The following is a 144,179-nucleotide window of genomic DNA, read 5'->3' on the forward strand; positions in this document are numbered from 1 at the left end:
TAAACATCATACCTAATGTTGAATGGCTGAATGCTTTTCCTCTAAGGGCAAGTATGAGACAAACATGTTTGCTCTCACTGTTTCGAAGTCAATGAAAAACAGGGCAATAATAATAACAATAATAATAATAATAATAATAATAATAATAATAAATAAAACATCCAGGCTGAAAAGAAAGCTGCTTTTATTCACTGTTTCTTAAAAAGTGAAGCATACAACTATCATATATTCCACCCATCTCACTACTAGGTATTTACTCAAGACAAATGAAAGCATATGTTTATACAAAAGCTTGAATACTAATGTCACATAGCACTTTAATTTGTAGTAGCCCCAAACTGGAGAAGACTCAAATGACTATCAACAGATGAATGGTTTAAAATATCATGTGATGCACATAAGAACATAGGTGAATCTCAAAATAATTACGCTGAGTGAAAGAATATAGACCATAAACATTGCATAAAACATGATTCCATTTTTACAAAATTCTAGAAAATAAAAACAGATCTATAGTGTCAGAAGGTAGATTAACTGTTACTAAAAAGTACCAGGTACTGGTGAGGGGGAGGAGTTCAAAGGGGCAAGAGGAAATTTTGGAGGCATAATTTATATGCTCACTATCTTGATTGTCGTGATAATTTTACAGACTTATACATTTGTCAAAACTAATCAAATTATACACTAAATATATGTAGTTCATTGTATGTCAGTTATACCACAGTAAAGCTACCCATATTTGTTTCTGATAATCACAAAGGTGAAATCAAGGGAGAGGGAAATATGAACGATAGGTATAAATAGAGGAATATAACAGCACATGCCTTGACTATTCATGATTATCCTACCCTCCAGATCAAAATAAGAGGTCTTTTTAGGTAAATGAACCTATTTTTTTATATTTTAAGGAAAGTTAAGTATTAGCTTGCAATGTTATATACTAGCTTACGATAGTATTACAAATAATGACTATTCCTGTGACTGAACTCTTAGAACATTAGTTCATTTAGAAAACAGCACTCAGGCCAGACGTGGTAGCTCACGCCTGTAATCCCAGCACTTTGGGAGGCCGAGTAGGGCAGATCACGAGGTCAGGAGATCAAGACCATCCTGGCTAACACAGTGAAACTCCGTCTCTACTAAAAAAAAATATAAAAAATTAGCTGTGCGTGGTGGTGGGTGCCTGTAATCCCAGCTACTTGGGAAGCTGAAGCAGGAGAATGGCCTGAACCCAGGAGGTGGAGCTTGCAGTGAGCCGAGATCGCGCCACTCCACTCCAGCCTGGGCAACAGAGTGAGACACCATCTCTAAAACAAACAAACAAACAAACAAAAAGCACTCAAAGAGTTGATGATTATCAACAAGAACAACATGCAGTTACTTTTGCAATACACTGAAGAGCAAATAGGCTTTATAAAGAATACAAAGAAGTTAAAATTCACTGATTAGATGTCTTTAAGTTAGGACATTTTTCACAATATTCTAGCAGGAAAAACTATATTACTCTTTGGCATAAAAATATGATTAAGAATTTTAGACCTGATTTGAAATTTCAAGGTTACATTCCAGATCAAATGATTTTCTGAATGATGGTCTCAAACGAGAATGGCAATGGCCAAAACATCATTTTATTTGTTTAAAATGCAAGCTAAGCATTCCAGAACCCGCTGCAATCTCTCCACCAGTTCTCTCACCTTAGTGTGTGCATTGCACTTACTCTCAACTCTTCACCACTGTGTATAGTCACAGTACTTTGGAATTGAAAGGGATCACGGGAATCAACTTGCCCATATCTTTTATTATTTTTTTTAAGAAAAGAGATCAGATAGATAGTCAGAAAAGAAAAGTGAGTGCCTCAAGGTAAATGGGTGAGTTTGGAGCAGGTTAAAATATGTAATTTAGATCTCTTTATTCTCAGTGCAAAACTTTTCTTGCACCACTGGATTTCTTAAAATCCTCAGCCTCTATCACACATACACACGTGCACATGCGCGCGCGCGCGCGCATACACACACACACACACACACTGAGATACTAACATTTTCAGGATAGAAATCTTGATCTGAAAATATCATTATTTCCTACCTAGTAATTTCATTTGACAGAATCCCCACTATTTTGTTTTTCTTCTGCAACTGATTCCAAGATACAGTAAGCTCAGGTCTTGAATAGAGCCAGCTTAATTTGAGAATTAATGTTCCTGTCATCACCAATATGCTTCTTTGCAGTTTTGTTCTCTATATGGGAATACACATCTGACAACTATCATATCTGGTATCTTACTTTAGGTATATGTGGCCCAGCCTGAAGTGGAAACACCTGTGAAAGCATGGACAATGTTGGCAAGTCCTGGTGCATCTCCTATATTTGATTTAGCTGAACTGAGATATATACGCAAGGTGATTAGAGTCTTAGGATTACTCTCATTGTGATAACAATTTATTTAAAATCACACCTTGATAAGATCTGTGAAATTTCACTGAAGACCACAGCCAACATACCATCTCATCAATAAAATTCTATTTCTGAAATTTAAATTATTTTTTAAACCTACTTTTATACAAGAGATGAAACAAATATGAGAAAGTTGTCATTGGCTTTAACCCAATACCTTTAAACCAAGCTATATTGCCTGTAGTCTCTGGTGGCTGCTGCCCAAGAGATCCAGCCTTTTCCAGTCTGGCTCCTTTAGCGATTTTCTTGACCTTTTGGATTTCCTCTGGCTTTGCTCTCACATCTTGTCTTATTTAAGGATTTACATGAAAAAACAATCTTTGGATTTTTTTTCTTTAGTCCCCATATCTACAAATGTGACAGGTTAGATTTCCTTAGATTTAGTGCCAGGTGTTCCCAAGCACAGGCGTGTGTATATCTGCTTCCCAACGTTGACAATTTGGGGAAATGTGATCCAATATCAGCCTTCAGAGCCAAAGTTCTGCATCTCCAGCTCTATTGAGCTGCCATGAGGCCATCCAAAGAGGCCTCTACGTATAACCTCAAAATGCATAAATAATGGGAGTCCTTGATAGCCTCTGACTAAGCATTTTGTATTATCTTCACATTCTCTCGATAAATTTTGGATGAAAACCACATAGCAGAGTGATGCAGAGGATGTGGATAAACAAAGAATTTTATCCTGCATCCAAGATCATTGAGCCTGTATAATGTAACAAAACAATCCCTAAGCTAGAAATCAATTTTAGGCCCAGTTCTTCTACCAACAGTATGTATCTCAAACAGTTGGTTTATAGGATAAGAGTAAAACACAAATACAGATGTGGGGACAAATGAGACAATAAATGTGGGGATCCTGTGTCAAGGGCAGGACCAGGTGGAGATACTTGAATCACGGGGACAATTTCCTCCATACTGTTCACGTGGTAGCGAGTAAGTCTCATGAGATCTGATGGTTTTATAAATGGGAGTCCCCCTGCATAAGCTCCCTCTTGCCTGCCACCATGTAAGACGTGACTTTGCTCCTCCATCACCTTCCACCATGATTGTCAGGCCTCCCCAGCCATGTAGAATTACGAGTCAATTAAATCTTTACAAATTATCCAGTCTCGGGTATGTCTTTATCAGCACCATGGGAAGAAACTGATACAGTAAGACATAGGGAGCTGGGAAGGAAGCATGATTCAGGGCTGGGGCAAAGACCTCTGAGTCAGACTTGGGCTCAAATTGTACCTGCCTGCTTTTTTTCCTTGGGCAAGTTATTAAATATTTTTATTACTGCATAAAATGGGCAAATATTTACAATATTGGTGTTTGTTGTAGAGTAAAATAAGAAAACTGATAGTTTCAGGATTTGATTTTTTTAAAGGTAGTAGGTACCCTGTACAGAAGTCCTATGTGAGGTCATCATATGAGACTTGCAAAAGACATTAGGATGAAAAAATAAGTGTTTTATCCTTTATTGGCCACCAACTTTTACCTTCTAAAGAAGTTAGAGAAGCTGAGAACAGAACAGAAGAAGAGGATGGGAGTGCCCATAGCACCCCAAGCCTGAGGAAAGTGGCTTTCAGTAAACAACATGAATAATAATAACATGCTTGTTTCCTGAAGTTTGGAAGGCAGAGCGGATGACTATTAGATCCATAGGCAGACACAGAGAAATCTACATGGAGAAAACACATCTTGCTAGTTAGGCTTACAACAAAGCAAGTCACCAAAGTGGGATTGTCCTGAGCTCTGAGTTTGTCAAAGAAGAAAGAATTGAGAATGTCTGTCATGAGTCAGTTATGCTCTGTACAAAGGGCAGAAGATTCTGTCCAAACAAGGCACCTGGTGGGCTGAAGGACCTGAGCACACAGAATGTGCCCTGCTGAATGTTTAGAAGCTACAGAAGGAGTAGTACGTGGCCATACAGAAGGAAATATATTTGCCAGCATTAAGAAAACACTATGTGTGTTCCCTGGTGGGGAAAGGTTTAAGAAGATCAATAAACATGCTCCTGTGTGAGAAAGAGTAACCAAACACCTGCTAAGCCCAGGGAGACTGAAACCAACTCACACCACCAATCAATCAGAACTTTCTGGCACCCTGTTTGTTGCCTCCCCTCATCATTTCCCCATCAGAACCATTAGATAAGCCCACCTTTAAAACAAGTTCAATTTTTAAATGTACACCAGAAATGGATTGTTTCTTATGCTTAAGCTTTTCTTTGGGGATTGTTGGATTTAAGTCATCAGGCTTGTTGGTAGATATGTATCTACTTGTAACTTTGCTTTTTACCATAATCGTGTACCATTTTGTTTTCAAATATAACTTTTAAAATATTATAAACATTGCCTGGAAAAAATGTGTAGCACTGTTTTACTATGCATGAGTTGGGTAGTCACACCATTCAAACACCCCTACTTCTTGTCTCTCAATCAAATATTAAAAAAGAACCATACATACACAGTCACTACTGGTGAAATATGTACATATGTTGAACATAATCTAATCATATTTATTAGAATTAGGCTAAATATAATAGTTTTTAATTTTTTGAATTATTTGTCAATTATTAAATATTCTCATTTAAATTATCTTATTTGATTCTAGCAACAGCCCTCTGGAAAATTATATCCCTTTCTAGACTTATAATTTCTTTGTTTCTATTCAGGGACCTAAAACTCAGAGATATTAGGGACTGTACAATGTTTGCTATTATACTATGTCCTTTTGATACTCAATGCAGATTTCTATCTTCAAAAATGTTGCAATATTGCATTAACTGTACTAATGTGAAGTAAAACAATAGTAAGGGAATGTACTAATTTTATTGTCACATCAAAAAATAAGTAGTTATTACATATACACACTCAGTTTTTGTGCACGTGTATACATATAGAGTATATTTATAGCAAAGACAATTTGTTAGGTTTTTAAAAATTGGTTTTTCTTTTTTCATGGTGTCTTAACCTTGTATCATCATTTCAGTGCTCCTTTCATAAGATAACATCAGCTCTCCACAGAGGAATCCTAATGTAAGTTGTTTGTACAACAAAGCCTCCATTATCAAAAATTTTATTTGGAGCAATCAGAAACTTCCATAACAAAAGTGTGAATTCAGAAATAAGAAAATAGGTATCTTAAAGCATGTATAAATTTAATATATTAAAGGGATCCTCATTCAGAAATTATTGATTCTTTGTTACTACAAATTATAGTAACTGGTTTCCAGATTTTCTAAGCCATATTACATTTAAAGCACAAAATATAAATACATTTGATAATTGTTTACTTGAGTATTTATTGCTCAGTTGATACAGTTCAAGCCCTGTAGTAAGCTTCAAGTCTACAAAAACTTAGAACAAATGGCCCATGTCTTCAAATATCTTATATGTTTATAATTTCACATATAGAAAATCTGTCAATTAATCAGCATGCACTTCCTCCATTCAGAACACATAAAAACCACAGACTCAGCCAGACTCACTCACTTGATGGATGACCTGCCTATAGATAGGAGCTATACATTTCAGGTCTTCTGAGAGCTGTTCTGTCACTCAAAAAATGTCCTCTCCACTTTGCTCACCCTCAAGTTGTCTGCATACCTCATTCTTCCTTGATGTGAGACAGGAACTTGGACCCTCTGAATGGCAGGACTGAACAAGCTGTAACAAAAACAGGCTGAAACATATCCCCCACTGCTTGCTACATTTCAGGTGACCAGAAGCAGAGAAGACCTATGACCCTTCTAGGACCCCAGACCTAGGGGCTCCCAGAGCCAGGGTTGTGACATGGTGTAACTACCTCTTTGGGGCTCCGTGGTTGTGGGTGTCTCTGAGCTTTTGGGCACCACCATGTTCTGCTCATCCAGACGTGGGTGCCTGCAGTGGAAGCCACTTGTGGTACAGCTGGTCCACCTGCAGGCTTGCACAGAGCCAGCACCTGTGCCAGTGCCTACAGCTGCCCACCTCACAGCAGTAACCAGCATGATAGACTGTGTACAGCGTTCAGATTCCATGCTGGCATTCTCAAACACACCTCACCACTCTGTGCCTGGCTTGCCCTTGGCAGGTGTGGAATCCATGCCATTAGTATGGGCTGAGCACAGCCTGCCAGGTCAAGTGGGCAGAACAAACCCACCAACCCAAGAAAAGTCTCCACCAGCTACAGAGGTTTTCGGTGTTGAAGTGGCAGTGAACAAATGCTGTGTCACTTCTATTACATTAGTCAAAGCCAGTCACGTGGAGAAACCTAGATTCAAGGAGTGAAGACTCCATCTCCTAAAGAAAGAAGATGCAACATCAGTTGCAAAAGGGCAGGCATACTGGCATAGGAAGAATTTGTGGCCACTTTTCTAATTTGCCACAACAGACTATAGATGGAATAGAGTATTCCTTGGTCAGTTGAATTAGGTGATATGGAATGTCTTCAGCACCCTCCTGATTTGTGTTTTCACTGAGTTTTCTGTTCTCTAGTGGCATAATATTTCTCTTATTTTACTGTATCATCATATTACTTAGCGCATGGCTAGTCTTACCTCTTCTACACACACAGTGATTGCTGACTTGACATAAATATTCCCCATAGAGTTTTAATTGAGCTATTTCTAAGATAATGTGGTCAGAAAAGTTAATAAAATTTTATAGAAGCCCATAATAAAAAAAAGTTTGGTAATTTTTATATTAATTTCTATTAGACTATTAGAATGTAATAAAGGTAGAATATTATAGACCATCAATAAACTAGAACTTATGTGTAAACTATTCACATTTAAACCTTATATGATGAAGGGACAGAGCAGAATGAAATGGAGAAGTGGTTTCCTTCAAAAAAGAAAATAAAATATTTAAAAATACAAAATTCTTCTAGAGTTGATCAGAATTGGGAGATAAAGCTCTAATTCTCAGTAATAAGAGTTTCATTCTTTTTGTCGACAGAGGATAAAGAGATGAGTGTACTTAGATGGAGCTAATATTGTTTGGGGACTTTCTGTAAAAGCCAGATGTTGCATGGAACCTCTCTGAATTACCACTTATGCAATATTGCAACATATTGCCAGGGAAGGCTGTGCTACAAAATTAAAACAGTTTAAAAAATTCAGTCAGGAAAGATGCCAAGCATGCTTATGCTGAAGTCAAGGGTCACAAGGAGAAAAGATCAAAACATAATGGTAGGTGAATCACTTATTTGTTTATTTAATAATTTGTTTATTTTTAATTAAGTCATATATTCCCTAATTCATCCAACCAATATTTATTGATAATTCACAACATATGAGATGTTAGAGATAAGGAGATCATAAAAGAACAAATAGCAAAAGCAAATAGACAGTCATTCAACAAAACTACCACTGACCTATGCTTTCAAGGAGGCAAACAAGAAAACAGATAAAAAATGTATCCATAGCAAATAAACATACTTAATTATATATTTTTGGATACAGATAATGCATGAAGCTGTAGAAAAATACCTTTGTTTGCTGATTTGGAATGCATTTTTCTACTACAAGAGATGTCACTTTTTCTACATAATTTTTTTAAATTAATTTTTTTCAAATGCTTAGTTATAACATATGTTTTTTTGTTTGTTTGTTTTTTTGAGACGGAGTCTCGCTCTGTTGCCCAGACTGGAGCGCAGTGGTGCGATCTCGGCTCACTGCAAGCTCTGCCTCCCGGGTTCACGCCATTCTCCTGCCTCAGCCTCCGGAGTAGCTGGGACTACAGGCGCCCGCCACCACGCCCGGCTAATTTCTTTTTGTATTTTTAGTAGAGACGGGGTTTCACCGTGTTAGCCAGGATGGTCTCGATCTTCTGACCTCGTGATCCGCCCGCCTCGGCCTCCCAAAGTGCTGGGATTACAGGCTTGAGCCACCGTGCCCGGCCTTAACATATGTTTTTAATACATCTCAAAGGACAACAGAAATATCACAAGAAAAAAAGCATTATGAACAGCAATCCTCAAGAATTTCTAATCATTAGAAGTATAATGGGTAAAATTTTTTCCCACATGGAAGTAACTTAAAGCAAGTTATTTATTCTTGTTATGAAAAATCTGTTCTGGGTGATCAGAAAAAATCTTGGGTTTTGTGATTAGGCTACCTACTTAGAATTTAAATAAATGTTTTCACTCAACTGTATTGAATTTTAAGATAACAGACAGAGAGCCAAATCATGAGTGAACTTCATTCACAATTGCTACTAAGAGAATAAAATTCCCAGGAATACAACTTACAAGGGATGTGAAGGACCTCTTCAAGAAGAACTGCAAACCATTGCTCAAGGAAATAAGAGCAGACACAAATAAATGGAAAAACATCCAATGCTCATGGATAGGAGGAATCAATATCATGAAAATGGCCATACTGCCCAAAGAAATCTGTAGATTCAATGCTATTCCCATTAAGTTACCATTGAATTTCTTCATAGAATTGAAGAAAAACAAAACAAAAAAAAAACTACTTTAACGTTTATATGGAACCAAAACAGAGCCCACACAGCCAAGACAATCCTAAGCATAAGAACAAAGCTGGAGACATCAAACTACCTGACTTCAAACTATACGACAAGGCTACAGTAACGAAAACAGCATGGTACTGCTACCAAAACAGATATATAGACAAGTGGAACAGAACACAGTCCTCAGAAATAACACCACACATCTATAACCATGTGATCTTTGACAAACCTGACAAACACAAGAATGGGGAAACGATTCCCTATGTAGTAAATGGTGTTAGGAAAACTGGCTAGCCATATGCGGAAAACTAAAAATGAAACCCTTCCTTACATCTTATACAAAAATTAAATGAACATGGAATAAAGACTTAAATGTAAGACCTCAAACGACAAAAATCCTAGAGGAAAACCGAGGCAATACCATTCAGGACATAGGCATGGGCAAAGACTTCATGTCTAAACCACCAAAAGCAATGGCAAAAAAAAGCCAAAATTGGCAAATAGGATCTAATTAAACTAGATCTTCTGCACAGCAAAAGAAACTATCATCAGAGTGAACAGGTAACCTACAGAATGGGAGAAAATTTTTGCAATCTATCAATCTGACAAAGGGCTAATATCCAGAATCTATGAGAACTTAAATTTACAAGAAAAAAATAACCCCATAAAAAGTGGGCAAAGGATATGAACAGACACTTCTCAAAAGAAGACATTTATGCAGCCAACAAACATATGAAAAAAAGCTCATCATCACTGGTCATTATAGAAATGCAAATCAAAACCACAGTGAGATGCCATCTCACACCAGTTAGAATGGCAATCATTAAAATATCAGGAAACAACAGATGCTGGAGAGGATGTGGAGAAATAGGAATGCTTTTACACTGTTGGTGAGAGTGTAAATTAGTTCAACTATTGTGGAAGACAGTGTGGCGATTCCTCAAGGATCTAGAACTAGAAATACCATTTGACCCAGCAATCCCATTACTGGTTATATACCCAAAGGATTATAAATCATTCTACTATAAAGACACATGTACACGTATGTTTCTTGCAGCACTGTTCACAATAGCAAAGACTTGGAACCAACCCCAAGGCACATCAATGATAGACTGGATAAAGAAAATGTGGCACATATACACCATGGAATACTATGCATCCATAAAAAAGGATGAGTTCGTGTCCTTTGCAGGGACATGGAAGAAGCTGGAAACCATCATTCTCAGAAAACTAACCCAAGAACAGAAAACCACAACCACATGTTCTCACTGGTAAGTGGGAGTTGAACAATGAGAACACATGGACACAGGGAGGGGAATATCACACACTGTCAGAGGGTGGGAGTCTAGGGGAGGGGTAGCATTAGGAGAAATACCTAATGTAGATGATGGGTTGATGGGTTGATGGTTGCAGCAAACCACCATGGCGCATGCATATGTATGTAACAAAACTGCACGTTCTGCATATGTACCCCAGAACTTAAAGTATAATGAATATAAAATAATAAAATAAAATATACACACAAAAGAAACAATTTAGGTAAACCTTTCAATGTTATTTATAAATTTGTGTAACTTACATCTTAACTTCTCTCAGCAATGTTTTAAACTTTTATTACAAAGGTTTTGCACAAGTAGTTATTATAAAGGTTTTGCACAATATCTATATGCATTTAATTTTTAATTGTATGTTTTGTTAATATTTTAATTTGAATTTCCATTTTTTTTAATTATTGAAAATAGACATACAGGTGATATTTTGCGACCTGGTATCCTAAAACCCTACTAAATGCAGTTTTGAGTTCTATTAGAATTTTTTTATAGATTCCTTATTTTTCTTTCTTTCTCTTTTTTTTTTTTTTTTTTTTTTTTTTTTTTTTTTTTTTTTTTGACAGTTTCGCTCTTGTTGCTCAGGCTGAAATGGTGCAGGAGCATGATCTTGGCTCACTGCATTCACTGCAACCTCCATCTCCCAGGTCCAAGCAATTCTCCTGCCTCAGCCTCCTGAGTAGCTGGGATTACATATATGTGCCACCATGCCTGGCTAACTTTTGTATTTTCAGTAGAGACAGGGCTTTGTCTGCAAATAATGTCAGTTTTGCCTCTTTCTTTACAACTGGTTTGACGTTTATTTATTTCTCTTATCTTATTATGCTGATTAAGATCTCAAAAATGGTATTTGACAGAAAAGGTAAAAATGAGCATCCTTTCTGTTTTTATGATCTTAGTGAGAAAGTATTTGGACTTTCACAATAAATACAATTTTAACTGTAGTTTTTTGTTTGTGTTTTTGTTTTTGTTTTTATTTTTGTTTTTTGAGACAGAGTCTTGCTGTTGCCCAGGCTGGAGTGCAGGGGCATGATCTTGGCTTACAGCAACCTCTTCTTCCCAGATTCAAGTGATTCTTCCATCTCAGCCTACTGAGTAGCTGGGACTGCAGGTGCCTGCCATCATGCCCGGCTACTTTCTGTATTTTTAGTAGACACGGGATTTTGCCATGTTGGCCAGGCTAGTCTTGAACTCCTGATCTCAGGTGATCCTCCCGCCTCGGCATCCCAAAGTGCTGGGATTACATGCATGAGCCACCACGCCCAGCCTATTTGTGTGTTTTTTATTTGTTTTTGTAGTTGCCTTTTACGGGGTTGAGGCAGCTCCCTTTCATCCTTTTATTCCTGTTTTCTCAGAGGTTTGTTTGCTTTTTTATGAATGGGAGTTGAATTTTGCCTTTTTTTTTTTTTTTTTTTTTGATCTTTTGGGATCCTATAGTCTTTTATTGGTCGGTTATAAATGAGATTGCATTGATTGTTTTTTCAATGTTGATTCGGCCTTGCATTCCTGAAGTATATACCATTTGGTCATGGTGAATTAATCTTTTTACATAATGCTGGATTCAATCTGCTAATATTTTGAGGATCGTTGCCTCTGTGTTCACAAAGCATGTGTTTCTGTAGTTTTCTTGTGATGTCTGTGTTGGGTTTTAATATCGGCTGGTAGCTTCATGAAATGTTGGGAATTATTCCTCTTGCTCTATTTTCTGAAGGTTTAGTAGGTTCAGTAGTCAAAAAATGTTTGATTGAATTCATCTGTGAAACAATCTAGGCTTAGTACTTATTTATTGGTTGGCTTTGTTCTTTTGTCTATTTATGTCAGGGGGTATGGTTAATTACTATTTCAATTTTAAAAATATGTGCAGAGTTGTTAAGATTTTAGTTTTTCTTTCTTTTATTTTGAGACAGGGCCTCACTCTGTGACACAGGCTGGAGTGCAGCAGTATAATCTTGGCTCACTGTAACCTCAAATTCCTGGGCTCAAGCAATCTTCCCACCTCAGCCTCTGGAGTAGCTGGGATTACAGGCACACACCACCATGCCAGGGTAGTTTTTGTATATTTTGTAAAGATGGGGCTTTGCCATGTTGTCCAGCCTGGTCTCGAATTCCTGGGCTCAAGCGACCCGTCTGCCTCAGCCTTCCAAAGTGCAGGGATTACAGCAGGGAGCTACTCCACTTGGTCAATTTTTCTTAATTCAGTTTTGCTAAACCATGCTTTTCACTGAATTTGCCTACTGGAAGTGTCAGATGTTTTGAGATAAATACTTTCATAAAATCCTCTTATTGTGATATCAATATGTAAAATCTTAGTGAGGTTTTTCATTCCTAATGTTGCTATCTATGTTTTATCTTCTGCCTTTTCATTTTGTTTCAATTCATTGAAGTTTCATTTTTTTTTTGCTTTGTTTGCTGATTTTAGTTTCTATTGCTTACATTTTCTATTTCATTGATTCCTGTTAACACATACACACACACACACACACGTGCACACACAGAGTTGATCTTGAACAACATGGGTTTGAACTGTATGAGTTCACTTATATGCCAATATTGTTCAGCCTCTGCCACTCCTGAGACAGCAAGACCAACCCTTCCTCTTACTCCTCCTCAGCCTACTCAATGCGAAGACAAAAATGAAGAAATTCATGATGGTCCACACTTCCATTTAATTAATATGTTGTCTTCCTTATGATTTTCTTCATAACACTTTATTTGGTTTACTTTATTATAAGAATATAATATATAACACATATAATATACAAATACTTGTAATCAACTGTTGATGTTATTGGTAAGGTTTCTGGTAAACAGTAGATTATTAGTAGTTAAATTTGTGGGGAGTCAAAAGTGATACACAGATTTTCACTTGAGGGAGGGAGCCTGGCTCCTCTAATCCCTGAATTGTTCAAAGATCAAATGTGTGTGTGTGTGTGTGTGTGTGTGTGTGTGTATTTATAATTTTATTTTTAAAGTTATTTTAATTTGCTTTTCTGTTTATAATTTGTTAAAGTGGAAGCTTCAATCATTTAATTTATAATTTTATTTTTTAATGTAAGTTTTTAAAGTTACAATTTCCCACTAAGCACTATTTTAGTAGATAAATTATGTTATACTATGTTATGTTTTCATTATCATTCTGTCAAAATATTTTCTAATTTCCCTGATGATTTTTTTCTTTGGTCCATGGTTTATTTAGTAGTAAACTGTATAATTTCCAAAGATCTTTGGCTTTTCCATATGCCTATTGTTGTTGCTTTCTGATTCCATTCTTACATAATTAGAGAACATATTCTATATTAATCTTTTTAAGCTTATGGAGAATGGTATTTTTCTTTCTCCTTTTAGGTATGCTAATTTTAGCTACATGCAATTAAAAACTCTTTTATAGTATATTCAGAACCTAGAATTGTGTATCCATCTAGTCTATATCTCCTTTTATCATTAAGAAGTTTCCCATTCTGTAGCTGGTAATAATTCTTTTTCTAAAGTCTACTTTGTGTTATACCAGTATAGGCATTTCAGCTATCTCTTACTGGTTAGTGTTTGCATCATCTTGTTCTATTTGTTTACCTCTAGATTATATGTAGTAATTTTATATTCAAATCACCTTTTATGTAGTCAGCTGGTTGGGTTGTGCTTTTTTATTTAGTTTGGTAATAATGTCTTTTAACTAGAATGCTTAGATGATTTTATTTTGTGCAATTATTGATACGATTTGATTTATAAGTAACATCAGGATATTTGCTTTATCTTCATCCAGTCTGTTCTTGGTTTCTTTTATTTTCTTGACAAAAGGATTAATTTAGTATCTTTAAGAATGTATTTGATCTCTACTGTTAGCTTATTACTTATAGCTTTCTTTTTTTCTGGTTTCTATGATTTTAAAGAAATCCACCTTTACCTTTTAGCATTTGCCTTCGAATGACATTATACTACTTTCCCTATAACGGACTTTCGAATCCTCCTCTGATTTTTAGGCTACTGACTTTTCAGTATGTTATTAACTGCATAATACATTGTTATTATAATTGCTTCTAAAACTCAGTGATCTTTTAAAATAATTTTAAAATGAGAAACGTATTATATACTTATCAGCACATTTATTGTATCCCACACTCTAATTCTTTTGTATAGACCCAGTTTTCCAACTGATAACACATTCCATTCCCTTTTATTTAAAGAACTTCATTTGCTGTAATTTTTTTATGGTTTAGATTTGTTGCCAATGGCCTCTTGTCTTTTGTTTGTCTGAAAAGTCTGATTCACCTCCACTTCTGAAAGAGATGTTTGACTAGCTATAAAATTATAGTTTAATTTTAAAATTTCAGCACTTTAAAAATATCATTCAACTGTCTTCTTGTTTAATAATTTTGTCATTCTTATTTTTATTTCTCTGTACAGAAACAAAGCAGTTTTTAAGATTCTTGTCTTTATTACTGGTTTTCACCAATTTGATTATGATGCGCTTTGGTGTGGTTTTATGTTTCATCTTGGACTTCATCAGACTTCTTGGATCTACAGTTTGATAGTTTTCACCAAATATTTCAGCCATTGTTTCTTTAAGTATTTCTCTGCTCCTTCTCCCTTTCTGAAACTCAATTACACAATCTGAATGGCTTCCGTATTCCTGTATCTTATTTCCACAAATTATGTTCACTTTTGTTGTGTGGTCTTTTTTCCCCAGCACTTCATTGTCAATAATTATTGTCTCATCTTCAAGTTTGCTGAACTTTTATTTTGCAATATTTAATCTGCTGTTAACACTACTTTTTATTTTTTAATTTTTGAAATTTCAGATATTGTATTTTTATTTCAATAAAATAAAAGGAGTGGGTAGATCCTATCTGCAGGCAAGTCCTCTCGTTGAATGAGCGACACTGGCTGAGTCTGGGGTCTCATGGGCTCAGAATGGAGGAAGTGCATACTGATTGGTCCATGGGTGGCCAATAGTGGGCCTGGAAAAAGCACCATTCGATTGGCCAAAACGTCATCAATGAAGTTCTCACTCTGGGCGTGGACTTCGCTGGAACTGGTGTCTTGGCCCCCAGGCTTCAGAAAGTTGCTGGCTTAAAGGAGGAGTTTCACCAGGGTCCCACCCCTTCCCATCAAGGAACCTGTCTGCTTCCTGCAGCTGCCATCAGTGTGCTGTCCACAGCACTCCTGCTGATGGGCGCCTGCGGCCTACCTCCAATGCTGGTCAGTGCCGGGGCCAAGGCAGCAGGGGGCTGGTGTGTCAGTGCCGCCCCAAGCACACGCACACCCAGCTGGGTGACAGCAGCACTCGCTCTCAGCCACAACTTTGCTTCCTACTGCAGCTGGTGCTGTGAGCACAGAGAGACCAGGCAGCAGGAGCCAGCACTTCTGAACCTGTGGGGGCAGGAGACTTCCTGGGTCCCCAAGAGCACAGGGATGCGCGGGTCCAGAGCCACAGCTGGGTGGGCGCAGCTGTGCCCAGGCTGGCTCTAGCCCTACCAACTTAGTAGGGGGCAGGGCTCCTGCTGGGGTTACTTGTTCTTATCTCCCTGCCAGCTCCGTGGTGACGCCTCCCGCACTGCAGCCGGCATCTTTGCAGTGGCTGCTGCAGATGGACTGCGGCTGTCATCAGAAGGAAATATAATAAAAGCAGAGAATTGAAAAGAATATATGCATTATTATATGCCTTCTCTTAATGATCTTGAGACCTTCGGAACAGGTGAAAAAGATCAGGTTATTCTGTCCAATAATGAGAGAAATGTCAACCAGTCATCCCTGTCATCCTGATCGACAGCTTAATGGCTGTCTGATATGTACATGAGGCCATCATACATCATCCAGCCACAACCTGACCTGCCAGTTGACCAGAGATATAGGAGCAACGTTAGTAGATATCTGTCAAGATGGCCTAGACCCAAGGGACAATCCGGCCAAGGGCTGAATCACAAGCTAAATACATGCTTTATTTATTTTATTTTATTTTATTTTTTAAATTTTGAGATGGAATCTCACTCTGTTGCCCATGCTGGAGTGCAATGGTGTGAACTCGGCCCACTGCAACCTCTGCCCCCTGGGTTCAAGCAATTCTCCTGCCTCAGCCTCCCGAGTAGCTGGGACTACAGGCGTGTGCCACCACACCCAACTAACTTTTGTATTTTTAGTAGAGATGGGGTTTCACCATCTTGGCCAGGATGGTCTCAATCTTCTGACCTCATGATCCACCTGCCTCGACCTCCCAAAGTGCTGTGATTACAGGCGTGAGCCACCATACCTGGCCAATAAATGCTTACTTTTAAAGCCACTAATTTAGCAGCAAAAGCTATTTGATATAAATGGGAAAGAGTAAAAAAACTCCATTGTCCATACATTTCCAGTTAAATACTTAAAATCATTTATAGAGTTTAAACGCTTATAAGCTCACCTCAATTTAATAAATATCTATCAAGTGCTTATTTTTAGCTAGAAAATAAAGTCACAAAAGCATATAAGTACCAAGTATTCTATTTACATTAATATAACATGAATTATTCATCATTTTTTGAACTGTTTTCAAATATAGTCTAATATGATTTTCAAAGTCACTATCTGTGCTAAAGATCTGCGTGAGACCCCAGTGAAAATGTTTAAATAGTTCATGGCTTTGGAAGAGAGTAGGTAGAACACATGATGTATTGAAGGTATTCTTCCAGTAGGACAGCATTTCCATTTCATGTTTGCATTGTTTAAACATAGTGTGCACTAAATACACTGTGCATTATTACTATTGTTTTCCCCTCATTAATAAGCCAAATTATCTTGTAAGAAATTGGAAAAGCTGTAAAGAATGCAAGTGTTCCAGACTGTGCTCAGTGAAGCCCCACCATCACCTCTTTCTGGGTTCTTCTTGGCATCACAGGAGAGAAGCCAGGAATGCTAATTCTCAAAATCCCTTGTACTTTAGATTCAGCTAATGAGTCACTAGAATGCTATTTAGAAACAAGTGAGAAAGAAAAGCTCGTCCCCCACAGAAGCTGCAGGCCACTTGTAATATTCACACTGGATTCCTTGACTTACTGGAGTCCTCTCTGTTGACAGCAACAGAGATCACACCTATTGCATGTGGGAAACTAAAAACATAGAGGGTGCCTTCTCTTGGCTTCCAGGAACCTCCTGAAGAACACCTACTTTAGTCCTGGAAGCAGATGGTGTCATCAATTACTTTTGATACCTATACTTCTAAATTTCTTAAAGGCAGATTTCTAACCTTCACATCCCCAGCCCTCCAAATGACTGTATGCATTTCTAGTTCCATGTATTAAATCTCTATCCAATAAAATTACCTATGATGCTTTTATTCCTGAAATACTTCAACTGATAATTTTTGTAATTGCAAATGATTCCAGGAAAATAGAGCCTCTCCACAATGATTGTGGGACTAGATTCTCAAACCCAATTTGAAATGAAGGCAGAAATAACCACAACACCAGTAGAGAATGAGGCATATAGCTATTTATAATATCATGGAATACAGTTACTTATAATTTCCCCTGTATTTGCTTAGAATGAAGGATCTATTGAAGGCAAGGTATAGAAAGAGCACATAGTTGTTAAAACAGAATATTATAACGTAAATATTAAGTGAACTGCTTCTTACTGCTCTGAGGAGCTTGGAGAAGAAAGAAATGACAGGGAGTTCCATAACTTCTTGACCACATGTAGATCTACTGAGTCTCATGACTAATGTTAGAACTTGCAGGTAAGAAATATGAAGATTTTGGGAACATGAGAATTCAGAAGTTTAAGTAAGTGAGAAAAATTACTACTTTTTTAAAAAACAGAGGATTGACCAGTCTTGCCTGAAATTGAGACAGCAAACTCTGATTCATATTTTGCCTCTGTTACTAATAGTTGCTGTATGCCCTTGAACAAATGACTTAATCATCCTGTACCTATCCACAGAAAGTAAAGAGATGAAGCTGGAGAAGTCCTCCGTTGAGCTCACAACAGAGAGCTTAAAATGAGTGAAAGCTTCAGTCTAGCCTGGTCACAATGAGACCACATCTCAATCAATAAATACATAAATTAATTAATTAAATGGAATGAAAGAAGTAGCCTCTGCCATGTGTTTGAACTTAAATGATACTACAAAGGTTTTCCATAGAAGGTCAATTCTGTTTCTCATACACTCATAATTGGTTGTCTGCCCCTTTGTTCTAATTTGCCAAACCTGACAGATTAATCCTGTAGAGGGGCAGAACCTTTAAACCATTCCTCCCCTCAATACATATCATGGTTTCCTGCTGAACACTAAATTAACCTAAACTCATCATCTTAGCATTCAAGGCTTCCAAGATTGAAATTACTGAATTAAAGTGCTATTCTGTAATGCAGTTTTTTTTTTACATTGGAAAACAGCTGTCTTATTAATTGGTTCATTCAGTAATTAATTCAATCATTCAACACAACTTTACTGACTGCTTTCAGTGTGCTAGTTACTGTGTGAAATACTAGAGAACAATGTAAATAAAACACAGTTCCTACTCTCAAATAGTTTAAATGTTAGCAGAGAAGAGAAAATATTGAGAAAGTAATATCACATGATGTGATAGATGCTAAGATGTAGGTTTGCACAGACAGGTATGAGAATCAAATGGAAAGCTAAGCAAACTAAAAAGGCATGCAAAATGGGGTTTTCATAAGGTCCATAAGTTTCAGGTAAAGGAAAAGGTGACTAAAAATTTTTTAGTAACTAAGATATGACATATGTAAAACACAGAGACCAGAAGATCCTGGAATGTTTGCAGTCTACCTCCACATGGCTAGAATTCAAAATGCTAAAAGGGACATGGTAAGATAAACTCATTAGGACATAAAACATAAAGATTGTAGCATATCATGTTAAGGTGTTAGAACATTATTGTGAAGATAATAAGCAACCATCCAAGGGCTGTAAGAAGGGGAGAGAATCATGAAGATAGTAATTTCAAACTATTTGATAGCAATATGAGTAAACATAATTAGAAATGACAAACATTGCAATTGATCTCACAAAATTTCAAAGCATCCTCAGAGACCGTTATGAGCACCTCCATGCACACAAACTAGAAAATCTAGAAGAAACAGATAAACTCCTGGAAAAAATGTCCCAAGATTGACTCAGGAAGAAATTGAAACCCTGAACAGACCAGTAATGAGTTCCAAAATTGAATCAGTAATAAAAATAAACCCACCAATTAAAAAAAAAATCCCTGGACCAAATTCTACCAGATGTACAAAGAAGAGATGGTACCAATCCTACTGAAACTATTCCCAAAAAATCGAGGAGGAGGGATTCCTCCCTACTCCTTTTATGAAACCAATATCATCCTGATACCAAAATCTGGCAAAGATACAATAAAAAAGAAAACCACAGGCCAATATTCCTGATGAACATAGACACAAAAGTTCTCAACAAGAGACTAGCAAACTTAATCCAGCAGCATATCATAAAGTTAATTCACCATGATCAAGTAGACTTTATTCCTGGGATGCAAGGTTGGTTCAACATATGCAAATCAATAAATGTGATTCACCATGTAAACAGAATTATGAACGGAAACCATATGATCATTTCAATAGATGCAGAAAAAATCTTCTGATAAAATTCAGCATCTCTTCATGTTAAAAACTGTTAAACTAAGAACAAAAGGAACAGACTTCAAGAAAAAGACACATCTATGACAAACCCACAGCCAACATCATACTGAATGGGCAAAAGCTGGAAGCATTCCCCCTAAGAACTGGAACAAGACAAATGTGCCCACTCTCACCACTCAACACGGTACTGGATGTGATAGCCACAGCAAGTAGGCAAGAGAAAGAAATAGAAGGCATCCAAAGAAGAAAAGAGAAAATCAAATTATCTCTCTTCACTGATGATATGATTCTATACCTAGACAACCCTTAAAGACTCTGCCAAAAGGCTCCCAAACATATATATAACTTTGTGATAAAGTTATATATATAGATATTATATATAAAAAGATGTAACTTTATGATAAATAACTTAAGTAAAGTTCAGAAAACAAAATCAATGTTCAAGATATCTGATGGCAATATGGAAGGTAAGTGGGGAAGAGTGATAATGAAGACAGTAGAAGAAATTGGGATATTTTACAACCTAGAAAATAAACGAAAAGTCTTGAATGAAGAAAATGAGAATGAGGATGGGATGAAGAGGGCAAATCCTGTGACACTTCCCTGTACACATGGTTTTCGGTAGTCACTGGGCTACACTGCTGATGACATGGAATATCAAGGTTGATTTTCATTTCACTCTAATGGTAGAGGAGACAAGCACTTCTTTTGTGGATCTGCAGAACTTTCACTAGAGAAGATCCTATGCCTTAAAATGTATCATTCTGTTCCTCATTCCTGCCAAGGTATAATAAGTAATAAAAGAGGACCTGTACAATTTAGATGCCTCAACTTAGAGTGTGCAGGCTCCCAGACTGTAAGCCTTAAATCATTTGAGTCTTCCTTCTTGTTGCTAAATTGTGTATGAACAAGTTGTGGGTGCAGGATTTCAGAACACTAATCTCTATCTCCACTCCAATTGTGAAAATAGCAGCTTGAGAAAAGGGATGAGGTGGAGTTGAGTAGCAGAAATTCCTCAATTAGAAAGAAGAAAGTAATTGAAGAAATCAAAAACTTTATATTGTTTATTTCCATAAAAGGAATAAAGGAATCACTTGTAATTTTTTAAAATAAAAAGCTATGTATTAAGCCCCAAAGTCTAATTATCATGTCACATAATATATTACCTTTAGAAATGGTTAATTAAAAAACATTAATATTGAGAGGTGATATTGAAATAATATTGCCATTTATTTATTCTTCTAAAGGAAATTGGGAATCTTAAGTAAACTTATACTCATTTTTATACACATACTATTAGATTTAGTACTTAATCTGTGCAAAGCCCAGAATGAGGTTTAAGTCTGGAGTTTGAAAGCTTCATGGCCAAGAGCAAGGAACTGAGGAATGGACTCCTGAGTCCTCAACTGAAATGTGGATGTTCGAAGGAGGTAATGAACTCCAAGAGTCAACTTGTGGCTTGCCCAGGTCTCATGTGTAATTTCACCGTCAATAACAAGATATCCTTCCTGCATATTTTCTTGCAACTGAAGGTGCTGTATGTTCAATTGCATTATAACCAAAATAATGGCCAGAAGGTCAACTATCTGGCCAGAGCTTTCTGTGATTGAGGGCCAGACAGTGGGATAAGTCCCTGAGTGCTTTAGTAGACTAAGCTAGAATATTCATACACTTCTGGGATAAACATAGGATTCTCATTTCCAGAGAGACCTATGAAGAAAGCACAGGTCTCTGGGAGGCCACCTGCCATATCGTGCCAAAGCCCCAGAGTCTTTTTCTTCCCATGTGCACCCCCAGAATCCTACTCAGACTTTTACATTTTGTCTGATAATTGTGACACTTTTCACCCTTTTTTCATTTTCCTTGTCTAAAAAAAATTCAGAATCAGATATGAGTCTGTTAAATTCCCTGGGAAGCTATCCAGATTCTGCCCAGCCTCCCTTTCCACCTGTACTAACTATATGGTCATATACATTACAGAATATTACAGAATGACATTTATAACTATGTTCTGAATGAATGTATAAATAAATACATCAATTAAAGCATTAATTTTAAAGGTTGGTGGAGAAGTACTAAAAAATGAAAATAAAGTAAAATAGAAAGATACTGATTTCACTCCAATAGGACCCCTCAGAGGTTTATGAGCTCATTTGCTTACAGCAGTCATGGGGTCTAGAGTATCTCAACCTCATGTTAAGTTACAAATGCAGCATGCAATATCTTTCTTTTTATTACCTTTGGCTGGTCTCATTGGGGAAATGCCTCTTTTAAAAAATATTTTTTGAAAATTTTCTACAAAACATCACTATTTGGACATCAAACAGCCACATTCCAAAGCTAGTTTGTCACCTCAGAGGTGCAGCTATTCACAGTAAAGAAATTTCTCAATGGGAAAAATGCTTTTGAGTTGTCTAGGTCTTTTTGAGTTAGTTTATAATTGATCTTACTAATGAAGTATTGTGAACTTGGTGGGTACAGAAGAGGGCACACTGGACTTTGTGTCTTTGTAACACTGTAAACCTACCTTTTCTGTAGCACTTCTAATTTCCTCCTATGATTACACATTTTTCTTTCTATCACTACACATTGTGAGTACCTGAGAAACATCTGCATGTCTTACTCCTCTCTTCCCAGCTGTGTAACCGAGAGAGTCAACGCTCACTAACTGTTGAAGGAATGAATGAACTTGCTTATTTAGAAGGATACACATTATGGGATATTGTGATAGCACCAAGTGTAAAAAGCAACATGTTTCAGAGAAATGCCCTTTTTCTGAAGATGATTTATTCTATGTCTGCTTTGAGGGAGAAGTAGTTAAGGGAGAGGATGGAGTTAGTTTTGATGGGAAGTGTATTAGCCCATTCTCACCATTGCTATAAAGAAATGCCTGAGAAAGGGCAATCTATATAAAAAAAGAGGATTAATTGGCTCACGTTTCACCGGCTGTACAGGAAGCATAACAGCATCTGCTTTGGGGGAGGTCTCAGGGAGCTTTTACTCAAGGCAGAAGGCAAAGAGGGAGCAGGTGTCTTATGTGGCAGGAGCAGGACCAAGGTTTAAAAGCGTTTATATACTTTTAAACAACCAAATCTCATGAGAGCTCCATCACGAGTTAGCACCAAGGGAATGGTGCTAAACCATTCATGAAGGGTCCAACCCCGTGATCCAGTCACCTCCCACCAAGCCCCACCTCCAACACTTGAGATTTCAATTCTCCATGAGATTTGGGTGGGGACACAGCTCCAAATCGTATAAGAAAGATTCTGTTTTCTGACTTCAAACAGGAAAGTGACGATTAAGACGGCAACTCTGAGGCAGACCATCCGTCTTCAAACCCTCGCTCTGATGTTGATGACTCTGGTCCTCGAGCAAGGTTTTTACTTTTTCTGTGGATTCGTTGTCTTATTTATAAAATGAGATACTAATAGTAACTGCCTCATAGTACTGTTATATCAGTTAAGGAAATAATATATGTAAAGCACTTAAAATAGTGTCTGGCACATAATTAAGTACTATATGAAGGCAGTTGTTATAGTGGTGGTGTGTGTGGTGATGGTCAGGGTGGTTTTTGTTATTATTTCACAGGTTAAAACTTGTGACATCCAAGAATACATGAGTTGAAAGGGCCTCAAAGTTCATTTCATCTGAAACCCATGTAATAGGTTTATTTAGTCCTTAAGATCTGAAAAATATTTTGCATCCTCAAATTCTGTGGGTCCTTCAGGCCCCAACATCCAGTTTATTTTTTATCTGGGAATATTTGGTCAGAATCACTTCCAGAGACTGGACAGTGAGTACTTATTTCAGTGTCTGTCTTTCCTGGAAGGATCATGACACATCAGTCCATACACTTTCTCTGTGGCCATGCTCTAGCGCTGGTATAGGAGAAATTTGAATAGAAAACTAACAACTTCCCTTTACACTCTGCCCCCGATCTTGAAGAATATCCTGCAAGTTGGATCTTCTTCAAGATCGGGGGCAGAGTGTGATGAGAAGTTGTTATTATTACAGTAAGTAGCACAATAAATTTTACCCATTCTATACTGAGCACCCTCTGCTACTTACTGTAATAACAGTTAACAGTGTTAACAATCATCATCAATAGCTTTCAAATTTATACAAAACTTCGCTACTTTCAAAGTGCATTTATATAATGATCATATTTTGTATTCAAAGCCTTTCTGCAAACTTGTGATTGGATTCCTAGTTTTGCAGAAGAAGGAATGAAGCTCTGAAAGGGTAGAAACTGAAGACAAACTGGCAGAGCCATATCTACCTGCTCCCTGTCCAGTGCTCTCTCACTATAGCATATTTATCTTTTGATAACCCAAGAAAGAAAAGGAACTCATTGCCTGAACATTTCTTGGGCGTCTGGGATTTTGAAAGCACTAACGAAAGCCTGTGAGATGCACAGCATATGCTCCAACTAAAGATAGAATACAGCCTCATGTCCACAGCAGGCAAGATCCATCGCAAATCCTCTAATTGATCATTTGTGCAAATTTTCTTTAGGAAAATTTGTTGCATAAATGAAGGCCTCCTGCCAGAGACAGAGGTGATCCAAAATGAACATATTTGATGAGTCTGATGCCCTGGTAGGGAATGCCAGACAGGAAGGAAAAAGACCAGGAAAATAGCAGGAATCGTTCTCAACACTTTACATATGGGAACACCTTTATTTCTCAGAGCACCCCTGTGTGGTAGTACTGTTGTAATCTCATTTTACAGATGAGAAAACTGAAGCACACAAGTTAAGCACTTGCTCAAGATAATAGTCTATGTAATTGGCAGAGTCTTACAGAATCCTTTAACTGTTTCTCTTTCTATAATAGAACTCTAAATAGAAGCACAGCTGGAACATGCTGTCTGTTGGGCTTATGTGATTTAGACATGGCCATCCATATTGTCCAGCCTGTTTTCTTTGGTATTTTAATTTTTGTGTGTGTTTTTTTTAACATTACGAGTAGCCTACTGATGGAGGTATCAAAAAGAAAAGAAAAAGAAAAAGAAAAAGAAAAAGAAAATTCCCAGAGCATCCCATTATCATATTCAATAAGTATTATAATTAAATATTTAAACGTTAAAATTTTAAATGTAGTCTAATTCGAATATCTACTTATATAATAAAATAAAATATTACATAAGAAAGCATTTTCAGTTTGAGTTCCTTAATTGTTCTTAAGTGTTTTGTCATTGGTCACTGACAATGTCAACTCTCTTCGACTTGCTTTCCACTCACTGAGCCCCCAAAACTCTAGGATGCTCATGTCAGTCCTGAGAGCTTCATCTTAATTAGAGATGCAAAATGAATGTGATGAACTGATGAGATTTTGGCATATGGGTTTAGATTCCCTCATCTGAGCTGAGACAGTACCTCGCAGGGTATGAGTTCATTCGTGCTGCAGCTGCAAGTGAGCAACAGGGAACTCACCCCAAGATACTGGACAGTCAGGGAGGCCAGGCTCCGAAGAAGACAGGGCACAGGAAAGGTGGTGAAGAGAAGGGCCAAAAGGGTAGTTCTGGGTGTGTCCCACGTGCAAATCCCCTTAGTATTCTGAATATATAGAACAAACACTTAAAAAGCAAACAAGATGTTATTTTGAAGGTAAGAAATAAACCAATAAGAGCTCCAAGTGCCTTAGGTCAGAGGATAGATTTCAGCAGGCAACAAGCATAGGTTGATGTTGTCATTCATCAACAGAGGAGCAGTCAGGTAACAGGCAGTCAAAGTGACTAAGCAATGTGGGAACTGTTGAAAGCCAGTTGAGCCCATAAACCTTGAAGTCAGAGTCATCAAGAAGGTGGCCTAAAGAAGGGCTGAAATATTGACAAATGAACAGGTAAATAGATAGACCTTATATGTAAAGACTATCTGCCTAGCCAGGTGTCTGTATGTGTATCTGCAAACTCATATATATATTATAATATATATGTTATATATTATATTATATATTATATATGTTATATATTATATTATATACATATTATATATGTTATATATTATATACATATTATATATGTTATACAATATTATATATGCCTATATTTATATACAATATACATAGTATATTATATATTATACATATTGCATACTATATATACATATGTAATCATATAATATACACATTATGTATACTTATATATCTTAATATATGCTGATACACATATATCTTGATATGTACTGAAACACATATTATATATTTATATATATAAATACTATATTCTCAAGCATATGATGAAAAGTAAACATACCTATGGCTACTGAACTATTGAAGTAAAATGGTCTGTTAACAGAGACAGAATAATTAGATAATTACACCATAAATGCAAGGCAAAACTGCAATGCTGATAAGTGCTGTTCAGGAGAGGTCAAGGCGCTGTGAGAATAATTGACTGATAGAAGATTTGGCCTAGGCAGAAAGGTCATGGAAGTGTTTCTAGAGAGAATAAGATTTGTGCTGAATCAGAAGAATGATTAGAACTTAGGTAAAAGGGGGAAAGAAGAGCTCTCAGATAGAGAGACATTTAAGTGCGAAGCCCGAGTGACAAGAAAGGGAGCAGATGGACGGCTTAGACTGCTGGAGCAGAGAGATAAGAGGGCTGTATGGTTAAAACTAAAGCTGGAATCATACTTAGGGCCCTAGTGGGCACACTAAGTTTTTCATACTGAGGAGTTTGTTCTTTATTTGAATTGCCATGGAAGGCATTTAAGTGTAAGCAGAAACATGGGAGGAGGGGAAAGACCACTAATAAGATCTGTGATTTGAGCAGAGCTCTCTGAACTGCGCATGCTGGACTGAGAGAAACCAGAGTATGTGTCCAAATGCAAGCTGAAAGGCAATTGATCTCGATGATAGGCGCTTTGCTGGGAAGACGAAAAGAATTGGACAGATTGAAAGTAACAGGAATTCTTTCTTCTCCCAGTTTCTGATGTCAAACCACCACAATTTAAACTAACTGATACAATTTGATCTTATTGAACTTCCCTTCCCTGTAGTTTAGAAAAAATATCATGGCAAAAACATGGAATTGTGACAAGAATTTATAAGAATAATACTTCAGGAGCTGCATGGGTCATCCCAGACCTAGAAGGAAACTGAGAAAGAACAGCTAATACTTAGGAAGCCCCAAGAAGGAGAGAGTGAGTGCTGTGAATAGTTTGAGAAAGGAAAAAGAAAAGGGAAATTGCTTTGAAACAATTGAGACCTTTGGTATTACTTGATGGTTGAGAAATTAGATTACAAGGAATTGAGAAGAAAGAAAATAATAAAAATATAGAGACAACATGGATAAACCACCCTCAGGAGATAATACTTTAGGGAAAAGGAGAGCTTACTGAAAGGGTATCAGGTAAAGAGAAAGTAATAGGAAGGAATATTATCTTTAAGTCTAAACAAAATCTTTATTAAGTATGATGTTAGTCATAAGTTTTTTCATAGATGTTCTTTATTAGACTGAGGAATTTCCCCCTTATTCCTATTTTGCTAAACAGTTTTATCAGGAATGAATGTTGAGCTTTTTAAAATAGCTTTTTTTCTGCTTCTATTGAGATACTCATATTGGTTTTCCTTTTATTCTGCTAATATTATGAACTAAACTCATTATGTCTCCAAATTTAAATCAGGCCTGTATTTCTGTAATAAACCCTTTCTGATCTTGATTTATCTGCTTTATATATTGATTACTTTGATTCACTATTTTCTTGGATTTTTAAATATGTGTTCATGACAAGTGTTTGCCTTTTATTTGTTTTCCTTGACTTCCTTTCGTTTTATTATGTCTGTGTCAGGTTTTATTATCACAGTGAGATTGGCCTCTTAAAATGAGTCAAAGTGTCTTTCTTTCTTTCTTTCTTTCTTTCTTTCTTTCTTTCTTTCTTTCTTTCTTTCTTTCTTTCTCTTTCCTTTTTTCCCCCTCCCCTTCCCTCCCCTCCACTTCCCTCCGCTCCCCTTCCCTCCCCTCCTCTTCCCTCCCCTTCCCTTCCTTTTCCTTTCCTTTTCAGATGGTGGAGGGGCGGGAGTGCAGTGGCACCATTATAGAGTGCTAAACCTCAAATTCCTCGGCTCAAGTCATTCTCCTGCCTCAGCTTCTCAAGTAGCTGGGACAACACATGGATGGCACTGCACCCCAACCCTCCACTTCCTGAAAAGTTTTGTATAAACAAAGAATGCTGATTCTTTCTTCCTAGGATGTTTTATAAAATCCACCCATTAAAACTTCTAGGCCTTGAGTTTTCTTTACGTGTTTTCTCTGTGGAATATTAATCTATTTGATATGGTTGAACTTAAGTTTTTCATTTTATTATTAGTCATTTGTGATTTTCTTCCTCTGTTCTTTCTTCTACCATCATTTGGATTTGAATATTTTTATAACTGCATTTTATTTTATTGATTTGACTTTTATCTATACCTTTTATTTTGGCATTTTTTGTAGTTGCAAGATGTGAAATATATTGAGTTTTCAGTGTGAGTTTACAGCTAATTTTGTATCATTTAATGGAAAAACAGAAACTTTTCAATCACATACATTAAACAGGTCAATTTATCCCAACCCTCTTCTTTATGCTGTATTTGAAGATTATCATGAGGTTTCTGGTAGGCATTAGCTTAGGAAATAAAGAAGAATACTTTTTATAATATATAACTGTAACAGTCATCAGATAATTAGATATAATTCTCCCATGTCACGATTCAGAGATGTAGATTGATTTTTTCCAACACAAAACAGTTAGCTGCTTGCCAGTGATGATTTTGAATCCAACCTTTATCAAGCTCTAACACTTGATTAAAATTCTGTGGTGGCAGTACCTCCTCTGCCATAAGAGGAAGTAAAGGGTAAATAAAGATTTGGAAATATCCTGAGGTGGAGCAGAAAAGGAAAGAGAGACTTTGTCTACCTGCCCTGATGCAAGGTTACTAAAGAATCATTCCAAACTCACACCTTAGGGAAGAGTATAGGCTCTGCAGACTGACAGGCTTTGGTGAATGTGTTGATTCAATGATGTTTTTACTTCTCTTTTGTCCTAACAGCATCAAGAACAATTCTTTATACAGGTCTACAAAAAGTAAATGTTCTTGGTTAGCTGACTGTGACAGATTCTCAAGGGAAAAACTGAAATGATTGAATATATGTGCTTTATTGCTCTCAGAAGGTCAAATCTTTGCTTAAATTGTTTCCAGCTACTTTGAATGAATGAAACATACACTCTTCCCAGCATATTTTTTCTTTGTTTTCTTTTCTTTTTTTTCAAATTATTCACAATTCACAAAATGGTTCAAAATGAAACAAGAAGAAATATGAATAGGACCAGCCCTCTTTGACTCCTATAGAGAGTATTGTTAAGAACCAGGGCTATAAAGAAGCATGATACATTACAGGAAACAAACTGCTCCATAGCAATTTTTTTCATTAAGTTTAAGTGGCTCCCCACTTAAGGTTTTCAGTGAGCCTTGCAGGCACCCCAGCAGTTAGATACCAAGTCTTGGTGTATCCCACCAAGGAGGGATGTTTCCTGCCTTGTTAGTGACTATTGACCAGCTTTGGCCCAGAGTAGTTCAGGGAATTTCTGAACTATGCAAGGAGCTATAACTATGCTTTGTCCAATTATGTCTGAATCCTAGTTTTGGAGAGGAACTGCTCACTACTTTCCAAGTTTGTTCTTTCCATGTTTTTCCCATCAAGTGTAAAATATTTTAAAGTTCTCTTTAATTCTGTAAAGTTATTTTCCTTACAGTCATCAAAAATAATCCTGTATATATATATTTTTTGATGGAGTCTCGCTTTGTCACCTGCACTGGAGTGCAGTGGCATAATCTTAGCTCACTGCAACCTCCATCTCCCAGGCTCAAGTGATTCTCCTGCCTCAGCCTCCTGAGTAGCTGGGACTACAGGCACGTGCCACCATGCCTGGCTAATTCTTGTATTTTTAGTAGAGACGGGTCTTCCCCATGTTAGCCAGGATGGAATTATCCTTTATCTTAAAATTAACTCTTTCAATTGCTGTGTAGTTTCTTTATCTTGATTGGATCCTGACTGATACAGAGTCGTAGAACTGAGATTAACAAAAAAAAGTCTTGATTAAAATAGTGACTGCCAAACTATTTACAGAGAAGCACTATGGGGAAAAAATCAGAATATAAAATTAATTCAAGATTGGGAGAAAAAATCAGATGAAATCAGAGGCTCTTGGGATGCAGTCCAAGACTGTAGCATGAGCAAGAAAAATCCAATCAAGCCTGCGAGAATTGCAATTTATAGATATGTCTCAGCAAACTGATATGTTTCCAACTCTCAAGGTTTTTCAAACTGGCAATAATAAGATTTCCTATATTTGCCTAGGACAGGTATAAATAGCATAAAAATTAACAATCAGATTAAAATTGTCTGGTGTAAAAAAATGAAAAAGGAATTAATCTCTACTAGAGTGTATAGCAGTAAAAGAAAGAGGAAAGAAACATGAAAAGTGGCTCAACAGTGAAAGATGGGTTTATTCTGGAGAATAAACCTGAGAGGGGCTTCTGACCAATTTCAGTCAGGACTATTCTCTCTTACAGACTGAAAGTATTTCTTGGTGAGAGCTTATCACAGGCTTGGAATGTTTCTATCTGGAGGAGAAGTTTATGGCAGGGTTGGAATGTCTCTGGTCGGAGGGGAGGTTATCTTGGAGCTGACATCTCTCTGGCCGATGTGGAGGTTATCTCAGGGCTGGCATGTCTCGGGTGGAGGAGGGGTTTATCTTATGGTTGGAATGTATCTGGTTGGAGATGTCATTTGTGGTTTATGGTCATGCTGACCTTAGCCATTAGGCCGATGCCCTTTGGATTTAGGCAGTTTTTGATCAAGGAGGACTTTGGAATGGCAGTGATTGTCCAAGATGGCAATGTTCCTGCTCTGTCAGAGTGCAAAGGAAAGCATACAATGCTATAGAGATCACTAGCAATAGGGAAGATTCAAACCAACTTGGGAAGGAAACACACAAGCAAGAAGTCATGAAACTCAGCAATACAAAGCCTGTGTTTTATATTTTTGTTAGTCATCTCTTTGATTATTTAATTGTAGAAGAGACAGCACTCATAGCATATTGTAACCGTGTCAGAAATCTGACTTTGGTGATATGTAAACACTGTGGTGATTGCAGAAAGGGTAAAGAAAGATAATTCAGTCAAAGATGGGGCCCCTTCCCATCACACAGAGGAGAAGCTTCAAGTGCAGATACAAATTCAGAAAGGTGGCCTCTGAAGATTGGGGAACTTAAGAACATTTATATTCACAAATAACACATCTACCTCCTAGAGAAACTCCCACTGCTGGTTTGAATACCAACTAAAGAATAGAAGGCTAAAAATTCCAATGTGTGGATTTGTAATGTGACAACTTCCTGAGCTTCATTGGAAACTGAATGAATGGGCACTAGCATAATAGACATGCTGAGAAAATTCTTAAAAACATTTTTAGGTGGCTGGATCATCTGCGGTGAGGAGTTTGAGACCAGCCTGACCAATATGGTGAAACCCCGTCTCTACTAAAAATACAAAAAAAGTATCTGGGCATGGTGACACAGGTCTGTAGTCCCAGCTACTCAGAAGGCTGGGACAGAAGAATTTCTTGGACCCGGGAGGGGGAGGTTGCAGTGAGCTGAAATTGCACTACTGCACCCTAGCCTGGGCTATGAAGTGGGACTCCGTCTCAAAAAAAAAAAAAAAAAAAAAAAAAAAAAAAAAAGATTTGTAATGGATTCTCATTACCTTAAGTAAAATGGACTTCCAATTCCTTTTCAGCATTATTTTTTAATTTGAAAAGCACTATCCTCTAGTGTCATCAAGTTTTACAAATATTCAGAAAGGGGCTTTAAAAATACCAGCTTTCATATATGACTTCTTGGAGTCTTTCACGTGCATGCCTGATGTAGGTAAATGCTGCAAATGTTCAAAGCTGTGATTTGTGTCAGAAGAGATACTGTTCCTCTAGCCAATTTCATTCTGAGCTGCTCAAACCCTTGTCCCTGGAGCCATCAGGTGATCAAAAATTACCCAGATGCTGAACTTCCACTTAATAACTCCAAAGAGTATACAACTTGTCAAAAAATCAACCAGAATGATTTTTCACTATTTCTTTGCTTTTCATTCTTTTGCTTTTTAAAAATATTGACAAACACGTGATGAAATAAACATTAACCCAAATGTCAAGAGACCTAGGATCGCATCTCAGCTTTGTTGCTACATTAATCTGTGGCTTTGGGGTTCACCTTACTTCTCTAGGCCTTAATTTTCTTAACCAGAAATATGGACAGTGATGCCATTTTCCTGTAGCTATAAGTAGAAAGGCCCTTTAAAACATGATAGTATGGAGATAAAAAGATAGTACGTATTTTTTCCAATAGCAAAACAGAATACATAGTAAGTCATTTAAGAAGACCTCTATTCTTCAGCCAAGAAAGCCAATTCAAATTCACTTGCCAAAGGCTCATTATGCAAGAAGAAATAAATAGTTTGCAAAGAGAGAGACTTCACCAGTTTACAGGCTGAAGAGTTACCACTCTCTCCTTATGCTCAGGTAATGGAAGGATGGCTAACTATGATTAGTGGAAAGAATTGGAGGCTGCTTTTTTCACTGACCAATAGAACAATGCCCGTGTTCATAGAGCTTTGCTTCTCACATGAACATCGTGGTAACTGACAGGTGGTTTGCCCTGTGTGGTAGCTCCGGACACAGTCCCACCTGTCCAGTGCCTGTTTCCATTCAGATTTACGTTGAAATGTACAGGTCCTCCCCTTGAGTCTGCTCAATGCCATCACAGATCCAGTCTTTGTGTTGGTTGGTCAATACAGTGGCAAATCTCTGTCCACTGAGAATATCATGGCAGCCTTTACTTCCTCTCTGATACTATCCCCCTGCATTCCTCAAGGGGAATTTCACCTGTGATCCCCTCCCACACTCGTATGTATGGCAAAATCTTTAGAAAGTACCTAGGAAGTATAATTAGCAAAAGAGGAAAATGGTGAAAATCATACACACACACACACACACACACACACACACACCCAAGATAGAGGAAAACAGCAATCCAGAGACCACATTCAGAAAGTACAAAGTCCAGGCACAAAAGTAAAGAAACTCTTACTCAAAATTTGCTGTGTTGTCACATGGTAATGTGACAGAGCAGAGGCTTTAACTCAGAAAAGACTTAGTTTCTACCCTTACCAGCTGTATCCCCTCAGATAAGTTAATTAACTTACAGAGCTGGTTAACTCATCTATAAAATGAAGATGATAACACATGCTATAGGGTCATTTTGAAAATTACAGTTTTGTAAAGCAAGTAGAATAGTTCCTGACACTTAGGGAGTGCTTGTAAATGTTTAACCTTTCTCCATGTTTTCTTACTCAAAGCAAACAGCAGTCTATGAAAAATAGCAAATAGACCCTTTTATAATGCAAAGTGGTAATCATAAGTAAGAACAAAGTATTATGAGAATAAAAAATTTAGTCTTGAAGAATAAAGTCTCACCAGTGAGAGAAAATACATCTAATAAAGGCCATAGCAAGAGTGAAAAGTCTTTGGCAAGGCTAAGAGCACTGAATTGCAGGGTAGTTGAAATGAAGGTTTTGTTTGAGTTTTCTCTTAAGGGGGTAGGGGTTGGCTTGCGGGTGGGATTAGAAAGGAGATTGGCTTTCCAAGAGATGACATTGCAATGTGACAACCTGTACCAGGGCTACCCTGTAAAGGATCTAAAACATACTTCGGAGGCATGGTAAAAAGAGGCTAAAAATGTGGATGTCCTAAGTTTATGAAACAAGATGTGCTAGAAGATAAATAGCTTCAAATTCTCCATTATTCTCAGTGTTCTAATCACTGAATTTTTGGTTTGTTACCTCTATGATTAATCTTTAATATAGTCTTGGTGGTTGCACATGAATTATATATTTCCTTTTTATTTAAACATAATCACTTGAAAAAAATTTAGGTCTCAAATTTTACCATCGCATTATACTTCTAGGAATTTGTCATCTTTTCTTCAATTTTTTCCCAGTGTCAAAGAAACCCCACTGAGTGTTATAATCAAAAATCTTTGTATTTTTAGGACTTTGAAAACGTGGGATTGATAAAATACAATACAAATACAACTATTTTATTTCTCTTTTTTCTTATAAAAATATATTCCTCAAGGACATTCTTCAATTGCCCTGTATAAAATCTCAGGAAGTTCCACAAATTTCCTGATTACTCACAGATGATACACAGATTCCATGGTCATTTTTAACTGTCAGCACAATTTCAATTCTATTAAAGTCATTATCTTCCAGGTATTAATTATAATTAACTACTCAGCAGTTTTAGGCCTCTTTCCTTAGCTTAAATCGAACAAAAAAAGAAAGGAATCTCATCTTTTTCTTTCCTCCCTTACTTATCCTTCAACTTGCTAGAGGCTACAACAGACACTCCTGGGGCTAAAAAGTGAGAAACAAACAGGTAAAGGAAATTCAAGTTTTTCCTGCTATAATATAACCTCATGAACTCCAGGCCTGATAGTCATTTATAGCCTACTATTTCTCTGGTTGATTCTTAAATGAGTTCTTTGGAGAGTCCCTTCCTGAGCCCCTCCAATTGCTACTTTCAAAATGTGAGTGATGCAAATTTCTTCCAGCCACTGATTCTTCTTCAGCCTCTGCTGTTGTGAAAATATAGTAGGAGTTCACTAAGCAAATTATGCAAATGGAAGCACTTCAGAAAGACATACATCACGTGGAAAAATACTCCAAGTATGTTGACGTTCAAGACAAAAGCAGTGAGAGATGAGATTGAAGGCTAGCCAGAGGACAGCTCATGAAATTGTAAGCAAAAAGTAATGACCACTCTTTATTGAGGACTTACTGTATCTCAGGCACTCTAGATTTTCACATATAAAATCCATTCAGTTCTTATAAACACATAAAAAAATATGAGGAGGAACAACACATTTTAAATGAGACAGTTACTAGTCAAACACACGAAATACAGTGATCTTTCTAAACTGCGAATCTGATTATATTATCTCTTTGTTTGGAATACTCTGAGCTGATGGAAAAAACTCAAACTTCTTGTAATGGGATGTAAATTCATGATCTAGTCATTCCAGCACCTAGAATAACTTCATTTATGATGTCTGAGTCTAGGGGATTAAAAGAATAAATCACCTCAAGTGATCAACAAAATATTCACAATAATTGCTATTGTGGTTAATTTGCCTTGCTGCTCTTGCTCCCAGTCCCTTGAGGATGTTATTTATTCTCTCTGCCTGAAATGCCTTGCACCTACTCCATTCTGTCCTACCTGCCTAATTCCTGTTTGTCCTTACTGAACTCTGAAGACCATGATGATTATGTTTCTTGTGAACTTAGTGGGCTGGCCTAACAAGCATCCAAGAAAAGTCTGTTGAATGAAAGTATCATAGATACAGATGTGTTTTGAAAATCTTGTCTCTGCAAATTATTTGAAATGTTATCACGTAAAGGTCTCAAATTTTTGGAGCCTTTATTTCTTTACTATCAAATTAGAATAAATATTATCATTAGATTGAAGGCAAGCTACAAACAATGCCTTCTATGTGTTCAGTATTCTGTTGACCCTTGAACAATGCAGGTTTAAACTGCACAGGTCCACTTATAGGTGGATTTTTAAAAATAAAACTTACACCAATAGTGCCTGCCTCTCCTGCCTCTCTTTCCATCTCCTCCTTCTTTTCTGCCTCTGCCACTCTTGAGACAGCAAGACCAATCCCTCCTTTTCCTCCTCCTCCTCAGCCTGCTCAACATGAAGATAATGAGGATGAAGACCTTTATGATGATCCACTTCCACTTAATAAACACTAAATATATTTTCTCTTCCTTTTTTAATTTTTTAAAAATTTATATGCATATATAATTGATGTGCTTATTTAGTGATACATGTGATATTTTGATACAGGCATATAAAAATATGCAATGTTTCAAGAATGTGTCTTTCATCCTGTGCAAGAACGCTAATCTCTGTATCATACTCATTTTAGTATATGTGTTGCAGAAGTGATGACATAATTTTCTTAATAACATTTCTTTTCTCTAACTTACACAATTGTAAGAATATAGTCTCTAATACATATAACATAAAAATATGTTTTATTCAACTATGTATGTTATTGATAAGGCTTCCAGTCAACAGTAGGCTCTTTGTTGTTAAATTGGGGTGGAGTCAAAAGTTATCCTTGGATTTTCTTTGATTTAAGTTCAGGGGTATAAGTGTAGGTTTGTTAATACATAGGTAAACTTGTGTTATGCGGTTTGCTGTAAAGATTATGTCATCACCCTGATATTAAGCCTCATTCCTATTGGTTAGTTTTCCTAATCGTCTTCCTCCACCCACCGTCTACCTTTCTATGCATGGGTCACCACTCCTCACTCTCCACATTGTTCAAGGGCAAACTATATATTAATTCTCTCTCTTTCCTATGCATTCCCCTTTATAAAGTGCTGGAGGCAAGAAATCATCTATATTAACTGTCAAACAAGTTGTCTGGACATTGTTGATCCTCATTAAATGCTGGTTTCAATTTCCATAAATGAGGGGGGATTTATAATCCCAGAGTGTTCTTTAATAGCTATTAAGACTTTCCTCAAGAGTATTAAAGGTAAATTGGCCCAAACACTTGTATCAAACTTCTCTAAATAAATGTTGGGAGACAGATTTTACAGCTAAACCTCAGATGTTCTATAAAATTACTCGTGTGTGTGTGTGTGTGTGTGTGTCTGTGTATACACATATATTTTAATAACAAAGAGAGAGCAACTATTTGCGTTTTAACAAAGCTCATTTAAAAAACTATAAGCTTTGGCCAATGTATTTTCATTGCATTCAGGATATGCAAAATCTGCTTTATACTATATCCTAACTGGTAAAGTATGTATTGAATATAATTACAATACTAGGCCCAAAGCACACAATGTTTCCCTCAGTTACCTTTTAATTACCTTGCCCATTACCTTTTAATTATAAATCTGCATGAACATTCAAAGCCCTAATCCTCCCCCTTTGACCTTTCTTACACAGAAGACTGGATTTCCTTAATGCCACAGCTACTTCCTGACTCTGACTTTAAGTAGCACCTAGAAGCAGTGATGTGCTGAAAAATGTTTGTAAGTAGGCTGGAAGGGAAGAAGGGAAATGATTTCTAGCATATACTGATTTCTGTGGTGCTAATATCCCCTCCATGGCCAATTTCAAGGTATCAGTATGATGCCAATACACACAGAGTTGAAAAAAGATGCCCAGCAGTGCACATGTATGGCATTTTATCATATGGACACAATAACTTAAATTGTCTAAAGAACATGTAAAATGATGCATGTAATATAATATTTAGAAAGTGATGAGTTTTGAGTATCTGTTCTATTTGTTTATTGATTGATTGATTGATCGATCGAGACAGAAATTTGCTCTTGTTGCCCAGGCTGAAGTGCAGTGGCGCAATCTTGGCTCACTGCAACCTCCGCCTTCCAGTTTCAAGTGATTCTCCTGCCTCAGCCCCCCCAGTAGCTGGAATTACAGGCGCCCACCACCATGCCCGGCTAATTTTTGTATTTTTAGTAGAGACGGGGTTTCACCATGTTAGCCAGGCTGCTCTCAAACTTCTGCCCTCGTGATCCACTCGCCTCGGCCTCCCAAAGGGTTGGGATTACAGGCGTGAGCCACTGCGTCTGGCCCCATTTTATTTTTAATATAATTTATTTAACTGTAAGTTTATGTAACTTACGTTTATATAATGGCTGTGTTAAACAATCAGATCACAAAATTCCTAAAAATTTTACAACTTTATCTCAGCTCCAGCATACAAAAGCCTACAGTTGTGACCTGGACATTGTAGGTACACAGTAAATATTTACAAATGGTTTGCTGAGAGTACTGAATAAAAATATTTAGCAAGTCGGCTCTATTCTCTTTCCTAGGATATATAATATAGATCAAATAAAACAAAGTCAGATGACTAAAGACCATATAGAAGGTGAACCTCAAACTTCTACAAACAGAAAGAGACGGCAAATGCTCTGTAATTTGTCCAATTTTTTGACACCTAATTTAAAAAAACACATTAATTTAACATGGAACAACTAGGTATACAGAAAACATGATGCGTAGAAGAGACTCAGAGTTTAATAAATAGAAGATTATGAAAGAAGTCCTTAACAGGTCTCAGACAGGCCTGTCCTTTATCTATACCTGAAAGGGAACATCTACAAATGCTTAATATAGATTTAAAAGTTATCAACAAAATCACACTATACATTACGGTTTGTATTTAAAAGAATATATATTAATAAATTACAATTTAATCAATTGCATATAACTTAAAAACCTTCTGGTACATATAGTCAACAGATATATACATGTATTTCCAACTTTTAGGTTAGATTCAGGTGGTAGGTAGGTGGTATGCAGGTTTGTTACATGGGTAAATTGTGTGTCACAGATTTTGGTGCCCAATTATGTGGTCACTCAGGTAATAAGCACAATAACAGATAGGTAGTTTTCTGATCCTCACCCTTTACCCTCAAGTAGGTCCTGGTGTCTATTGTTTCCTTCCTGGTATCCATACACTTATAAGTGGAATATGTGGTATTTGGTTTTCTGTTCCTGCATTAATTTACTTAGGATAATAGCTTCCAGCTCCATCCATCCATCTCACCGCAAGAAACATGATGTTAGTCTTTTTTTATGACTGCATAGTATTCCCTGGTGTATATGTACCACATTTTCTTTATCTAGTCTATGATCGATGGGCATTTAGGCTGATTCCATATCTTTGCCACTGTGAATTGTGCTGCAACGAACATGTGCGTACATGTGTCCTTATGGCAGAATGATCTATTTTCCTTTGGGTATATACTCAATAATGGGATTCCTGGGTCAAATGGTAGTTATATTTTCTTTGAGAAATCTTCAAACTGCTTTACACACTGCTGTACTAATTTACACTTCCACCAGCAGTGTATAAGCATTCCCCTTTCTTTGCAATCTTGCCAGCATCTTTTTTTTTAATAGTACCCAATCTGACTGGTGTTAGATGGTATCTCATTGTGGTTTTAATTTGCATTTCTCTAATGACGTATGATGTTGAGCATTTTTTTCTATCCTTGTTGCCTACTTGTGTTTCCTCTTTGAGAAATCTCTGTTCATGTCTTTTGCCCATTTTAAAATAGGGTTGTTTGTTTTTGCTAATTTGTTGAAGTTCCTTACAGATTCTGCATATTAGACCCCTGTTGGATGCATAGTTTGCAAATATTTTCTTCTATTCTGTAGGCTGTCTGTTTACTCTGTTGATAATTTATTTTGTTGTGCAAAAGCACTTTCGTTTAACTAGGTCCCACTTGTCAATTTTGGTGTTGTTTCAATTGCTTTTGGAGTCTTTGTCATAAAATCTTTGTCAGGGCCTATGTCTAGAATGATATTTCCTAGGTTTTCTTCTAGGATTTTTATTTTTTTATTTTATTTTATTTTTTTTTTTTTGAGACGGAGTCTCGCTCTGTCGCCCAGGCTGGAGTGCAGTGGCCGGGTCTCAGCTCACTGCAAGCTCCGCCTCCCGGGTTCACGCCATTCTCCTGCCTCAGCCTCCGGAGTAGCTGGGACTACAGGCGCCCACCACCTCGCCCGGCTAGTTTTTTGTATTTTTAGTAGAGACGGGGTTTCACCATGTTAGCCAGGATGGTCTCGATCTCCTGACCTTGTGATCCGCCCGTCTCGGCCTCCCAAAGTGCTGGGATTACAGGCTTGAGCCACCGCGCCCGGCCTCTTCTAGGATTTTTATAGTTTGAGGTTTTCCATTTGAGTCTTTAATTCACCATGAATTGATTTTTGATTAAAGGAAGAGGCCCCGTTTCAATCTTCTGCATATAGTTAGCCAGTTATCCCGGCACCATTATTGAAAAGGGTGTCATTTCCCCATTGCTTGTTTTTGTTGACTCTGTTGAAGATCAAATGGTTGTAAGTGCATGGCTTTATTTCTTGGTTCTTTAACTTATTCCATTGGTCTACGTGTCTGGTTTTGTACCAATACTACGTTGTTTCAGTTAAAGTAGCCTTATAACATAGTTTGAAGTTGGGTTATGTGATGGCACTGGCTTTGTTCTTTTTACTTAGGAATACTTTGTCTATCTGGGCTCTTTTGGTTCCATATGAATTTTACAATAGTTTTTTTTTTTTTCTAATTCTGTAAATAATCATTGGTAGTTTGATAGGAAGAGTATTGAATCTATAAACAAATTGCTTTGGGCAGTACGACCATTTAACAATGTTAATTCTTTCTATCCTTGAGCATGGAATGTTTTTCTATTTGTTTATATCATCTCTGATTTCTTTCCGCAGTGTTCTGTCATTATCATTGCAGCGATCTTTCACCTCCCTAATTAGGTGTACTCATAGATATTTATATTTTGTGGCTATTGTGAATGGAATTGCACTCTTGATTTGGCTCTCAGCTTGGACACTGTCGGTGTATAGAAATTGTACTGATTTGTGTAAATTGATTTTGTATTCAGCAACTTTGCTGAAGTTGTTTATCAGATCTAGGAGCTCTTAATTTTATTAAAAAAAAACTTCAGAGCTAAAAGGAACTTAAGAGGTCTTCTAGTTAACCTCGTTTTTTATGAAAATCAATGATTAGAAAAGTGAAATCATTTGTCTAAACTCACTCAGAATTGGGCTAAGCTCAGAAGTGGAGCTGTACTAACTATGATAAGTCTCTGGAGTTTTAAGAGGTTGAATCACTTCCATATATACCCTCCAGATTTAAGGAGACGAAGTAGCTTATTATTAGTATTATTATTAATTATTTTGAGATGGAGTCTCGCTCTGTCACCCAGGCTGGAGTGCAGTGGTGTATCTCTGTTCACTGCAACCTCTGCCTCCCAAGTTCAAGCGATTCTCCTGCCTCAGGCTGCCGAGTAGCTGGGACTATGGGCATGTGCCACCACTCCTGGCTAATTTTTTTTACTTTTAGAACAGACAGGGTTTCACCGTGTTAGCCAGGATGGTCTCCATCTCCTGACCTTGTAATTCGCCCACTTCAGCCTCCCAAAGTGCTGGGATTACAGGCATAATCCACCGTGCCCAGCCCCAAGTAGCTTATTTAAGATAACATAGTAGATTATAGCTTGAGTCAATGTTAAGGGCCAAAAATCTATATTATACTTTTCTGATTTCTTGTTTTCACTAAGTCATTATATATGTCATATTTACCCTCAATGAGAGTGAGTTATTTTGCACATGCATTTATTTATCCATTGAGTATACATCATTGTCCACCTATCAAAAACCAGGGAAGAAAAGTTGGACAGGAGCAGAATCTGCCCCTGTCCTTCATGTGCCATGCAAGCCTGTAATGGGGTAAATGTACATGGTCAGTAAGGGCTAGCGAGACTCCCATCCATCCTCCTCTTTGAGACCCCCAATCTGGAAACAAACAAACCTGGTCCTTGAAACACTCACTGGTAATATCTCTCCTCCTAACCAGGCTCTAAATTTCATTTTATAGTCACTGTAACTAAAGCTGGTCAACAGGTCTTGGGACTGAAAAGGAAAGAAACATTGCAATATTCTTCCCATAGCTAAGACTCTAGCCTTACCATCCAAGTACATAGGCCATTGTAAGCCGCTAGGCTTTGTCTCCCCTATAGGAGTCTCCTGGAAACTTGGCAGAAGGTACAGATGTTTAATCTCCCATGTTTATAAAAAGTATATTCTAGACACAGGGAGAAAAAAATACGAGACAATATTAAATCAGGGAATGAACATGTTTCACCCTACTATCCACACCCTCTCTGCCTCTTGCTCCAAGATTTTTGTCAGCCTGCGATACTCAAGTAGAAGAATAATTCATTCAAGATATAGCACAAGATATAACAAATGTGCTTCTTTAATAAAAATCAAAGCATCCATTGAAAGCCATGAATGAAGTTTTATACATGATGAAGCAGAATACTTTACGCCAAATAAATGTTAGCCTTAGAATTAGGTAAAATCTATTGATGAAAGGATAACAAGTGTAAAAATTTTCATACTATAAATAGTTTCCATACCTATTTACTGCTCATATTACATGTTTCAGGAAGTGTGCTAGATTAGGGGAACACTTTCTTTACTTGACTACAGTTATACCCTATACATTTCCATCCTTTGAAACTTATCCACCTAAGAAATCACAAATTCAGACTTTCATGCTAAGAAAACAACTGCTATACTGCAGACTTATTTTCTCAATCAGGTTCACTGCACCCCACTTAGGCTAAGCCACCCTGATATATCTCTTTGCATACCCTTAATCTATTTGTAACACTCACCAGAATTATGTCATACCCTTAATCCATTTGTAACACTCACCAGAATTATGTTCCCACTTCATTTTCTAGTAGACTATAAAGCATGATGAAATGGAGGAATGTGTTTGTTTTGCCCCCATTGTAATTTAGCACTTAGCACAGTGCCTGGCGCACACTAAGTGTTCAAATATTCACATATGTAAAATAAGTAAATAAGTAATGCATATGTATGTGTATAATATGTATAAGTATAATATGTAATGTACATGTATATTACATAGTCCTTCCCTCAAGATGCGTATGGCCTTATAGTAGAATACAGATAGATAAATGTAGGTTCTCCAATATGTAAGAGATACAAGGTAGAAATTCATAAATCTATAACATGTGCATATAATTCACACAGAATGCAAGGAGAAATAATTTGACCTCAGTTAGTGAGAGGATTAGCAAAAGTGTTAAAAAAAAAAAAAGTGATGCTGGAATCTAGAAGGAGTATTTGATGTCTTGTAGAGGAAGAAAGAGTGGAGATAGATTCTTCCAGACAGAAGCAGAATCATGAACTTAGATATCAAAATATGAGAGCACTGTTATATCAAGGGAAATGCAAGCAAGTTAGCAGAAGCCATTAAAATTCATTAGGCAGCAGAGAAGCATGAACGGTGTGGATAATAGAAAAGAGCTAATAATTATAACAAGAATTATTAGAGAAAGTTTTATACTGCAGATAATCTTTGAGATGAGTCTTAGAGTAGAAATCTCTGGAGAAAATGGGTAAAGGCATTCTAGAGAACAAGATATCATGTATAAAGAAAGGAGGGATATGAAAAATACACTGCAATTGGTATGATCCAATCAGGAAATGGTAAAGAGATTGATGGGTAATTTAGGGTAGACTCTGTTTGGGGCAGGAGGTATGAATGAAAATTGAGCCTAAACTTGCGGAAGTACACAAATTGTGAAGACCTAATATAATCTTAAATTGTCTGCGATCTATCCTATAGGTACTAAAAATGATCAGACAATTATGAGCCTAATGGGATATACTATATTTGGATTCTCTTATGAACTATGTTTGAGGGGAGAACTCTATAAATCTGGAGAAGACAGAAAGGGAAAAGGCAATTAAGAGGAGAGTAAAGTTCAACGAGAAGTGTTCCCTATCCAAGAAGATAACCCGGGGGGTAAGTTGAAGCAGAAAGAAAACTGTAGAAGGGGAGATAGGGGAATATGGAGAAGTACTCTAAAAAGCACATAAAGGAATATGGAGAAGTCAATAGGAAATGTAAAGGAACAAGGAGAAGTGCAGAGCAACATGGAGGAGACGAGAGAAGGCTGAGTTTTGGAGGTGGATAGGTTTGAGTTTTACACAGAAACAAGGCCATATTTGTTTTTGGAAATATAATTTATCCAATACCAATTTTTTGTTGTTTACTATTTTCTTTGTTGTTGCTTCTTGAAATGGAGTCTCACTCTGCCACCCAGGCTGGAGTGCAGTGGTGCGATCTCAGGTCACTGCAACTTCTACCTCCCAGATTCAAGCAATTCTCATGCCTCGGCCTCCTGAGTAGGCAGACTACAGGTCCCCACCACCATGCCCAGCTAATTTTTGTATTTTTGGTAGAGACGGGGTTTCACCATGTTGGCCAGGCTGGTCTCAAAATCCTGATGTCAGGTGATCTACCTGCCATGGCCTCCCAAAGTGCTGGGATTATAGGTGTGAGCCACCACGCCTGGCCTATTGTTTACTATTTTTGAACCTAGTGTCTTACTCTCATGTGTGCTGAAAAAATACTATTTTCAATAATTTGCATTTCCATAGTAACAGTTATCTCAACATCTGGGGTCTGTGACTAAGACAGTGACTTCCTCATCCACTAGTGTATTCTCAGTACCTTAAGGAAGCATCTTTCATGTGATAGCTGATCAATAAACATTTAGTTTATTAATGAATGAAAAGATGTGAGCAATTGGTGAAACTGGTCCTAAATCCATATTTTGTACAGAAAACTCTGAAGAAATATCTTATTTGAATTTATTGTTGATGCATAATGTGTAAGTAGAGCATCATCCCAAAGAAATGACAGTGTCAAAATGGGATAAAAACCCCAAAGCAAAAGTCCCTACCACTTTAAGGCTAGATGATGATGGTAAATACAACAGAAAAGAGCTCAGAGAAAGAGAAATTGAGCACAGTCCATCATTCTCAAGTCACTGGATGGGCAGGGATCTTCCTGGTTCCGTTTGCCTGAGTGAATTGGCTGCAACCCAGACAGAACACTCAAAAATGTACTGAACAAGGCCGGGCGCAGTGTCTCATGCCTGTAATCCCAGGACTTTGGGAGGCTGAGGTGGGTGGATCACCTCAGATCAGGAGTTCAAGACCAGCCTGGCAAACATGGTGAAAGCCCATCTCTACTAAAAATACAAAAATGAGGCAGGTGTGATGGCAGGCACCTATAGTCCCAGCTACTAGGGAGATCGAGACACATGAATTTCTTGAACCTGGGGGCACTGAGACACAAGAATTTCTTGAACCTGGGAGGCGGAGGTGGCAGTGAGCCATGATTGTACCACTGCACTCCAGCCTGGTTGACAGAGCAATACTCCATCTCAAAAAGACAAAAAAAAAAAAAAAAAAAAGTACTGAATGTAAAAGAATGAAATATATATTGAGATAATTTGGGCAGTGAGGAAAACAAAGACCCGAGAAAGAGCAATGCAAAACTTAAGATCCAAATTCATTTTATACCTACTTGTAGAAAACCTCTGAAGATTTGTTAAATCTACTAAACAGTAGATTTAACTGCAATCAATAGACAGTTAGAAAATTATCTTCTTCAATAGGTATCATTTCTACCTTCGCTCAAAAAAATGAAATATTCTTCTTATTCACTTCATAGCTTCCTGACTACAAATTCAGCAGGTTAGTGTGCCGAGTTCCATAATCCAGTGATCATAATCATCTCTATATTTGTATAATACCTTCGTTTGGATGGAAACACGTATATGAATTTTACATTTATTATTATTTCCCCCCGTGGTAAGGCAACATTTTATTATTAATCACACTACATCACTAGAAGTAAAGGAGAAAAAGAGTTACCAAAAATGGAAAAAAAAGAGAAAAAAAAGATACTTGAAAAGAAAGCTCACTAATGATTTTTGATACCAAGGGCATTTGATCCCAAGAACATTCAATTTAATAAGCAATACTGTGATTAATCAGAAACTCTGCATTTTAATTTTCAGGGCACCACCAAATTCACTGTAATGTTAAATTATTATTTGACCAGGATATGTTGCATAGATTAAATATGTAAGATCCTAAATCTTTAAGAAGATTAACTAAAATTTTGAACTTAAAATACCTCTGTTATAGAATCATACGTCTTTTGATGGAAATTTTTCTCAAATTATTTAAATGCGAGTAACTTGTGGAGATTTTCAGGATTCCCAAAACAGCTAGTCATACATGTTCTCTTCATCTATAAACTGTTCTCATTTGTTATTTATATAGCCCATTCGTGTTTTTATGGAAATAACAAATACCTTAAGATTAATAATTTATTAATGCATTCAGGATATAAGAAAGATATGAGCAGAATCTGGTAGGTTCCTTTTAGGTTCTACTAAAATAATAATCTGTCCATTACTGCATCTATGACTTCGCCTGTGTCCTTGGATTAAGCACCTATACCATCCATCCCATTAAATCTCCCCCATATATCACTTCTTGACCCTTTCACTAACTCTGCTTGACTATTATAATGGATAATTTATAACCTTGCCTTACCCTTCTAATTTAAGATGTGATGAGTCACTGACATTAATCTCCCTCCAAAAGATTTTATTTATCTCTTCATTGATTGATTGACTGATAGATTCAGTAAAAGTGAGTAAATGCCTTTATGTTCATCACTAACAAGGGAAGAAGATAAATGGGATATTGTCTGTCTCCTCAAAAATTTCTTACTGTGAAGACCTGCGTATAAACATTGCCAGCAGAATTAAGCTAACTTCAATATACTGAATTTCTAGAAATTATTCCTCCCTCAAGGGAAGGACAGTAGAATGTCTTCATCTGAGAAGCAGCGTTTGAGCTGAACCTTGAAGATCTAGTATGAATTTTCCAGAGGCAAAACAATTTACCTAAAATATTCTGCATAGACAAAAGCATGAACCAAGGCATCAAAGCTCAAATTTCACCTTGTTTGGGGACATCCGAAATTTTTCTCTGGTTGAAGGGACAAAAAGTAGGGTAATGAATACTATCTCTACTGAAGTTGCAAAGGTTTTTTGCAAACAATAATTCCAATGAATGTGTGATATAAAACATATTCCCCAACCTTCTAAGCCCCCTCACCCCAAACTACATGTATACTTGCAATTTGCATTGTCTTCCTATGTGTATTGCAGGAAAATTATATTAATTAGGAGAAAGAGTTATCTTTTTGAAATCAATGTCCAAAATTTTACCCTAGACTAGTATGCTTGTTTATCTGCACAGGAATCCCTGTCCAATTTCACATTTGGTCGTATAATCTAAGAGTCAATATTTTAAGTTCCATAGCAAAGTTACATGCAGGAAGTTCCACATGTGGAAATGTGATGTGGTAAACTTTTTAACTGTGTCTCCTAAAAGTTTGTTCAGGGAAGAAAACACATGGATAACCAAAATAACAACTACAGCTACCATTTGTTGAGGTCCACATTAGGCATCATATAACTTAACTGTAAAACCTCAAATCCTCAAATCCTTTCTGAGATAGATATCATTACTTCCACATTTTTTAATGAAAAATAACCGAGGTTCTAAAGGTTAGGGAATTGACCCACATGACACAGCTCACAAGAGTCTAAGGCAAGATTTGGACGATGTTCTGACTCCCTCCACTATGCACCAAGAGCTCACTGACTTTACTAGACACGTTTTTATGTATTTGTAAGAATTACAAGCTGAGTTGAAGGCTTGTCAATATATTTACTTTAATATATTATTCTCAGTCAGGTGGCCAACATTTTCAGAGGATACTAAAATTCATTCCAAATTTGGTATGTGCCTAGTTCTATGACAGATGATGTTACCTCTTGGATACCATTTTATCTTTATGCCAGTCCTGCTTAACTAATACTGTCTTATTTCATTATTAGGAAAAAATCAATCTCAGTGAATTTAAATATGACTACATATACCTGAAGCTGAAATTTGAAAGTATGTAATTGTACGGATCTAGCTTCTGAAGCTAGATGACTCATGGCCAATGAGTAGGGAATCACCTGCATTCTTGGCCATTGAAACTCTTATATAAAGAAAGTACTTGTTTTTCAAGGATTGCACTTACATTCTCTATTTGAGAAAGTATTGACCTTTAATAATGAAAGACTGCAATTGTTATATTCTATTAAGGAACTTAATCAACAGTCTGGCTTACAACAGAGTGGTAATATTTTATGAAGGAAATGTACTGATTGCTCTTCTTTCTGTACTGAAAGCGGCATAGAACTTATAGTCAAAACCCCAGCACTGACTGAAAGCAGTGGCTCATGCCTGTAATCCTGGCACCTTGTAAGGCCGAGGTGGGCAGAACACCTGAGATCAGGAGTTAGAGACCAGCCTGGCCAACATATAAGGAAACCTCATCTCTACTAAAATAATACAAAATAATACAAAAATTAGCTGGGCATGGTGGTGCACACCTGTAGTCCCAGCTACTCAGGAGGCTGAGGCAGGAGAATCACTTGAACCAGGGAGGCGGAGGTCGCAGTGAGCCGAGATCACGCCACTGCACTCCAGCCTGGGCAACAAAGCAAGACTCCATTTCAAAAACAAAACAACAACAATGAAAAACAAAACAAATAGGGCTGAGCTTTTATTTAGCTTACTGTTAATTATTACTAGCATTAATCGGGGTACTATTCACGTTACACGCTTTTATACTTTTTGTCATTTAATCTTCAAATTCAGATTCCTTTGTGTGTATCTTTCTATCCCCATTTTCCAAATAAAGAACTGAAGATGAGACCTGTTAGTAGCTTGTCTTATGTAAGTTACCCACTGACAGGCCAACAAATTTATTTCAAGCCCATCCTTGGAGACCCCATTGCTGCATCTTAAAATATTCACGGTACCTTGAGCAAGCCACTTAACTACTGCAACCTTTTGTTTCTCAGCTTATAAGCTGGTAATAATAACATCTGATCTGAAGCTAGAATGAAATGAGGTCATTCAAGAAAGAATGAAAGCATGAAGGAAACAGTTAATATTATTATCAGATACAGAAGTTGTTAACAACAAATCTTGTCATTTTATAATTTTATGAGAGAGAGAAGGCAACAACATGCGCCTCCGAAAACTTGAGAGTATCCTTCAGATTCTCCTATGAGAAAACTGCTGATGATAGAAGAACTCCACCTTCCATGAATCTGTTGCTGATCTAGGCATTAATGATGTGACTCAGGCCCGTGAAAGAGAAGTGCTAAGACAGAGAGGTGTGGAAATTCTCCCCCGGGCCCAGCACAGTTATATGGGATTTCCATGTGGATTTTAAGTTTCTTTTTATCCTCCATGACACAGAAAGCATCTCCTGGACCTATCTCCTCTAAGAGATGTAACCTGACCCACTAGATCACTATTTCCCAAATTCCTAAAATCTGTGGTTAATTTGAAAAAAAAAGTTATCTCATGGTGGCACAATGGGACACAATGCTAAAAAGTCTACATATAGCATTTATATATAGCTCAAAATCAGAAGTTGAGCTATATTGTATCAGCATGATTAAGTGGTTATTGTAACTTTGTTTAATAAAAGAAAGGCAGGGGATATCATAGAATTATGGCTAGCAGACAGGAAGGGGTGTTGTGGGACTTTGTGGTGTTGGTAATTGTCATGGTTCAAAGATTTCCCCCAAAATTCATGTTAAAATTGTATTGCCAGCTGGGTGCAGTGGCTCACACATGCAATGTCAGCACTATCGGAGGCCAAGGCAGGTGCATCACCTGAGGACAGGAATTCAAGACCAGCCTGGCCAACATGGTGAAACCCCATCTCTACTAAAAACACAAAAATTGCAAGGCCTGGTGGCAGGCGCCTGTAGTCCTAGCTACTTGGGAGGCTGAGGCAAGAGAATTGCTTGAGCCTGGGAGGCGGAGGTTGCAGTAAGCCGAGATCGCACCACTGCACTCCAGCCTGGGCAACAAGAACAAACCTCCAAACAAACAAACAAAACAAAACAAAACAAAACTTGTATTGCCATTGTTATAATATTAAAAGGTGGAACCTTTAAGAGGTCATTAGGCCATAAGGGCTCAACTGACTTTTCCCTGAAGAAATCTAAAAAGATATTTATCCAATATTCACTGTTGCTTCCCTGCTTTCACCACCCCCAGGCACTAGGGAGAGCTCTGCACCTTCTTCTAAGGTCTCAGCACAGATCATCAAACAGGTTCCCTCTGTGTGTGTGCAGTGAAATCCAGCACCTTTGCCTGGACATGCACAACTGACAAAGAACAACAGCTCACTCATGCCTCAGACAGCTCTGTCTCCAGGGAGCGAACGAAGGCAAACCTGTCTAGCCACTCCAGGAGACTTGCTAAACCCTGGGATCCTCCTGTAGCGGCGTCTAGAGGACTTGTCGCTGTGGGCTGAAGGCTTCATTGGTTTTTTGCACGTCCCAGTTATCACTCTCCCATGGGAATCCTTCAGGTCCTGCTGTGGCAGGTGGGGTTTTGAGAAACACTTTCATCTGGAAATTATCCAGTGCCCCAAGCATGTGCATACAGGTCTGGTGCTGTCTTCCAGCAATGGGTGGCTGGGAGCCAAGATGTCAGCCTTGAGTGCCGCATGCTGGGCCAGATCCTGTGAAGCTCATCAGAACCATGTTTATCCACGCAATGTGGGGAAAAGGGAACTTAGTCTCACTTTCGCAGCTTCTCCCACAGGTTTTGACAACACAGGAAATGGGAACATAGACATAACTGAAGTTACTTTTTCACTCAAAATATCAAGGGTTGGTGGGGTAATCCTGATGAAATGTCTTCTTTCAGGCCCCATATCCTTCCTGGTCTTCAAAGTGCCAGTCATTTTTCAGTGATTCTTGTCCTCTGCCCTTCTTTCCTCACCCCACTGTCCCCAGAATCACAGAAAACTCAGCACAGCAAATTCCACTTGTATCCTCTTTTTTCATGCATCCTCAGCTCAAATTTCACTACCATTATCTATACACAATCTGGACACAATCTTTGTTTCTAGTCTCACCACTTACGAAATACAGCAATGCTTTCATCCCCACAGAAATCTTGCCATCTCCTTCTCATACTTCCATGTCATTGCCCACCCAGGCATGGCTCTCAGCTTGGAGTTCTCTTCACCCTCGTCTCCATGTTTCAATCTGGACCATCTTTCACACACATGTCAAATGCCAGATTCTCTAAGATGACCTCTCAGATCCCCCAGATAAAAGTGGTCTTTCCTCCCCCTCCAAGACTGTAGTGTCTGTCTCCCTCATGCCACTTCCTTCTAGAAGAATTTGTTACAGTTAGTAGTTTAATGTTTTATTTGATCTTCTATATTATAATATACATTTCTGTTGGTTAGGAAGCAAATCAGAACTTTGTGAAATGTTACATTGAACAGGTTGTTAGAAATCATCCTCTTATGTCCTGTCCACTAATAGATGAGAAGACTGAGCTCTAGAGAGAGGATAGAGAGATAACAAAAGCACAGGTGTTGCCTTCCCATTACTCATCAGTCTTCCTCTCCAGATCTCTGCACAGAAGAGAAAGCACTGAACACATCATTTTGAACTTGTACGAGAACCTGAGTGATTAATAAATTTTTATAAGGGGTTTAGAATACATGTCCTCTGTTCTGTACACATCACCCCTTTCCCCATCATCACATAAAGCACAAACACAAACAAGGTCAATTTCATTGCACTATCTAGAGTAATATTTTGAATTTTAAATATCATTAAATCATCAATTGAGCACCTGGTTGTGCTAGTCATAGTATCTGTTGACTTTGGTTTATTATCCCATTCCTTCTTCCTGACAATTCAGCAATTGGAAGGATTATTTCTGTTTTATAGCTGAATAATCTGAAGTTTAGAAATATTAAACCAATAAGCACAAATCGACTTACCCATTCCATGAAACCCATCAATGTTTCAACTACTCCATTCATGAAAGTTGGCTTATTTTTACATAATTAGGTATGTAAGAGATGCTAAATAAACATGGCAAGGAAAATCTCAATATTTGTTGAAACAGTAAATCAGATCTGCCTTGTTTGTGGTCTAGATGCACAACAACATCTGGATAAAGTTAGCAACCATTTTTCCCTCAAGCCTTGGAAGGGGGACATGCAAATCTGTGAGAAGATCACCCTGACAAGTTAGAGAGTATGGTATCCTATCTATAAATGCAAATGTGGCTCTTCCGGAGCTGCTGAATCAGAGCAGCAGTTAATGAAATGAAGGACATGAGGAAATGCAGAAATGACGAGCATTACTTTTCTCAGAATATCATCATTAAGATCAATTTTTGGTTATTTATGCCTCTCTATTTCCTTCTTGGACTTCTCTGGAGTAATTCTCGTCAACTATGTAATCAGTTGCTACGTCTCTTAAGGTAGACAAGCAGACTACTTCCTGGAAAGGCTATGATCCACTCATGCTCTCTATTCTTCAAGTTTTTGCTGATTTGGGGAGGTTGCATCATGGAAAGGCTATGATCCACTCATGCTCTCTATTCTTCAAGCTTTTGCTGATTTGGGGAGGTTGCATCATTCCTCTTTGAACTCAGATGGACACTCCACTGGGGAGAGAAAGCATTTGCTGCAAAAAGGAGGCTACTATGCTGGAAAGAGAACTCATTTGACTTAGAATCAAAACGCAAAGGAGCCTCTGCATAGAATCTGGGTGACGGGCAAGTTGCTCGGCATCTCTGAGCCTCGGCTTACTTGACTTTAAAATAGATATTATGATGCTGACCTCCGAGGACGTTTTGAAGGAAATGCTCTGAACATTATGTAAAGCAGTGCTATCCAATATAAATATATGACAAGCCACGAATGAAAACTTACATTTTCTAGTGGCTGAATTAATTTAAAACCAGCTAACTTGATTTTAATAATATACTCTATTTATTCTAATATATATCCAAAATATGATCATTTCAGTGTACAATCATGAAAACATTAAGTTCCATTTCCAAGATCCTTCCAGAGGTGTCTGTTGTCATTGGTGGTGGTCTGAATTTAGTGCTTTCTGTACTCTTAATGGCATTGTCACACAGAGATTTGAGATTGAACTTCGACCAAGTCAACACAAAAAATGGATGCCCTCCATCTTCTGCCTTTTCCAGTGCAGCTGATCCCTTTCATGTTGACTCCAAATGTAATTGTGTTTCTCTCTTTTTCATCGGAAGGCCTCCCTGTGGTGGTTTTGACATTTTTTTTCAGTTATGATTTCACTTAAAAGTAAAAACAAAACAAGATACAACAAGAGAAAAACATCTAGGAAGAGCTGGAATTAGGCAACACCTTCTGAAGCACCGCAGCATATGTGACCGGGGAGGAAGGCAGACACTGGCAGGGAAATTACTCTGCAAACCTTACCTTGTGAGAAAAGTTCCTAAAATCTTTTTTTTTTTTTTTTTTTTTTTTTTTTTTTTGCCATCCAGAAACACTCAACCACACAGGCAACAGAAATTCTTCTACATTGAGGTAAAAGATTAAACCAGGTTTTTCTAATTAATGCGTCGCTACTGAAAAAATGTATTAACTTTTTCAATATTTTCTTCCAAAATACACAAAGAGAACCTGGTGGCTTTGGGTGAGGGTCACATAGTGATGGTGCATAAAGCACTTCCCACCAGGCTAGCACATCACCATTTCAGTCAGGAAGACGAGAGAGTTCCACGGCAGGCAGAGAACACTACCCAGCCCTGACATGGACGTCAGACACACTGAAAAATCTCATACTGGGTCTCAGATTTTAAAAAATTGAGCTGCTTGATTTAGCGAATCCCAATTGCATTTGCTGTCTCTGTAAGGGTCATATGAAATGCTCAGCGCACTTTATTTTAAATTATGAATAGAGGACCTAATGCTTTCTTCAAGAAATGAAGTAAATTTTAAATGAAAGACAACTTTCGAATCCAAATTACAGTCAAACTGAGATGGGTAGTGGGGGTGGGATGGGGGCAGATAGTAGAGAAATGGAATGACCCAGGGACAGACAGAAAGTAAGAAAGAGATGGCAGAAGGTATTTCCACACACCTAGGCTTATATTTAATTATGCTTATTATTATTTGAATGTAGTAGTTGCATTATGTGTTACATATGTTTATATTTATTTGTATGTATGTTTACATTTATATTTACACATGTATGTATATATTACATGTATACACATACATGCATAGGTTTATATTTGCATACATTCTTGAGTGTGCATGTATATGCATACATACATACATGCATACATATAAATGTAAACATACATGCAAATAATAAGGATGTTTAAATATAAATATACACATATACGATCCTTTTTTAGCCTTCTAGAGGGATAGAGGGATGGGTCTATAAGGTAATAGGAGAGATTCAGCTTCAAAAACAGAGAATGCTGTTCTCACCTTCTCTCTGCCCAGAAGGCTCATGTTAATGCCATTCTTTGCAAATTTCCACTCCCTTCAGGTCTCAGCAAAAGTTTCTTTCTGCATAAAATTTGCCTGACTCGCCCCCACTCCAAAATGGTTTCCTTGTCTATCACCCTTATTATATCATACACAAAAGTGGTTTCTTAACAGTTACCACATTCCATGGAAACAGACACTCTTCATAGCAAATTGCACTATTATTTTTTGTAACCCTGAGAAAGAAAATCCCTGCCACTTAAACTATGAAATAATGTTTTCTTATCATTTAAAAGTAGTATTTTAAACTTACCAAAAGAGGCGTTAGACTTATTTAGAGCTAGAAGAAATAACAAAAGAAATGGCTGTGGGTGACCATGTCTGTGCTGGTACAGGTCACCATAGCCACCTGACTGCCTGCAATTTTAAAAACAGCAGTAATTATAAGATTTTAATTTTAGATATATTAAAATGTAGATCAATATTGTCTCAAAATTGACAAAATATGGCATTTGTTCTGCTGTAATGAAATAGATTTTGAGCTTCCCGAGAGCACGGTTGGCGTGTTTGTCATACATATTACAAATTTATCCCTACAGTTCCTTAAAACGCTACTAGGCATCGTGATGTAGTAGAAATATAGGCTTTGGAGCCACTCACTATCTCTGAGCCCTTTAAGCAAGGTCTACTTAATAGAGCTAATGTGTAGTTAGCTGAAACAATGTACCTACATCATTTAATTCAATGCCTGTCACATGGTAGTCATTCAAAAATTATTAGCTTGTTGAAAAAACTTAATTGATAATAGAACTCAGTTGGGAGGGAGAAATCATCTTTCTTTTCACCCTTCTCCTGTCACCATGTCTTGATATTTCTGAGGCCGAGCGGCTGAAGAGCTCAGGGCATGTAGAAGGATAATGGGGTAAAGTAGTTCCCAAAGGCATGTAGAAGGATAACGGGGTAAATGAGTCAGGCCCGAGCAATCCCTAGATAAACTTTAAACCCAAGGCCACAGGTGCCTTGTGACTCTTTTGAGCTCATGGAAAGGAAGAACAGAATATGTAGTAAACACAAACCATCCCTTGAAGCTTCCAAGGTCTGTGGACAAGAGTCCAGCAGTGTCCAGTGGCAAAAACAGGACCAGAGGAAGTTACACAGAAGGGTAAGGAACAAATAAAGGTCACTTTCCTATCTTAAAAAAAAAAAATCTCCAGCCCTCCTGATGTGATCCAATTTAATGAGGTGTAGAAATCCAGAGCTCTTTGAAATTTTAAAGCAATTACAACACAAATGACTCCAAAGCAGGATGATCTTATTATGGTGAGGCCATAAAATGCTAACTTCAGAATGTCAGGAAAGCAGAGCTGTTCTTGGCTGGCATGTCAGAATTTATGGGAAGTTTGTGGAATTGTCAGCACCTGATTATTCTTGGAGGCTCGTTTATTGCACCAAATGCAGGATTTCCTTTGGGACTGTTTTTATTATTATTACCAAGGACGGTGGGCACCTGTTTCCACATATCCTGAAAGGTTTCTTTCCGCGTGGTACACAGTTCAATGGAGGGAAAAACAATGACACACAGAATTGTATTTTCTGTTGATAAACTGGGCTACATTGGCTCATGAAAACACCTATCAGCTGCCCCACCCTTCATGTGGTTGCACTAATAAGGTGGTTCTCAAAGTGTGGTCCTTGGTAGCATCAGCATCATATGGGAACCTTTTAAAAATAACAGACAATTGGCCTCACCCCAGATGTACTGAATTAGAAACTCTGAGGGTGGAACCAAGCAATCTGTGTCTAAAAATCCCCTTCCCGCCCCCAACCCAGGGGATTCTGATGCCTGCTCAAGTTTGGCAACTACCCTATTAATGCATCCACAGTAAGACCAGCCTTATTGCCGGACCCCTAAGCCTGCTTTGTTTAAATGAGGAACAGGCTCTTGGTTCCTCCACAGATGGCCAGTGTCTCCCTGGGGTCTGAATTTACCCCTGACTTCAAACGAGATTTAGGGATTTCTGGTGCACCATATCAAAACCAAGATGTGTGTTTTTGCAGAAAAAGGAAGCCTCCTCTGTCACCCAGGGCCATTTAGAAAATGTTGCTGGAAAGGGTAATATAAAAGTTCATAATAAAATGTAACCTGAACTGTTTAAAGACAACATTCTCTAGGAATTGTAGTGTTGTTCTGGTAACAGAATCTCTAACTTATGCCCTGTCGGAGGTTCCCTTCTGATATCCAGACTAGAGTTTCTGTTGCTGTAAAGTGTGAGAACTCCTTTTTCTTTGCCATTTACCTTCCAAATCCAAAACAGAACCACAGAAAATTAGATGGAACTCGGCCCTAAGATACCGAGCTGAAGCCTCCCCTTGCACCTGGCTCTCTGACGCTGTCTGATGTACCTGTGTTGCTCAGGGCTGCCCATGACTGTCCCACACCCACACACTGCAGCGCCATTGTCACCCCCTGAGGACCCTCCTAGATGATACAGCTCACTTGAACGACCACTTGTTTTCTGTCATTCACAGATATCATTTCTGTCATCTGTGGATAATGTGTTCTGCCTTTGAGAGCACATGCTCTGCTGTGACCTCTCCCCTCTCAGGTCTATACTCAAGGCAGGAGTTAGTACTCAAGGTAGGAGTTAGTCTGGATCCATCAATGTGCTTGGAAATATTTAACAATAGCTTTCCAGAAAAGGAAAGAGTCCTAGTTTGTAGCATTTGGTAGTAGTAGCATTAGTTTCATGTTGTACAAACTTCTATTATGGCTGATTTTAAGTAACCGACGGGACATCACAGCAATAGAGCTGGGAACAGAACAGCATATATGCCAAGCCCCGATACGCCCACATGCCCATCCCAGAAATCTGCCCTGCCACACCACAATTAATCTTTGTTTGCCTTTATTGTTAAGACATAGGACGCACAAAGCTGGTCCCTAAATACCCCAATTGGAATTTCTTTTCTGAGATTATCAAATGCATTGCTTATTTTTGCCAAAAGGGAAGACGATGGAATTCAGTTGTACCAGAGCAAGAGTTTTTGTAGCCTAGGCACTGCGTACAGCAAATGTTTAAGTTTGTTTAGCTGGCAGTATTGAAGTGCTGGTGCTTACGTTATCACTGAAATAGGTTTGCAAAGCCTGAAAAAGACCTGAAACTTTCGGTTTTCTATTACTCAAAACTGTGTGGGGGATATGAGGAGGAAAGAAGCAGTTCTGATGGGAGACAGGAAGCAAATGTGCGGCATGCATTGGGTACTCCTCTCCAAAATCTCAGCAGGGGCTGTCGAGGATAATCTCCTCATCTGGCCCTGTTTGTCCCTGATGCTATAAATGGCCAGCTCATATTCAGGTGTTATCAGATTGAATCTATGATAAGAATGTAGGCATCTCACAAAGAGGTGATACTGCATAAGAATCAGAGCATTGGAGTAGAGGCTATTGCAGGGAACAGGAAAGTTATATAGTTTCAAAGTTTCTCCAGCAGATTACTTCGTATTCAAAAAGGAAAGGTGTGCCTTTGCAATGGAGAGATTTGATAAAGCCCATCTTGACCAAGTAATTAAATAGCAATAATAGTGAGACTCTCTGACTTAGGAGCCTCCTGGTGATGAACAAGTACACGACTTAATTTATAAAATATTGTTGCCAAAAATGTTTAATCTTAGTGAAATCAATGGGAAGCAAACAGATGCATTCAGATTGTGGGACAATCCACAAGACAACCTACCTGGACTCAAAAAACCAATGTCGGAAAAACACACATGAAAAGTAGGAGAACTGTTCTAGAATGAAAAGGATAAAGAGACTGGAGATTGGATTGGGGGAAAAAAATGGCTTGAAGATAATTTTGAGATAATTTGGGAAATTTGAATGTGAACTCTATATCAACTGATATTTTAGAGTTATTACTAATTTGGGGAGGGTTCTCATAATGATTTAGTGGTCAAGTGTGAGATGGTCTCATTCTTAGGAGATACATGCTCAAGTATTTAGTGGGGGTGGCGGGTGGGGGCCAGGGATGGGGTGAGAGGAACACGGCCTGATGTCTGTGAGTGTTTCTGCAGGGAAGCCTTTCTCTAGATGAAGTCAGGCTCTTCAGCTACTTATTATTTGTTATTCATTATAGTTATTCATGGTGAAATGCATCACATTTAGCCCACTAGAAGGCAAACGCGAGGAGGGCAATGTCGTAGTTTTCTTCCTCACTGTGCTCTTGGAGTTTGAAACAGTGCCTGGCAGAAAGTGGACACTCAATCAATATTTTTGAATCACTGAAGATATCACGTTGCTGTTTCAGATATTGACCCCATGTTTGACACCGGCACACACTTTGAGCCTGATCGACATCAGAGGCTTTCTGGATGAATTAGGTGAACTTGAAAAGAAAGAATTAAGAGTCAAAATGGAAGACTTAAAAAGGATTTAGTTCATTCAAAGAAATCATTGGCTTCTGCAGCTCCACGGAAGTCCAGGAGATAATAAGCTCTCTTTTTGAGGTCTCAGGGATCCAAAATATTTTGCTCCCAATGAACACATGATTTAAAATCCATATCGGAAGGAATTATTTATGCATAAACCCTTTTTTTTTTCTTTTGAGGAATGTACAAACAGATTTTAAATGTGATTTCAGATTAAACAAAAATATCTTCTAAAATTATTAAAATGGAACAAAGTTAGATGAGTAATATTTTCAGTTTCAGGTACATACCACGTTTAAGAGTTGGAAGGAAAGTTTGAAATTGTTTTAAAATATTTCAAATTGTTTGATTCAAAACAAATGAATTGTTTAAAAAGTTTGAAATATGTTCAGCTGCAGTAGCCAGTAATTTCCTTGAAGAAACTAAAACCCTTTTAAGTCATCTGTTGTGACTCTTAATTCTTTTCAAGTTCATCTAATTCATCCAGGAAGCCTCAGATGTTGATCAGGCTTAAAGATTTGTGTCATTCAGCAGTTTTCAAAGTGGAGACCCTCCTTACGGATACGATAGTTCTTTTAATACAAACTTGTTCTGTGCAGACTTTTTTATAAGTCAGCAATATGACACTTCAAGTACTGCTTGCTCTATTACCTATTATCTTTTGAAATGATTAAATTGTAGGTGTGTATTGTTTGCATTTTTGTCTGAGGCTGGTGTAGAAGAATACAATGCCCCAGAAGTCAAAGGCTGAGCTTGTTTATAGAAAGAGTTTTACATCATGAACTCTTCACACACCCTGGGTTTCTCCACCTGAATGTTTCTCAAATCCTTTGTTACATCATCTACCACAAGCTGGTAAAACTGGATTCAGGTGTATGTTGCATGATAGGTTAGATGATGTAGTCAAATCAAAGTTTATAATCATTGAGACGGAAATTCCTTTTATTTATTTATGTGAAAACTCCTTATCGTGCATGACATGATTATTAAGTTTTATAAGGTAAACAATGGCTTTGTAATTCACCTTTAAAAATATTTTTAAATTTTTAGTCATGATAGCGTAATTTTCTGAAACATGCTTTAAAAAAATAAAGAATTAAAAATATTTTAGGAAATCAGTACCAGTGTGTGAAATATTTTAGCAAAATAGTACAAAAATAATCAATTTCCCACTCTTGGTTGGGTTTCTCCCAGGAGTCTAGGGTTGAGTGTGTCTAATTTTGGGACTGAGATTCACATACACAGCTAATAAGAGGAGTATTATTAAGTTGACTACCACCAGCTTAATCCAACATGGAAGTTCTGCATTGCTGGGAAACACATGATTTAGAATGATCCCCATTAAGAGTAAGAGAGCTGAGCTTTTACATTCCCAGTCACTGACTAAGAGTATTTCCTTGAAAGAGACTATTTTCAACCAGTTCATGCATTCTGAGGACAGCTATCAGTCAAAGACTCAGATGGTGGTGAAAAAAGAAAAACTTCATCCAAATTAAATTTAAAGGAGTTTAGTTGATCAATGAATGATTTGTGAATCCAGCAGCCCCCAGAATCACGGAGATTCACAGACTCTAGCACAGTCATGTGGTAGAAGATTTATAGACAAAAAAAGGGAAATGACATACAGAAACCAGAAGTGAGGGACAGAATGGCTGGCTTGGTTACAGGTCGGTGTTTGCTTTTTCTGAGCACAGTTTAAACACTCAACAGTGTATGAATGGTTGAAGTGTGACCACTGGGATTGGCCAAGACTTAGCTATTGTTACAGGTGTATACTCCTAAGTTAGGTTTCAGTTTGGTCTACCTATTAAGCTAGGCTGCAGTTGGTCCACGAGTACTTGAATACAGAAGTCTGGAGTCCTTTTTGGGCCATGTTTAGTTCACTTTAACAATGGCCATTGGAAGTCAGTCTGGCTGATGGAAAATGGTAAGGGCTCCTGTGGGGATGTGGGCACGGACACCGACAACATTTGCCACAAGCCCATTTATTTTAAAATGGTGACAAAAAAGCTAAGGAATAAATAAATAATATAGACAGTGGGTATATTATATATACATAAATAAGCATATCTGTCTCCATATTCATGTATGTGTATGTATGTAGGCATGGAGAGAGATGTGAGGTCAAACACACACAATACAGATCCCATGAGGTTTAGAAAAGCCACAGTATTACAGTGATTGCAATGGTAAGTGGCATTTCAAAGGCCCAGCCTCTCTAGATGAACTCCTCAGTGCTATCTTTGGCATGCTGACTGAAAGTCCACCTTTAGAGTTTGATTTGGCTTCACAATGTACTCTGAAAATTTCTGCTGAATGTTGAAGGGGTATTTAGCATATTTCAGACTACAGGAAGTACTATGAGCTATGAACTACCCACCACACCTTGGTGTGAATGAGTCTAATTGCATTCTTCCTGACACTTGAGAGAAAACCTCAGGACTGAAGAAGCACAAGTTTTACTGGACTTAAGAGGAATGGGAGGAGATATGATACTCACTTGGTTCCCAGCCCCTGCAAAGTCTCAACTATCCTCTCTTAGGCTGACTGTTCCTCTGTGAAATCTCACTGTCTGAAACTCTGGGGCCAGGGAAAGGTTCTATTCTTCATGAGGGCCAATTTAAAGATTTGGTAACTGTACAACCAAAGGGCCTTGCTCTCTTCTCTGCCAGTTTAATAACCAGCCTGTGCCCCTTCCTTGTACACTAAGTTCCATTCTTTCCCTCGGCAGGAACTTTTATCTGTCCCCTGCCTCCCTCTCCTAGGTTGGCTAATTATGGTCAGACACTATCCTCTGTGCATGACTGGGCCTAGACTTCCTTGTATTTCTAGACCTGGAATCCAGCTCTCAGACAGGACTCCATCTATCACCTCTGTTACCTGGTTTTCCTAAATCTTGCATTTCCTCTCAACAAGAAACTCAAGGCAGACTCCACTGCAGGTCCTACTATATCACATCACTGCCAATGTCAAAGGCTCAGGGCATTGGGTGATCAGGCACCAGCAAGTACAAGGAAGGCTCAGAAACAAGAGTAAACAGAAACCAGACCATTTTGGGACCAAGCTTAGTGAAATGGGGTTGGCAGATTTTTGCCCTTGCATAGATGCAATTAGATTCCACCTTCCCCCATTCTTATATTAGAGACACCTTAAGGGAAAGGCATACGCTAACATATGTTTGGGGTGAGAAGTTCTGATATGATTGATGTAGGCACATACTTTGCATTTGACTTTTATTCCCAGGATTAACATATCAGGTATAAATAGATTTTCTTTTGAAAGCTTTACCTTGACAGCATATGCTCATCATTAGAACTCTTAAAAACATGAGATTTTATGTCTCCCATCTAGTAGTCACAAGCAGCTCGAAGATCAAACTCAATGGAACAAACGATATATTTTACATTCATCTAAAAAGTTTTAAAAATTACCTGCTTCTCAGTCTAATTGACGAAACTCTGTGAGACAAGAAGAACACAATTTCAAGACACCAGCTAGGCCTAAATGCATTTTAAAAAGAGACTCAACAGTTTGTAAGTCTTGAAATTACCCTCTTGGGAGTGCTCCCTCATACCTCTGCTAAGGCAGCCAGTTCAGGTCAGACCTTTGGAGTCCCTGATAGTGTCCCCTAGTCCCAGAAAGCAGTAGGCTTTTAGCCTGAAGGCTTCATCCTGGTAAGTGTCTTAGCAAAATTAGACTTAGCTGGATTATTTCTTTAGGTAGCTCAAACCCACCAGAAGACCTTGTCTGGAATTAGTCTTCTTGTTCCCAGCTAGTAAAAGGTATATCTGGATGAGCCCTTGGATACACCTGTGCCCAATGAGCTGCATGTTCCCTTTTACTCTAATCCTTCATGGTTCTTCCTTGGCTCCTGACCACATCCAGGTCTCTCCTGGGGTTGGTTCCTGTTTTAAATTTCATTTCCTTTCCTCTATGGCCTGGGATATATTACCTGGCCTTTGTTATAATAGGTTCTCCTTCTGAGAGCTAGGATGTTCTGCATGCTTGTCTCTCACTAGCCTCCAGTTTCTTCCTTGTCTCTCCCTCTCTCTCCCCACTTGTCCCTGACCCCTTCTTCTCCCTCTCTCTTTCACTCACACATAAGCACATACAGACTCACACATATACACCCACACACACATACACACACAACTCTCAGGTGCTGCCTACGATGTTGATCAAAAGAAACAGACTAACCGGAAACACTCTGCAGATGTCCAGACATGTGCAACCCATGGGCATGAGAGCATGATCACATCCTGAAGGGCATTGATCCTGTGCACCGTGATCTTGACTGGACTCCCTGGAAAGTGACCCAAGCTCCAAAGACACTCAACTTCTGTGCCTCTTTGGAAATAGTAACTGTGACTGTTAGTCCCTACTCATCAGCCTGTCCTAGAACCAGGACAGTTCCTCCCGCTCAGGTCTGACTGCCTCTTCCCCGCTAATGCAACACCAGAATTCCTTGTGGATAAACCCACATGCACTTCAGCTGCATCCTTTCTCTCATTGCATCCTCTGCAGAAGCCTGACAGGACATAAGAAAAACAGTCCTATCAGCTTTATGAGTAATGCAACTGAGGCACAGAAGAGTACCCCAACATGCCCAACGCCATTCACTGACATATGTGACCACAAACTGGATTTGGAAAAATTAAATGAAACAATTTCTTTCTTTTTTATCCCAGAGCCACCTGGGCCCTCAAAGTCAATAGGAGTAAGAACCATTCCCTCTAGCAAAACCCACAGACACCAATTTCTATTAAATATTTACGGGTGAAATAAAGTCTGCCCAGAAGCAGCCAGCCATTTCATATGCAGAAGCAGTTTAAGTCGGTTTATATCTTCTTGCCCATCAACACCCGCTCTTTCTAGGAAATATAAATCCACATATCGGCACTGACTTGTGTTCGTTCCTAATGACAGGCTGGAGAAAAATAGCTAAAAAGAGCTCTATTTCATTTTTTAATTATGAAGCAAAAGTGACAGTTCATCTGGAATGTTGTCAAACCAAATAAAAAAAAAAAAACATGATCGAGATTTGATCTCTAAAATTATTTTTGGGAACAAAGCTTACTCTGAAACACACAAAGGCGTTAAAGGCAAAGAGTTGTGCAGAAAAATTTATTATTTGTTTGTATAAGTTTTTGTTTTGTTTGATTTACTTGTATTTTTGCATGGCACAAAAATATGACACAAACATGCTTCTTCCTGATCAAAGATTTTGCAGCCTAATGACCTAATGTTATACAGAGCGATCATGGTCTTGAAATATAGAAGCAGAATAGCGAGGCTTTATGTTGTTTTATACCTACTTTTACAGCTTATGCTCAGATTAAAATTTCTTAGCCAACGCACAGGACACCATTTGCCTATTAGTGACTGCTGTTAAATGAGGATTGATCTAAAAAGAACTCTTGCCTGTGGTAGGTGCGATTCTCTCGTCTTTGTTAACAAAGTTAATAAAGGGTCTGTGCCTTCAAACTTGTAGAGCTTAGGAGGAGAGAAAATAAGCAGCCTGGTGGAATGCTAAGCTATGTTGTAAGTACATTCCTGGGGTATGAGCTGAGAGCACAGAGAGTTTCAAAGGAAAGAGCATGCTCAGCCACTGGGGCCAGGAAAAGCACTGGAGGTGGTCATCCTTGTGCAGCTTTTCCACTTTGCCTTAAAATCTCCATCTGTAAAAGCAGATGGCAATAGATACTATCAAAATTCACTTCCAGCTACAGGGTGATATGACATCAAGATTATACCTTGATGTCCCAACAGCTCAATCTGAAAAGACCTGTCCCAGTAAAAGAAGAATTGCACCATTTTTAGATTTTACTTCTTGACACTTGATGCAGTTACTGACTCGACAGAAAGAGGGGCGTAGAGGGAACAGGGGAAAAATGAAGCCTAAGACAAATTAGAGGTGATAAGAGTGAAATGTATGCAGATTTTTCTGTAATCCTTCCTATGGGAGAAGCTATGGTTGGCCACCTCCCCAACTCCTTAAAAAACTCCTGTTAAGCTCTGAAGTACATAGAGTTAAGTATATGAGAGGGTGTCTAGGAGGAAAATAGAAGTTTTATACCATAAGAAGGATTTGCCTACCATTTAAAAATACAAATGTGCCCCCCTTTAAAAAGTCTCTCTCTTAATACACGCGTGAATACAAATAAGTCACAGTAATACAATTTATTGTGTTTCCTAAATGGACACCACAGCATAGTTGCCAGAATTGGTACAAGGATTGCAGAGTGAGGGATGGAGACTATCATAGGTTACGATGGACCACCAATAGCCACAGAAGCTATTATCTATAGGTCAAAACTCAAATTTGTTTTTCCGTGAATAGGTTCTGTTGCTATAAAACAACATAGACAAATATGGCAATAATGCAATATCCCAATTTTCAAGACATTGTTATATCAATTATCTGAGTTGTACTTCAGAGTTACTCTACCTCAGAGTAGTGTAAATCTGAAAAGGACTCAGTTACTCTACCTGTGTTACTTACTCAGGACAATTCTCCTAAGTAAGTAACACAAGTAGAGTAACTCTGAGTCCCCAACAGTTAAGGTGATTTGGTTGACTTCAGAGGTCCATATTCTCTTGATAAGAAGCCTAGAGATCATTTGACCAGAACTATCTCTAGATTTTTCCCAGGGGATGGTGATAGGTGAGAAATTCAGCAGATGTGTACCTGCTAAACGCAACAAATTAAAATTTGATTTACCCAAATGTGCAGCCTTTGCCAGAGACAAAGGAAGTGCTTTTAATACATAGTTTCCTTTTAATACATAGTTTCCTTACCTCATTTCTTTCCCCTTTCAAAAATGTCTACTCACTCAAATCAGACTAAACATATAATGATGAACTCTGGTATGTTTGCCACCTCCTTCACCTTTTGGAAATTACAGCATTTTATACTGTTATCCTATGAATATGTTTTCATTTCCCTTCATTTTTTTAAATAACAGTTTTATTGTGATATAATCCACACACCATAACATTTACCTATTTAAAGTTAACAATTCAATAGTTTCACATTCCATAAAATTCACTCCTTAAAGTGTGTAATTCAATGGTTTTTAGCATATTTACAGAGTTGTGCAACCATCACCATAATCAGTTTTGGGACATTTTCATTTCCCCAGAAAGAAACCCTATATTCATTAAAAGGTGACTCCCTAATTTTCCCCACTTTTTCACCTCATCCATTGGCAATCAGTAATCTACTTTCTGTCACAATAAATTTGCCTACTCTGGATATTATGTAAACAGGATCTTACAATATGTGGCCTTTTGAGACTTGCTTCTTGCACACAGAATAATGGTCTCGATGTTTGTCTATTTTGTAGTGGGCATCAGCACTTTGCTCCTTTTCTTTGATGAGTAACAGTTCATTGTGTGGATCGACCACATTTTATTTATAACCATTTATCAGCTTGTAGACCTTGTGGTTGCTTCCACATTTTGACTATTATGAATACCATTGCTCTGAACCTTCAAGTACAAGTTTTGGTGTAGATGTATGCATCCATTCCTCTTCAGTAGATAACCAGAACTAGGATTATGAGATCATATGGCAACTCCGTATTTAGCACTCTGAGGAACTGAAAAACTGGTTTTGAAAATGACTGCACAATTTTACATTTTCCTTAACAGTGGATGAGGGTTTCAAGTTTGCTACATCTCTGTCAGCATATATCATTATATCTTTTTCTTATTTTAGATATTCTATTATGTACAAAGCAGTATCTTATTGTGGTCCATCAGTTTTTTAAAGTTTACCAAAAATCTGAACACTACAGGATACTTACTAACAATAGTAATTATCGCTAATGTTCATAGGCTTAGTGATTATCTCAGAAGTTTTCTTTTAATAATTGGGAGAAAGAGAAGAGGTTGGGAAGGGGAGTTGAAATGAAGCAAGATGGATCATGAGTTATGAATCATTGAAGCCAGGTAACAGTCACTTAAGCACACATTATACTATTGTCTCTGCTTTATTCAAGGTTTAAAGTTTTCTGCTCACAAAAGTCTTTTTTTAAGTTGATTTGGATCTCTTAGTAAACATGTTCAGTAACCTAGTGTAAAATTCATCTAGATTTGGAGGACTGGGCTTATTTAAAATGACTGTATTCTCTAACGTATTTCTTATCCAACTCATGTTCAATTTTTCTCCCTAAAGCATTTGTTTTCTATTTCTAGCAAGCTTATCAAGTTGTTTAAAGAGGTTAATGGAAACAAAATGAGAATTGAATATGTTTCCCTTATTTCATCATTGTCTTTTTTAGATCTCATAGCCTATCTGTGGTTTCAAACCTTTGAAAAGACAGTATTGCATGGATGATAGTTAAGACAGACAGAAGCTTTTAAGCTTCTAACTGAGATGACTGTTAGAAACACACTGTACCTCACAACCCAGTGCTGAAAAGGTACATATATTAACATAGAAAACATTTTCACATTGCTTTTCTATTCTTTTATGTTCTATTATGTTCCATTCTATTACATTGTTTTTTTTCTTAGTTCTGGTCAAGATACACTAAGTTGACTTAATAAACAGAGTGACTCATAGTTCCAAAAACAGTGGCTTAAAAAACATTGTCTTACATGGAGTAACAATCTATTCTCTTCTTGAAAAATCTAGTAGAAGTTTCTTGAAATTTCCCAAAATAACTGTGGTTAATTAACATAATGATCAAATAATTTTTCATAAATCAAATTGAGTTATTTTATACTTTATTTCACTCACATTTCTTCCTTCACTAACATTGATGTCTACATTCATCTCCTGGTATTTAGGATTCTATTCAATCTTCGATTTAATTTATATTCATGAATGGTATAGCATCATAAGTAGCACAGAGACTCCAAGAATATTTATATACATAATCCAGTAAACCAACCCTTCATGGCTTCAGTAAAACACTGTGGTCCAGAATTATCAAGTGATTTGCATAAAGAAGACACAATTAATGACAGCATTGGTACTAAAATCAAGGACTTATCACTCCTAGTCTAAGACACAGTCTACTATACCAAGCTTTGATGAATTAGTTCCTGATAGGATAGACAATTAGGAGATGAAGGCCATTTTCATAGGATGGGATTACTATTGATGTAGATGCTTCAATTATTATTTCTTCTTTAAAGGCTGTTTGCAATAGTAGCTAAATGGAAATCAACTAATTTTCAAAAGCATAGTCTGCAATAAGGTGGATTTATGAGAAAATGGTGAAAAAAATAATGTATTATTGATCTCAGGAAGCTATTTTTATATTTTTCTCTTTAAATAGTAAATGCACCATTTTCAAACTCACTTTTGCCATTTCGCCATCATCGTTTATGGGGAGTTACCCACATCTTTAATGAAATCTGATTTAATTCTACTAATGCCTTAATATTTATAAGGTACCTGCTAGGGGTTGTGTTACCCCAAAAGATGTGCTGAAGCCATAACTCCCAGTACCTTAGAATGTGATATTATTTGGAAAGAGAATCTTTATACAGGCAATCACTTTGAAATTAGGTCATTAGGGTAGACCCTAATCCAATATGACTGGCATCCTCATAAAAGGGAGAAATTTAGAGAGATACAGATATTAGCACAGATACAGAGAGAATTTAGCACAGATACAGAGAGAACATCATATGAAAATGAAGGCAAAGGTCAGTGTGTGGTGCTTCTACAAGTCAAGGTATGGCAGAAATTGCCAGCAACTATCACAAGCTATGGGAGGGACATGTAAGTCTCCCTCACATCTTTCAAAAGGAACTAACCCTGCCAATGTCTCGATCTGGGACTTACAGCCTCCAGAACTGTGAGACAGTATGTTTCTGTTGTTTAAGCCAGCTAGTTTGTGGTGCTTTGTTAAGGTGGTCCTAGTAAACTAATACAGGACCTCTGCTGGAGAACAGAGATATTCCTGATTGTGTTCTTTCTCCTTTACAAGTTAACCCTCGACTCTAAAAATTTCATGGATGAGCTGTGAACAAATGACAGTGGGTATTCAGTACAGCCTCAGGGAACTCTGTTCCTCTCATACCTTCTCTCTAGCCATAATGATTGAGGCCTCACCCTGTATACCTGGGCTCCATTCCTTAATCTCCAGTTGCTCACCTGACTTTCCAGCCAAATGTCCTACCATCACGTGTAGGTAATTAAGATTCCGTGTCTGTCCTTTTGTAAGAAAAAAGTAAATCTTTGATTCTTTTTTTTTTTTCCTTTGAGACGGAGTCTCACTCTGTCACCCAGGCTGGAGTGCAGTGGCGTGATCTCGGCTCACTGCACGCTCCGCCTCCCGGGTTCACACCATTCTCCTGCCTCAGCCTGATTCCTTTTCTTAAAAAAAACTTTTGCCCTCATCCTCAAGACTATCTCAGCGTTGTGATATATTCAAAAGAAACCTAAATGGAAAACTCAAACTCTGAAAAACCACGTAGATCTTTTCTGAAAGTTTCCTTTATGGAGACAGCCATATGACCATATGCAAAATAACATATAGCACAGTCACTGAAGTTCTGTATTTATTTATTTACAAACTTGCCACTTTCCATAGATTTCCTACTGTGTCATATTAGTCTATCTTAGAATTTAACAGTGTTTGGAAAATGTTTGTGGATTTAATTAATTAAGTCCTGCATGCTGGGATATTCTGATTCAATGTAACTTCCACCCATTGATCCTACTTCTCCCTAAACTACATGGGTGAAGCCAAAGGTGTTTTTAGCATGGCAGACTTTAAGGTGTACAATGATTAAATCTCCCTGTGTGTGTCTTTGATTTTTTCTTTTTTCCTTTGAGACAGAGTCTTGCTTTTGTCACCCAGGCTAGAGTGCAGTGGCACAATCTCAGCTCACTGAAACCTCCGCCTCCTGGGTTCAAGTGATTCTCCTACTTCAGCCTCCCAAGGAGCTGGGACTATAGGCACCCACCACCTAGCCTGGCTAATTTTTGTATTTTTAGTAGAGATGGGGTTTCCCCATGTTGGTCAGGCTGGTCTCGAACTCCTGACCTTTGGTGATCTGCCTGCCTTGGCCTCCCAAAGGGCTGGGATTACAGGTGTGAGCCACCCACACCCGGCCGTGTTTTTGTATCTTTAGGGAAATACCCTAAGCTGTACCAACTAGCTCAAGCATTCAAAAGTGTTTATAAAAAATTTCTCACAAATTGACTTTCAGATTCCTCATTATCACTTTCATTTTTAAACTGGGTAGCTAAGAAAACTCTTCTTTTTCCTACACGCTGTACTTCCATAAATGCAATTACATATGTAAAGTTCTCCCACTCAGTTTTATTTTGTGCTCTGCTTCTATAAATGGGCCATGTATATTTTCATACAATTTGTCGATGCAAACATTGCAAAGGAGATAGTCCTGTAGCATGTCATTAAGAGAGTTTCTCTAGGATGGCAACTGTCCATTTGCTGCCTTCACTGCATGAATGTTTAACCAGCTTTTAATCTACTGTCTTCATCTACTCAATAGACATAGCCTGAGTAATGTTGTCAAATTCCTTTTCTTTGTTGGTGCTAAGATTCACCGTGTTTATGGCATTTTCTTGTTCCACTGAACAGAGAGAACATGAGAGACATTTAAAAACTGTAGAGATGGATTTAGAACTGTACCCCCCTTGCAATGACTCTTCTGTCAGATGCCTCTCTGACCCTCTTTTCTTAGTTTTTCAGACATTTAATCTTGTGAATTCAGATAGGTTCTTTCTTCAGACCTACATAATGTTTTAAGGCAATTAATAATCTCTGTCATAGTGGAAGAACATTGTTTCTAGGAAGGGCACCGATTTAAGTGTCTATAGTCTACTGCATAAAATTCTTACTAAATTCCATTCACTTAAGTTTAATCTCTTCATGTTAAACAAGTCAGATTTTCCTTCTTTAAAAAATAGATTATTATATCTGCCTGTTATTTGGAGAAGAAACATGTGAAATCACTGTATAATCTCACTATCAGAAACTGCTTCTTTTCCTATCACTGAGATATATAAAGCACGTTTAGAGTTTTCTGAGAATCTATCAAAGTTGGAAAGATTTCATAAAATTGCTAGCTGCCTCTAATTGACTTCTACCAATATGCAGATGCTACAGTAGCAATTTTGTCAAAGATCATTATACCTAAATGTATCTATCTGTTCATTCTAATAATTATGGAAAACATATTCAGAACTGTGCTCTTCGCTGTGAGAGATATAAAGATTTACTAGACACTGATTATGTCCTTGAAGAGGACATAGTCAATTAGAGAAGATAAGAGGATATACATTTAAATAAGATACAAGGAAGACCCTACATGTGCCATGAAGAAATGATTGCAAACAAGTGCCAAAGTTAGGCATAAAAGTGAAATAGCACTTGAATAATTAACAATGTGATAAATATTCAATTAGTGAGAATAGAAAGAATAAAGTCTCCTGTGGAAGAACTCAAACCACTCATGATAGGAATATCTAGGAGCTCAGTCTGATTGGTATAAGAGCTACGTGATATTGAATAGTTGGATCACACTGCTGTCATGCGTCAAATCACATGCGCATGCCAAATAAGGACGGCTTCTTTGTGCAGGAGATGGGTTTGAAATGAGGACGTTAGAGTAGTGAAATTTATGACAGAACACGAGAAAGTATCTGTGCTTATTCCCAGAACTTCTAATTAGGAATATCAGACAAAAGTCCAAGTTCTTTAGAGATTCCATTAGTTGGAAGCAAATTAGAATATTTTTGTGGGTGCCTTGAGTAGTGTGCCCTGATGGCCCTAAATATTTTTGTAAACTGTGGAAACTTACAAAATTAAAATTCCTACTGGGAAAAGACTGAGTTTTGGGGTTGGTGAGACCAGATTTCAAATGTGAACTCTGACTTTATGAAACATATAGATTTGGGCAAATTACATGACCTTATCTGCAACACGAGGAATTAGCTGTCTCTTTGGGGTGTGTGTGTGTGTGTGTGTGTGTGTATGTGACTATGTGTGTTTAGGTGTGTGTTTAACATATGTCACCTTGTAGTGTTACAACAGGTACAGTGGGAGGTTGAGATGGGCAGATAGCTTGAGCTCAGGAGGTCAAGGCTAGCCTGGGCAACATGGTGAAACCTTGTCTCTACAAAAAATACAAAAATGAGCTAGGAGCTAGGCATGGTAGCTCACACACCTGTGGTCCCAGTTACTCAGAAGGCTGAGGCTGGAGGATTGTTTGAGCCTCGAAGCGGAGGTTGCAGTGAGCCGAGATTGCACCACTGCTCTCCAGCCTAGGTGACAGAGCTAGAACCTGTCTGAAAAAAAAAAAGAAAAAAGAAAAGAAAAAAAGAAGAAAGAAAGTATAAATAATGTAATATGCCAGAGATGTGAAAGATACCAAAAACGTTCATAAATTCAAACTAGCTCACTGGCGTAAGATGCATGATATGCAGAAAATCTTAAAAGAAAGTGGTAAATTTTCCCCACATTTTCTTTCCAGGAGTACCTGGAAAGAGAAAAAATAGCATACATAGATTAATAGATCGATTATTTCGGATCCTGTTAGGAAGAGGAGCAGCAAAATGTATGAGGTCTGGTGACATTTTTTTCCTATATAACAAGTATGGAATAAAGGCTCCAGGAATAAAGGAATGGTATTGACATCTGTCTGAACATAGGATATCTGGCACACTTAACAAACGAAAGCCCCCTCTCCTGCCTTTGCCTCTCCAACCATCCTGCCCCAGTGGATTCGTCCCCTTCCAGGAGCAGCCAGAGGCAACACTGAGGACATGATAGGATTGTCAGAAGGCACAATCTGTCGCTCCTATATAAAGGGAGAGGTGACAGCTTTCAAGAAGCAGAGAAGGGACATCTTTATACAGGCCAGCTCAGCCCGTCTAAATTAGGTTTCTATTTGTTTTATGGTTCTGTCAGTTTTCTTTCTAATATAGCAAGTCTCTCCTTATCCTCAGAATTTATTTGACAGTAAGGGTGCTTTATACCAATATTCACCTTCTATGAACCAGCAGAGAGTTTACCTTGAACCTAATGAACCTTAAACTCAGAGTCCCTCACTTTCTTTTTTCTTTTTCTTTTTTTTTTTTTTTGAGACGGAGTCTAGCTCTGTTACCCAGGCTGGAGTGCAGTGGTATGATCAAGTGATTCTCCTGCCTCAGTCTCCTAACTAGCTGGGATTATAGGTGCCCGCCACTACATCCAGCTAATTTTTGTATTTTTAGGAGAAATGGGGTTTCACTGTGTTGGCCAGGCTGGTCTCGAACTCCTTACCTCATGATCCGCCCGCCTCAGCCTCCCAAAGTGCTGGAATTACAAGCATGAGCCACCGTGCCCGGCCAAGAGTCCCTCACTTTTACAGACCTGCATTCAATTTTGCATTAGTACAAAATATAAATATTATTTAACTCATCAAAAATACCCTCAATCATATGAGCTTTAAGCCCCCAAGATGCCCCTGGGCATACAATATTGGAGTGATCAAGTAAATTCCCACTTTCATATCCTCCATCAACTCCACTCCCTATACATGAAGTACCAATGACTATGACCAACTTCCTCCACAAGACTCATCCTTTCATTCACCATTTACCCTTCTATCATTACTTGACCATGTCACTTTACATCCTGGTATTTCTATGCCGACTTTTCCCTCTAGCTAGAATGTCATTTTCCCTGAATCAAGCTGGAGGAGCCTTTCTTACTCTTCCTAATCTAATTCAAATGTTCCCTCTGCAGGTCAGGCACAGTGGCTAACACCTGTAATCCCAGTACTTTGGGAGGCCAGGGAGGGCAGATCACTTGAGGTCAGGAGTTCTAGACCAGCCTGGCCAACGTGGAGAAACTCGTCTCTACCATAAATACAAAAATTAGTTGGGCATGGTGGTGTACACCTGTAATCCCAGCTACTCGGGAGACTGAGGTTGCAGTGAGCTTGAACCCAGGAGGCAGAGGTTGACTGAGCCAAGATTGCTCCATTGCACTCCAGCCTGGGAAACAAAGCAAGATTCTGTCTCAAAAAAAAATAAAATAAAATAAAAAAATTTTCCTCTGCAGGGTTCTGCCAGAGCCTCTAGAGGAAAGCCTTCAATGTCTGATGTGATTCCAGAGCACTCTTTACACTCTATTCTAGCACTTGACACATTGCCTTGTAATTAGCTATTGTGTGCCCTTTCCACACAGAAGCTCCAGGAGCAGGTAGCACATCTTGACTGCTTCTTCATTCCTGGAGCCTAAAGCAGTGCTCGGCACAGGCAGTGTTCAGTAAGTAGCTGGTGGAATGCCTCGTTTCAGAACCCCTCCAAGGACCTCCACACGCCCTCATCATGTCCTACAGGTTAGAGTCAGGAGGAAAATTACTCACTGATCTTGCTCTCTACCTACAACCAAATTTTCATATTCTCTCAGGTATCAGCATTATCAACCCCCTTGCTTTCATCCCTCATCTATTTCAGTTGTAAAAACCTATTTCAGAATAATTTTACAACTTCATCTCTTCTTCTACAAGGTAAGGGCATATGAAAATTTCAGTTAAAAAGTAAATGCTTTGAATACAAGTTTTCTGCGGCACAAAGGCCAGTTGATATTAGCTTAGCTTATGTTTGATCTAAAAGAAGCTAGGCAACTTCATTGGTCTTTCTAATGACCACATCTATCCATATATCTGAATAAATCAGTAACCTTTCCATGTGTGGACATGGGCAGACACTTTGAACTCAGCAGAAGAAAAGGGATAGGGGATGCTGACCTCTATTTCCCTCACCAATTGATTTCTTCATCCAAACATTTAGCAAACATTTGTTAAATATTCAAAAAGTACATGCCAGGTACTGTGCTAGAAGTTGTGAGTACAGAAATTAACTAGATACAGTCCTTGCCTAATCAAGAAGCCTACAATTCAGAGTGGGGAGAAAGGACACGTATAAATAGGTACAGTGCAACTTAAGAAATGCTATAATAGTGCTTCAGGGTGGGGTGATATCCTAGTTCATTTTCTGTTTCTTCTAACAGAATACCAGAAATGGAGTAATTTATTTTAAACAGGAATTTATTTGTTACAGTGACGAAGGCCAAGAAGTCCAAGGTTGAAGGGTTGTATCTGGCGAGGGCATTGTTGCCAGGGGAGTCCTGAGGAAGTGCAGGACATCAAATGGCAAGGGGGTTGAGTGTGCTAGCTAAAGTCTCTCTTTCTCTTCTTATAAAGCCACCATTGTCATTCTCATCAGGAGTCATTAATCCATTAATCAATTAATCCTTCAATTTATTAATCCATGAATAGACTGATCCATTCTTGAGGGTAGAGCCCTCATGACTCAATCATCTCTTAAAGCCTCCACTTCTCAATATTGACACATTGGGGATTTTCAACATGAGTTTTAGGGATTCAAACCATAGCAGGTGAGTTGAGAAAGGCTTAAATCTAAAGAAAATTTATATTGAGTTTTGAAAAATGAATAAAATTTGAACTATAGATAAGAGAGATACCATAAGGGGTTTGGACTTTATCTTGAAAGCATGGATATCCATTCAGAGGCTTAAAAAGGAGAGGTATAATCTTTAGGAAGATCACTCTGGTAGAAAAGTAGAATACAATACAGGGCTGTCATGATGTGGAGAACAGTTAGAAGATATTTTTATAATCTAGGTGATAAATCATGAGCCTCTGGAACTAGGGGAATAGCAATGGGAATGGAGAGAAAGGAAAGAAATTCAAAGGTATTTATAGGCATGAGAATCTATAGGACAATGTCCTGAATGGCAAATGTAAAGAAGAAAGAGTCATCAAAACTGCTTCTAAGATTTCTAGTTGGCTCTGAATTAGAAGGTAGAGGGGATGAGGAATATCTAAGCTAGTGATCATTGAGATAGCTGGAAGACAGTAGAGCCAGAGAGAGAAATCAAATAATTTCTAGGAAGAACCTTACAGTCACCTTAGAGGAGTTAGGGCAGAAAATGAGGTTAAAAATAGAAATGAATTTATGAAACAAAAAGCTTACACAACAGAGCAACAGGAGATGGGGGAAAGAAACGAATCTGAAAAATCAGTTCATGAGCAAGGTTGTGAATAATGAGTGGTGACGAATCTGGTTTTATGTGATGCTAGCTCTATGAAAGAGAAGATCTCACGAGCATGTCATTCCCCATCATAAGCGTGCACATCTACCCCATCTCTCAGACCAAGACAGAGGGAAGGGAGCCTTCTGGTGAGGGCAGAGAATCGTGGGGTTCTGTTCTCATTGGCAGATCTAGTTAAACAATAAAATATCTGGAGTAGATGATTCAAAAGATTTGGGAGTTAAAGTCAACTTTATATTAAATATTTATCCATAGGTAGCAAACTGGAGACTAGAGAAAACCATCCTTGAGAAACCAGCTTCACCTGTAGAAAAAGTGCACATAGAGTAGGGCACATGATGAGGGAGCCCACAGTTCATGACTGGGGGTGAGGATTCCAAGCATAAAAATTACTATCGTTAATGCCCACAGCAAAGCTGATTAGAATGTTATTAGAAAGAGCTATAGAATTACACTACTGTGTAACTAGCCCTTTCATAATTTAGCTGTGTAACTTAACTATTGCCACTTATTTCTGATGACTTGGTTTTCTCATCTGTATATAGGCCATAATAATGTACTTTTTTTTTAACTGTAAACAGAACTAAATGAGACTTAAAGGGCCTAAGACAATGCCTCATCCATAATAAGTACTCAATTAACGCTGACCACTAGTCCTTTTTGTTTTTTTAATCAATTGTTCATTGTGTTTTACTATGCTTTGTTTGCAAATGAACCAGCCCAGACTGGGGTGTAGAGATGAGCTTCGCACTGGAACAATTCATAGTTCTATCCATGAAAGGCTGGGGATAGAATGATAAAGGCAGGAGAGTTCAGTTCTGGGGTTGACAGAATTGGAATACTCACAAATTAATGTTTTCTTGAACTGAAAATAGATTTTCATGGAAGAGAACAATGAAAGACTGGATGTTTCTGCCAAGTCTTCCAACGATCCCTGAAACCTGAGTCTGTGCCATTAGAGAAGACTCAACACGGCCAGGGATGGCCCTTGAATATGACCAACTTGCTAACCATCCTGAGATAGGGCAATTACTTAATTTTTATGGACAGCTAATGCTAACCTAGCAGCTTGCTTGAAAGAAACCTCCTTTTCAATGCAAGCTGTGTAATGAGGGAGTTGCTTGACTAAGCAAATTTTGGGTTAATGAAAAACGGACCCTTCTGTCACCATGAACAGCGTCTGCCTGTGTTAAGACTAAATTGTGTATATTGCTGACTGCCCTACATTTTTGCATCAAAAAGAGAGTGGAGAGATGACATTTGCAGTAATTTGGCTAAGGGCTATAGCAACCTAATTAGAAATGTTCAGTTCTACAAGTTTACAAAATTGTATTGTGGCAATCACTCTTGAAAAATTCAATTCTGCAAATGCAATAAGAAAAACCCGAAATGGGTAGATAACACACTTTCTGAGGATAAGTTCTGTAATAGAAGCAAGAGAACAAAAGCTCTATGCCCATAAGGCAGTGAGAATGGAGCCTCTTTGTTCTGAAAGCCAGACTGTCTTGTCGGGTTGGCCTGGTTTCTGGCCACTGCAGCTCCTGTGCCCTCAGCCAGAGCCACTTCTATCTGCACTCAGACTTTATCTCTATTTCCCATTTAACTCTCCTTCCCTTCCACATTCTCCCTGGGACACTGTCCCATTCTCCCTGGGACAGTGGTACCTAAACTTCAGTTACAGTACTTGTGAATGACCTGGAATACTTGATTAAAATATTCAACCTCTTTGATAAGTTTCTCCTCATTCATTCAGTCAACGTATGATTTTGAATGTCTACTCTGCCAGGCACTGTCTCCCTATCAGATTTCAATATTTTAAGTTACATTTAAGAGAGACCACTATAATTTTAATCACTGTGGCCACTATGGCACATGGATAATGTCTCACATATGATGGATACACGGTAACTGTGAATCAATGTTTATCTCTAGACCAATGATTCTCCGACTGATTATGCACCAAAATAAATGTAGAAAACTTCTAAAACATACCAGTGCTTCAGCCCCATTTCAGATCAATCAAATTATATTCTGTACGGTGAAGCCCAAGCATCAGTATGTTTCAAAAGCTGCCTGGATTATTTAATGTGTAACCAGGTTTGAGACACACTAGGCTGCATCTCTGGGTCTCAAACTTGAGTGGGCAGAGAGTCATCTGGAAGGTGAGTTAGTTTTGCATACTCCCAGGAGTCAGGTCTAGAAATTCCAGTTCAGGAGGTTTGGGAACACAGGATCTGTTTATGTTATGAAGCTGCTTCTGGTGTAGGGTGACCAATGGACCATACTTTGAGAATTTCTCTTGGACAAAGTCTGACTGGGCCAGAAAGATTTAGGGAACTTGGTCTAATCCTTAAGCTTCTTTGCTGTTGAACATGTTAGTCCTTCAAGCTAGACACACCTAATCATCCTTCAAGACCCAGAATTTCCTGTAAACACTTTATGATGTACCCTCCCCATGAGTAATTAATCTCTCCCTTCTCATATCCTGATTGTAGTTATAACATAGTATGTAATCTACTCTGGGAAATTTGGCTTATATGTATATCTTCCTTCTTAATCCTTGAGGGCCCCAAAGATTGAGGTATCTCTGTACCCTTAGGTCCTTAGAATATAGAGCAGGTGATTCTTAATATACAGATAGATGACTAAATGACTGAGGTTGGGGTCAAGATTGCTACGGTCAGCTGTAACCTTGTGGCTCAAGGTAGACATATTTCTTCAGTCTAAATACCTGTCCTGGCATCCTGTCAAGTATCCTGGGAATAGGGTCTTTAGACATTATGTCCTGGCTTATTTTATCATCATGGAGACCAGAGCCCTGGCCTTAACCCTCAGCTTGGTGTCTGGGACCTGACTGTCCAGTAACAGACTTCACCAATACAAGCCTCTTTTCTACATTTCTAAATTTTACCTGTGAGTTAGTCATCTTTGCTACAGTAACCCATGACCTCAGAATCTCAATGGCTTATGAAAACTGAGTCTTACTCTCCACCTCAAGAAATGTGGGCTAAATGGCAGTGTGGGCCTGAATCTACTCCACATCCAAAATAAATGAGTGTAGACGTTGTGTTGGCAGAAGGAAAAAGGGAATTACTGACAGAAGCATGAAATGTTTCAGAAAGATTCTGATCCAACCTAGCATTATATCATGCGTGCTTAGATTTCATTAGTCAAAATATATCCTATGGCCGAGCCTGATAATGGGGCAGGAACTATACTCCCACGGAAAGGCCCCAAAAGTCACCAGGCAATGAACAAGGATGTGTAATTCTTTCACAAGAAAGGGGAAGCGAGTAACTGGGTAATACAATGAGCTATGGCTGCTTCTGTTTTCCCAGTCACGATGAAGTCTCTGCCTAGGAAGCTCCCCTCATCCTTCCTGTTAATGTTTATCGTGCCAATCACTTTGTCTGCACCTGCAATTCTGCCTTTTGGACTATGTTCATTTACCTGTAGCTGGAGCTATCTTCACAGCTTTTTTGTAGAAACATCTTTCTCCAGTTTCTACCTTCTTCCAGTGTTTCTCCTCAAGGTAATCATGTCAGGGTTCAGCCAGGATCTAAAACAGAGGTTACCTGTGGACAAAACCCAGGCTTCTCTCTGTTATTAAACAGCCCACCAGCGTTGCTCCAGAGGACTAGCATTTTGAGCTGTGGAAACAAAGCTGGGTTTCCCTTTCACCCCATTCCCTGTTCTCCCCCAGGCTTTGCTACCCTGGCCAGCGGATAAGCCTCACCTGCCCTAGTTGCCGTCTACATGTTGAGGTCTCTGTCGCTGGCAACATCAGGCATGGAGCAATGAAATCTCTGTCTAGAAGTCGGTGACTCAGTGAGTCTCCTTGCTCCACCCGACTTGCCTAGTTAAGAATGCCAGACTCCCCAGGAGGAGAAGCAGCATGCCTAGATCTGGTTGTCGCTGGGACAGAAGCAACTAGGGACAATCTCTTTCAACCCAGGCTGGCATTTCATCTTCTCTGAAGAACGTCTGCCAGTAGATGGACCCAAAGCATGCTCACCAATCCAGATGTCTGTGGACCACCCAAGGGAAAAAAGCCAGCAGGGCAAGCTTTGTTTCTAATCTCTCTTGTTATATAGCACTCATAGAGTATCCTCGATGTGGCCTCTTGGCCCACAAATTCAAAATATTTAATATCTGTTCCTTTAGAGAAAAAAGTTTTCCAATTGTTTCCCCAAAATACCGTAGCCTCTCCTTTAAAAAGTAAACTTCAAAAATTGCTTCTGAAATTGGTCCCAAAGACTCATTGTGTTTCAATACCCTATCTGGTGCAATTGTTATGAAACAAGTATGAAATGGATTTCATCCAGGGCTGCTGACTTCTTTTTCATTTTCAACATCTCCTGGGAGAATAGCTCCAGGCCTGTGGAGTCCGTGTCTGTTTTTCTAAGTACTGATTGAGACACAGGGTTTAAAAATGAAGTGGTGAGGAACAACAGAGGCTTTATTTGTGGTTATTAACATTTGCTAAAGCAGTTTCAATTTTGTCTGGATTTGCTGAGGACCAAGTGTAGCTCTCCATGAAAGTAAATAATTGCACCAATCTGTCTCGAGGTGTTCTTGTGTCCTGCTCTCACTGGCTGGTTTCTTGACCACCAGTGGTATGGATTAATCCTTTGCACTGGTAAAATCCTGTGACCAGATCTTGTTTTCTAAAAAAGAAATGAGTCTGCAAGGCATAAAGATGAATGGACCTAGTTAAGCTCATATATTTCCTTCAAGATGTACCTGTGAGTGAGGCTGTATAACAGTGATCGCAAGTGTTGGTGTTGGGTGAGGGCATGCTTTCTGGCTCATGGAGAGCATCTTCTCGCAGTATGCGCACATGGCTCAAGGGGCAAAAGAAATCTCTAGGGCCCTCTTGTAAAAGAGCATTAATCACATTCGTGAAGCTTCCACCCTCCGGACCTAACCACCTCCCAAATTCTCTGCCTAATACTATCACCTCGGGGGGTAGAATTACAAAATCCATATGTTGAAATCATGTAAATTTTGGAGGAACACAAACTTTCATACCATAGCAGATTCTGCCAGTGTTTTTGAGATAGTTCAAAGAATGCTATTTCTAGAAAAATTTTTAGTATCCCTCTTCATTCTAAGTTAAAAAAAATCACACTTACTATAGGTATCATGCCTGAGTGATTCATTTCCACAATGGCCTTTTACCCTTTTCTGTTGATCAAGCACTTATTCTTACAACCAGAAACTTCATTAATCAACCAATCAATCAATAAATTACCTGCTTCTGAGTATTTGCCAAAGTCATTTGTGTAATCTGTCACACTGGATTTGGGTTGGGTGAGGAGGTCTGTATTAGATGTTGTGTGCTGATGTTAGAGGGAAGACGATAGGCTAACGCCTGAAGCAGGATTCATTCTGGCTCTGATACACAAATATCCATCTCCAATCATTTGAATATTGACCACCTGCTTCACTTCTTTCATGGGTCTTACATAGTTAAAGAAGATGACATTTTCTCCTTCAAGTAATTAAATGATTCATTGGATAAAGTCAGAAGATCTATTCGCAAAGTTTATCTTCTGAGTTTTTCTGCCACAGGCTGACTTTATAATATAGGCGACCTTTCCCTTTCCAAGCCTTAGTTTCCTTGTCAATGAAATGAACATAATAGTACTTCCTACCTTAATTAATTGTCGTTGGCTTTAATGATAATGTATATCTTATATATCAATTCGGCAACTTTCACATTATTAGAACTTCATTAATATCAGCTACTGCTACTAGTAATCATATTATTAGTAATATTATAGTGATCACAAATGCTATTTTGGTTTTTCAAAAATGTCTAGTAAGAAAAATGTTTCAAAAAAGATATATATTTAAAAATATAAAATTATCACCTCCCATAAAGAGAGTTATTTTGAGATTAAAAAAAAAAAAGTGCACAACATATTCCAGGAGGGTTAGGACAATGAACTCCTACCAGGGAAAATAGCTCCAATTTCCAACAGCTTTCACACCTGTCTTTCACAATGGCAAAAAGATTAAGAAAGCTCAATCTCTGAATTATATGTGCCACGTGCTTTTTACTTGGAGGCTGGGGAGTTGGAATTTTGGGAGTTGGGGGTGAGGAGTAGTTCAGGAGCCAGGAACAACTGAGTTCTCCAAAAGTACACGCATCTACGTGTACCCAATGGCAAACCATTGCTTTCCTGAGCCACATTTTTAGGCTATCTTCTATCCCACACTCCATCTTCCATATACAAACGCCTGAGAGACAGCACAAGGAAAGGAAGGTAAAAATGCAGTGCCTTTACTCCTGGACAGAGCATCTGTCTAGATCTTCCAGTTTCCATAGCCCAGAAGGCCAGAAAGTAATCCTAAAGCTGCTGTCCTCTGTTTTATGAAGCCCAAATCCAGACCTGAGTCACCAGTCTCTGCTTCTTTACCACTTAGTCTTGCCCCAGCCTCTTCCTATGTCAAAATGGCCTCCCAATTTAGAGTTTCTATTTTCTCCCAACATGTGTCTATTTCAAATGATAATTCAAGAGCCTTTCAGGATCAATTGTGTATCTCAGAGGACATCGTTGGACTTCCAATAAGAAACCCACTGAGCAGTGCTGGGAACTGCTTTTGGTATTCAATGAGTACATGGATGCATTAACACAAAAATATGAAGGATTAAATTAAAACACGGCCTTATAGCCTAACAGGAACGTAAAACTGAGTTACGTTAGTTCTGTGTTTCTTCAATTACTTTTCTTTAAAACATACTACCCCTTCCCCTGATGAACCTATATTGTTTTCTTGTTTCTGCTGGAGCAAATTACCACCAAATTAGTGGCTTAAAACAACATAAATGTAGTCTCTTAGAGTTCCAGAAGTCACATGACTAATAGCAAAGCATCATCAGGGCTGCCTTGTTTCTGTAGTCTCTAGGAGACAGTTCTCTTCCTTGTCTTTTCAAGCTTCTAGAGGTCACCTACAATCCTTGGTTCCAGGTCTCTTTCATCTCCAGAGAGGATCATTCCAACTTCTAGTTTCATCATGTCTTTTTCTGATGTTAACCATATGCCTCGCTCTCATAAAGACCCCTGTAAATTCACTAGACTCACCAGGACTATCCAGGATGGTCTCTCAATCTCAATATCCTTAACTTAATCATACCTGAAAAGTCTTTTGGCCATAAAAGGTAACATATTCATAGGTTCCAGTAGGGTGTGGAGTCCTGTTGGAGTCTATTAGTCTACCTACCGAAGTCCTCTGTCCTATTAGAATTCTGTGAGAGTTACAAAAAATATAAGAATGGTAATTGATTAATTTTTATTTTTTTTACACCTATAATCAGAATGACTAACAGACAAAATGTAATTAACCTTTCTCCAACACATCTGAGATTGGAATATGGAAAGAAATATATGGATTTTGCTTCCAATATTCCCAATACTTTTTTCTCTTAGTCCACAGAAGTGTGAAGAAAATTCTACTTTTAGCCAAGTTGTATGTGTTTACTCTGTCCTTGAAGCATAAGACCCAGCTTTGGGCTTTGCAAGGCCACTGCCCCAGTATATGTCTCTGATTCTCATGTGTCCTCCGGGGTCCAGAAATGGGCAAATCAATCCACTAAGAACTACATATCTAAGAGAGAATTAAGAAAAAATAAGAAGGTAAAAAAGGAGTTTTATCATAAAATGTTCTGGGTTTTCTCTTGTATTGACTGTTGGGAGAAAATGAAAATAATACACTCCTTACCACTGAGTGAAGAAGGCTTGTTTATGCCTGACTCAGTGAACAATACATAATGGTTCAATAACATATAACGAATATGATGCACAAGTTTCATCCCAAATGGGAGGAAACTGTTAGAAATGGAAAAACTCAAATTATGACTCGAAATACCTGGCCCTGGGCAAATCATTTAACACCTTTGAGTCTTCTGTTTTTCACTTGTAAATTAAAGTCATATTTTCTTTAACTTGCTTATATAGTCATTCTTCAAGTTGTGTAAGAAAGTAAAGAAAATATTTTGTAACTTGTAGTAGTTTGGATACCATCTCCTTACTCATGACAGCATGACATTTGGAGTAATATTATTCCTTACTGGCCACTCTTGTGGTGTCTGTGAGGTGATCCTCCTGGGTCTATTCCCTGGGCACATAGAAGCCATCACTTTGGTTTTTCTAGAACTGAAAAAAATACAACCTCTCTGAAATGAGTGTGTGATTCTCAAATCTAATGCTCCTGCATCATGATTTTAATGTAGAATCAGCAGAGGATGGGAGAGGCTGGGTAGCAAAGCCATTTCATTCCTTCCTTGGAGTGGTAACTCCTGTCTTTCCTCTTTTTTCGCTTAGTCATCATCTCATGCTGGGGGATTTTGCTAGGCAGAACATGACTTCCAATCTAACTTGGAAGCTCTCCTCCCAAACAATTTGCCATCCTTCTTCCCTTTCTAGAATACATGATAAGCATTCAACATTGGCATGTCACAGCACAGGGTGGAGCTCTGTAATCTATGCCTAATGAAAGTTTAGTTTTACTCTACGTATTCTATGTACTTACTTCATATTTGTTATGAATTATTAATTAATAACTCTTTTCTGATCAGCTTCTGGCAAAGCGTTAGAAAGAAGTTGGAGCAAGCTGTGTTTGTTCTTTGTTTCCAGTGTCTCTCAGAAAGAAGGGGTGACTATGAGCACAACAACCGTGGTAAACTTACAACAGTTTTGGTTAGGTTAGACTGGGACCAAACTCCTTTGCCTTGAAAAGTCCAGCAGCTTGTAACATATGTAAGACTCTTGACTTCTATCTCTAGGGATGTCCCAGCCCTTCTTCCTTGTTACCTACCATTCACCTAACAAATATTAAAAGAAGCATGCAAAGATACTTATATTTTTGTTTTAGCATTGTTGGATCAAACAATTCTCCAGTAAAGACATTTCTGCATCTCACTATTGATAATAATTTTATCAGAAAAAGGGGCAATCTAAATGAGAAATAGCTGAAAATAACCACAGCATCAATATTTAATTTATTTTTTAATCATTACAGTTAAAATTTTAAGGTAGATTAATGAGTAGAAATAACACTGATCTGAAGCAGAAAGTCTTTATTTTCTTCTTGATTTACCTAGTTATTACCATTGCAACATAAAACTTGATATTTACAACAGTCTAACCTTCTCGCTGGCTGATAATGCATATGAAATTAAGTGCTATGTAAGTGCTTTGTAAACTTTAAAATACAAATATAAAAGACGATGATTAAAAGAGAGTGAAACATGCTGTATGATTGGTTTTCTCCCCATCTTGTTCCCCTTCCCCAGTCAAGAAAATATTTCTGGACCTCAAATTTCACATCCATAAAAAGATACTTGTAGAAAGTGAAACTAAGGTCCCTTCCATTTCTAACATTAGATCATTCTAAGTGGGTTGGACATTTCATCCAAGATATTTTAAGGGAATAAAGCACTTTCTTAATCTAAGAACTTTTCAAAAGAGAACACTTTGAACCTTTCTTATGAGTCATTTCACAGTTGGGGGACACCTTCTAATTTTATTTCCAACCATCACCAATCAATCACTGAAGGAAGGAAAATAACTGGAGTTAGAACTTTTAAAAATCCTTAACAATTCAGCCTAGCAGAAAATATCTCTAAGGTTTAGGGAAATCACTTATTTCCATAAGATTTGGAAATTCAGACTGTCCACTAAGTTGAGAGCATTTAAAGGCAAATGCAACTGAACAATTTGCCAGAAAAGTATATAAATGAGATATTATAACTGCTTCCCTTAAGAGACCATAATCAGCCCTAATTAGAGTAGAATTCGCCTCATCTTTCTCCTAAGGCAACTTTAAAGAAGCTATAAGGCTTCCAAGAATGCATTTAACAACACCTCCATTAATGTTATAGATAAAGAATAAGATTCAGAAAGATTAAGGGAATTATCCAAGGTCATACAGCAATTCAGCAAATGGAACAAAATTAGATACCAGTTATAACTCCAATTCTACTGCTATTTTCCTATATAACATCTTTAATAGGAAACTGCATTTCTGGAAGATTCATATTCCCCATGCCTCAGAAACTGAATAGTAGCCAAAGCCCCACATCTTAGAGTTTCCTGAGCAGTGGGTTTTGAATAGTCTGACTTGATTAAAAATGCTTGGTGATATCTCTTCTCATGATATGAATTTGGGGTAATTATAAATTATAGTTCATTGATAGATAGATCCCTTGTGTATACTGCAGAATTACGGAGAGCACCTGCCTTCTAACCTTAGACTTGGGCTCTCCCACTGATCAACCTGGAGATCTTATATGAATTAGAAACTGTCATTTCCAGTTCTCATATCAAGGTAGTTATACTTGATATTGAAAGTGCAAATATTAGAAGGGACCCCAGAATTTTCTATCGGTTTTCTCACTCATGAGTCCTTACCCAAGTCTTTCAAATCCTGTGATAACAATGTTGACACAAGTTATCGGACCTCAATGATTCTTAAGAGGCTCAATTCAGGATGCTGCTCAGTTCCTAACACTCTTCACTACTTTAGGAATGAGTTATAGTAAAATAATGACCTCTACTTATAACCTCCCATAGTCTATTTTTCAGAATCTCAGACCTGGAAAAATAGGAATTTCTACTCTACCAAGGGGCATCAACCTTGTTATAACCAAGGAACGCTCTTTTAGTTTTGTGGAGAAATTTGGACACGACTTTTAGGAACCAAATATCTACCAAATAAACTGCATTTATTCTATAATGGTTGACTCTTTTTAATTTCTGTTTTTTATTGGGCAAAGAAATATATAACAGCAATCAGCATGCTCTTCTCATTTGTAACCATTTCAGCCAACTTAACATTCCAATAAATTTGTGTAATTTCATTGAGAGGCAATGCATAATATCCATCTTAGTGTTAGACATATTGAAAAGTTGAATAGGGCTTCTGATATTACTATTAGCAAGTCTGAAGAATTCCTGCTAAAACTAGGAATTATGTACCCACGTCTTCTAGAGTTGAGAAAGTTAACTATGTTCTGATACTTCATGGAAAGGCCTAAGTAGATGACTGGAATATATTCAGAATAAAAGGAAAAAATTAAGTACCAGGAAGAAATTGAGATATTCACGTTTTACTCATTTTTAATTAGACTATACACTTTCAGGTAAAACACAGTTTCTTGGTTACATTTTGTGGGGGTGTTAATGCATTCTTAACTTATGATGAGTCAACAGTATATTTTAGAAAAATGTTGAAATTGTCTCCAGTAAAACTTGGGAACTTGGAGAACCCTGCGGTTTGAACAGTCTTCTTTTAGAACTCCTGCCTCTAACCATATGGGTTGCTGAGTAATATATATTTTTATGAAGATAGCACATACTATATAACCATTGCAATTCTGGTAAAAATGAAGTGACTAACTCTTCACAGTCATACATAAGCAGTCTTTAAAAGTCCTGTGCTCTAGCTCTGAGGGGCTTAGTTCTGCAACTCCAGGAAGCCCCTCAACATCTTCAGGACAGTTTCTCCATCTATCAAGTGAAAAGTTGAACTAAATTCATTTGAACACTTTAGGAAATCTCTACAGTCCTTTGCAGATCTAACATTTTCAGAGTCACAGGTCTATATATTTTGTCCTCCAAATGTGGTTTTTCAGACATCACAATTCTTCCTTTCTGGAGTTGAAAATCATTTGACAAGCAAATATTATCTGTTATACAGTGTTTCACTTTATTTTATTTCATATGTTTATGCATTCATTCCTTAACTCAATCATTCAACAACGTTTTATTAAAAACCTACTCTTTGCCAGGCACAGAGCTAGAAATTAGAGACAAAGGAATTATAAAGACGCAGATGCTGTCTTCAAATAGCTCATGAGTAGTAGTTAGAAGCTCAAGTAATCAGGTAATTACAGTTGAATGTGTTAAGAGCCCTAACAGAAAGTCACTGGTGCAAGTGGTCTACATGGTAGACACGCTTCGAGCAGGAAGGTAATCCCAGGAAAAAAAGAAAGTGAGTCTCAAAGACGAATACAAGTTAGTTAGATGAAGAAGGGATATGGTGTCATGGACACAGCCATACAGATATGAAAGGAAATGGTGAGGAGTTTATTGAAGTTGAAGGATAACATGTGTGATGGGCAGGAGGGAAGTATTGGCTGAATACAAATCTAAGGAATCAGACAAGGCATCTTAGGGTTAGAAGTGAATTTGGCTTCCAGCTTAAATCAGAGGAATTCCAGCTTAAAGCTGAGGAATCAGACATAGCACCTTGGGGTTAGAAGTGAATTTGGCTTCCAGCTTCAATGTAATGAGGAATCATTAGAAATTTTAAGTGCATAGTGGGGTGACACATCATATGTGTATACTGAACGGATCACTTGGGCTACAAAAGCAAGGTAAAAAAAAGGGAGGAAAGAAGGAGAAGGGAAAGAGCAGTTGGCAGCAGAGAAATTTATTATAAAGCTTTTGCTGAAATTCAAGAGAACAATTGAATTAAACAGCTGCAGGAAAAAATAAAGCCTTGAAATTTGAGAGATATGAAAGAAAATAATGGATAGAACACAAGGACACTAAAGGGTGAATGTTACAGTTAAACTCTTTGGATCTAAAAGCCAGTCTCAAATCACCTTATAAATTAGAGCAAATATAATTGACCACATATTAAGCTTGTAGATAGCCACAGCTGCACTTTGCATCTTTCTCTGTGGACCTTCTACTGAGTTTTTAATGATTGGGTAAAAAAGCAGCATGACAAAAATCGTTTACTGAACAAAAATATTCCCAAACCCCATTAGACAGTGTGTAATGAAATGTTTCAAATGGAGGATTACAAGGAAAAAATATAAATGACCATAAATCCAAGGGGAAGCAACTCTTCTTTCCAGATTACAGTCAACTTTAATAAAGAAAACAAGCTCATGCATTCCTGCCAGCTTTAGATATGGCAACTGCTGATCAATAGCATTTATTTCTAGAGAGAAAGGGGGCTAGAGAGGATGTCAGAGCAGCTTGTTGATGCTAAAACATGTGAGTAATGACACAGTGTGGTGGATAATGAAGATTTGATAGAGGAAACAGCCCAGCAAGCCTGTCTTTGGCTTGGAATATCAAACTGTGTGCCTCTCCTCCAGATTCTATTAACACCTCTTATTCTAACAACTGGGTTTTGGGCTTCATGTCATCTCAAAGGAAAACTAAAAAGAGAGAGCTGTTTATTTTTCTCTGTGTTTTTGATTCTAAATAAAACTCAATGCTTTGAATTTGAAAATGAAAGTGTTGTCTGAGATACATTTCACCTAACAGGAGGATGAACTTACAGATAATCAGAGCTGTCTCTCAATGGCATGATCTGTCTTGAGAGAGGAAGACTGATTTTCTTTTCTTTTTCTTTTTTTTTTTTAATTTGACTTAAAGTTCTGGGATATATATGCAAAACGTGCAGGTTTTTTGCATAGGTATACATGTGCCATGGTGGTTTGCTGCACCCATCAACCTGTCATCTAGGTTTTAAGCTCCACATACATTAGGCATCTGTCCTAATGCTTTCCCTACCCTTGCCCCCCAACCCCGACAGACCCCAGTGTGTGATGTTCCCCTCCCTGTGTCCATGTGTTCTCATTGTTCAAACCCCACTTATGAGTGAGAACATGTGGTGTTCAGTTTTCTCTTCCTTTGTTAGTTTGCTGAGAATGATGTTTTCCACCTTCATCCATGTTCCTACAAAGGACATGAACTCATTCATTTTGAAGAAATTCCTAAGTGAAAAAGAATTCAAGTTCCAGTATTATCACTTACTACTTTTGTACCTTTAAAGCAGAAACTTAATCTGAATTTGTCTTTTCATCTCTATAAAGAAAATGTTGATACTGCTTCCAGTTTGCTGTGAGTCTTAATGAAATGATGCAAACTAAAATGTTTTGTAAATTGTTATGACTTATGCACAATAGGTATTGTTTCTACAGCTTGTATAAGAAAAAAAAAACAATTATTAAATGTCATTGGGATTCTCATAATCAAGCCACCAATTAAATTCCCAAGGAAGCAACACCTTTGAAATTTAGACAATATTTTGCTTATCCAGAGCCATGTTCCATAATAGTCTCAAGAATGCAGTAGAGAAAGAAAATATAGAAAAGAAAAAAGGACATTGCTACTTTTTCTTTACCTTTCTGAAGATTTCTGAAACAAAAATTTCTAGAGATAAAGAATCACAGTAAAAGGGAATTCTGGTTTTAGATACTAGTAAAATAAAGGAGAGAAATGTCATAACCCAGGTCAATCAACATACAAGAGGAATCCAGTCTAAAAGCAGAAGTAGCTTTAAATAGTGTCATTGCCTTATTTTCACAATTAGACTTTAAGATACTAGTAAAGTATTTATAGTGGCAAAGACTAGAGAAGAAAGGTCTATGATAAAATAAATTACCTAAGGCAATAGGTTAAGGAAGTTTTATGCCTGATGATCAGAAAAGGTGTTATTGTACAAATAACCAGAAATTTCGATCAGCCAGAAATCATTTTACTTCATAATATATTTATGTAGAGATATTAGCAATAAAAGAGAACATACCAGATTACAGTCTGGGTCTCATGCCACCCTCATTCCAGGTTTCTAAATCTTCTATAGAACTGAAGGAATTGCATTTTTTTTCATGAAGTCTTTCTTGATGCCAGAAACATGAGACATTTTTTCATCCCTCTCTAGTGATCTGTATTCAATCCTGCCTATCTTTTTAGGTATGTGTACATTTCATTCATTTGGTCATTGACTCAAAACATTTTACTACACATACTCTATTCTATCTTAGAATATCCTCATACCATATTGAGGTATAGAGAGGATATATTGTTTAGGAGAAGATTAAGGTATTTGTTCAACCAATATTAGAGGTGCACTGAGAGAGACATAGGTTGTGGTAGAGAAACAAGGTCAATTCTACTTAGGGTGGTAAGAGATCATAAAATGTTATACAGAAAAAAAGGTGGTATATGAGCTATAGAAGGTACCTTAAAAGCTAAGTATTAGTCAAGGAAGTTGGTATAGGGGTAGAAAATTTCTTGGAGAAGGAAAAAACAACAGAATTACTACAGGCATTGAATGAGAAACATCTATGTGATTAGAAACTGCAAGAAATTAGATGGTGACTAATAAAAGAAAAAAGGCTGGAAATAAGGATTATGACATATAATGGGGATTTTGAATGTCATGTTTAAGAACTTAGGTTTTAAAAATGAGAGATATGAGTGGAGTTCACCAGGAAGGTTATCTGATTTTTATTATGAATATGGCAACCTATGCCAAATGGATTGGAAGGAGAGAAAAACGTGTGCATGTGTGTATGTCCCTGTGTATCAAAGAGGGAGAGATTTGAGGAAAGGAGAGAGAGAGAGAGAGAGAGAGAGAGAGAGAGAGAGAGAGAGAGGGGAAGCAATGAACCAGTTAACAGGTTATTATAATACAGGTAAGAGCAAGAGCTAAAAGTCATATCTATGTACGAGTTGTGAATGGAAACTACAGGGCTAGGTAACAGATTGGATTGATTATAGAAGAGCATATGAGAGAAGAAGAGTGCCAGGATGACTCCAAAACCTCCAGTGAGGTACCTGCCTGGCTCTTGGTGGCAGTCACCAGAGACAGGAATGCAGAAAGAAGAGCAGATATTCCTTCCACCTGTGCAGATCTTATGTGCGATGAAGCTCTCAAATGGAGTGATCTCTAAGGCAGCTGGATGTTGGGGTCTGGTGCTCAAGGAGTTTGGGCTGAGAAAACAGATTTGAGAATAATCTGCATTTGGCTGAATTTCAAGTTATAGTGGAGGCTCTATGAGGAGGCTGAAGGGTAAGACAAGTGCCAAGACAGACTTCAACATAAAGTATCAGAGGAAAAAGAAGACCTGCCAAAGGAGCCATAACCAATGTCAGAGACAGGAGGAGAATCAGAAGAGATATGCGAACCGTGGAAGAATAATGAATCAAAAAGAGTTGCGAACACAGTCAAGTTCATCAGGGTGGAGCCTACAAAGGGACTAAAAAGTGCTCTATGGATTCGGCAATTGCAAAGCCCCTGATGGCATTGAATGAAGGTGTTCTGGAGGAGGTAGAGCCAAATGCAGATGAGTAAACACTGGATCTACATTCAGGGTGTGGAGGCCAGGGTTTGATGAAGGAGCTTGTATGTAAAGGGGAGAGATGAAATGGCATCTCACAGGGAATGGAATGTTAAATAAAGAATATTTTAAGAGACATTTGTGATGTTCCTAGTCCACAAATAAGAAGCCAGCTGACAGTGTTTAAAATAAAGGAGAGAAATGTCAGAACCAAGGTAAACCAACATTCCAGTGGAATCTAGTCTAAAAGTAGAACTAGTCTTAAATAGTGTCATTGCCTTATTTTCGCAAGTAGATTTTAAGATTTCTGAAATTTAACTCTTTTTACCTTCAGTCACCAGAAACATTTCTTAGTATTCAGAAAACATGTCACATTCAGTGAAAATTATACTAAAATCAGTATAAATGACATTCAGATATTTAAATCCATAAAGAGAATTTGTATGTTCTTGTTTCTTTATTGAATGGTGTGAAGAAATATACCCACAATTTTTAGAAAGCCCCCATTTTCACATCAGTTTCTTTAATGGCTGCTGAATTGTAATTATAGTAGCCACTGTAATTCCATAATTGTAAGGTTTGCCTACAGATAAAATTGTATAATTGGCCAAATATGTGGACACCCTTGGAACGAAATCCTACATGTGTGAAAGGTACCTGAGTAAAAGGCCATACAGCTGACAATTCGCACATATGCTTCATAGTTACTTGTATTTAAGAACAGAGTTGTTATTTTATTTCACTTAAAAAGTTGAAAAAAACTATTTGTCTCCAAATTGACATGTTCTGAAAGTGAAACGTGATACTTGAATAAAAGAAAAGGTTATATCATTAGGTCATTAGGGGAGCTTTTATTATTATTATTTTTTTTTGGTTTTTTTGTTTTTGTTTTTGTTTTTGTTTTTAGTTTTCTTCTTTTTTTCCCATGCTTCAGGAAATTACTGGGTTAACTCCTTGAGTGTATATAATGGCTTATTTACTCTCCCAGGATGCAGTATTATCAAGGGCAGGAATCTGGGTGAAATTGTGACATTAGAGACTGATGGCATAAAGTAGGTGTTGTGGAAATTCAGGAATTTTGAATGTATGTCACCTGAGAAACAAAGAAGGTAACTGAGAAATCAAGGAAAGGCATCTGGATATTGAAAGCAGCTAACATTGCAGAAATATCAAATGTAAATAAATTTCTTTTTCCCCATGTGATCTTGACCAGAATCTCTTCTATGTAGAAAAATAATTGAATCTATAATATATTCAATTGAATATTATATATAATGAATAATAATATATAAATGAGCATATGAATAATTGAATATATAAACAAGTATACATATATAATGGACTATATATATATATCTGTGTTTTTATTATCACACTAAATTTATACGGCACTTTATTTAAGTAGATCAGTAAAGAGCACTCAAAGTTCTAACATATATCAACAATGCATTTCCTCCATATTTGTATACTGTAACAGACTGAATTGTGCACCAACCCCACCCCAGTCTCTATGTTGAAATCCTAATGCCCTAATGTGACTGTATTTGGAAACAGGGCCCTGAAGGAAGTAATTAAAGTTAAGTCATAAGGGTGGAACCCTAATCCAATAGGACTGATATCCCTATAAACAGATGAAGAGATACCAAAGGACTTGCTTGCATTCTCTCTCACTTTCTCTCTCTTGTTCTAGGCATGCATAGAAGAAAAGGTTATGCAAAAACACAAAGAAAATGTCCATAGACAAGTTGGAGAGAGGCCTCACCAAAAAACACATTTTCTGTCATCCTTGATCTTGGAGCTGTCGCCTACAGAACTATGAGAAAACTAACTTCTGTTGTTTAAGTTACTCAGCCTGCAGAGTTTCGTTATGGCAGCCTGTTTATGATTTATAAGACAATCGTGTAACATCCTTTAAAAGGCCGTTCATGAACTAGAACAACTCTGTCTAGTTTTCTATCCTTATTTCCACCATTCCTTATTCTCTTTGTAATTTTTAATCCAGTAATAGCAAATTGTTCACATAATGGTGTATATGTAACTAAATAAATAAATTTCCATACTCCTGTGCCCTTACACAAGCTACTTCTTAAGTGTGGACTATATAAATTTGTGATTGGGCAAATTGCTAATTCTCTCTATGTCTCAGTTTTGTCCTCAGAAAACAGAGATAATAGGAGCTTCTACTTCATAGGGTTTGCATTAGTCAATTTTGGTACAAAATCACCAGGGATATCTTAGTAGTTTGTGACCAAAAAACTTATTTCTTGCTCATGTCATATGTTTCCATCTGCGAGTCAGCTGAACTTCTGCTTGGCTCTGCCTGATTCTGCAGGGCCCTACTCCACGTTCCTTCTCATTCCAGCTCCCAGAGTGAAAGAACAGATACAATATTGGACACATTTATTCTCAACGCAGAGAGGAACAACAAGAAACTAGTTAAATCATGCTCTTAAAGATTTTGTTTGGATGGGCATAGACACATCTGTTCATATTCCATTGGCCCATGAAGAAACATGGCTAAGCTGAAAGTTGATGGAGTAGGATGCATTCTGCTTCCAGAGGAGACAGACAAAATGCATGACAATGGGCAGGAAGGTATAGCACTCTCGCAGGGAAGGGGAGAAGCAGATAACTGTAAATGGCAACATAACCTGCCACAAAGTTCTTATGAGGATTGCCAGATATAACACTTTCTTATGTTACATTCTTGTTATTACTGTAGTAAAAGCTCAGATCAGATACTATCCCTTCTTAGGAGCCCTTCATGACACATCTCTACCTACCCAGGACCCTTAAAATGGTGAGTTACTCCCCGCTATAATAAAGTTTTTCATTCACACATGCTGCTTTGTAGTTCTCTTCTGTTCATGTTTTATTTCTCTTCCTTGATTTTCAGCTTCAATATTCAATGACTGCCATGTTGTTTTTGTGAGTATTTAAAACTCTAAAAAGATTATAGGTGACACCAAAGGGAAATTATTTTACTCTTTTTAACATTTATTCTCCAAACACTCATGTCTCCACTAATAATGCTATCAGGCTTCACGTGACCTGAGAGGATGTGCCTGAAGTAAAATAAATGTTATAGAATACACAGGGTGTGGGAAATTCCCAGAAAGCTTATTGGTCAAAGCCTTCTGATAGTCTTTTTCTTAAAACCAGGTTCAAATAATTAATACCTAGGGATTTGAAAATTTACTTAATAAGTATAACTTAGACCTAGAGATTCTAGAGTTAAAAAGCTGTAAGGTAGCTGGGGTATCATTCTCGATCATTTTGTTTGTTGTTTTTCTTAATTAAAAAATTGTGGGTACATAGTAGGTATATATATTTATGGGATACTTTAATATATCCCATCATGGGATATATTAATATGGGATATTAATATATCCTATATATATTTTAATATGGGCATGCAATGTAAAATAAGTACATCATAGAGAACAGGGTACCTATCCCCTCAAATATTTATCTGTTGAATTGCATACCGTGGAATTGCACTCTTTTTTTTTTTTTTTTTTTTTTTTTTTTTTTTTTATTTATTTATTTTTTTTTATTTATTATTATTATACTTTAAGTTGGAGGGTACATGTGCATAACATGCAGGTTTGTTACATATGTATACTTGTGCCATGTTGCTGTGCTGCACCCATCAACTCATCATTTACATCAGGTATAACTCCCAGTGCAATCCCTCCCCCCTACCCCCTCCCCATGATAGGCCCCGAAATGCAAATCAAAACCACAATGAGATACCATCTCACACCAGTTAGAATGGCAATCATTAAAAAGTCAGGAAACAACAGGTGCTGGAGAGGATGTGGAGAAATAGGAACACTTTTACACTGTTGGTGGGATTGTAAACTAGTTCAACCATTATGGAAAACAGTATGGCGATTCCTCAAGGATCTAGAACTAGATGTACCATATGACCCAGCCATCCCATTACTGGGTATATACCCAAAGGATTATAAATTATGCTGCTATAAAGACACATGCACACGTATGTTTATTGCGGCACTATTCACAATAGCAAAGACTTGGAATCAACCCAAATGTCCATCAGTGACAGATTGGATTAAGAAAATGTGGCACATATACACCATGGAATACTATGCAGCCATAAAAAAGGATGAGTTTGAGTCCTTTGTAGGGACTTGGATGCAGCTGGAATCCATCATTCTTAGCAAACTATCACAAGAACAGAAAACCAAACACCGCATGTTCTCACTCATAGGTGGGAACTGAACAATGAGATCACTCGGAATTGCACTCTTTATTTAAAAATGTAGTTAGGTTATTATTGACTATAGTCAGCCTGTTGTACTATCAAATAGTAGGTGTTATTCATCCTTTCTCACTATATTTTTGTACCCATTAACCATCCCCGCCTTCCCTCCAGCCCCCAACCACCCTTCCCAGTCTCTGGTAACCATTCTTCTTCTCTCTGTTCATGAATTCAATGTTATCATTCTCAGTCTCTATGGAAAAAACACAGAGAGCAGATACCTTCAAACCTACTTAATCTTTCCTAAGGGTTTTCTAACTGTGTTAGGGGTGAAACAGATGTACTTAGTTTTGAATTAAACTAAATTAACCTAATTTCTTCTGGGTCACTCTTTTATATACATGCCTGACCTACTTTATGAATTCTGACGACAGTCATTAATGAATGTGTAGGCACCTATGCAGTTCGCGTGTGGAGGGGGAAGTAAACTAACATTTACTGAGTCAAGATTCATGGCAAATAATTGTATTTATTTGGGGGCCAAGACTAGGGAAAAGCAAATGAGACACTTGCTTTAAGCTCAAAATGTAAGGGGGTGCCAAAAAACCCAGTAATCATGACAAATCATAGTTTAGTGCAATTTAAAAAAAAAAAATCAAATCAAGGCCAGGTGTGGTGTCTCACACCTGTAATCCCAGCACTTTGAGAGGCTGAGGCGGGTGGATCACGAGGTCAGGAGTTTGAGACCAGCCTGGCCAATATTGTGAAACCCCATCTCTACTAAAAATATAAAAGTTAGCTGGGCATGGCAGAGGGTGCCTGTAATCCCAGCTACGCTGGAGGGTGAGGCAGGAGAGTTGCTTGAACCTGGGAGGCAGAGGTTGCAGTGAGCCGAGATTGCGCCATTGCACTCCAGCCTGAGCAACAAGAGTAAAACTCCATCTCAAAAAATAAAAAATAAATCAAATCAAAATTAATGAAAAGATATAGGGTAAACAAAATATTATAATTTTAAATAAAAATAAGGTCAGTATTACTGATTTTTCTATTTTCCTCAGGTTCCAATTATGACTCAGTGGAGCACTGATTTGTGTAATCTTATTCAATCTCCAGATGCCTTCAAAATGGTTCTATTGAGCTCATTTTGCAGTGAAGGAAATAGCCTCTAGAGGATTTTATTAGTCAGTATCACACAAATTGAAACCAGAACACAATTCTAACTCTCATTTTGGTGTCCTCTGCTGCATTCCATGATAATCCTCCTTTAGCGACAAAAATGTGAGTCAGGTCAACACACTACCCTCTCAGTTGAAATGTTCATTAATTTAGCTATTTATCTTCACACCATGGGCAAAGCCATTGTGTTATTTACATCTAAGAAACTGGCATTTTATTTGCACTCTTTTCTCTAAAGAGAAAATAAACACATTATTATAATCCTACCACCTAAAAAGGCAGAAATTTCATGGCGTATTCATAGAAACAGCCTCACCTGACAGCAGGAAAGTAACTGTGTAGATGTACACATTAGGACTACCTGGAGGGCAAAGAGAAAATCTGAGACCGATTTCTAGGGCCGAGGCCTCCCTGACAATCAGGACCTCATGCCTAGCCTACGATCTCCATCTTGTCTGTATGAGAAAAAGTTCGTTTATCCAGAAGGCTAGTCATGTTTAGACCAACTGTGAAAAAGACCATTCCTGCTTGTTTTCTGTTTTATTTTCGTTACAACAAAAATGAATATGCATTGATTGTAACAACTAAAACATTCTTTTGTAGAAGCAAAAGTTAAACATCTCTCCCTGCTCATCCATTCCCTGCCCACAGAGGTAACCAATTAAACAGGCTCTTAAATAGCCTTCCATAATGTTTCCTTAGTCATACAAGCTAACACAGAAATATACGCCTTATGTAGAGTTCTGGTTTTGACAGAATATTTTTACCAAAATGGGATCATATTGTGTATGATTGTCCAATGTGCTGTTTTAAGTTAATAGTACATATTTGTTGTGGTAAAATGTTACAATAGATGCATCTAACTAAGTGGTATATGAGAGTATATCACACTATTCTTATAGCTTGTTTTTGGATTTAAATTATTTCTTAAATTGAGGGAAAATAAAGAGATAGAAGAGACCTCAAAGACCTGGGTTTTATAAAAATGTCTTTTCATGAAATAGGTACCAGCAAAGAAAGAGAAAACCAGAGGCAAGTAAAAGGAATAGAGAAACCAACAGAATAGCAGAAAGCTATGCAATATGCTAATGACTTCCCTTGGAAATTACTAACATTTAACAAAATTGTCTCATTCTCATACATGAATAAAAAACAAACCATATATATAGCTGCACATATAATTGATATTATTGATATGTGGGTGTGTAAAACAGAAACAGATCTAATTTATTAGATTTAATAGCTGCACAATATCCCATGGCAAGTAAATACCATATTTACTTCCATCATTTCCCTTTTTTAGAAATAAAAGTTAAATGATCACATTTTTGCGGATTTATTTACATGGATTTGGGGGCATTTTGTTTATTGGAAAACCACATAATATTGCAGTGAATAGTGCTGGCCTTGGAATGTTCTTATAAATCAGAGGGGGACAACCGCCATGTGACTGTGGTAAGATGAGAACTAAAATCAATGTGCAAGGCAAATCAGCAAGAAGATGAAATCTAGGAAACTGGGACTTGAGCCTGTGTTTGAAAGATAAGCAGGGCTGTGCCAGGTGACCATGGCACTAGTGCCAGACTGGAGATTAAGAGTGTGTACAGAGAGAGTTTGAGCAAAGGCCTGGAGGGAGAGGAACACAGGACCTGATCAGGACTGCTGAGCAAATATGGCTTCAGCTGATGATACACTTAAAATGGAGGGAAGTAAGGTGAATGAAGTGAATTAGAGCTCAACTGCAGGGTAAAGATTGCACCTTTTTAAAATTACCATGTCCAGAAAAGGGGTCAAGATGGTATAATTTAATGATTCTACTCAGTAAGCATTAACAACTCAAATTTTAGTTAGGAGAAAACTGGGCTTTTGAGAGGTTTAAATAGCTTGATCATGTGAACTAGGCCAGACCACACAGTCTGAAGTGGGCTAAAGACCAGCCAAAGTGAGTTCTAAGCCTCATTTCAAGGTGAGTCTCAGGCTGTTTCCTGTAGAACTAGCAAATGAATGGTGCAAATATTATACATAACAGAGAGAAGACTCCCTCTTCTTTGTAGTGAAGCATTTGAACTTCATTGATCAATATAATGCATGCAGAGAGTGAGCCCATATGGCCAGAGGGCCTGGGGTCACAGATCCTGGTTTTATAACATAGGCTAGGGAAGGTGTCACATCAGTGCTAAAGGTCACTTATGAATTTCTCATCACTTGAGGATTACATAACTCTGTGCTCCATTTGTTTCTGGGTTTGGGAATATAGCAGGCATGGCCTAGGTCTGCCTGGACCACAGGTAGGAGCTGCAGTGAGTAGTTGATAAAACTAAGATTTAAACCCTTGTCTTTTGAAGTCAAAGTGTCTTATTTTTTCTACAGCATCTCTACTTCATGGAGATAGTGCAATAAAACTGACATTACAGACATTAAAGGACCAATCAAACATTAGAATAAATGAGTGACATAATTCCATCCATATTTTAGACAGATCATTTTGACCATCACGTATATGATATTCTAGAGCAACACAAAACTAGAGACAGAAAAAACCTACCAGAAATCTATTCAAAAATTTCAGGCAAGAAACGATTGGGCCTAAAATATGGCACTGACACTCACAATGGAAAAGCAGGAATGAGCTTATTTCTGGTCCCAAAGGCAAAACCTTGCAACTTATCGATTGTGAGCCATGAAGACGAAAAAGAAAACCAAGACATTTAAAGTATCATAATATTGAATGAATTGGATAATTACAATGTGACGGATAAAAATTATGATCTGTAACTAGGGAATTATTGATCTTTTATTTTCAAGCTTCCCAGCTTATGTAGCCTGAAGAAGGTAAGGCCGTGCTTGACAGCAGTTTCGCAGGTGTCTCTCTATGTGCAAATCTGTGCCCCTTCAAATAATATCCTTCCTTAACTTTGAAATCAAATGTATTTGTGTTTACCTCAGTTTCGTGTGCTACCCTATCCTTCTCCCATGAAAGTCCCAAGATATGCCTTAAATTCCATAGAATAAATTTGACCATTCTATAAAAATCCATTATCATATTTTGTAATGGTTAATAATATTGATTGTCAACTTGACTGGATTGAAGGATGCAAAGTATTGTTCCTGGGTGTGTCTGCGAGGGTGTTACCAAAGGAGATTAACATTTGCCTCAGTGGACTGGCAGAAGCAGACACACCCTCAATCTGGGTGGGCACCATCGAATCAGCTGCCTGAACAGCTAGAATAAAGCAGGCAGGAGAAGATAGAAGACCAGACTTGCTGAGTCTTCCAGCCTTCATCTTTCTCCCGTGCTGGATGCTTCCTGTCCTCAAACATTAGACTCCAAGTTCTTCAGCTTTTGGATTCTTGGAACTGCCCCAGTGGTTTGCCAGGGGTTTTGGGGGTTTTGGCCACAGACCAAAGGCTGAACTGTTGGGTTCTCTACTTTTGAGGTTTTGGGACTCAGACTGATCCACTACTGGGTTTCTTTGCTCCTCAACTTGCAGATGACCTATCGTGAGACTTTACCTTGTGATCATGTGAGTCAATTCTTCTGAATAAACTCCCTTTCATATATATACACACATATATACACGAAATAGTATATATATACACACACACTATTAGTTCTGTCCCTCTAGTGAACCATGACTAATGCATATTTAGAAGTTGTAATATGTACTTCTTAACCAGGCAATGCAATGCCTTCCATGGTTGCCCCCTACTTACTGTCTAACCTCATTTCTTGCTTGCATGTTCACTCGCCTCTTCCCCAACAGTAGCAAAAAAAAAAAAAAAAAACAGTTCCTGTGACAAATCATTTCAACATTCTATGTCTCTGCTTTTACTTTTAATGCTCTCTCTGGACAGCCTATTTCTCTGAGGTATGATTGATGGCGTGGTGGGTAATCTTCCTAGAAACATAAATACTTCAAGACTTATTTCTCTCAAGAGAGTTTTCCTAATGTTAGCCTTCTCCAGGAAATACTAAGCACTCCCTTTAGAGCACACTCTGTTACTTTACACTTCCATTACTGTGTCAGTTATGCTTCACTGTGTGTATGAGTTACACGTTTCCCTCCCTCTCCAGCAGGTATAGTATTAGGCCTGTTAGCCTGTTCATTTTCTGGAAAATCATACTGCTTAGAAAATAATTATTCTTTTGTTTCTAAAGCATCTCTTGTACTATCTCCTCTTTTGTTTATGATTCTACTATTTGAGTTTTTTCTCTTTTCTTCCTGGTCTAGATAAGAGTTTGACCATTTTATTTAAAAACCAACCCTTAGTTTTATTGATTTTTTAATATTGTTTTTCTATTCTGTATTTATTTATGCTCTTATAATTTTCTTCATTTTGTTAACCTTGGGCTTAGTTTGTCCTTCTTTTTCTCATTTCTTAAGGTATGTATTAAGATTGTTTATTTAGCTTGTTTTTCTTTTGCCAATGCAGGCATTTATTTCTATAAACTTCCCTCATGCTACTTAATATTGCTTTTGCAATGTTCCCCTTAACTTTTAGTATATTGTGTTTTGTTTTACTTTCATTATCTGAAGATTTTCAAAATTCCTTTTTGATTTCTTTTTCACCCTAATTGTTATTGAAGAGTGTATTGATTAGTTTCCATGTGCTTGTCAATTTTCCTTTTTTTTTTTTTTTTTGGCTGTCATTGATTTCTAGTTTCATTTCATCATTCTTGGAAGAGACACTTGGCTTGATTTTAATCTTCTTCAATTTGTTAAGATTCTTTATGTAGACTAAATGTAATCTATTCTGGATAATGTTCCATTTGAGTTTGAAAAGAATGTATATCCTTTTGTTAATGGGAAGAAAGTTCCATATATATGTGCTATGCCAATTTAGTCTATAATGCTGTTCAAGTCTGCCATTTCTTTGTTGACTTTCTATCTGTATGTTCTATCAATTATTGAAAATGGGATATGGAAGATTCCTACTATTATTGCATTGCTGTCAACTTCTGTCTTCATATCAGTCAATATTTACTTTACATATTTAGGTGCTATGATGTTGGGTGCATATATATTTATAACTGTATCTTTTTGTTGAAGTAAATATTTTATTAATCTTTAAAGGGCCTTCATTTTCTCTAGAAATGATAGTCAGGGCTTAAAATCAATTTTATTTGTATAAGTAGAGACATTTCTGCTTTTTTATTGTTTTGTGTTGAGGTTTCTTTTTGGTTACCATTTACATAGAATATCATTTTTTCAGTATCTTCACTTTCAGCCCCTGTCCTTAAATCTAAAGTGAGTCTCTTTTAGACAGCATATAGCTGAATTTTAGTATTTTTATCCACTCAACTACTCTATATCTTTTTATTCAAGAGTTTAATTTATTTTCATTTAAGGAAATTATTGATAGGAAAAGATTTAGTATTGCCATATTGTTAACTGTTCTCTGTTGTGTAGTCCCTTTGAATTATGAGACTATTAGAAATAATTATATGCCAAAAATTTAATAAGCTAGAATCGATAAATACCTAGAAATGTAACCTTCAAAGATTGAATCAAGAAGAAATAAAAATACTGAACAGATAATTAATAAATAAAGAGCTTGAATCAATAATCCAAAACTTTCAACAAAAAGGCCCAGGACCAGATAAAAGATTTAATACCAATCCTTCTTTAACTCTCCCAAGAAAACACATGTGGAGGAAAAACTTCCAAACTTATTTTATGAGGCCAGTAACACCCTGATTCCAAAGCTAGACAAAAATACTATAAGAAAAGAAAACTACCACCGAAATCCCTAATGAACAATGATGCAAATATCCTCAGTAAAGTACTGGCGAACCAAATTCAACAGCACATTAAAAGATTTATATGCCATGATCAAGAGAAATTTATCCCTAGGTTGTAAGGATGGCTCAGCATATATAAATCAGTCAACGTGATATTTCACATTAACAGATTAAAAGGAAAAAACACATAAATACTTCAATAGATACAGAAAAATATTTTTCAAAACTCAACATCCATTAATGATAAGTAATATTTAACAAAATAGGCAAAAAAAAACTTACCTCACAACTAACATAATAATTAATAGACAAAAAAACTAAAAACTTTTTCTCAAGGACCCAATAGAAAACAAGGATTTCTATTCTTGCCACTTCTATTAAACAGATTATTGGAAGTCTTAACCAGAGCAATTAGACAAGAAAAAGAAATAAAAGGTACCCAAATACAAAAAGAAGAATCAAAATTATATATATAGAGAAAGGACATGGCCATATATGTAGAAAACCATAAGGAATCAACAGCACCAAAAAACCTGTTAGAACTTATCATCGAATTCAGTAAATTTGCAAATACAAAATCAGCATACCAAAATTAGTGTCATTTCTATACAATAGCAATGAACTATTTTAAACAGAAAAAAATTTTAATTCTATTTGCAATTTGCAATAGCAACCCAAAGAATAAAATACTTAGAAATGAACTTAACCAAATAGGCTAAAGATTTATACACTGAAAATTATAAATATTCGTGAAGGAAATTAAATAAGACACAGATAAAAAGATATCACATGTTCATGCACTGAAAGAATTAATATTGTTAACATGTCTATACTACTCAAAGTGATCCGTAGATTAAACAAATTATTCATAAACATCCCATAACATTCCCTTCAGATATAGAAATAAAAGATACTAAAATTACTATGGAACTACAAAAGACTTCAAATAGACAAAGCAATTTTAAGCAAGAACAAAACTGGAGGCATCACAATGCCTGACTTAAAAATATATTACAATTCTACAGTAATGAAAAAAATACATAATACTGGCATAAAAACAGATCTATATACCAATCAAACAACACAGAGAGCCCAGAAATAAGTCTACCTATTTATAGTCAACTGATCTTTGGCAAGGGTATCAAGAACACACAATGGAAAGGAATGGTCTCTTCAATAAATGGCATTGGGAAAACTGGATATCAACATGCAGAAGAATAAAACTGGACCCTTATGCAGGAGTTCCCACTAATTCCTCATTTTCCTCATTTAGTTATCCACAGTCAACTATGGCCTGAACATATTAAATAAAAAATTCCAGAAATAAACAATTTATAAATTTCAAATTGTTTGCCATACTAAGATGATTAAATCTCACGCCATCCCACTCAACAAAAGCATCTGTCACCCAGTATGAATCATCCCTTTGACCCACAGATCCACACTGCATACACTACTCATTCATTTGTCACTTAGCCATCTTGATTATCAGATCTAATTTCACAGTATCACAGTTTTTATGTCCAAGCAACCCTTATTTTACTTAATAATGCCTTCAAAGTATAAGAGTAGTGATGCTGGCAATTGGGATATTCCAAAGAGAAGCTGCAAATTACTTGAAAAAGTGAAAGTTTATCACAGGTGTGTATGTATAGAAAAAACATAGTATGTATAGGATCTGGTACTATCCAGGGTTTTGATGGCAGCAGTAGCCCATCTGGAGCAACTGCTGCCATGATGCGAGCTGCAGTGGGGGAGGTGTGGCTGGCGCCGTGTGCTCCACAAAGCCCACAGGAGCTGGGAACAGGTGAAAAAGCCCCACCTGCTTCTGAGTTGGCAGGGCAAGAGCCCTGCCCTCCTGGGCACAGATGTAGCCGCTGAGCCACGGCTGCAGACCCAGGCATCCCTGTGCTCTTGGGGGCCCAGGAAGCCCCCCCTGCCCCCACAGGCTTGGAAGTGCCTGCTCCCACTGCCTGGCCAATCCCAGTGCCCACACCAATTCTGGAGCAAAGTTGAGACAAGGTCCAGATGCTGTGACAACTTGGCCAGGTGTGCGCATGCTTGGGGAATCACTGACACAGCCGCTGCTGCTGCGGCCTCCTCCAGACTTTGGGTGCTGGCAAATACAGGAGGGAGGTCAAGGGGGTTCTGAGGGGGGCTTGGCATGGGCCTGCAGCCACCCCTCATCACAAACAGCCTGGGCACTGTGGGCACTGTGGATGGCAGGTTAATGGTGGCAAGAGGCAGACAGGCTCCTGGGCAAAAAGAGATGGGTTACTGGTGAAACCCCACCTTCAGGACAGGGACAGCCTGAGGCTTCCAGTTCCGTGGACCACAGTGCTTTCTCCAGGCCTGCCATGGCTGCCCATGGACCAATCAGCACACTGTTCCTCCTCTCTGAAGCTCATAAAAACCTCAGACTTAGCCAGGCTCAAGCAGACAATGGGACAACCTGCTCGTGGAGTGGAGATACCCACTGCAGGTCTCCTGTCTACTGAGAGCTGGGCAGATGACAGGACTACCTGCCGACAGAGAGGAGCTACCCAATGTCACTCTCCTCTCTGCTAAGAGCTGGGCAGATGAAAGGACAACCTGCCTCTGGAGAGGAGTTGCCCATTGCGGGTCTCCTCTGAGCTATTTAATAAGGCACCTCTTTGTCTTGCTTACCCTTCAGTTGTCCATGTACCTAACTGTTCCTGGGCATGGGACAAGAACTCAGGACTCACCAAATGGCAGGGCTAAAAGAGCTGTAACATAAACAGGGCTGAAATATGCCCCTTGCTTGCCACATTGCAGGCAATGAGGAGGAAAGAAGAGAGAAGGAGAGAAGAATTGCAGCCCTTTGGGGAGCCCAGACCAAGGAGCTCCCCAAGCCAGGGTTGTGACACCATCTTTGGGGTTCTGTAGATACTGGCATCTCCAAACTTCTTGGCACCACTACGTGCCCCGGTGCCAGCAGTGAAACAAGCCTGTGGTATGCCTGGTCCAGCCACAGCGTCACAGGGAGCCAGCACCTATGCTGGCACATGGAGCTGCCTGCAGTGTCACAGCCAGCGTGCCTGGCTGTGCGCAGTGGCCAGATTCTATGTTTGCCCACTGACACACCCCTCACTGCTCCATGTCTGGCTCACCCTTAGCAGGCATGAGATCCAGGCCAGTAGCGTGAGCCGAGCACAGACTGTCAGGCTGAAGGGGTGGAATGAGCCCAGTGGGCCTTAGCAAAACTTGAGACAAGGTACCACTGGCCACAAAGGTTTCTAGCTGGAAAAGCGACACCTCAAGGATCACATGACAGTTTCTGGTATCGACTGGGGTCTTGAAACTTACACTCTGAAAATAAGAGGCAACCCTGTATCACACCATATACAAAAATCAACTCAACATATATTAAGGCTTAAACATAATACCTGAAGCTGTAAAACTAATAGAAAAAAGATAAAGCTTTTTGGTATTGGACTTAGAAACAGGTTTTTGGGATATGACACCAAAAGCACATGAAACAAAAGCAAAAATAGAAAAGTGGAATTGCATTAAACTTAAAATCTTCTGCACAGGAAAGGAGACAATGACCAGAGTGAAAAGACAACCTATGGAATGAGAGAAAATATTCATGAACTATGTATCTGACAAAGAGTTAATATTCAAAATATATAGTGAACTCCTACAAGTCAATAGTGAAAACACAAGTAACAATTTTAAAATGGGCAAAGGACCCAAATAGACATTTTCCCAAGGAAGATATTTAAATGGTCAATGAGTAAATAAAATGGGTGTTCAATATCACTAATCAACAGGGAATGAAAATCAAAACCATAATCAGATATCACCTCATACACCTGTTAGAATGGCTATTACAATAAGACAAATGGTAAGTAAGTGTTGGCAACAATGTGGAGAAAAAGGGATATTTTTACCCTGTTAGTAGGAATGTAAATTGGTGCAGCCCTTATAAGACACAGTATGAAAATTCCTTTCAAATTAAAATAGGACTACTATAGTTTTAGTAATTCTACTTCTGAGTATACACACAAAGCAAATGAAATCTCAATCTTGAAAAGATACCTTCACATCCATCTTCATTGCAGCATTATTCATAGTAGTTAAGATATGGATATAACCTAAATATCTGTCAGTGGATAAATAAAGAAACCAACACTATATCACAGTTTCTTTAGCTATATACATATACGTGTGTGTGTATGTGTATATGTGTGTGTGTATATATGTGTATGTGTGTATGCATATCTGTGTGTCTTTATTTTATATAAATGTATACATGTGTGTATGTCTATCTATGTGTGTATATATATGTATGTAAAGGTGTGTCTAGTCTGTGTGTGTGTGTGTACAAATTTTTTATTATACTTCAAGTCCTAGGGTACATGTGCATAACGTGCAGGTTTGTTACATATGTATACTTGTGCCATGTTGGTGTGCTGCACCCATCAACTCAACAGCACCATCAACTCATCATTTACATCAGGTGTAACTCCCAATGCAATCCTTCCCCCCTCCCTCCTCCCCATAATAGGCCCTGGTGTGTGATGTTCCCCTTCCCAAGTCCAAGTGATCTCATTGTTCAGTTCCCACCTATGAGTGAGAACATGCGGTGTTTGGTTTTCTGTTCTTGTGATAGTTTGCTAAGAATGATGGTTTCCAGCTGCATCCATGTCCCTACAAAGGACACAAACTCATCCTTTTTGATGGCTGCATAGTATTCCATGGTGTATATGTGCCATTTTCTTAATTCAGTCTGTCACTGATGGACATTTGGGTTGATTCCAAGTCTTTGCTATTGTGAATAGTGCCGCAATGAACATACGTGTGCATGTGTCTTTATAGCAGTATATAAATTTTATCTTAAAAAAAATCCTGCCATTTGCAACAACATGGATAAACCTAGAAGACATTATGCTAGGTAGTCCAGAAGCGGAAAGACAAATGCTGTGTGATCTCACTTATGTGAAGTCTAAAATAATCAAATTCATAGAAGCAGAGAGCAGAATGGGGATTTCCAGGGCAGGAGATGTGGGAAATGGAAGATGTTCATCAAGAGAATAAAGTGTCAGTTATTTAAGATTAGTAAGTTCTGGAGATATAATGTAAAGCATGGTGACCACAGTTAAAAATATTGTATTTTATACTTGAAATTTGCTGAGAGAGTATCATAAGTGTTCTCCTTTCTCCCTCCCCACACAAATTGGTAATTATGTGAGGTGATGGATATGTTAATTAACATAATTGTGGTGATCATTTTATAGTGAATGTATACATCAAAATATAAAGCTGTATACCTTAAATATATATAATTCTTGTCAATTATCAGTCATACCTCAGAAAAAGTAGGATAAAAAGAAAAACAAAATACGAAATAATTAGTGGATAAATGGATTGGTGGGTGGATGGATGGATGGATGGAAACATACAGTTTAAAAAAATCATAGAGATTCTGTACACTCAGTGGTTTCTAGTTTCTCCAAGAGAAAACATCTTGCATAACTATAGTATAATATCAGAGTCAGGAAATTCACAATGATACAATTCACCAACCTTTCAGGTTTCACCAGTTTTATGTGCATTTGTGTGTGTGTGTTGGGGGGGAGTGATTAGTTTTATGTATTTTTGTCACATGTGTAGATTAGTACAATGACCACCATAGTAAAGACGTAGAATAGTTCTATCACACAAATTTCATGTTTTGCGGTACTTGAGGATCTCTCCCTCAGCTTAGTCCTTTGATCCCTTCTCTTTTCACATCTCACTGAGCCTACTGCTCTTTCTTCAGAAACATATATATCACATTCTGAACTTTTTTCTTATATTCTCCTCTATAAAATCCAATATCAAACCTACTTTAGGAAAAATGGAAAAGACTCAAAGTGTGTCACTACCATGGATTCACACTGCTCACACCCCCTTTTTACCCCTCTACTAAAGTATTTACCACAGTGATACATTTTCTGCTCTAAAGTCGATATAAAAATTGTCAAATACTTATATTGGTTAGAAATAGTACCATGGTATGAAATACGTATTTACAATGCCTACACAGGTATGAGCATTCAGCTAATTGTCTACCCCCTGGTGTTTGTAGATAATTAACACTCATTTTTATACAATGCGTAGTGCTTCTGTTTCAACAAGAAGACAATCCCAGCTCTCTTGAGTACAGATGTGATTTTCTAAACTAATTGATAACCTTAGCAATGGCCTTACTAAGATATAGAAAACAAAACTGACTAGAATATACTTTTGCTTAAAATTACACTTCATTCAAAAAATAATTTTTAATTATTTATAGAAATGTATTTTATGAAGTAGAAATGCTGAAATGTCCTGCTCTAAAACATTTTCTACTGATTTTTATATGAAAGTATAGAAAATATTTCTTGAGATCATATTAAGTACCTATATATAACTTTACCATGAAATCCCTATATGTCTAAATCAGTTTTATGAGTCATTATTTATGTATAGTTAGAAATAAACTATTTTTTAATCCCAGTACAATTTTCTTTGTGTAATTAGAAATTCCTTGGCATTTTTAGAAACAACCATGCATGTATGCAACAGATATTTAGTGAGTGCCTTCCATTGGCCAGTAACTGTGATATTCTTCAGGAATAAAGAAATAAGTAAGAGTTGCTCTCTATCCCCAAGGGGTGTGATGGTTACTAGTGAGCATCCACTTGATTGGACTGAAGGATGCAATATTGGTCCTGGGTGTGTCTGTGAGGGCATTCCCAAAGGAGATGAACATTTGAATCAGTGGGCTGGGGAAGGCAGACCCACCCTTAACTGGGTGGGCACCATCTAATCAGTCACCAGCAAATATAAATCAGGCAGAAAATCATAAAGTGAGGAGACAGGCCTAGCCTCCCAGCCTACATCTTTCTCCTGTGCTGGTTATCGAACATGGCAGAGCTAAGACTGATCTAAGGTGCTTCTTTAAGTTCTGAAATAATGAGTGCATGATAATCTTGAATGTAAAATGGATAACTTATTTAAAACATGGAGAAGGTCAAAGACTCCCAAAGGTGGGCATTGTCCTGTTATCGGTTTATTCCTAGTCCATGGTATATTAACTAGTAGGTGCCTAATATTTATTGGATGATTAATGATTATTCAACAGTGAAAAAGTGAATACACACATGCTCTCCCCTTCCCTCGAACTAGACATACAACAATTCTGGGATACGTAGTAGGGTTGTAAGCTGAAAGTTAGCAATCCAAAGATTATTTCTAAATACTTAGCTGGTGTCAAGTTCAGCACTGACAACACACACACACACAGAAGCTACTCTATACCAAATTGGATTGCTATCAAAATCTTCAGTAAGAGCTCACTATACATGTCTAATGATTTGCCTTTATTTTTAGTATGTCACAAAGGCATTGGAATCAAAGACACCTAGGTAGTAATAAAAGGCTCCTATCCAGTATTTGTGTAACTAGAAAAAGCAGTTACAGCCTCAGAACCATAGTTTCCTCATCTGTAAAGTAAGGCTATAATACCTTTCCTGAAAGATCATTGTAAACAATCAGGACAGGACAGGCGCAGTGGCTCATGCCTCTAATCCCACTTTGGAGGCCGAGGCGGGCAGATCACGAAGTCAAGAGATAGAGACCATCCTGGCCAACATGGTAAAACTACATCTCTGCTAAAAATACAAAAATTAGCTGGGAGTGGTGGTGCACGTCTGTATTCCCAGCTACTCAGGAGGCTGAAGGAGAATCACTTGAACCCAGGAGGCGGAGGTTGCAGTGAGCCGAGTTTGTGCCCCTGCACTCCAGCCTGGCAACAGAGCAAGACTCCGTCTCAAAAAAAAAAAAAAAAAAAAAAAAAAAAAAAAAGACAATATTTTAAAAGCACCTTGCACAGTGTGTACATATAGTAGGTGCTCAGAAATGCTGCCACTTGTTTGCTGCAGTTCTTAGAATAGGCTTTTGTCAGGGGAAGAAAAATACATTCGTCTCTCCTCCTAGAAGCATTTAGTAACAGAATCAGGATTGCCCATACTAAGGAAAGCCAACATCCTGCTCAAGAGAGTCAGAGCTGGGAATCACTTAGAAACACGTGTGCAGTACCAGAAATGATGCCCATTTTATGTTGTGACGTTATGCACCAAGAAATGAAACCACACAGTCCTGCTAGCTGAGACCATTTGCAGCCACCATTGGCACCAAGTGGAGAGCATTTTTCAGGCAGATATGAACAGACGGTGGTATTTCTCAACTACAAGCCCACAGCCAGGGAACTTAGCATATGCAGGCATCCTTTTTACCCCGAAGAAAAGTGACTTTTAAGGAAATGAAATAGCAGCTGTATGAATCCCAACCAGGAGATGAAAGGGAGAAGGAAGAGAAGGGAGAGAGTGAGAGAGAGAGAATGACTTGGAGAATCATTTGTACCCATCTTCTCGAACACAGGCAATGCACATTAAAGACAAAATAGTTGGGTGTTAAAAAGCCAAAATGTGGGTGACAAAAGGCAAAGTTAAAACACTAGGAAAAGAAAGAAAAGCTTCGGTACTTAACACATATAGATCTTATCCAAGAAAGGGCACAGCAGAAAGCATTTCTGATGAGTAATTAGATTATGAGTAGCTAAAATTAACATAAAAGTTATGATTCAAAAAAACTATTAATAATCACATTCAAAAAGGAGGAGAAAAATACGAGCACAAAATCCTACTACTAATGAGTAACAAAAGTTCAGTTCTTCAAAAATAGTTGTCCATTTAATCTTCATCAAGCAGGTGTTTCATTATCAATAATAATTAATTATAATAGAGTCTCAGATTTATTATTTCAACCAAAGTCAACTGCCTAACTCCAGATTGCTGACATTTTTATTCCTGTGGTCCTCAAACATAAATGTGTATTAGAATCTCCAGGAGGGTTATGAAACCATAGATTGCTAGGCTCCATTCCCAGCGTTTCTAACTTAGGACCCAAGACTTTACACTTCTCACTCATTCCCAAGTAATGCTGCTGGTATAGGCAACACACACTTTGAGAAGCATTGTTCTACTGGAGGATGCTATAAAAGACCAAGGCTTATCGTTTAGTGTTAGCCCCTTGTTCTACCCCAGATCCAACTGTTCAAAGGAGGAACAGCCCAGAATCATAATTGGAATGACTAATATCAACAAGAACTGCTAGAGGGTTTTGGAAATATGCATGCATTATAAGATGTATTAAACAGTTCACACGGCTGGGCACGGTGGCTCATGCCTGTAATTCCAGCACTTTGGGAGGCCGAGGCAGGCAGATCATGAGGTCAATAGATCAAGACCAACATGGTGAAACTCTGCCTCTACAACAAATACAAAAATTAGCTGGGTGTGGTGGTGCGCACCTGTAGTCCCAGCTACCTGGGAGGCTGAGGCAGGAGAATTGCTTGAACCCAGGAGGTGGAGGTTGCAGTGAGCTGAGATCACGCCACTGCACTCCAGCCTGGCGACAGAGCGAGACTCCTTCTCAAAAACAAACAGCAATTAAAAAAAAAAGAAAACAAAAAACAGTTCACACTAAAATGTATGTATCACCCTTTTTGGTTAAGACTCCAGGAAGCCTAGAGACAGAGGGAGAGAGAGAGACACGAGAGAGAGAGACACGAGAGAGAGAGAGAGAGAGAGAGAGAGAGAGAGAGAGAGAGAGAGAGAGAAGATTCAAAGAGCTGATGGAAAGGGGCTGAAAGCAGTGAGATTAGAGACAAAGAGGCAGGAGCTGTGGAGAGGGGGCAATTGAGTGCCTTGGTGTGTGCACGCGTGGTGAGCTAGAGCGCGTCCAAAGCACAGGCCTTGCAATCTAATCAGAGAGCCATTGGAAACCCAGGGACTTTCCAGGAGTAATAGAGGTCAGACAGTGTTTTTGAATAAGAATGAAAACCCATTACAAAGAATGGGGTATATTATCATTGGGTCCAGTGGCTGTATTTCTATTTTGGAACTAATCTAGTGTAGTAAAGAGTGTTGATGTTTACCTAACATCTAGTTGCCCTCTACTTGCCTGCTTCCAGAATCCTTAACTCTATTCAGACAGAACTGTATCCAGACCCCGCCCCCAGCATAAATCATGATTTGTCTAACAGGGATTGTTCTGGTAGTAAGAATATATCTCCTAGCCCAGGAGACATAAACAATCTACAAGGTGACTTTTGAAAATTATTTTCCTTTGTGATAAAAGAAATGGTTATATGAGAAAAATATGCCATTCCTTCTTTAGACTTTGTTGTGTGAGAATTTGATGCTTAGATTCACAGCAGTCATCTGGTAAACCTGAGGGGACGATTACTGACAGCTAAAGACAGTGATTTCAAGGGAAGGAGACAGTTGAGTACTTGAACTGCCTACCTGCAAATTTCATGTTAAATGGGACAATTAAATGCTGTTTCTTTGTTTTTTCTTATGGTTTAAGAAACTAATTGATGCAACTGGGAAATGAGATGTGATCTTTAACTGTACTTAGCAAAACTGAGGCCAATTCTCTCATGACTGCAGTGTTTATGCCGTGAAGCAAGACACTTTTGTAGAACATTTGAGAATACATTAAACTTTCTAAATTATAAACATGACCATTCTACTCCTCCAATTAAACCTTTCAATGAAACACAATATAGGATTGAGTGCAGGTTCCTACAAAGACTTTTACTTTCTACCCTAGGTTTCCAGTCTGCTTTCTTCCCACTGGCTGCCTCCCACTTTATGCTTCAGTCATTCCAAAATCTTGTTCTTGCTCACAAATCTATTGTGCAATCAGTGCCTTGTGATGTTCTGTGCATTTCCCCATCTATATTACATTCTCCTTCCCTTCTTTTCACATCCTCATCTGGATAACTCTAACTAATCACTCCAGCCAGAGATAACAAGGCTTCCCTAACACTCCTTATACAGAATTATAGGCCAGCCTCTGTGTTCCCACTGTACCTCTGCCTTAACTCTCATTGATGCATTCATCAAATAGTATTAAGATAACTCACTAATATGCATGCCTTCTTTATTATACGAGATGGCCTTTAAGGAAAGGTGCAATAGTTTTAATTTTGTATTTCCAGTGCCTAGACAAATAATTGGCCCTTAACTAAAAACAAATATTTTGACTAGAAAAACAAACTAGATTAATATTTTAAACACCTATCATGACAACATATTCTGCTTCTGGTAGCTTGAAATAAGAGACCCTTCAATCTATAACAATGAAAACCTATGATTTACACATGACTGTGATTACTGAGTATTACTTCTCCAGCTGTCACTAAAAGATGATTCTCCAGACGGAGAAGGAAACCAGGAGGTTGATTTAAATTGTTTCCACTGGCATTCAAAATATTTGACCCTTCCAAAATGAATGTTAATAAGAATAATATTATCTATTATAATGTTTATTGTAGTTCACAAAGCACTTTGTAGGTGCTTTATATTATATAATATTCACAATAACCCCAGATACAAGTAGAACTATTCCATTTGGGATATATGAAAGATCAGAATCCCTATATAGATTTAAAAATTACAGTTGACCCCTAAGAGATTTCTTTATATGGAGTGTCTCTATCAATAACTACCGTATTGCAAAAACTAAATTATTTTCACTTAAAATAACTATGAACCCACTTTATGTTAATGTATTTTATAAAAATTACTGTTTTACGAGCAAATAGAATTGAGAAGATGACCATTATTTTACATTTTGGTAAATCTCTTTAATACTCGGCTTAAAAGAAGACTGATGGATTTTCACATCTGCTTTTGCATTCAATTTTTGTGCAGTATTTTGTGTTATGTAGCCTCTGGAAAACTTCACTGTGTACTTATGAGAGATAGAGAATAGAATTGGCAAGTAATGTCAGTGTTAGTGTGAATATAGTTTTTACTTTGCGTGCAGATCCTCTGAAAGAAACTGAAGAGAGACCTTTAGGAGTCTCATAACCACATTTTGAGTCTAACTGCTAGGTTAGACTAACCACAGATTATGTAACTTATGGGAGTCAAACAACTAATAAATGCCTGACCTAGGATATGAAAATGAACCATTTACTATCAAGCCAGAGGTTGAGTTACAGGTCTTGTATTAGCATGTTTAAAAGTGTGGTGCTTATAGCTGATGTGACAATTAGGTGGTTATTAACCAATAGCTAATCCAGAAAAATAGTCAAACTATTTTGGTTTTTTATCAGTACATCAGCTAAAGTAATAGTGTGGTATGAGATTGAATTTGACTCAACTGAGGTTGAGGTTGAAGTGTTTCTGACATGCGTGGGATTGGTTGTGATGCACAGGTGAAATTAGGCAGAGGTCAGGTCTACCACTTCCTGTGAAGTTGAGGGTTTTTAGTGGAGCCATTGGTTGGTCGGTTTCTAAAATATAGAAATTGAGAATGAGGTTCCAGTAAGAAAATGTTGATTAGAATCCAAGCAATTCCATATGCACTGATTATGCAGGTATTTTAATTGAATTGTTCTCAAACATAAGGAGAAAACACTAAAGCGGTAATAATTTAAATCTGAAAAGAAATCTCTCTGAAATGGTCTGTAAGACATTATGCCATCATGTATATAATGCCTTAGATGAAACACTAAACTTCTCATTCATTCTAAACTTGTCTAGAAAAAAAATCATAGTTAAGACAATCATGTAGAGGATGGAGAGCTTAGATTGGGATATTTGATTTGTGCTCATATTTATTTAGATTTGAATATAATCTTAAGTCAAAACATGTAAGCTTATTTTAATTAATTCTATTGGCCAGCCAACACAATTAATGTTTATTATTTCAGTAAATATTTCAATGACAAACACAGTCAGGGAAAAGGACATTCCCTGAGGATTTTAAAATAGGTAAAAATACAGTTTATCTAGCCAAGACAGATAATTATAATAACCTTGGTTGGGGAGGAGAGGTATAAGAATGAAAGCTTGTTCTGGGAAGAGGGTAGCCTCAACTAATTCCTGAATGATGAATAGAAGTTAGCCAGATGAAGAAAAATTGAACATATTTACACAATCCATATGTGTCAAGATAAATAATGAATGTTCAATATAATGTGATCTCATTAAAATTTAATAACATAATAGGTTCAATACTTTGGGCCCCCATTTTAGAGTTGGCAAAAAAAAAAAATGAAAACATACCAGCATTTTCTAAAGTGATGCATTTTGTAAATGGAATGATTAGTATTTGAACATAGTTTGAGTTCAAAGCACTTCTATAAGGCACAGAAAGATGGCATGACACAGACACAGATGTGAGGACACCTGGCATATTCACTGCAAGACAGTGAGCATATATCCAGGAAAAATTGTAAATGGCAAAGGATTAGAAGATACCACTGAAGAGGTAGGTAGGATTAGATCTCTGAGGTGACAGGAAATTCCTCCTGTAAGAATGTGGGTGGCCACATTTGCATTTTGGAAAGGGCTTTCATGTAGATAGCACCACATTGCCAGGAGATAGTTTAAAACTAAAATTTAATGTTGGAAAATGCTCAGAGATTTCAAAAGCAGCAAATTAAATTTGTAAACACAAACAAGTAAAAGATTATTCCAATGCTCTGTTCAAACACCAAAGGGAAAAACTGTATGTTAACAAAAGACCAATGAGATCTGCAAAAGCAAAAGAACTTTATTATTTTCTTTTTATTATTATTATTTTAAACGTTTGTGGGCACATAGTAGGCGTATATATTTCTGGGGTACGCGAGATGTTTTGATGCAGGCATGCAGTATGAAATAAGCACATCATGAGAAATGAGTATCTTTCCCTTCAAGCATTTATCTTTTGACTTACAAACAATCCAGCTACATTCTTTAACTTATTTTAAAATACACAATTAAGTTGTTATTAACTACAGTCAACCTAGAACTTTATTTTCTAAAGCAATCTGCAGATTGAGGAGATGAAAGTGCACTTTGAAGAGGGTCTGGAATGCAGGAGATTATGAAGGCAAAAACTGCAGGGCAGGGAAGAGGAGTCAGGGGAATGAGGAACAGAGTCTGGACCAGATGATCTTTAAGACCCATATCATCAGTCTTGCTTAATTGGCTGGTTCCAGGTGGTCAGTTTGTTGGCTCCAGGTGACTTGTTAGCGGTCAGATGGGAAATTTCCAGCTGCTATTCTTTCCAGGAACTGTTCTTTGACTCAGTTGCAGAAAAACAGGTTCTGTAACACTTTCTAAGGACACAGCAGAATGTGACTGCCCTCTCACCCTGCCATGGCCTCTTGGTTCTGCTTGTAACTTTTGAGCCACAGGGAGTCCATCTTGTCTGCCAACTGGAGGCACAATTTGACATGTTCTTCTGATCCACATTCTCAATTTGTAAATCCACGTTTTTAATGTTTTATAATTATGGTTTGGACGGAGATATAGAAAGTTGAAAGAGACTCTCAGCTATTTATCAGAGCTTTCCCTTTATGATAAGCTCTCTAGGGAGAGGCTCATCCTAATTTGAAATAAAGTTAAGATCAGTTGTTCCAAAGGCATCCCCACTGCAAAATATGCTAACTTAACCAAAGCCCTGCATGTTGCTAAGTCAGCTTCATCAAACTGGTCCATACTTGCTGTAATAACTTCTTTAGGAGGGAAAAGCCACAATGGCAAAAGGGAATAAGAGCTCAAAAAAACTAGTGGGTTTTTCATAGGAAGAGTAAAGCAATGAGGTTAATCACAGCAATAAGGTCAATCCAAGCTTCAAATGATAAGTACAAAGTTGCAAATAAAGCAGAAATATTCAAGTATCAAAGATGCCAATATTTGGGGTTGTTAAACTTGAAGTATTGTAGCAAATGAAAGCTCAGACTAACGTAAAGGAAGCCAATATTGAGCAAGAATTAATGGTTAAAAGTGTGTGGAGAATCCCAATGTACTTATATGAGATACCCCAAGTAAGGGTGATTTTCACATTTTCTACTCTTTCTACACTTTGGACAGATTCTGGATTAAAATAGCAAAACTGTATATCATGTGATTTTTAAAGAATTCCAATGCTAAACACTGAGCAATAATTTGGCTGTGGTCAGCATTATGTAGAAAGCAGACCAGGCTACACAAATGTTCACAATCCCAGAATTAGATTATTTTCTCACCTTTTAACCACATGTTATTTACACACTGTTAAGATTAGAAAATCATGCCCTAATATATGGTGCTTTGACATGATGAACTAAAGGAGCAAATGCAGAGAGCCTCAAGGTCTCTCTGATCCCATCCCCTCAATTCTCTCAATCCTTTGTCTCTTCCAAAGCACAGGATGAAGCTTTTCTCTGAGTTTCCCTTATTTACTTAGAAACTGGACTCCCAAAGAGGAACACAATTGCCTTCCATCCCTTCGCAGAAACCTCATTGCCAATAGCAAGAAAGACGATTGAGGAATGCCACCATACATGGATGGACTTTCACAAGATGATGTCTTCCTTTCAGTCTCATTTCAATTACAAAGATAACTATTTACAAGTTAATTTCTGTCTGCTGATGTCCATTTATTTTTCCTAGTAATCATTTATCCTTCAAAATAATTTAGCACATTTCCCCTACTTCCCTCTCCCTACTGCAGTGGGTATATAAACATCAAACATCTGGCCTTTTGAGTTCTTATATTATGTGTAACTCCCATGCATTGATGTGTATGTAATAAAGTTGTTATGCTTTTCTCTTGTTAACCTGTCCTGTTAAAATGGTGTTACAGAGAAAGAGATCACCTTCTTTCTGCCCCTACAATGTAAAAGAAAGATTTTTCTATCATATGAGAGAAATTAGGAACAATACCCTGACAGCAAAGAGAACACCTATCACCCAAATCTTGGTTTCTAGCACGTTCTCCAATAAAAGGAGTCAGACTACATGGAAAAATGGTTAATTCCAAGATTGGGACAGAAAACATACACAATGAGCCTGGGACACATGCCAGAAAGTGAGTACTAAAAGGAGGAGAGAGAGAGAGAAAAGAAGAGAGAGAGAGAAAGAGAGAGAAAGGAAAACCCATATTGCCGGCAGTATGTCGAAAGGACACAGGAGTGAATTGAATGAACTCCCAAGCACCAAAGTTAGAACAATTTGAGCAACCAAATAAAGCCGTATTGTGTTATCATACAAAGTATAAAATAAAATACATGAGTTTGTACTAGTAGAAATAAAATATTGAATAAATTGATAAACGATTGGAGGGAAAAAGACAAATCTCCTATGTAGAAAAATTCCATGTGATTTATGTAAATATTCTGCCCACTCCTTAAGTATGGATTGGGTATAGTTACTACTTTCCAATGAATTTAGCATGACAAGGGGGAATGAAACAAAACAAGAAAAACATTATAATGGAGACACCTGACAAAGGCTGCTCAATCAAGTGATCAACGTTATCATTAATAGTATGGGTCACATGAGGTGGCTCATCCCTGTAACCCCAGAATGTTGGGAGGCAAAGGTGGTAGGATATTTTGAGGCCAGGAGTTTAAGACCAGACTGGACAACATAGCAAGACCTGTCTCTACAAAAAAAAAAAAAAATTTTAAATGAGCTGGGAGTGGTAGTGTATTCCTAGCTACCTAGGAGGCTGAGGTAAGAAGATGACTTGAGCCTAGGAGTTTGAGGCTGCAGTGAGCTATGAGCATCCCACCACACTCTAGCCTGTGTAGCAGAGTAAGACCCTGTCTCTTAAAATAAAAGAAAAAAAACTAGTATGTATGCTTGATATTACGAGACAAAAATACTAAACTCCAGTCAAAACATGAGAAAAAAAATAGACTTTCCAATTGAGTGGTATTCTACCAAATATTCCTTAAAACTATCAAGGTCATTAAAACCAAGGGAAATGTGAGAAACTATCACAGCCAAGTGCAACCTAAGGAGATATGAATAAATGCAATGATGGTAGCTTGGATGAGATCCTGGAACAAAAAAAGAACATTAAATAAAAACTAAGGTAATCTAAATAAAGTATGGCCCTTGGTTAATAGCAATATATCAATATTGGTTCATTAATTGCAACAAATATACCGTGTAAATACTGTTAATAATTGGGGAAACTACAGTTTTTCTGAAAATCCTAAACTGTTCTAAACATATCTATATTTTTTTAAAAAAGAGATATTTTCCCCCACGCACACAAAATACCAATGTTAATTTTCCTTTCTCCTTCCACCTCATTTTTTGCCACATGCAGATAGGAATTTGGTGGAGTTCACAGCTATAAAGGAAGTATAGTTTTTTGTCACTCTCTTGCCAATTTAGTTTTGCAGACTGAATAATTCTCCAGCAATTAAAATACATTTAAAACAGATTGTACTTTTAATGTAAATTTAGGGTACAGAGCAAGAATATGAAGTCATCAAGAAACAATCAAAAGAAAAGAGAAGGGGCAACACCCCAGCTAACTCAGAGCTGCCACTAGAAGAAAAAGGAAATTTCCTATATTTCTAATCCTAATTCGCTCCTCCCTTGTATTCCACTCTCTACCAAAGCTTCAATAGGATATAGCCCCTTAAATCTCACCATCAAAAGATGAAGGATAGAGCAATTAATAACGGAGAAGTCATCAAGTACTTAAAAAGCAGGCACTCCACTGGCCTCCTACATTAGGCACGAGTCCTTATTTGCTTTAGGCAACATATAAGGAAAAGAGGCGTGTGGTTACCCTCAGATTCTGTAATCACTCCAACTCCTTTATTTTTATTTTATTTTATTTTTTTTTTTGAGACGGAGTCTCGCTCTGTCCCAGGCTGGAGTGCAGAGGCCAGATCTCAGCTCACTGCAAGCTCCACCTCCCGGGTTTACGCCATTCTCCTGCCTCAGCCTCCCAAGTAGCTGGGACTACAGGTGCCCGCCACCTCGCCCGGCTAGTTTTTTTTGTGTATTTTTTAGTAGAGATGGGGTTTCACCGGGTTAGCCAGGATGGTCTCGATCTCCTGACCTCGTGATTTCCCCTCTCAGCCTCCCAAAGTGCTGGGATTACAGGCTCACTCCAACTCTTAGAGGAGACTCTGGCCAGAAGAAAACAATAGAGCATCTTCATCACAGCCAATAAAGTCTATATTATCACTGAAACTGGTCTTTCCAGATATTTACAAATATAAACCAATTACAACAGTAACACAATATTCAAAAAACATAGACAGAAACAGTCACTCAAAAGACAAAAAGGAAAAGTAAGCTTAAAATATAAAACATTAAAATGACAGGCATCAATAAAATTTAAGCAGATCTTAGATTAATTAAAATAATAGCTTGGCAGGTCTGAAAAGAAGGAAACAGAACAATGGGAAAGAGTTCTTGAAAATAACCGAGTTTGTTTGCAAAATCAATAAACTCCCCATTCATATCAGAATGTACATTGGCATTTAGAAAACCAACAGAAACTCCTCAAATGTGGCAAAAAGAAAAAAGAAGGAAACTATGAGAAAAGATGAGACTTAGTTGATATACTTTTTTATTCTTTTTTTTTTTTTTTTGAGACAGAGTTTTACTCTGTCACCCAGACTGGAATGCGGCGGTGCAATCACAGCTCACTGCATCCTCAACCTCTCAGGCTCAGGTTATCCTCCCACCTCAGCCTCCCAAGTAAATGGGTCCACAGGCCCCAGTTATTTTTATTTTTATTTTTTGTAGAGACAGAGTCTCGGCATGTTGCCCAGACTGGTCTCAAACTCCCACAAGTGATCCTCCTGCCTCAGCCTTGCAAAGTGCTGAAATTATGGTCCTGAGCCACAATGCCTGGCCAGTTGATAAATTTAGGGAAGTCTTTACTGATACAATAGGACACTGTAAGAAGAGAATGGAGATATTCTTGGATTAAGATGGTGAATAGAAGGCAGAACTAGTTTGCAGCCCCGGCTCAGAGAAAGCAGTGTGTGGAGACTCACATCGTGAACTTTTGCTCCAAGAACTACCTCAGGAGCATACCAGGAAAGCCAAGAGAATCCACAACCCTTTGAAGAAACTGAATTACTGCTGCAGGCTCCCTGAGATGCCAAAAAACTGTGAGTTGGCTTGATTTCTCAATGACGAGGCTTGTGGTCTGGTGCAAGTTCTCAGCTCTGGTCACCAGCTTCCTGTAAGTAGACTCAGTGCTGTTACAGGGGTACAGTGGGAGTGAGACCAGCCTTTAGGCACATAGTCATCAGGTTATCTAAAGTCAAGATGAAGGAAAAAATCTTAAGAGCTGTGAGGCAAAAACATCAGGTAACCTATAAAGGAAAACTTATCAGGTTAACAGCAGATTTCTCAGCAGAAACCCTACAGCTAGAAGGGATTGGGGTCCAATTTTTAGCTTCCTTAAACAAAACAATTATCAGCCAGGAATTTGGTATCCAGTGACATTAAGCTTCATAAATGAGGAAAGATATAGTCATTTCCAGACAAACAAATGCTGAGAGAATTTGTCACCATAAAGCCAACACTACAAGAACTGCTAAAAAGGAGCTCTAAAACTTGAAGCAAATCCTCAAAATACATCAAAGTAGAACCTCCTTAAAGCATAAATCTTACAGGATCTATATAACAATAAAACAATGAGAAAAAAACCAAGGCATTCAGGAAACAAATAGCACAACAAATAGAATAGTACCTCACATCTCAATATTAACATTGAATGTAGATGACCTACATGCTCCAATTAAAAGATACAGATTGACAGAATGGATAAGAATTCACCAACCCAAGTTTCTGCTGACTTCAGGAGATGTACCTAATACATAATGACTCACATAAACTTAAGGTAAAGGGCTGGAGAGAGATACTTCATGCAAATGGACACCAAAAGCAAGCAGGAATAGCTATTCTTATATTAGACAAAACACTTTAAAGCAACAGCAGTTAAAAAAGACAAAGAGGTTTTATCAGCATGTGGTCTTTGATGATGGTGACATACTGATGGGGTTTTGGTGTGGGTGTCCTTTCTGTTTGTTAGTTTTCTTCTAATAGTCAGGACCCTCAGCTGTAGGTCTGTTGGAGTTTGCATGAGGTGCACTCCAGACCCTGTTTGCTGGGGTATCAGCAGTGGAGGCTGCAGAAGATAGAATATTGCTGCACAGTGAGTGTTGCTGTCTGATTCTTGCTCTGGAAGCTTCATCTCAGGGATGTACCCCGTCATGTGAGGTGTCAGTCTGCACCTAGTGGGGGATGTCTCCCAGTTAGGCTACTCAGGGGTCAGGGACCCACTTGAGCAGGCAGTCTGTTCATTCTCAGATCTCAACCTCCATTGTGGGAGATCCACTGCTCTCTTCAAAGCTATCAGACAGGGGCATTTACCTCTGCCGAGGTTTCTGCTGTTTTTTGTTTAGCTATGCCCTGTCCCCAAAGGAGGAGTCTTGAAAAAGCAGTGCAGAAAAGCTGGAAATTCAAAAAATCAGAGCGCATCTCCCCCTCCAAAGGAACACAGCTCATCACCAGCAACAGAACAAAGCTGGATGGAGAATGACTTTGACGAGTTGAGAGAAGAAGGCTTCAGTCAGTCAAACTTCTCAGAGCTAAAGGAAGAACTACGTAACCACTGCAAAGAAATTTAAAACCTTGAAAAAAGAATGGATGAATGGATAGCTAGAATAATCAATGCAGAGACGACTTTAAAAGAACTGATAGAAATGAAAACCATAACACGAGAACTACATGACAAATGCACAAGCTTCAGTAACCAACTTGATCAACTGGAAGAAAAGTTATCAGTGATTGAAGATCAAATGAATGAAATGAAGCGAGAAGAGAAGTGTGGAGAAAAAGAGTAAAAAGAAATGAACAAAGCCTTCAAGAAGTATGGGATTATGTGAAAAGACCAAATCTAGGTCTGACTGGTGTGCCTCAAAGTGACGGGGGAAATGGAACCAAGTTGGAAAACACTCTGCAGGATATCATCCAGAAGAACTTCCCAAACCTAGTAAGGCAGGCCAACATCCAAATTCAGGAAATACAGAGAACGCCACAAAGATACTCCTCGAGAAGAGCAACTCCAAGACACATAATTGCCAGATTCACCAAAGTTGAAATGAAGGAAAAAATCTTAAGGGCAGCCAGAGAGAAAGGTCGGGTTACCCACAAAGGGAAGCCCATCAGACTAACAGCAGATCTCTCAGCAGAAACTCTCCAAGCCAGAAGAGAGTGGGGGCCAATATTCAACATTCTTAAAGAAAAGAATTTTAAACCCAGAATTTCATATCCAGCCAAACTAAGTTTCATAAGTGAAGGAGAAATAAAATCCTTTACAGATAAGCAAATGCTTAGAGATTTTGTCACCACTAGGCCTGCCTTACAAGAGACCCTGAAGGAAGCACTAAACATGGAAAGGAACAACCGGTACCAGCCATTGCAAAAACATGCCAAAATGTAAAGACCATTGAGGCTAGGAAGAAACTGCATCAACTAACGAGCAAAATAACCAGTTAATATCATAATGGCAGGATAAACTTCACACATAACAATATTAACCTTAAATGTAAATGGACTAAATGCTCCAATTAAAAGACAGAGACTGGCAAATTGGATAAAGAGTCAAGACCCATCAGTTTGCTGTATTCAGGAGACCCATCTCAAATGCAGAGACACACACAGGCTCAAAATAAAGGGATGGAGGAAGATCTACCAAGCAAATGGAAAATAAAAAAAGGCAAGGGTTGCAATCCTAGTCTCTGATAAAACAGACTTTAAACCATCAAAGATCAAAAGAGACAAAGAAGGCCATTACATAATGGTAAAGGGATCAATTCATCAGGAAGAGCTAACTATCCTAAATACATATGCACCCAATAGAGGAGCACCCAGATTCACAAAGCAAGTCCTTAGAGACTTGCAAAGAGACTTAGACTCCCATACAATAATAATGGGAGACTTTAACACCCCACTGTCAACATTAGACAGATCAATGAGACAGAAAGTTAACAAGGATATCCAGGAATTGAACTCAACTCTGCACCAAGCGAACCTAACAGACATCTACAGAACTCTCCACCCCAAATCAACAGAATATACATTCTTCTCAGCACCACATTGCATTTATTCCAAAATAGACCACATAGTTGGAAGTAAAGCACTCCACAGCAAATGTAAAAGAACAGAAATTATAACAAACTGTCTCTCTGACCACAGTGCAATTAAACTAGAACTCAGGACTAAGAAACTCAATCAAAATTGCTCAACTACATGGAAACAAAAAAACCTGGGTACATAACGAAATGAAGGCAGAAATAAAGACGTTCTTTGAAACCAATGAGAACAAAGATACAACATACCAGAATCTCTGGGACACATTTAAAGCAGTGTGTAGAGGGAAATTTATAGCACTAAATGCCCACAAGAGAAAGCAGGATAGATCTAAAATTGACACCCTAACATTGCAATTAAAAGAACTAGAGAAGCAAGAGCAAACACATTCAAAAGCTACCAGAAGGCAAGAAATAACTAAGATCAGAGCAGAACTGAAAGAGATAGAGACACAAAAAACTCTCCAAAAAAAAAAAAAAATCAATGAATCCAGGAGCTGGTTTTTTGAAAAGATCAACAAAATTGATAGACCACTAGCAAGACTAATAAAGAAGAAAAGAGAGAAGAATCAAATAGACGCAATAAAAAACGATAAAGGGGCTATCACCACCAACAACACAGAAATACAAACTACCATCAATCAGAGAATACTATAAACACCTCTACGCAAATAAACTAGAAAACTAGAAGAAATGGATAATTTCCTGGACACTTACACTCTCGCAAGACTAAACCAGGAAGAACTTGAATCCCTGAATAGACCAATAGCAGGCTCTGAAATTGAGGCAATAATTAATAGCCTACCAACCAAAAAGAGTCCAGGACCAGATGGATTCACAGCTGAATTCTACCAGAGGTACAAGGAGGAGCTGGTACCATTCCTTCTGAAACTATTCCAATCAATAGAAAAAGAGGGAATCCTCCCTAACTCATTTTACGAGGCCAACATCATCCTGATACCAAAGCCTGACAGAGATACAACAAAAAAAAGAGAATTTTAGGCCAATATCCCTGATGAACATCGATGCAAAAATCCTCAATAAAATACTGGCAAACCAAATCCAGCAGCACATCAAAAAGCTTATCCACCATGATCAAGTGGGCTTCATCCCTGGGATGCAAGGCTGGTTCAACATTCGCAAATCAATAAATGTAATCCAGCATATAAACAGAACCAAAGACAAAAACCACATGATTATCTCAATAGATGCAGAAAAGGCCTCTGACAAAATTCAACAGCCCTTCATGCTAAAAACTCTCAATAAATTCGGTATTGATGGAACATATCTCAAAATAATAAGAGCTATTTATGACAAACCCACAGTCAATATCATACTAAATGGGCAAAAACTGGAAGCATTCCCTTTGAAAACTGGCACAAGACAGGGATGCCCTCTCTCATCTCTCCTATTTAACATAGTGTTGGAAGTTCTGGCTAGGGAAATCTGGCAAGAGAAAGAAATAAAGGGTATTCAGTTAGGAAAAGAAGAAGTCAAATTGTCCCTGTTTGCAGATGACATGATTCTATATTTAGAAAACCCCATTGTCTCAGCCCAAAATCTCCTTAAGCTGATAAGCAACTTCAGCAAAGTCTCAGGATACAAAATTAATGTGCAAAAATCACAAGCATTCTTATACAACAGTAACGGACAAACAGACAGCCAAATCAGGAATGAACTCCCATTCACAATAGCTTCAAAGAGAATAAAATACCCAGGAATCCAACTTACAAGGGATGTAAAGGACCTCTTCAAGGACAACTACAAACCGCTGCTCAGTGAAATAAAAGAGGACACAAACAAATGGAAGGACATACCATTCTCATGGATAGGAAGAATCAATATTGTGAAAATGGCCATACTGCCCAAGGTAATTTATAGATTCAATGCCATCCCCATTAAGCTACCAATGACTTTCTTCACAGAATTGGAAAAAACTGATTTAAAGTTCATATGGAACCAAAAAAGGCCCCGCATTGATAGACAATCCTAAGCCCAAAGAACAAAGCTGGAGGCATCAGGCTACCTGACTTCAAACTATACTACAAAGCTACAAGAACCAAAACAGCATTTATGGTACCAAAACAGTGATATAGACCAATGGAACAGAACAGAGCCCTCAGAAATAATACCACACATCTACAGCCATCTGATCTTTGAAAAACCTGACAAAAACAAGAAATGGGGAAAGGATTCCCTATTTAATAAATGGTGCTGGAAAAATTGGCTAGCCATAAGTAGAAAGCTGAAACCGGATCCTTTCCTTACTCCTTATATGAAAATTAATTCAAGATGGATTAGAGACTTAAATGTTAGACATAATACCATAAAAACTCTAGAAGAAAACCTAGGTAATACCATTCAGGACATAGGCATGGGCAAGGACTTCATGTCTAAAACACCAAAAGCAATGGCAACAAAAGCCAAAATTGACAAATGGGATCTGATTCAACTAAAGAGCTTCTGCCCAGCAAAAGAAACTACCATCAGAGTGAACAGGCAACCTACAGAATGGGAGAAAATTTTTGCAATCTCCTCATCTGACAAACGGCTAATATCCAGAACCTATAAAGAACTCAATCAAATTTACAAGAAAAAAACAAACAACCCCATCAAAAAATGGGCAAAGGATATGAACAGACATATGAAGACATTCATACAGCCAACAGACACATGAAAAAATGCTCATCATCACTCGCCATCAGAGAAATGCAAATCAAAACCACAATGAGATACCATCTCATACCAGTTAGAATGGCAATCATTAAAAAATCAGGAAACAACAGGTGCTGGAGAGGATGTGGAGAAATAGGAACACCTTTACACCATTGGTGGGACTGTAAACTAGTTCAACCATTGTGGAAGACAGTGTGGCCATTCCTCAAGGATCTAGAACTAGAAATACCATTTGACTCAGCCATCCCATTACTGGGGATATACCCAAAGCATTATAAGTCATGCTGCTATAAAGACACATGCACATGTATGTTTATTGTGGCAGTATTCCCAAGAGCAAAGACTTGGAATCAACCCAAATATCCATCAGTGACAGACTGGATTAAGAAAATGTGGCACATATACACCATGGAATACTATGCAGCCATAAAAAAGGATGAGTTCGTGCCCTTTGTAGGGACATGGATGCATCTGGAAACCATCATTCTCAGCAAACTATCACAAGAACAGAAAACCAAATACCACATGTTCTCACTCATAAGTGGGAATTGAACAAATGAGATCACTTGGACATAGGAAGGGGCACATCACACACCAGGTCCTATTGTGGGGAGGGGGTGGGGGGAGGAATAGCATTAGGAGATATACCTAATGTAAATGACGAGTTGATGGGTGCAGCACACCAACAAGCACATGTATACATATGTAACAAACCTGTACGTTGTGCACATGTACCCTAGAATTTAAAGTATAATAATAAAAAAAGACAAAGGCGGACATTATGAATGATAAAAAGACTAGTTCAACTGGAAAATATCACAGTTCTAAATATATATGCACTTAACACTCCCAAATTTATAAAACAATTATTGCTAGACTTAAGATATGAGGTATATGGCAATGCAATAATAGTGGGGACCTTTAATACTCTACTGACAGCTCTAGACAGGTCATCAAGACAGAAAGTCAACAAAGAAACAATAGACTTAAACTACACCATACAAGAAATTGACTTAACAAATATTTACAGAACTTTCTACCCAACAACTGCAGAATATACATCTATTCATTAGTACATGGAACATTCTCCAAGATAGACCATATGATAGGGCACAAAACAAGTCTCAGTAAATTTAAGAAAATCAAAATGATATCAACTACTCTCTCAGACCACAGTGGATTAAAACTGGAAATTAACTCCAAAAGGAACCCTCAAAATAATTCAAACACATGGAAATTAAACAATCTGCTCCTGAATGATAGTTGGGTTAACAATGAAGTTAAGATGGAAATTTAAAAATACTTGGAACTGAATAATAATAGTGACACAAGCTATCAAAACATCTTGGATACAGCAAAACAGGTGCTGAGATGGAACTGGAGAAACAAGAACAATCCAAACCTGAACAGAGCAAAAGAAAAGAAATAAGGAAGATCGTGGCAGAACTAAATAAAATTGAAACAACAATAACAACAACAACAACAACAAAATACAAAAGATAAATGAAACAAAAAGCTGGTTCTTTGAAAAGATAAACAAAATTGATAGACTATTAAGTGCGATTAATCAAGAAAAGAAGAGAGAAGATCCAAATAAACTCAATGAGAAATGTAATGGGAGATATTACAATTGATACCACAGAAATATAAAAGATTATACAAGGCTACTGTGAACACCTTTACACACATAAACTATAGAACCTAGAAGAGATGGATAAATTTCTGGAAATATGCAACACATCTAGATTAAACCAGAAAGAAATAGAACCTTTGAACAGACTGATAGCAAGCAGTGAGATCAAAATGATAAAAAATTGCCAACAAAATAAAGTCCAGGACCTGATGGATTCATAGCTGAATTCTATCAGACACTCAAGTAAGAATTGATACCAATCCTACTGATACTATTCCAAAAGATAAAGAACGAGGGGATCCTCCCTAAATCATTCTGTGAAGCCAATATCACCCTAATGCCAAAACCAGGGAAGGACATAACAATAAAATAAAACTACTTACCAATATCCCTGATGAATATAGATGCAAAAATCCTCAATAAAATACTAGCAAACCAAATCCAACAGCATATCAAAAAGATAATCCATCATGATCAAGTGAGTTTTATATCAGGAATGCAGGGATGGTTTATCATACATAAGTCAATAAATGTGATACACCACATAAACACGATTAAAAACAAAAATAACATGATCACCTCAATAGATGCAGAAAAAGCATTTGACAATATCCAGCATACCTTTATAATTAAAACCCTCAGTAAAATTGGCATAGAAGGGACATACCTTAAGGTATTACAGCTATCTATGACAAACCCACAGACAACGTTATACTGAACGGGGAAAAGTTGAAAGCATTACCCCTGAGAACTGGAACCAGAAAAGGATACCCACTTTCACCACTTCAATTCAACATTGTACTGAAAGTCCTAGCCAGAGCGATCAGACAAGAGAAATAAATAAAGGGCATCCAAACCCGTAAAGAGGAAGTCAAATAGTTGCTGTTTGCTAATGATGTGATTGTATGCTTAGAAAACTCTAGAGACTCATCCATAAAGCTCCTAGAACTGATCGATGAATTCAGCAAAGTTTCAGGATACAAAATTAGTGTACACAAGTCAGTAGCTCTGCTATACACCAACAGTGACCAAGCTGAGAATCAAATCAAGAACTCAATCCCTTTCACAATAGCTGCAAAAAATTAAACTTAGGAATATACCTAACCAAGGAGGCAAAAGACCTCTACAAGGATAATTACTAAACACTACTGAAAGAAATCATAGGTGAAACAAACAAATGGAAACACATCCCATGTTCATGGATGGGTAGAATCAATATTGTGAAAATAACCATACTGCCAAAAGCAATCTACAAATTCAATGTAATCTCCATCAAAAAAAACACCATCATTCTTCACAGAACTAGACAAAACAAATTCTAAAACTCACATGGAATGAAAAAGATCCCTCATAGCCAAAGCAAGAATAAGTGAAAAGAACAAATCTGGAGGCATCATATTAATCCGACTTCAAACTATAGTATAAGGCCATAGTCACCAAAACAGCATGGTAGTGGTGTAAAAATAGGCACATAGACCAATGAAACAGAATAGAGAACCCAGAAATAAAGCCAAATACAACCAACTGATCTTCAATAAAGCAAACAAAAACATGAAGTGGGAAAAGGACACCCTATTCAACAAATGGTGCTGGGATAATTTGCAAGCCACATCAAGGAGAATGAAACTGGATTCTCATCTCTCATGCTATACAAATATCAACTCAAGATGAATCAAAGACTTAAATCTAAGACCTGAAACCATAAAGATTTTAGAAGATAACTCAGAAAAACGATCCTAGATATTGGCTTAGGCAAAGACTTTGAGACCAAGAAACCAAAAGCTAATGCAACAAAAACAAAGATAAAAGTTGGGACTTAATTAACCTAAAAACCTTCCACACAGCAAAAGAAATAATTAGCACAGTTAACAGGCAATCCACAGACTGGGAGAAAATCTTCACAATCAATATATCTGACAAAGGACTAATATCCAGAATCTACAAAGAACTCAAACAAATCAGCAAGAAAAAAAAAAAAAAAAGAACAATCCCATCAAAAAGTGGGCCAAGGACATGAATAGACAATTATCAAAAGAAGATATGAAAATTGCTGACAAAATCACTAATTATCAGGGAAATGCAGATCAAAAGCATAATGGGATACCACCTCACTCCTGCAAGAATGGTCATAATCAAAAAAATTTTTAAAAATAGATGTTGGCATGGATGCAGTGAAAAGGGAACACTCTTACACTGTTGCTAGGAATGTAAACTAGTACAACCACTATGGAAAACAAGGTGGAGATTTTTAAAGACTAAAAGTGGATCTACCATTTGAACCATCAATTCCACTACTAGGTATCTACCCAGAGGAAAAGAAGTCATTATATGAAAAAGATACTTGCACATGCATGCTTATAGCAGCACAATTTGCAATTGCAAAAATATGGAACCAGCCCAAATGCCCATCAATCAATGAGTTGACAAGGAAAATGTGATAGATATATATGTGTATATAGATATATATGTATATATTATATATACACATATAATATACACATATATAATATATACATACATAATATATAATATATACGTATGTATTATATACACATATATAATATATAAACATATATAATATATATACATATATATATCACATTTTCATATGTACACACACACACCCCCCAAAGAATACTACTCAACCATAAAAAGGAACAAAATAATGGCATTTGCAACCTAGATAGAATTGGAGACTATTATACTTTTTTTTTTTTTTTTTTTTTTGAGACAGAGTCTTTCCTGTTACCCAGATTGAAGTGCAATGGTATGATCTCAGGTCACTGCCGCCTCTGCTTCAGGTCCAAGAGATTCTCCTGCCTCAGACTCCAGAGTAGCTGGGATTACAGGCACTCACCACCACGCCCAGCTAATTTTTGCAGTTTTAGTAGAGACAGGGTTTCACCATGTTGGCTAGGCTGGTCTCAAACTCCTGACCTCAAGTGATCCTCCCACATCAGCCTCCCAAAGTACCAGGATTACAGGCGTGAGTCACCATGTCCAGCCTGGACACTATTATTCTAAGTGAAGTAACCCAGCAATGGAAAACCAAACATTATATGTTCTCACTCATATATGGGAGCTAACTTATGAAGACACAAAGGCATAAGAATGATACATTGGACTTCAGGGACTCGGGGGAAAGGGCGGAGGGTGGTGAGTGATAAAAGACTGCACACTGGTACAGTGTACACTGCTTGGGTGATGGATGTACCAAAATCTCAGAAATCACCACTGAAGAACTTACTCATGTAACCAAATACCACCTGTTTCCCCAAAACCTCTTGAAATATATTTCACTACATATATTTAAAAATACATATATTATATATATAATATATATATTTATATCATATAAATATAAAATTAGTTATATATTTATATATTTTATATTTTATATATTTAAATATATAAAATATAAATATATAAAATATAAATAAAATATATATTTTAATATATATATTTTTTCAAATATGTATATTTTAAAAAAGGAAGAGAATGGAGATGTGCTCAAAAAAATTACTACAGGAATAAAAGAAGACAAATGGCCTGAACTGATGAAAAAGTTGTCTTCACATTGAAAAAGATCCTCATCTATGTATGTCTAGGGAATTTCTCTGAATTCTGAGAATAAAGAGGAAGTCTTTTATACATCTCTACAGAAAAATAGGCAACTAAAAAATAACGTTTAAATAAGAGTAAATCAAAAGAAAGCAGAATAATCAATAAAACTTAATATTATTGATTAATAAAATAATGTTAATATTATGATCAATAAAACAATTAGTCATAAAATAAACATAAATAAATAAAAAGTTAAAAAATAACAGATGCTGGCGAGGTTGTGGAGAAAAGGGAACACTTATACACTGCCTGTGAGAGTGTAAATTAGCTTAAACATTGTGGAAAACACTATGGACTAGAACCAGAATTACCATTCAACCCAGCAACCCCACTACTGTGTATGCACCTAAAAGATTATATATCATCCTACCATAAAGACACATGCACACATATGTTCATTGCAGCATCATTCACCATAGCAAAGACATGGAATCAACATAAATGCCCATCAACAGTAGACTGGGTAAAGAAAATACAGCCCTTATATACCATGGAATACTACACAGCCATAAAAAGAACAAGGTCATGTCCTTTGCAGGAACATGGATGGAATTGGAGGCCATTATCCTTAGCAAACTAACTCAGGAACAGAAAACTAAATACTACATGTTCTCACTTATAAGTGGGAGCTAAATCATGAGAAAACATGGACAGAAAAAGGGGAACAAAAGACACTCGTGCCTACTTGAGAGTGGAGAATGGGAAGAGGGAGACGTATCAAAAAACAAAAAGCTATAGGACACTATGCTTAGTACCTGGGTGATGAAATAATCTGCACACCAAACCCCCAAGTCATGAATTTACCTATTTAACAAGCCTGCATATGTACCCCTGAACTAAAATACAAGTTAAAATATTTAAAAATAAAATAACATTTAAAAGTCCACACCATCTTTACTTTCAATACATCGGCCCACGGAATTCCTACTCAGGATCAGCTACATAATTTGTGGCACCCAGTGCAAAATAAATATCCAGGGGTCCCAATTAAAATTGTCAAGAATTCAAGACAGCAGAGATTAAACCAAGTGTACAGGCCTTCTAAGCAAGGAGCAAGAGTGGGAGCCTTCTGAGCAAGCAGCGCTGTGGAACATGAAGGTTGCACTTTCTGCTGAACAGCTCTTCAAGGCTCAGTTCAAATTCCACCTCTTCAGTGAATTCTCCCTGGTACTCTAGCTGGCATAAATCTCTTCCTCCTCTGATACCCATAAGACGTAACTCATTCTGTCTTGAGTTCTGAATAATTGTGAATACAAGTGCTACCCTAATTGTATCACAGATCTTAAAGAAGCTTTCATCTGAAGCATGTGTATTGCACATGGTATTTAGCATATTGTCTTACACATAGCAAGAGCTGAAAAATGTTGATCAAAACTGAGTATCAAAAATCACTGGTTCAATTACAATAAACACCAAAGAGTCCTAAGAATGACTTAGACAGCCTTTGCATTTTGGCATCAAGACTAACAATTACACTCTAACTTACCATTGGCTGATATGTAATTTTAAATAATTAAGCTCATTCGGTTGTAAAAATCTTTATCTGTAAAATAACAACTGCTTTACAAGGTTGACAGTATGTACTTAATATATTTATTAGTAAAGCAGAAAAAGTGCTAGAAAGCACTTTATAAACTCAAAAATGATTTGCAAGCCCATATCTATAGAAGTTATTTTCAATCAAAGGGAGTTTAAATCACAAAATTCTCTAGAATCTTTCAGTAAGACTTTATCACAAATTAATTCCAGTTAATACTAACAGATTTGCTTTTTTTCCTAAGACAATTTCAATCATGAATGTATGTAGTTATGTATTGATTAAAATTTCTTAATTGTAGATAAAATTCATTCTAACCATTGCAAGTGAAATCAAAAAGGTATTGCATGAAATTTCCAGGAGGTCCAAGGAACTAAGGTTGAATGTTACACAATAAGGAACAATGCAGCTAGAAACATCGTATCAAGAAAAATGCCCAGTCTAACCACGAGATTGTGGTAGTAGAAAGGTTTTGTCAGGCTCCGTTTTATCATCAATGATGCTAAGACTCGAATCCCAGAGAATCCTGATCCAGAAGTACTGAAAGCCTCTGTCACCACGCTTTTGAAAGCTATGATCAGCTGGGGGATTATTGCTGCCATCTCATACTGCTCATTTCCACCTAAGACTTCAATGTGTATAGCTCCTTGACAGAACCACAATCACAAACATAAGTGTGGCTAGATAGAAATACTCATGAAACATTCAAATTCTTGGCCCTAATTTTCAGGGATTCTAGTTCAGTTAGACTTGTGTGAAGTCTATGGTCTACTTTGTTAGGAATGGCCCTGCACAATTCTAAAGCATCCAGTCTGGCCACACATACATTTGGAGATCACAGCTAAGGCACTGCACCAAGGAATGTCACTTGCATGGTCGAAATCTCAACTGAAAAAAAGTAACGAAAAGTAAAATATGCCTGTATCACTCCCGTCCATAACCCTTGTAAGTTTTCCTAACTTATCTTGGTAATGCTCAAACACTAGCTCGGTATATGAAAAAATCACAGAGGCTTCCTCTGCCTTACTAACCATTCCTATCACCCATTCAACATTTCAACCAGATCAAACTACTAGCAATTCACTGAAGGACTCAGACACTCTGAGGTCTCCGTGGTTTTCCGCATTTGCTTCCCTCTCCCTTGTATTTTCTTCTTCTCTTACACCATTATCAAATACCTGCTCAGAAGCTCAAACATCAACTGATCTGTGAAACAATTCATGATACACCAATATCATTTATTCCTTTGGGGTCTCTTCATAACTACTCCATGTCTACCTTGTAGTATGAACCACATGGCAATTAGATTTTACAGGCTTGGCTTCCTTTCTAGCCTATGAATATTTTGACTATTATTCAATGCTGGGTTTCCAGTACATAGCTCAGTGACTAGCATGTAATAGAACTCATAAATGTTGGATAAATGAATGTATGCTATTTATGTAACCTAAATCACCTTATAATCCATGTATGAGTCAGCTTCCTGGAAACAAACTTTGAGAGGATAATTTGCATTCGGGAAGTTGATTAGTAATGGCCTCGGTATCAGGATCTGTAAAGGGGTGAGCAAAGCAGTCCTGGGCAGAAGAGAAGCTGAACTGTAGTGCAATTTCAACAAAAGCCAGCCAATCCCACAGGAATCTCTGGATAGTTATACACTGAGGGAAGGGGGCCAGGGACATTCCTCCACCTCATATTAATCGACTAGTCACTGGTGTGAGATAGCCTCATGGAAAGGGCATCATTTGGGGCCAAGGAACCCCTTTTGGCCATGAGCAATTTTCAGCTCTCAATAACCAGTACTCCCATTAGTTGGGTAAATGAGTGCTTCCGTTCTGAAAGTGGTATCTGTGTGGTGTTCACTAAATGCCCCATGTACTAAGTTGTATTAAATTAAAGCACATTCTTTACAACAAATTTATTCTTAACATACAATCCCAATCTTTAATTTACATTTCTATGAAAAAGTAATAGGGTTTCCATTAATACCCACTAGCCCTTCTGACATATCTTCCTTGTTCTTTTTCAGTTGTTTACATTTTATGCTCTTACTGGCCACCAGTGACTGTTTTTCTCTATCCTTCCCTCTCTGATCTTCATCTTTTTATCCTCCCTTGTCCTTCTGTTACTAGTGGTGAATCTGTACAGGTCTGCAGCAACCTCAATTCTTGCTCCTCAGAAGAAAGAATTCATCTGAGGGGCTTAAGGCAGAGAGAGACACCGAGACAACTTTTAGAGCAGGAGTGAAAGTTTTTATAAATGTTTTAGAGCAGAAATGAAAGGAAGTAAATTATACTTGGAAGAGGGCCAAGCAGGTGACTCAAGAGATCAAGCACATGGTTTGACCTTTGACTTGGGGTCTTATATATCAGCATGCTTCTGGAGGGTTGCACCCCGTCTCTGCTGATTCTTCCCTTGGGGTGGGCTATCTGCAGGCACAGTGGACTGCCAGGTCTTGGGAGGGGCCGCATGCACAGTGTGTTTCCTCAAGTTGTATGCATGCTCACTTGAGGCATTTCTTCTCTTACCAGCCCAGTGTTCTTAGAAGAAGGTCATAGACCAGTTAAACTCTGCCATTTTGCCTCTTAGTGTGGAAGCTTGAGCCCACTCGCACAACTCCTAAGATCTTATTGGGAAGCTGCTTATCAACAGTTTCAGGTGTTTCTATCTATTGGAGATGGCCTTTCCCTGGCAGCAGCTGTGACCAATTATTATTTTAGAGAGGCCCTATAACAACTGCCTGACCATCACCTGATGGTCACTTGACATTCCTGCTTGTAGCGGGTGGAGGGCTGTCACTCTCCTGCCCTGCTCATGTATGACTACCTACCTACTGTAACATTCTCACTCGATTACACGCCTCTCTCACCCTGTTTATACCTCTGTTCTCTGTCTCTATATCACGAAACTCCAGGGTACAGTCTGACCAAGCTAGAATCTCCTCTAAGGATAGGCATTGAGGAGTGAAGCCAAGAAGACAAAGAAATACCTTCATGACGTAGAGAGGAAAATAGAGGAGACTGGTTGGCCTTGCATTTTTTAAACCCATAGTATTTTTAAATTGCAGCTAAAGACTATACCTCTTTCTCTGTTCCTGGCTCTCTCTCTGGGGAAAAAATCCCTGATGCCAACGTTTTTGAGCTTCCTAGTTCATGTACCGTCCATTTGGTCCCCCAGAATTGCAAGCCCATGAAACCCCTCTAAGTAGAAAACTGGCAAGGAAAGAGTATCTCATCAAAAACTAACCGACAACAATAACAACAAGCCTCTGTAACTGAACATCACAATTTGTTTCATTTAATAGAGGAAAGACAATAGATTCAGGATAATTGGCATCCAAACATTAGTGTGGGTGTTGGAGGGGAGAGGTGAGCAAGTTTTTATTCCAACGGACAAGAGTTCTTGAATCAGCCCTCCGTATTGGAAGGAGGGATCCTGTGTGAAGTCATGGAGACTATTCGGTTTCCCTTTAGTTAAAGTGGTTTGAGAGTAAGGAGATATGCAGAAATGGCATTTCAGCTTAGCACGAATGCATATTCATGTCTCCCTGACACTATATTTCTTCAGATCATTTATGACAGTTATCAGCATGTTAAGTTCTTGATCTTACTTAGCACTACATGGTGTCGTAGACAGGAGACTGTCTTGGGTCTTACTTCTTCCACTAACTCGTTCTCTGGGCATGACATTCCCTCTGTTTTTCTACCTCCCCAGAAAAAGAAAATGAATTAATTCAAATTTACTCCAAGTGTCATAAATATTACAAAATTCCTACTTGAAAGCAGATTCTGGTTAGGGAAAGGAATTAGGACAAGCCTTTGTAAGTCAGGGAAAGGGAAATTTGCCCTCATTGCACAATGTTTCCTATAACCCATTTTTACCTTTGACACAACTTTATCTACTGCATGTTTACGCTTTAGGTAAAAATCTGAGCGCTGGTTATTACAGTTCAGATAAAGTTAAAGCCTGGAAATTCCCAAAGGTTGCAAGATGGTAGATGGGTTTTATTGCCGTGCTAGTCAGTGAATCACAGAGCCCTACTATGTTATTAGAACACGAATCCCCTAAATTAGTCATAGAGTTTCTTTCAGCCCCAATTTCATTCCTTCTCCCTGAAATTCAGTCTTTGGATTCTACTGCCCCACCCCCACCTCAGTATCTATAGGTCTGCACTGGTGATGGATTTCACCATTGCCCTATTTATTTTTTCTCTCAGTTTCCATACTCCCAACAATAGCTTGCTGGTTACCAACCATATTAACTGGATTTTGGCCATCTTTGAAGGGATAAGGTATTAGGAGTGAAGGGCAGCCCAATAAATAATACAACAATGGCAAACACTATGATGGATCTTTTTATCTAGACATCACTACTCTCAGGTTGTTTCATCTGAGGGGGTATTTTGCCCCCAATTCTTCCCCCTGTTTGGGAAATTAGCTTTGATAATATTTTCTGATTTATAAGACAACATTCAATATACCTAGTTTCCCTAATATTTTACTAGTAGTAGAGGAATCTTGATGTTTTTACCCACATGATTTTTTTATGTCCTCTATAACATTAAGTGGCTCTAGGAGCTAATTTTCCTACTTTTCCAAAAATGTAAAAGATAGATTCTGGTTTCAGAGGGCAGATGAGTTCCTGAGAATGTTTTAAAACTATTTTTCAGTCTCTGGCACTGTTTTATAATTGGAATTCTGCCTTCAGAATATAGACTGTACACTAGCATTTCATATTATTTTTAATCATCTAGCCTCTATCAATGTTGCTAAATTGAATCTTGCAAAATCATTGGCTTGACATTTCAACATCAACACAGGATTATTATTATTCTCAGTACTCCTTATCCAGGCAAGGAGTAGGAGGTTTAGTTAGCATAATCTAAATATAAAGTACCTTTTCTGCAATTGCATAATCTTAATCTTAAATGAAACTAAAGTTCCACAATTTTATTTAATACCTAATATGTACCAAGGGCATGAGCTACATAACATGGAGTGCCTGCAGATAGAATTTTGAATTTTTAAGACAATATTTTACAGAATTGCTTATTCCTTGGCCAATTTGGATAACAAAAGCATTATCACAATAATTAGGTAGGGTCAAGCTATTCATATGTTTGCTTTTAACAATATGTAGTGTCTTGTTTGTTTATTGGCAACCTGAAGTTGTGTTCCTAAATAATAAAAAAATAATTTAAGTATTTCTGAGCTGTACAAAGTTTATAAAATTAATGCAAATATCTATTTATACTGAAATCTCCAGTTGATGTATAATAGGATGTCTTCCAGTATATAGTCAGCAAGAAATTAGTAAAAAAGTTTAATTATGTTGATTAAATAATAATCATCATCATAATCATAATAATATAGTCTCTTGTGATCCACCTGGATTCCTCTCTTTTCAATATGAAAATTGGGAGAAGCATTTTAATGTACACTGTGTTATTCTTGCACCATATTGGCATATGCTGAAACCAATTCAGGAGAGCATACATTTTTTAGACAATATTTATTCTGTGCCTTCTATATGCTAGGGCTGGGATAGGCTCTGGTAAAACATAAATGAGTAAGAGAAATAGTTCTCTATCTGAATGGAGCCTATACTCCAACAGAAGAAGGAAGGAGTAGTTGAGTTATGAACAGGTTTATTCTGCTAGTGTGGCCTCTAAGCTTCATTCAAAGTCAAGTAGGAGGATATAGGAATGAGCACAATTAATTACGAGATAATCGTTGTATTCCGAGATACAATCTTACAAGTACGTAAACCAACTATTAGCCAATAAGATATAAAAAATTAATTCCAACTAAGCAGAATGGGATTGACTTACAATAGAGGTGACAATTTAACTGGCCCTTTAAGGATAGATTGAATTTCGACACAGAATGTCAGTCACAGAGTAGATTCTTAATAAATTTGTGTTGAATAAATAAATGAATAATAGGGCAATTATTCTAGAAGGAGAAAGCTACAAACACAAAGAATTAAGATGAGAATATACAGCCTGCATTTGAATAAATGAATAATTTTGTTTTGCTTTGTTAAATGTACCTCATGATACCCAATGACAGTTGATAAGGGACAATTTTGAGGAGAAAAATAAGATCAAGGCATTAAAATAAAATATGTTTAATTATAACAAAGGCCATATCTTAACCACAGAGATTAGAAAAAGTGTCCTTTATAATTTAAGGCTATACAAATTTAAATATTTGGCTTCCAAAGAGTATGGATCAGCTCACCTGTATTTTACTTATGTAATTTAGATTAATGCTAAATTAAGTAATTATTTTCACTGCCAATGACTTTGATGAAACCCAAGATCTAATTTCAGCAATAAGTGATAGGATGAATTATTAAAAGGAACCTCATACCTTTTTATACTTCCATAAAATCAATTCTAAACACATTTAGAAGGAATAAGTTTAGAAACTAATTTATGGTTATTTTTCTATCTCCGCGGCACTAGTGGTATCAAGTGAGAAAAAAATATTATTTATTAAAAGAGGTCAGCCATAAGATAGGGGATTCCTTAGGCTTATATCAAAGTATCCATGTGTTTACTCTGCCCTCCAAATCATAAACCCTTGGTCCTCAGAAGGGAAGTCATCACTAACTTGAAGATAGGAGAGTTTCACTCTCAGTTGCTAAACTTACTGTACAATTACTGAAGAGGTGCTTCCATGTGCACCATATTATTCTTGCCCCACATTAGAAGAGGAGGACTGATTCTTTCATTAAAAAAAAAAAAATCTCCCTCCTTGAAAGTTGGGGGGTGTCTTGTGAATTTAAATAAATATTTCTATAGTTAACAATAATGTGCTGTATATCTCAAAGTAGATAGAAGACATGAATTTTTCCCAGCACATAGAAATAATAAATACACAAAGTGATGGATATCTCAAATACCCTGATTTGATTGTTATACATTCAGTGCACACAACAAAATGTTACTTGTCCAATAAAGATGTAAAATATGATGTATCAATTTTTTTAAAGAAAAAAGTATCAAAATAAGAGTAAATCTTAGAGACAATAATTGTAGCACTGTGTGGTCCACAACACTTTTACATTCCCTTTCCTTTTTAATCTGCACAACATTACACTTTAGAGAATACTGAGACTTGAATGATTAAATAATATTCTTAAGGTTGCAAAACCTAAAAACAGCAGAGGCCAGACTTAAACTTGGGTCTCCTGAATGCAAGCCTACCTTTCTATAAACTCTACAGTTTCACGTCATCTAATTCTTTTAGCATCAGCTTTCTACCACCACTTTGGGGCGTGAAATACAAGCCCAATGTTTCCAAAGAACCAGAGTAATATTTGAGGAGAGAGATGTTGAGATGCACAACATGTATCACCTAGATTTTGAAGACTACTGCACATTCTTCATTGAAAGAGTCTGGATATGAGAACTGCCCAGAACTGCTCTGACAGTAGGATGAACAGAGACAACTACAGCAGGTGCACTGCACTTAGTCTCACAACCTGATATTAACAGATGTTAACCACTGCCACTATAAAGCAACCACACAAACAAGCCAACATAATAACCAACTAACAATGAAATGACAGGATAAAAGCCACACATATCAATACTAACCTTGAATGTAAATGGGCTAAATGCTCCACTTAAAAGGCACAGAATGGCAAGCTGGATAAATAAGCAAGACCCAGTGTTATGCCATTTTCGAGTAACCCATTTCACACTAAATGACAACCACAGGCTCAAAAAAAAAAAAAAAGTGTGTGTTGGTAGGGCAGGTGGGGGTGGGGATGGTGGGGGATAGAGGAAAATCTACCAAGCAAATAGAAAACAGAAAAAAGCAGGGATTGCAATTCTAATTTTAGAGCAGACTTCAAAACAGCAAAGATTTAAAAAGAAAAAGAAGGGCATTACATAATGGCAAAGGATGCAATTCAACAATAAGTCCTAACTTTCCTAAATATATAGGTACCCAACACAGAAGCACCCATATTCATAAAGCAAGATATTAAAGACCTACAAAGAGCCATAGACTCCCACACAATAATAGTAGAGAACTTCGACAATCCACTGACAGTATTACACAGATCATTGAGGCAGAAAATTAACAAAGATATTCAGGACCTGAACTCAACATTGGACCAAATGGATGTGATAGACCTCTATACAACTCTGCACTCCAAAACAACAGAATATAGATTCTTCTCATCGCCACAAGACACATAGTCTAAAACTGACCACATAATTGGACATGAAACAATCCTCAGCAAGTGCAAAAGAATTGAAATCATACCAAACACATTCTTGGACGACAGTGAAATAAAAACAGAAGTCAAAACTAAGAAAATCACTCAAAACCATGCAATTAATGGAAATTAAACAACATGCTCCTGAATTACTTTTGGGTAAATAATGAAATTAATGCAGAAACCAAGATATTCTTTGAAACTAATGAGAACAAAGATACAACACACCAGAATATCTTGAACAAAGCTAAGACAGAGTTAACAGGGAAATTCATAGCACTAAATGCCCACATCAAAAAGTTAGAAAGATCTCAAGTTAACAGCTTAACATCGCAACTGAAAGAATGAGAGAAGCAAGCATAAATCAACCCCAAAGCTAGTAGAAGACATAAAATAACCAAACTCAGAGCTGAACTCAGGGAAATTGAGACATGAGAGTCTTTCAAAAGATCAATTAATCTAGGAGTTTTTTTTTTAAATAAGATAGAAAGGCTACTAGCTAAACTAATAAAGATTAAATGGGAGAAAATCCAAATAAACACAATAGAAATAATGAAGGGAATGTTACCATTGACCCCACAGAAATAAAAATAACCATTTAAAACTACTACGGACACTTCTGTGCATACAAACTAGAAAACCTAGAAGAGATAGATAAATACCTGCACACATACACCCTCCCAAGACTGAACCAAGAAGAAATTGATTTCCTGAATAGATCAATAAGGAGCTTTGAAATTGAATCAGGAATAAATATCCTACCAATCAAAAACAAACAAACAAACAAACAAAAGTCTAGGACCTGATACACTCACAGCTGAATTCTACCAGATGTATAAAGAAGAGGTGGGACCATTCTTATAGAAACTATTGCAAAAAATTAAGGAGGATGGACTTCTCTTCAACTAATTATATGAGTCCAGCATCATCCTGATACCAAAACATCATCCTGATATCAAACTACAACAACCACAACAAAACTTCATCAATGTGATGCAAAAATCCTCAACAAAGTACCTGCAGACTAAATCCAGCAGGATGTCAAAAAGCTAATCCAACGTAAACAAGTAGGCTTTATTCCTGGGATGCAAGGTTGGTTGAACATATGCAAATCAATAAATGTGATTCATCATATACATGGAACTAAAGACAAAAACCACACGATTTTCTCAATTGACACAGAAAAGCTTTTGATAAAATTCAACACTCCTTTATGTTAAAAACCCTCAATAAACTAGGCATTGAAGGAATATACCTAAAATAATAAGAGCTATCTATGACAAGCCCATAGTCAATATTATACTGCATGGGTAAAAGATGGAAGCATTTCCATTGAAAATGTGCAGAAGACAAGAATGTCCTCACTCACCACTTTTATTCAACATAGTATTGGAGGTCCTAGCCAAAGCAGTCAGGCAAGAGAAAGAAATAAAGGGCACCCAAATAGGAAGAGAGGTATTCTATCTCTGTGTGTGTGTGTGTGTGTGTGTGTGTGTGTGTGTGTGTGTACCCCATAGTGTCAGCCCAGAACCTCCCTCAGCTGATAAACAACTTCAGCAAGGTTTCAGGATACAAAATCAATGTACAAAAGTCACTAGCATTTTTATACACCCCAAACTGCCAAGACAAGAGCCAAATCACAAAGGCAATTCCATCTGCAATTGCCACAAAAAGAATAAAATACCATAATACAGCTAACCAGGGAGGTGAATGATCTCTACAATTAGAATTACAAAACACTGCCCAAAGAAACCATAGAATACATAAACAAATGGAAAAACATCCCATGTTCATGAATAGGAAGAATCAGTATAATTAAAATGGCCATATTGCCCAAAGCAACAAAGCAATTTACTGCTTTAATGTTAAAGATTTAATGCTATTCCTTTCAAACTACCAATGACATTCTTCACAAAACCAGAAAAAAATTATTTTAAAGTACATATGGAACCAATAAAGGAACTGAATAGCCAAGGCAATCCTAAGCAAAAAGAACAAATCTGGA

The sequence above is a fragment of the Macaca nemestrina genome, chromosome 13 (genome assembly GCF_043159975.1).
Source record: "Macaca nemestrina isolate mMacNem1 chromosome 13, mMacNem.hap1, whole genome shotgun sequence".
In the NCBI taxonomy this organism is placed as follows: domain Eukaryota; kingdom Metazoa; phylum Chordata; class Mammalia; order Primates; family Cercopithecidae; genus Macaca; species Macaca nemestrina.